Source organism: Rosa chinensis, chromosome 6 (assembly GCF_002994745.2).
Source record: "Rosa chinensis cultivar Old Blush chromosome 6, RchiOBHm-V2, whole genome shotgun sequence".
Taxonomy (NCBI): domain Eukaryota; kingdom Viridiplantae; phylum Streptophyta; class Magnoliopsida; order Rosales; family Rosaceae; genus Rosa; species Rosa chinensis.
The window spans coordinates 68,292,284-68,427,037 of record NC_037093.1 but is presented as its reverse complement, the minus strand read 5'-3'; the positions used below and the strand labels follow the sequence as shown (position 1 = coordinate 68,427,037).

Below are 134,754 nucleotides of genomic sequence, written 5' to 3'. Positions count from 1 at the left end.
CACCCCATGGTTGGAGTTGCCCTAATACCCCATTAAGATTTTTTTTTTTGCTTTAAAATTTTTTTTAATGCCATTTTACCCTTACTCTTTTTTACTTAGAGAGAGAGAGAGAGAAACCACATGAGACTTCGCCGGAGCCGGTCATTGGCCGACAGAATCCGGCCAACCTTCGCAGGAATCCGGCCAACCTTCGCTCGAATCTGCCCAACTTTCACCCGAATCCGGTGACCAGTCGCCGGATTCCGGCCAACTTTTGCCGGATTCCAGTCACCGCCCACCAGACCTTTTAGAAAACCTCACTGGAAATGTTTATTACCCCAATAGACATCTATCAGCCATTTATTGCCCCCCAATAGATGTATATTGCCCTCCAATAGACACTTTTCTTTTTTCTTCTTTCTACCTCCATTTTCTCTCTGTCATTGGGAAAAAAAATGATGAAAGTGGTACAAAGTTCAACCGAAATGGAACAATCTCTGCAACATTATTCTTTTTTGACAGAATACATAGTTAAAGCAATTACTCAACAAAATACGCCACCATATATCAAATAGTGAATAAGAGGATGGGAGGATGGATATTAACTCCACAAGTCTAAGGACCAGTGCAAGCAAAAGAATACAATACTTGAGGGAGTTCTAAAATTACAACTGTACCATCTATGGAATTAATTTCTCACTATCGTCACATGCTTCAAAAGCATCTGGACATCACCACCTATATCTTGAACCCTCTATCGAGAGGTAATTGATCTTTTCCTTAATTTCCGCTCCAAGATGCTTCACATTAGCCCCAAAATTTCCACTGCTCGCTGCAAGTTTCTTTCGGAATTCACGCTCCATTTTGGCACCGTAAACCTGCAATTTTGACCAGATCTGGGCATCAAAACTAAAATAATCAAACCTACAATTTTGACCAGATCCGGGTATCAATGGACGCGCCAATTTCCAATGGCTAACTGTAATTCGAAGCTCTCTCTCTGTAAAGCGACACCAGGGACCTAGGTAGAAGCAGCGAGTACGAAGAACAAGCAGAAGGCAGAAGAGGATCCATAACTGTTTCTGGAAAACCCGAGGATGCTGTTGCTGAAACTAAGACCACATAACGATGAAGGCGAGAGGGGGGAGAGAGAGAGATGCAATCGACTGCGGCGAGAAGGGAGAGAGAGAGAGAGATGCAGTCGACAGCAACGACAGCCGGCCCCTGTTCGTCGAGGTTTCGGCCCACGGTGGCCTAGGAGAGCTAGTCACGGAGTTGGCGATGGTGCTTTGCAGGGCGGAGAGAGAAAGAGAGCGATCTGAAAGAAATCAGAGAGGGACGTGAGAGAGGAGAGAGATCAAGGGATTTATTAATTTGATTAAGGGTAAATTTGTCATTTTACTTTAAATTAGGTAAGTGGGAATAAAAATCTCTTGCTGGGGTAAGTGAGATAATTTTGGCTCATTTTAGGGCTTTTGGTCAATGACCCATTATATATATATATATATATATATATATATGTGTGTGTGTGTGTGTATCATATATATTTCTCTTCCTCAACAATACGAAGATGCGCATGCTTAGATTAAATGCCTGAATTCAGAGCTGACCAGCTCTACAGTGAAATCCTCATATCCACATTCTGTTTTTTCTTTTTTATTTTGGTTAAAAAAGAATAGGAGAGTCAAGAGTGCGCCGAGCTACACCCAACTAAACTTTGGTGAGGGAGCTGTGTTCTTTGAAATACTTGATAAATTTAGCTACTTGATTATTTTTAATCGTAAATTCATTATATAATTGGCTTTGAAATTTGAATTGCGTTAATCGAGTGAAAAACAAATAATATTAGCATAATCACGGCCAAGCACTATAGTATTCTGTTCTGGAGCTTCTTCAGATTGCAAGTGATGGTGGCAAAGGATGGTCTAATAGAAGCATCTCCGTCCCATGAAAGGCAAATCAGCTCAATTAGCTCCCCAAGTTGGCCATCGTTGTCATCGGGAAGTCTTGGCCTCAGTTTACCCTCCACAACTTCCATGGCAATCTACAATAACAAGATTCGACGTGATTACCACAACAGATTGACTAGTATTGCCAGCAGGAATAGACGTACCCAATCTAAAGTTTTGTTCTGCTTTATATCTGAATAGTAATACTTAAAGGTGAGGCTTTTGTTTAACATTCATATTTGCTTGACTTGAGGAAGAGGTGTTTAACGTACTAATACGTACCATAGTAGGACCATAATCTGTCTCAATATATGGATAATTTCCAGTTATAATCTCATTGAGTATAATCCCGAAGCTGTATACATCACATTTCTCATTGTAAGGCTCGCATTGGATCACCTCTGGCGCCATGTACACATATGTTCCTGCAAGTTTTTGAAGAAGAGTTAACAAGACACTACCTTAATTTGCTAGTATTTTGATACCAAAATATATGAACTAATAGAGGGTACTGGTTTGTTGAAAAGTATATATGTATCGGACCATCTCCCTTACCTGTTTCCCCTGTTAGTGCCATCTCCTCATCACTCAAGAACCGAGCGTGACCAAAATCTGCAACTCTTACGTGACCAGCGTCATCCAAAAAGATGTTGCTAGGCTTTAGGTCGCGATGAAGAACCTTAGGCTTTTGTTCGTGGAGATACTGCATGGCCTGAGCGATCTCCAATGCCCTGGCCACCCTCTCTTCCAATGGAGGAAGCTCAATCATCCTCTCTTTTTGCCTATTTCCAGGGCCGTGCAGCCACTCTTTCAATGTCGAGCTCAAGAACTCGGTCACCACCCAAGCATAGTTAGGAGGATCAAGGCACGCCCCCATTAGATGAAGCACGTACCGATGACGCTGCCTACATAACGTATCGAGCTCTTGAGCGAAAAATGAGACACCATTCTCGTTTGATTCAAAGAATTCAGGTTCTATGCATTTCACCGCGACATCAAGTCCATGCCATGTTGCTTTGTATATCTGTGCTGTGCTCCCCTGCCCTATCTTCTCTTCAAATTCAATCTGGTTCGATTTTCATCACATACATTTTCGTTAGACAAGATGATACGTTATGCTATCGCACCACCACTCTTTAATTAGAGACAAATAGACGTTACAGAAAGGGAAGTATGGAACAATTACCTCATCTGTATTTATGAACCATCCATTTAGCTTGGCTTGATCGATGAGAGCATCTAGATCAGAAGGTGGGTGGTGCTGGTGCAGAGGAGTAGTTGGCAATTGAGGACTGGTATTACCAGTGGCATTGTTAACAGTGTCGGCATGATCTTTGTTATGGAGTACAAGGTCCAAAAACCCATTTTCTTGGGCTACTTGTAGACAATACCTCAAATAATCTTGTGTTCTTTCCAATTTCTTTATGTACATCATCCGAAGCTCTTTCTCCTTTGCTAATTTCTTTTCCAGTTCTGCCACCTTCATTTTCGGCCCAAACCCAAAATAAGAGAGGAAAATTATTGATTTTTATACTTTAACATTTGACCAATATGGTTTGCTAATTACAGGGTTTAGTCAATGTATGTAAAATGTTTGATAAAATGACTCAAATAACACATTTTTTTTTTTAACACCATGAGAGCTGATACAATAATCACCCTCCGTAGTAACAAATTCTTGACTTGCTGCACTTGTCATTGATCTGAGCCGGAATAAAGTAATTCGCAGAGAGGCCTACATTCAGATTTGCCAGACAGCTTGTGGTACCAAGAACCCAGCTAGGCTGAACACTAAAGCTGGGTGGACAAATAGAAATGAAATAAGGATGTGTAGATAACTAGATACGTACATAGGACTCTACGGCCTTTAAAGCAATGTGAATCATGCATGTTATACACATTACACGGCCTCCAGGTTTAGTCTGCGCCAAATTATTAGATATGTTCCAATTTGGTCTTAAACAGAAAAGAAAGCTAGCAAGCGCTAGCTATTGTGGTCCAATGTTTTACTGAAAATAAAAATCTACCTGCTGTTCCAACTTCTTGGTAGACTGGCTCATCGAAAAAACGTTGACCGAATCTCGACAACAACCGTGCGGCTCCACAGCTGCCACAGTGGCCGGCGTGTAATGAGTAGGCGTTACTTGCTTCGCTGCGCTAGGATCAATTCTCGGCAACGCCGTTGGAGACCCCTTTTTCTTCTGAAATATCCCTTGAAATTTGTTCATTCTATTCTATTAATTTTTCCACCTGATTTGTCTATGCTAAGGAGTAAGAACTATTATTGTAGAGGATGCAGAGAGAGGGAAGCTTAAGAATGGTGTAATAGTGCTTATAAAGGCCCTCCCAAACTCTGTTGTTCAAGTGCTTATGCAAATGAGAGAGACAAAATGGGCGGAAATTGTGAAGTGCCAACCCAGTTCAATTGGTCATAATAGTGCAGATGTATATACTCTTGTGCCTGTTTTTGCTTAGCTTTTCTGCCTGGGCGGTTTAGTCTATGACTATCATATATATCTGACTATCTGAGAAGAGGGATATATGACCGGACTTGGGTAAATGGGCGATAATTACTAAAAGAAAAGGCGTAAGTGTTAAAACTGGACCACCATTACCATAAATCATAGTGGCCCAATGTGCAAAAGGAAAAAATATTTACAATGAGGCAAGTCCAGCTTGTGAGAAGCAATTCAAGAGAAAGGCCTAGTTTTTTAGAAGTTTTAAATACACACCCCTAATTACTTAATACACACTCCATACTTAATACACCACCCATTTAATTTCTCATTCTAATATTTTACTAAATACACAACCCAAAATATCTAAAATATCTTTAATCTAAAAAATCGTGAAATATCCTACTTTTTTACTATATTAGGATTACTATTTAATACAATTAGTATATTCTATTATATTGACGTTTTGTAAATGACAATATTGATTACTTGTATTTGTTATTGAGAAATCCGTAAAGATTTATTATTGTTCCCTTTAAATAGATGCATATAAATAGATTTTGTGTTATTTGAGCTCACATCCACCAAACACCATGTTAATCAAGTATAAAATTATGAGTTGAACATTCAACCAAAACTATATCAGTAGTTTCTCACTTTTTCAACAGTAGTAGAACTAAAAAGTTGTCATTAGAGGGATCAAACAAATTAACAGTTACAAAGTTTTTTCACATGTGATGTTTTATATTAGAAAATAAATTGATTAATCATAACTCTTAGAACAAAAAAGGAAATAACTAAAAAATGGGAGTAAAGTGATATGTTTTAAAAATATTTAATGCCATTGATTTTGAAATTCTAAATATTATGGTTTCTAAAAATTAAATTAGATAGTTTCTAACTTTATTCTTGTATTAAATTGGGAGGCCATGTATAGAAATTTTTTGTGTTTATCTAACTATTTATACATAAATATTTAAATAGTGTTCAAGGAAAACCTAATTTGTGTTTAGCCCAAACTCTAGGTTACTTGACCTAGTGGTAATAGGATTTAATTAGAAGGATCTAGAATCCTAATCAATGTAGAATTACTTTCCTTGTATGATTGAGATTCTATGCATTGTAATCCTCTATATAAAGAGGCCCCTATTATCAATGAGAATACACAGCAAATTCCTCTCAAATTCAGTTTCTCTACAACACGTTATCAGCACGAAGCCCTAACCTTGAAATCCTAAATTCGTAGCCTTCAAATCCCAGAAACCACCGCCGCCCACCTTGAAGATCCCAACTCCAGGAGTCCAGAACCGGCAACCCCACCCCCAGAACCGGCCGGCAAACTACCGAACCGGCCACCGGAAAAATTAAAGGTTCCCCTGCCCGGTTCAAAGCCTTCCTCACTACCTCCTGCAGCCATACTCAACCACCTGCAGCGTCTACACTCCAGTAACCCGGAACCGGAAATTTCATCACCGGAACCGGCCAAAATTCCACCGAACCGGCCACCGGCATCCTCCAAACCTGAACCGGCAGAAGAAGAAAAAAAAAAAAAAAAAAGAGGGAGGAGGAGGCCCCAGCCCAAGCCCACTTGCTGAAGCCCAAGCCCAAAAAGTTGGGCCCACGTGCAGCAAGCCACCAAGCCGCCAAGCCTCTCTGCCACGTCAGCACTGGACCTGCCACGTCAGCAATTCGGTCAACGATCTGTCAACGCCGGTCAACCCTCCGGTCAACGGCCGGTCAACACTTTTCCTGCCAACTTCCAGCGACTTTTCCGGCAAACTTCCGGCCACTTTTCCGGCGACTTTCCTGTCAGCTACAGTAACTCCGGCAGCTACATTACTCCACTGCTACAGTAATTTTCCGGCAACGATTTTTCCGACCATCTTTTTAAGGTAATTTTTCTAAAAGTTCCCGTTTTATTTCAATTTCTTCTTCTTTTCTCGGGGACTTCCAACATCCCTTCTTCTACCCCCCTTTCTTCTTTATAGGGGAGACCAAAAGCCGAACTGTGGGGGTTCGTGCTCACTCCAAGGTTGGAGCTTGTAGAGTCCTCCAAACTTAGAGTTTGTTGAGAAGAAAACGATCGACCACATACATCGTTGTTTCAATCTAATCCAAAACCCCCTCTTGGAATCGGATTTTCTTAGAAGCGACTACGCTCAGAAAATCTCTAATTTCTTGGAAGCGACTACGCTCAGAAATTTAATAGTTTTTCGTGGTAGCCCTTTCGCTCCGAAACTAACCCTAATCTTGTGTTGTTTTTCAGGATGAGTAACCTGAACAAGTTGAACTTCGTTCCCCTAGAAACAACTGACGCAGGATACCATAGGTGGGTCCGAGATGTGCGCCAACATCTTAAGGCTGATGGACTTCTGGGAGCCATCCAAGAGCCTGGTCAGAACGTGCTCTCCATTGAGCAAGCTACTGCTTTAGAAGCAAAACAAGCTAAAGCCATAATTCTCATGACAAGGCACAGGAATGACGCGCTCCAAAATGAATACCTCAATGAGGAAGACCCAAGAAAGCTATGGGTAGAACTTGAGCAGCGATTTGGCAACGTTCGTGACTCCCTGCTTCCTGATTTAGAAGTGCGATGGCATAGCCTCCGCTTTTGTGATTTCAAGTCTGTGCTTGATTATAACTCGGAAGCCCTTCGTATCAAGTCTCTGATGGAGTTTTGTGGCCAAGCCATAACTGATACGATGTTGATCGAGAAAACTCTCTCTACCTTCCCCGTCTCTGCACTGATGATTTCAAAGAATTATCAGATTGATGTAAATGCAGGACGTATCACAAGGTTTCATGAGCTCATTGGCGCCATGAACGTAGCTGAAAAGCACGACAATATCCTTGTAAAGAACTATAATGCTAGACCCGAGGGATCTAAGCCTATTCCGGAGTCTAACTATAGTCGCGCCCCTAATGGAGGACGTAAGGAGCGAAACCCTAAGGATAGGGACAATTCTGGACATTCTGGTCCATATGTTCGCCCTAAAGAGGAAGGAACTCGCCAAGAGAGGCGTGCACGGAACCGTGGAGGTCAACGTGTGAAGAGAGAGAGAGGCGGAGCCTCCGACCATGGTGGTAACGCCACCAAGAGGATAGGTCGTCCAAATCGCGCCCCAATGGCGCCTCGATCAAGGGAGCCTGACCATAATGATGTTTGTTTTCGATGTGGATCAACTGAACATTGGGCCAAATCATGTACCGCACCCCAGAATGTTGCAAACGCATACAAGACGTATCATGAAGCAAGGGAAGCGAATTACATGGCACAAGAAGATCAAGATGGCGATCTAGATCTAAGGGTGGAAGACTACAAGGATCAAGACCCAGAAACTGGCGATTTTGATTAAGTCTTTTTATTTTCCAAGAGTTGTAGGCGATTGCCATATTACTTTTTATTGGATTAGATTTTCTTTGATCATAGAAACAATGATGTATTCCGTTGGCTTATGAATAAAATTTCGAGTTCTTTTCATTATGACTCAATTTTGATTTTGAGCATATGACTTTGTGACTACGATGGCTGGGCCATCAGTATTAATTCAAGGACATGGAATAGCCCAAGTTCCACTTGCCAAATGGCACCTTGATTACAGTTGTCACAGAAACTCTCTACGCTCTTGGGGTAAATAGTACCCTATGAATAGCCAACGAATTCCATGCGAAAATGCATGTAGAGAACGGAAATGAGTTCCTTTGCATTACCTCTAATGATTGCGAACAAAGACGCATCTTAGAGAAGTTTATGTGTCGCTCTAGTGGACTTTATGTCACTATTCGAGCTATTAAATCCAATAAAGTTATGAGAGAAGATCTCTTGGACTTAGACACATATTGGCTTTGTCACGACAGGATAGGTCATCCTTGTCATGATATGATGATCCGTCTACAAAAAGACTTCACACGGACATCTTTTACTAAGCCTGTTCCTTAGGGAAATTAGGACTGAGACCGTCCTATGCAAAGGATATGACATTACTCATTCTGTTCTTACAAAGAATCCGTAGGGATTTTGTGGATTGATTCAACCAACTTGCGGACGTTTAAATATCTCATGATGTTGGTTGACACGCAAACACACTGGTCACGTGTTGTGCCATTGTCCACTTGTAATGCTGCTTATACTACACTCCTAGCACATATCATACAACAATGGGCTCACTCCCCAAATCATCCTATTTAGTCAATTGGATTTGACTATGCTAGAGAGTTTACATCGAAGACTTTCGATGGTTATTGCATTGGGACTAATGTTGGACATTATATTCCCCTGAACACACCCAAATGGTCTCACGGAAACGACTACGATGGTAGTCTGAACATTGGTAATGCACACCAATCTTCTTACATCCGCTTGGGGTGATGCAATATCGCATGCAGCTATGCTAATTCGTCTACGACCTAATGCCACTCAATGTACCTCTGCGTTACAGCTAGTGACTGGGTACACGTCTTTTGTACTTACGCACATTTGAGTGAGCCATTTTTGTGCCAATTGCGCCGCCACAGCGCTCTATGATGGGTCCTTACAGACGAATGGGCAACTACGTTGGATTTGAGACTTCCAATAATCATCCGCCACTTAAATGCCCTTGCTAGGCGATCTCCTTACCGCTAGATTTGCGGATGTCACTTTGATGAGACAGTCTTCCCGTCGTTAGGGGGAGATAAGAACACGAATGTTCAACAGGAACGACAGGAATTGTCGTAGTTTGTCCCCACTATGTCTCATCTTGATCCCTATTAAAGTGACGAGATCACACAAATATGCTGCAAACATGCCTGCAAGGAAGGACGTCCCTACGAGAGGACGTAAGCGCCACCCTACACGGAGGTAGGCATGGCGCCAATGCCAAAGAGAGTGGCACTCTGGCTTTACAGGCCATGGCCCCAACTAGGATGCGTGGGAGGCCCGTGGGTTCGAAGGATACTTTGGCACATTCCAATCCTTTGATCATCAAGACTCAAAATCCGTCTCATGAGAATCTTCCGGGTTATGGTTACCGTTGGGGGACGCCTCAATGTTAGAACATATTCCTGAAAATATAGAGTTCTATGAAACTTACACTAGTGTACATGAGACGTGGGATAGAAACTCCATCATAATTGATGATGTAGTTACGCATTTTGTTGCGCATGAGTTTGCTGAGTCCGATGATATCGAACCACGCTCCGTTGATGAATGAATGCCAACGTAGAGAGTTTTTGGCCTAAATGGAAAGATGCGATCCAGGTTAAGATGGATTCTCTAACGAAGAGGAAGGTTTTCGAGCTAGAGATGCCAACACCTCCTAACATAAAACCTGTTGACTAATGGGTCTTCGTTAGAAAGCGTAGTGAGAAAAAGAGATGGTAATCTCACCTTATGGCGCAAGGCTTCTCACAAAACGCCCTGGAATTGACTACGATGAGACATATTCTCTCGTAGTGGATGTCACTGCACTCCACTACCTTGTCAGTTTGGTAGTTTCCGAATAACTGAACATGCAGCTTACAAATGTGGTCACTACGTATCTTTATAGGGATCTAGATACGGAATATACATGAAGGTTCATGGTGAACTTCATTTACCCAAGTCAAGTGGCTCTAGACCATGGAGCGCGTTTACAAAGAGGTTGAAACGCTCACTAAAGTGACTACTTGATTGGGAAGGGATATGCCCACGCGTTTCTATGACAAGTTTCAGATTCTATCGCGGTTCATGTTGGACATGATCTTCCTTAGAAACCCTTAAAGAGTTAAGGGAAACCGCTGAACACTTGAAATCTGAGTTTGAGATGAAGGATTTTGGGAGAACACGATTATGTCTCGGTTTGGAACTTGAGCATTGTGTCGATAGATGCTTAGGCATTTTTGACAAGGTCAAGCCTTCAAGCACCCCCATGATCGTCCGTAGTCTTGATCCTGAAAAGGATCCTCTTCGTCGAAAGGATGATGACGAAGATGTGCTAGAGGCAAAAGTGCCTTACTTAGTATAATAGGCGCATTATTGTACTTATCTCAATGCACAAGACCGGACATCTCATATGTTGTGAACTTGTTAGCTAGATATAGCTCTGCGCCAACGCGACGCCATTGGATTGGTGTAATAGATATCTTTCGATACTTGAGATGTATGAATGATATGGGCTTGTTCTATCCCTACAAAGAGATGATGGATTCGGACCCATCACACACCAGAAACGCCGCCAATGCTGGCCTGCGTTCTCTATCCCCATCCCAAAACGACATGTATTTTGGAAGGTTTTGCTGATGTTAGGTATCTCTCTGACCCACACAATGGTCATTCCCAAACTGGTTAAGTGTTCACCATGGGAAAAGACCGTGATATCTTGGAGGTCTACAGAACAGACCGTAGTCGCTATATCTTCGAACAATGCAGAGATCATTGCTCTTCACGAAGTGGTTCGTGAATGTATATGGATTGGATCCATAATTACGCATGTTCGAACAATTGTGGTTTGAAGTCTACCACAGATGAGCCTACGAGCATTTAGGATAATGCTACTTGTTTTGAACAAATGAGGCAAGGCTACATCAATAGCGATAACACCAAGCATAATCAGCAACAACAGACACTCCTCGAGATCAAAGTGAACTAGGTTCGATCTGAGGACAGTGAGGCAGACTTGTTTACTAAGTCATTGCCCAATACCACGTTCGAGAAACATGTGGCAAGAATTGGCTTGCGGAAATTATCTGAACTCCCATGATCGTAGTCATCAGGGGGAGGTGCAGACATCAGGGGGAGATGTCTACATGTTCGTCTCGAATCGTGAAGGGTGTGTTGTGCTCTTTTTCCCCTTCGACCGAGGTTATTTTTGTCCCACTAGGTTTTTGTTACTCGGCAAGGTTTTTAACGAGGCAACGAGAGAAGCACCGCGTTTGGGCAACACAAGGGGGAGTGTTCAAGGAAAACCTAATTTGTGTTTAGCTCAAACTCTAGGTTACTTGACCTAGTGGTAATAGGATTTAATTAGAAGGATCTAGAATCCTAATCAATGTAGAATTACTTTCCTTGTATGATTGAGATTCTATGCATTGTAATCCTCTATATAAAGAGGCCCCTATTATCAATGAGAATACACAGCAAATTCCTCTCAAATTCAGTTTCTCTACAACAAATAGAATAATATAAGGAAAATATGACTATTTTTTTTCTTCTAGAATGCATAAATGTCTGTTTTTGTCATTTAACCTACCTACAAAATCTAATTTGAAATATAAAATAATAGGGATGGGTATTAAGTGATTAGGGGTGTGTATTTAAAATTTCTCTTTAAAAAAAATAAAAAAATAAAAGGGGCTGTGACCACTTACCCAATTTTGGGCAAAAAATTGTCCACTTACTCCACCAAGAGTTTTTTAACCTCGTTTACCCAATCCAACAGTATTTGACAGTATTGCCCTCATTTTAATTTATAAATTACACTCATATTTCTCTCTCTCTCTCTCTCTCTCTCTCTCTCTCTCTCTCTCTCTCTCTCTCTCTCTCTCTCTCTCTCTCTCTCTCTCTCTCCCCTCCCCTCTGCGATTTATTCTCTCTCTCTCCTTCCCCCTCACCGAATTCTTCTCTCACCGGAGACTGACTTCGGCAACGCCGTCATTCCGCCATCCCCGCCACGCCAAATAAAAGCGCCGCCTCCTCCAAGCAATTTGATCCCCAGCTTGGATCTGTGAAACCCAGTCCAGATCGGATATGTCCGATCCGATGCGATCCAGGCCGCCACAGATACGACGTCACCCGGCAACCCTCGAACACGCACCTCCAAGCCATTCCGCCGATGAGTACAGCGAGGCAGCAAACCAAACCCAACTACCAACTCGATCTACCCCTTCCAACCAGCCACCGTGATCTCCTCGACCGGAACAACCATGTCAATCGAGGAACCCGGCCTCGCACCAGACCCACACGTAGTCCACAAGGCCCGTCCGCCAATCTGACACCGACCCAACCCAATTTGCCCACGCCCCGACAACTCCTCCACCGACCTCACACTCCGGTGGGTGCCCAGAGCAATTTTTGGGTGCCGTAGCACTTTTTTTTTTGGTATACTGTGAGCTTCCGGAATGGGGAAGGGAAAAAAAAAAAAAGGAAAAAACAGTGAACGTGTACAATTGAACATATAAGTTGATCAATTGTGTCGATAGTGTATTCATTTTGGTTTTGGGAGTTATGCAATTCACTTGAGAGCAATAATATGATTATTGGAAAGCAATATTAAGATTATTGGGGGCAATAATAAGATTATTTATTTCGATAAACCTCCTAAAACTTTCAAAATTAAAAACATCTTCACTTTTCATTAATTATTGATCCCCAATGGACTTGTTATTGGAGGACAATAATATGATTATTAGGGGGCAATAATATGATTACTGGGTATTATTGGGGGGCAATAAAATCAGACGCCGGATTCCGGTCACCAGTCCGGTAGCCGGATTCCGGATTCCGGTCACCGGCCGCCGGATTCCGGTCACCGGAGTAGGCGGCCGGCCACTAGTCACCGAAGTCCGGCAAGGTGGAGGATGACTTCTCCCTCTAAGTGAGAAAGAAGGAGAGGGCAAAAAAGTCCCAAAAATAAATAAAAAGAATAAAAAAAGAATTAATTGGGTAAAGGGGAAATAATCCCTTAGAGTGCTTTGGGTAAATGGGGTTAAAAAACTGTTAGTGGAGCAAGATGGCAAATTTTAAAATCCAGTTCCCCAAATTTTAAAATTGGGTAAATGAGCATTTCCCCAAAATAAAAATCCAGTTCAAAAAAAATTTCATTATCAAAGGGAAACAATTCTTTGAGTAAAAGGTAAAATTAGCTTTAAAAGTCATTCCGGTCCAGTTTCAACACAATAAAGATTTGCATTTTATTTTACTATAAATCTAGCTAGCTCATGAGCTATTTTGCTGCACTCTCACCGTACATGTACACATTCGCAGGATCTAGTTGATAGGATTCTACGTGTGGGATGCAAATTGAAAATAAATTTTGCTTTTGGAACAAGTTTATGACATCAACTGTACGTGTGCTTTGATACAAGTTATATGAGTGTGGAGAAAATTAAACTCATCGCAAAAGAAATGTAGCAATGTGCACGTTTTGGATATTTATGCAACACTACATTAATGTGGATCAACTCGACTCAATTGTAGTGGTATAGAATAGTGAAACATTAGTGTATCATTTCTCGGAGCATTTCTACCCGGCATTCATAAAATTCTCCGTGTACAATATATGAGCAGAGTAACATCTTATTTGCAATACTGAAGCCTTTTGAAATGAAGCTTAGCCTCTAAACTAAGCTTCGTCAGTACTCCATGCACAAGTGTTAGACCCGGCCGCTAATTAATTTTGGACAACATCACTTGATCAAGTTTAAGTACTAGAAGGCTAACACAGAGAAGCGGTATCGTAGTTTGTAGTTGGCTAGTTGAAAACCAACATGGTTGATTCATATCAGTGCCTATATAACTCAGCTTAATTAGAATCACCTCCTGTTCGAAAAATTCATAAAAATTCATAAATGTGAAGTACGTGCTGGATGCAACAAAAACTGGTCCTGAGAGATTAGACCTCTCACAGTCACAGCTCACTTTTGTAGAAGAAAGGAAGTGCAGCTAATCAATCCAGACATCCAGTGGGGAAATTCACCTCGGGATCGACAAATCGGAGACTTGGCTGCTTTGTGACTTCGTATCTTTACTCTTTCTTTCTTTGTTTGTTTTACTAGACCAACATTATCCGACTTAAAGTGCAAACAAACCCTAGCTAGCTAGATACTCGATCCCTGTACGTGGACTGTGCCTCTCTCTGAGTGAGTGGACCATTCAACTCTTATTGAGCTCAGCCTCAGGGAGCAGCAGATGTGCTCAACCAGTCAACCTGACCCTCATCGCCTTTTGCTCGATCACTTTCCACGCGGTTTCATTTAAATACTTATTCGTATGTATTTTGAAAAATACATACAGAAAAGAATTAGGTTGGTGTATAGATATATATAAATATACTGTGAATGATGACTCTGGCATGAAGATCTCGTATTATTAAACCTGGTTCTCACATGCATTCTGGTTGGTGATCTTGTTGCTTTCCCTACCAACAAGAAATATAAATTGTATTTGGTAAGGAATTGGTTGGGCCGGGTTTGCTTTATTAATTTTCTGGTTCAGAAAGTCCTTGATTGCATAGACTTGAAGAACTAACCGAGCTTTCTTGAGGCTGGGGGCACTATAATGAATGTTATGGAAGGTGTAGCTAGATCCCCTTCTTTCATTATTATTCACTACTTCAATGACCTCCAAAGGGTTTTGTTGGAGTCTGGCACTTACAATGAATAAAACAACTACAGTAATTTTTTTATAAGAGGCAAAATTTCTACATTTGGCTATGTACCCAGGTGGGGTAGATTCTTTTTCTGTACGGGAAGAAATATGAAAGTATTGGAAGAACACAACAACTTCCATTTTCTCCCATTTAATCTACGTGAATGCTTTGCCTGGTTACTGACCTAGCTTTGTTTGGACATGGAAAGAAAAGCAAAAAAATGGTCTACTGGGTTGAAGCCTTGAAGGGAATATAAACGATAGAGAAAATGTTACAAACAGTACCCGAATTAAGGCTCATTCTTAACTTCAGTATCCGACTATACAAAACTATCACTTTGGTACCCCAAGTTTGAAGTCTGACCCAAGAATGGTACACGCCGTCCATCACGGCGTTAACTAGCTAACCACGTGGCATATTTTGAGGGCCCTTATGGTTTGCCACGTAGCAAAGACTTAACGTTGTAATGGACGGCGTGTACCATTTTTGGGTCGAGCTTCAAACTTGGGGTACCAAAATGATAGTTTTGCATAGTCAGGTACTGAAGTTAGAAATCGGTCTAAGTTTGAGTACTGTTTGAAATGTTTTCTATAAAGGATATGATTAGGAATTGGTACACAGCCCCACAAGCCTAAGACATTAAGGATGGTCCTGATCGACAAACATTTAGAGTCAATGAATATCAGCTAGCTAACTAGGTAGTGTCTTTTCTCAATTCAAATCCTTCAATTTCCTTCTCCATCCACAAACATTATTCTCATCATTGCTGGCAACTTCCCCCACCCTCACCCACTACTGTACAGAATCTAGCTATCTCTAATTAACCAAGCCAAAATAAGAGGGGAATGATTCTAATTAACCCAAATTTAAATTGATTAGTCTTGTTAATTTATTAATAAATTGCAACCCTTGAAGGACAATCTGTTGATTATATGTTGCATGTCAAACCGTCGAACCACTCTAATATCCGCATTTTTATATATACCATAAATATCTTAATTACTAAAAATATTTTTAACATGAGCACGGATCATTAGACGGTTAGACTAATCCAATTGTCTAATTGCTTGACTCAAAATCTTCTCTCTTCGAAGATTAAGAAAGCTTAGAGCAAGTCCACCTGTTGAGATTGGCAGGTCAATACTGTTCACTGCTTTTTGCTTTTCATTTCCACCATCTAGGTTGGCTAGTCAGATACTGTTCACAAAATATCATCAAATGTCAGTTGGCAGGTCAAGAAATTGACCCAGAAAGTGACCTAGAGTGACCTTTTGTCAATATTAATTATCTGACTAGCCAACCTAGATGATGGAAATGAAAGGCAAAAAGCAGTGAATAGTATTGACCAGTTAACCTCAACGGGTGAACTTCCTTTTAAGGCAGTTGTTTAACTGATTTTGGTGAATAAATTACAAATCCACAGCCGCCTAAATCAAATGAATAGAGGATGAGTTGGGTTGAGTTGAGTTTGAGGCATGTTTTTTTGTTGTTAATTAATCATATGATGATGCTTATTTTGACTAGTGCTAGAAAGAGATTCTTCTTTCTTTTCTTTTTAGTTTAAGTGGACCTCAATCTCACCCATTTCTCTGCATTTTCAGAATGAGAATTTGAGACCCACTGCAGCTTCTATCTGCATGCTCATCACGTACTAATTAATCTTAACATTAATAGCTAGCTAGGTCATGAATTATTAGGTCTACTAACATTGAATAACCCAGCCTCTTGCATGCTCTTAGGGATTTGATTCCAATCTTGATGCTCTAATTTTGTTTAAGTTCGATCGTGTTCTTACTTGTTAATTTAGTCGCTTCAGCAATCATCATGGAAGATTCGTTTCTAGCTAGTAAACACAAGTTCACCTATCTTTTCATTCTTAATGCATTATAAAATTTGATTACACATCGAGTTTTAAGGCTCCGCAACAAAAGTGGCGGATGGAAGAATTTTTGTTCATGAGAGTAGAATAATGTTTCTTAAAGCATTTCGTTTAACACTTACTTCCGATACTCAAAAAAATAATAATAATAATAATATACTGCATCTAAATCCAATTTGCTCCTATGTATATTTCATTATTTTGTATATTCAAGTTAGTGTTCTGCGCTAATAAAGCTATGTGGGTTGGATCTGAGGTGAAGTCGTGAGCCGATCACCTTAGACCCACAATTTCTTTGAGAACTAGAAGATTATTTTGCGCCAATTGGCATGGTATGTATTTTTCTTTTTTCTTTATATAGGTTCTATTCCTCACCTTTATTTTTGTCTCCAGTCTTAAAATCTCAGGTTAATTAGTCTTGAATAGCTATCCATCTTTAGCAGATGGAGAAAACAAAACGGATTTTTGATACAGAAGGAAGGGAATCTCATGAAGCTAGAGTTAAACCCAAGACTAAAGTATACCATACCACTACTATAGTATTTGAATGTCTTTATGTTTTCTTGGTTGTTGGGATGGGAATGGGGATATGCTAACGCAACATCCAAGTAAGGAGGGGCCAAAATGCCAATACGAAATCACAAAATCCCAATTCCCATTCCAGAGAAAGAACAGAACAGGAAAGAAAAGAAAAGAAAGCCAAATGCTTTATTGGACTTCACTTTCTCTATTCCCATGGGCGAAGATCTGCCTTTGCCTTTGCCATCATACCCCCCTCTCTCTCTCTATTTCTTCATTGCTTGCTTGCCATTACGATCTCGAATCTTTTCTCTTTCATTTTCCTTCTCTCTTTTTCTTTCCTTCATCTTCCTTTTTACCGTTCCTATCAAACTTCTCTGTCAGTGTCCTTCTCAGTCTTTGATCATGATCAACAATCAAAACGCATCCCCAATCAGAAAAAAGAAGATCAAACTCTGTGTTCAGCCACTTTATTTTTATCCCTTTTTTCACATCCCCAAAACGACACTATCTTCTTCCGGCATCAACTACGAGAAAAATAACAGCCAATGATTTTCTAAATCATCCAAAGCTAAAATTCAAAATGAGGACACATGAATTTCTATCATTCTCCATTAATCAGTAAAACAAAGAGAAAACTCAAAGTTAAACAACATTGTTCTGTACTTTGTATATCTTGTACCGAAAAAAAGAAAAAAAAAACTACAATTTTAATCCTCAAGCCATTAGAAAATGGCACGATTCGTACGATTGACACGTGTGGTTTCGTACACCGGAAGCTCTTCCAGATACCTTTCTTTTCCGACCACCGCTAGGTGATCGAGCTCGAAAAGATCAGAACTCGAACAACTAGCAGCATCGTCATCCATATCATCATCATGATTGTCATAATCTCTATTGAATGATGACTCCGTCTTAACTTGGTTCCGGCGGTGGTCTTTCAAAAACTCCCTGGCTGCTTCTTCTGCTTGCCTGCTTTTCCCCAACACTCGAAGCTTGACGATCTCCTCCTCTGTTTTTCTGAACTGAGATCGACCGATTTTCCATGCTGTTGGCACAGTTACAGGCATAAGATGTGCATCTTGTTCTTCGTACACGCATTTTTGCCCACATGGTCGACAATCTTCACCGACGACAACACTTACCGGGTAGAATTGGACCGATTTCTTAACCCCATTGCGCAATTTTTCTCTTGTGTTGGGTGAGTTTTTGCTTAGACATGACCGTGAAAAAGAAGAGGCTGAAGAACACGTTGGGCCCTGCAATGAATATATTTTCCTCTCTGTTTCTTCATTCCCCGAAACTGATGATGTACCCTTTGTCTTCTTGATTTTCTCTGTTGTGAACAGAGAATTGAGGAAATTTGCGACGCGACCGCCCGGTGAAATTGGCTGTTTCACCTTCTTTAGATTGTCGTAAAGCTTCAATGCCCTTGATTTGGACTTGATCGTACTTTCCTCCACCTTCGTCGTCTGATCTGACACACGACCGTGGCGATAGTCATCAAGCATGTGATAGTCTCTCTGTGGTTGAAACAGAGCACTCTGTTTCTTCTCATTTTTCCTCTCCTCTGTTTTCACCGACCGAGTTTGGACGCTGGTCCGAATCGGCTTCGGCCACAGGGAAGGAACAAAACACGATGACCTCTGCTGCGGCCGAGAACCATACATGGATTCAGCGTCGGACGATGAGAACCCACCGGAGCTCGATTCCGAAGAGCATGAATTGGAACTGAAAAACACACCATCATCATGATCCCGGTCCAGTTTCCAGTTCCTCCCCAACTCAGCTCGACTCTTCCTCCTTTCTGCCTCCGCCTTCTCGCTCGCCTTCTTCTCGATCCATTTCTCTATCAAACAAGCTCTGCGAAGCGCCGCCATCTCCTCTTCCTCCGCCGTATCCCTCCCGCTTTTGCTGTGTCTCTTCGCCAATGCCGCCGTCTTCGTCTCCCCGTAAAACTTCACATCTCCACGACTCCTCTCGCCCTCGTCAATTGAGCGGTAGATTTCGTCCAGCAGACTGGACGAGAAAGACGTCGGATTCTCCCACCTAGACATTGTTCCTTCTTTTCTATGAGAGTGACAGAACGAGAAACTAAGAGAGGTTCAAAAGCTGCGGAGCGAGAAACAAGTTCTGGGTGAAAGGGAGAAAGCAATGGATGGTTTTGTCTAGTGTAGATAGATAGGGAGAGAGAGGCAATTGAGAGCAAAATAGGCACGCCTTCAAGTTGAGGATGAAGAGGAATGGGAACAGGGGGAAGTGTGGCTTTATATTATCACAATCTCACGCGCGTGCATGTCCCTCCCTCCCTCTCTCTGCCTTCCAAATCGGAGCCACTGCCAGTTTGGCAGTTGCTGACGTGCTGGGAGACTTGCCTTTTGTGATTCCGAGAGTACCCTTGCGTGTACGAGTAAATTACGCTCTGTCCTTCCGTTTTAAAAATTTGAAACCGCAGGGGGACAGGGGCAGCGTTACGGTACGGACACGAGTGATTATTGGCGGTCCACGTTTTTTTACCTTTTTTGGTCTGTTCTCACTTCTCCCATTGTTGATTCCGGAAGGCAAAATTTCTTTTTTTCTTTTACCAAAGTGTTTGATTCAAAGAAAACTTGAAGATTCTTCTATGTACGGGCGGTGTAAGTGACTTAGCATCGATTATGTGATCTCAACATTTGATATGTGTAGTCAACTTAAAATTAAAAAAAATGCACTTAATATTATCTAGTCGTACAATTATATTGATGAAAATGTAAGTGGGTGTTCCGTGCTTTAAATACATTCTCAAAAAAGATTAGGTCTAGTGTTTGATTCAAACAAAATTGGTTGATTGAAATTTTGATTGCTGTGATTAAGTTTGGTGATTGAATGTGATCCAATATTCAAGCAACTGATTAATGAGGGTATGATTTAGATTACTCCTATGTATTAATTTTGGTTTTTTAGAATAATATTAATTTCGAAGTAAAACTTTTTGATGATGGGTACGGTAACATCATTAAAAAAGGATTGTAGTTAGATGAGGAAGGTGCGTTATACTTAGGTTTAAAATTCATATTGAGTTGGCATGGTCATGATTGATAATGGTTAGCTACAAGAGAGAGATGTTTTATATATAACCTACCTATAATTTTTCTTCTGGTTATTCTTGGTAGTTCTGTCCTTTATAAGACATGCATTGTATACATTTTTTTTTCTCTCAATTGGTAGGTATAGGTTTTGATTATTGCAGTAGGGTTTTTTTTTATAAAAAAAAAAATCCTATTTGACGGTAATTGTCAAAAACAAACAAAACAAAAGAAACGGATGATATTCACCAACAAAAGATACCGGATAAAATAAAAGTTTACCACAAAAAGAAAGAAAAAAAGAGAGTTGCTTACCAAGGATCTTTGCAAGGAGTGAGAGCTAATGGACCGCACCTTGTTTGTAAAATGTTATTGTGATTTTGTGTTTTTTAAATTTTGAAATGTGAAGCTTTAGTACCCAAAAATGGAAATGGCGGATAAAAAGCGAAATCAAGTGGATGAACTAAAAGTAGGCCTTTGAATCATGGGAAATTGGGTTTTACCATGGTTGATTTACGGAAGGAGCCTTGAAATGTTGCCTTTAATCATGGAAATTTAAGCTCTAAATTTGATAAACGGCTCTATGGAGCCTTTGATGAAGTTTAAAACTTAATTCATTTACCTTTTTCTTATTGTAAGTAATGGTTGACTTTACCACATGTTAGTATGGTAAGTAATTCACCTTTTTCATCATTTATGCAATGAATTGATTGCGGGATAAATCACTCACTTCTACCTAGAGTAAGGCAGTAAGCCTATGATATGTTAATATTTCTCATACATCAACTTTTTTTATCATTTTGAAAACTGATTTTACCGTTTTAAGGGCTCATTTTACCGCTTGAGGACTTATGTGGTAACTAAAAAAGTTTACCACTTTAAGGACTCATGTTACCACTTTCAGGACTAATATTACTATTTTGATGACTCGTTTTACTACTTTAAGGCAATTGTTTGCATGTCATACATTAACACACAGTGGTGTTCACTTAGTCAGTTGCTGGACCAAATAATTTATGCTCAATAACCCTTAGATTTACATCAAAGGGTAGAAAACAAAACATCTCAACTTAATAATAATTCTCTCTGCCATTGAATTTACATCCAAGAGTAGTTAAACATTATTTTTTTGGTCAATAACTGACCAGGTGAACATTTTCGCATTAACACATTGTAGAATTTCTCATTTTACCTAAAAAAAGTTGATGTATGAGAAATATGAACATACCATAACCTTACTCTTCTCCCAAGTGTTACCAAAGCGCCTAATACTTCTACTTCTAATAGGCTAAGATTTAGACCGTAAATTATTAATTAACGATTTTGATAATAATTATACTCGTAAAAATGAACTGTTTGGTAAGAAACTTTCTTGATTGCCTTTTTCTATAACGAGTCATTGGAGAATTATATAGGGAAATGAACGGTTAGGGTCATAAATTACTAAATAGAGAGAATGCGAAGTTCGAACTTAGGACCTCATTAACTATTGGACTATATATAGTTCTCAATAGAATAAACAAAATTAAAAGTTCTACTGAGAAGATTACAAACAATTTTTACTTGACAAAAAAAAAAAAAAAGATTACAAACAATTTTCATATAAAATTAAACGCTACCCTGAAGTCAATACAAAACCACAACATCAATGTGAAAATGTAAGGATTATCATGCATAGTTCATATACACAAGTAGTATTAAATCTGGTGTTTCCTTAGTTGACAAACAAAGAAAACCCCATTAAGCATACTGAAAAGGATGGCTTGGAGTTGCATCAAGATCATCCAAACAACAAACCCCACCATTACCATAAACTAGATGGGAAGCCAAAGGATCTGCCCCCGTAATCCTAGCCAAGGTCACATGTTGTTCTAATTTTGTTTGCTTCATGTTCATCCATTTCATGACATAAGTTATGATTCCTTCAACAAGTATAGCCCATTATGCACATCAAGTGTTCGATAAAAGGAGATGGACAATGAAAGTTCTTCGATTTGGTCCCTTATTAGGGTTTCAAACCAAATCCAGCCATTTGGGTTCTTGGTTTAAAATATGATACATAGTAAGGTGGCTTGCACCAACAATTAGACAATGATCTTGTGTACTTTCACAGTCAGATGGTAATGGATGTTGAGGGTGATTAAATATTAAGTAGGGTCTGTGTTTAGGAGTCTGGTCTAAAATTTGGTCAGACCCTTGTGTCTAGATTAGAAAATGCAACCTCAACTTGAACCTTTAAACCCTACAAAGTACAAACCGGCCCACAGCTTTGATTATTGCCTCCTGATTTCCAAGCTTCTTCTTGATTAGAGGTGTAGAACATAAATTTGGATCTTGCAATACTGACTTTAAGATTACATTATCTCGATAATTTAAATGTTCATAAAAAATTGAGAATACAGAATATCTATTATTCGTTGGTCGAGCTTAGGATTCTCACTTTCAAAGAATTTGAGATTACTCAATATGTTCTAGAGTGACCAACAAAATTGTATTGATTGATTTCTCTACATTTATGTTTGATTCAATTTCGTCTTGTAATTAGTTCCACTTGTTTCGAGAAAAAACAAAATACAAGGATATAACCGAAAACTGTGGCTGAAACTAAAACCGAATTATAATGAAGACAACTTACCCTACAAAAAAAAAAGTATAATAACGGATGTTAAATCAAACATAATTAGATGTATATTATTGGTTTAAACTAAAAATACAACCAGCATTTCATATTAAATTTTATAATGATTAAATGTGGAATCTGAATCATTTCTTAAACTATGTATAAATCTACAGACAAAAAAAAAAAACTACGTGTATATCTGCTCGTCTTTTTATTATTTACAAATGATCAAGAGGTAAATTCGATCAAAAAAGAGAAGAGGTGAAATACTTTCGTACAAACGGACAACGCTGGCAGACTGTAATACTCTGGTGTTCTGTTCCCGTTATTACCACCTAAAATTACTCCAGTAGCCAGTAATGGGCGGTCAGATTTATGCTCTCTCTCTCACGCTATCGCCTTCACACGTGCGAATACGTCACGCTCACTTGTACAAGTTTCAGTAGGCCATCGCCACGTGTATTGAGTCTCAGGGGTCCCTGTCCTTGTTGGGTGTCACTACTCAGTACTCACTATCCCCGACTAGGGACTATCCCTTCTGATTTTCACCGTATATGCAAGGGTCATGTACCCTTTCCTTTCCAGTAAAAAATATCTCCAGTATTTTATCCTTACCCCTTGGTTTCTTTTAGTAAAATCAAGTGAAAACCCAGATTGCCTCAGGCTTTGGATTCACCTTTTGTCTGCTGCAATAGAGCATTCTATGCTTCTTCTACAAGTTGCAGTGAAAACATTATTGGTTTTGGGTCCCAAAAACATTGCAGATTTGCAGCTTGAAGTCGTATATATGCCACGTGAGAAAGCATGGGCAGAACCAGCACTCGATCATATTTTGATGATACCTCGTCTTACTAAGGTAGCATGAAGGATGAAGCCACGAGCATGTGTTAATATGTACCTCTCGATCATGCCACTTAGACAAGAATATGATTGCATCGTACCGTCCCATGTTTGGTACCGGGAGAATCGGCTACCAAAATTCCATAATGTTTTGGAGCATGTAATATTATGAGTTTTTTTTTTAAAAATTATTATATCTAATGTAAAAGTAGATGTAGATGATAATTTATTCAGAATATTACATGCTTTGGAGTACGATGAAAGATTTTTGTAAACTAATTTCACATGTATCCTAGGTTAAGAAGAGAGTTTTGGCCGGTATTTCTTGAGATAAACTACTAGTGGGAGCTTACCTGTTATGACAAAATTTACTGTTAAAGTTATAATTAGGACTACGATGAAAATGTGATGGACAATTACGACAACGATAAATGTACGGAATTGAGAATATTACTTTACAAAAGTGAAAGAACACAAACGACACTTTTGTTCTTTGAAACGTTATATCAAACCTTTTTTTTTTTTTTCGAAGCAGATATCAAACTTATTTTTAACTTAAGTAAGTGTTGACCACTGGCGGATCCACATAGTTGATGGGGAGGGCTCAAGCCCGCCCGAGAGTTTTGAAGAAAAAAAAAATTCTATATATAGTATCATCAAAATGTTGTCGTCTTGATGTTGAAACCCACCCAAAAATAATTAGGGACCAGTCTCCAGTCTCCTCTTCGTCCATTCCATTACTCATTAGAAATTGAGCCCCCATTTTCTTCTTTTCTCAGGTTTCTCACTCTTGTTTTTTTCCAAATACTCTTGTCTCCCGGCCTCCGTCGACGTCAATACAATACGATACTTCTTACATTTGTACATAGTTATAACGGAAAAAAAAAATTGGGCTTTGCAAAAAAAAAGACACTTGAATATGTAGCCCACCCCATTTTCGAATCATAAATCCACCACTGGTGTTGACAGAAAAAAAAATTAAGATAAAAAAAAAGACATTAAAGATTTAAAAATACAATTTTTGTACATATACATATGTAAAAACTAAAAAGTTAAGATTAAAATGCAGACGTACTACCGGCACAACGTTTCTTCTTTGAACTTTAGTAACGTGCTACTAGTAGTCTAGTACTTGAAAAAGAACAGACTTAATTTTTGTAATTTTAGCAAGTATGAAGTGGAATTCATCAAGCTCTCTCCAATCATGCAGTGATATTAGTGAAAGAGATGGGTGTTGGGGATCCCGAGGAGGAGGAGAAGGTCATTAGTTGCCGAACAAATAGAGACACTTTGCGCTGTTCCCAACAAAGCAGTGAAGCAGTGGCAGCAGCATGGTTATTGTCAGAGATTGAAAGGCTAGCATTTCCACCGCCATCCCCTTAATTTGGAAAATTATTCAATGCAACCACAGTATAAATGAACCAGCAGACTCATTATATCTCTAAAGATGATTGTATGTACCGACAGTGTAAGTGCACTGACGGTTATTTTAATCTTTAAAAAAATAACAGTCACTTATTTAATCCACTCCTTTATATATTTTAATATTAAAAAAATTATATTCATTCATATTGCAAATATCCATGCATTGACAGTGCATGGAATACACTTCCGTATATTTCAATAATGCATATTTATAGACAATTATTTTTTTGATTTACTTGATGTTATTCGGCTGCTCATTTATATTAGTGTAAGTATACATCAGTGTATTGAATATTCCCTCACTTAGTTTTAGCTTCTCTACTTCTCTATTCCTTGAAAATTCAACGATACTATGAAATATTGAAATTTTAGAATAAAAAATCATTAGATTATAAAGGTGTTTCATTATTCGAAAATTCTATAGTATTCTTGAGTTTTTACTTCTGGTTTCTGTCTACCTACTAGTACTATTTGAGGTCTACTAGATTGATGACCGGGGCGCTACTACTTGTGGTCTACTAGATTGATGACCGGGCTCTACTGCTTGAGGTCTACTAGATTATACCTACTAGTACTATTTGAGGTATACTAGATTGATGATCGGGCTCTACTACTTGAGGTCTACTAGCTTATACCTACTAATACTATTTGAGGTGTACTAGATTATACCTACTAGTACTATTTGGGTCTACTAGATTACACCTACTAGTACTATTTGAGGTCTACTAGATTGATGACCAAACTATTTGAGGTGTACTAGACTGATGACCGTGCTCTACTACTTGAGGTCTACTAGCTTATACCTACTAGTACTATTTGAGGTATACTAGATTATACCTATTAGTACCATTTGAGGTCTACTAGATTGATGACCAAACTATTTGAGGTGTACTAGATTGATGAACGGGCTCTACTACTTGAGGTCTACTAGCTTATACCTACTAGTACTATTTGAGGTATACTAGATTATACCTACTAGTACTATTTGAGGTCTACTGGATTGATGACCGAACTATTTGAGGTCTACTAGATTGATGACCGAGCTCTACTACTTGAGGTCTATACTAGCTTATACCTACTAGTACTATTTGGGGTATACTAAATTATACCTACTAGCACTATTTGAGGTATACTATGTTATACCTACTAGTACTATTTGAGGTCTACTGGATTGATGACCGAACTATTTGAGGTCTACTAGATTGATGACCGAGCTCTACTACTTGAGGTCTATACTAGCTTATACCTACTAGTACTATTTGGGGTATACTAAATTATACCTACTAGCACTATTTGAGGTATACTATGTTATACCTACTAGTACTATTTGAGGTCTACTGGATTGATGACCGAACTATTTGAGGTCTACTAGATTGATGACCGAGCTCTACTACTTGAGGTCTACTAGCTTATACCTACTAGTACTATTTGAGGTATACTAGATTATACTTACTAGTACTATTTGGGTCTACAAGATTATAGAGCTTTTCACCAATAACTACAAAATGACACTATTATTTTCCAATAGCAGACTCCAAAATCAATAGCCCATGGGGCCAACAATTGAAACAGGCTGTCAGCCCATTGTATAGAAAAAACACTCAATTGAAACAGGCCGTCAGCCCATTGTATAGAAAAAGCACTCAAATATTAAGCAAATTACGAAACATGCCAGTAAGACTCACATAACCCATTTCTCCCAAAATCAAAACGGTCCCAAAATCCAAATCCTCCCTAAATCGATCTAGGGCTCTAACGAATCTAGGCGATGAAGCAGCCGGCAAAGGGAGGCTGTAAAGCCGGTGAAGTGAGGTGGCTAAGCAGCCGGCGAAGGGAGGCTACGACGCCAAACAGCTAAGTGAGGGCGCGACCCCGGAGACGAGGCTTTTGCGATACTAGGGCTTGAAGGTCAGTAGAGAAATTTGTAGTTACTGAAGGTCAGTAGCTATAGTCTAATTATGCATTTAATACTGTCGAAATTTGATTATGCTTAGTAGTTTTAGCTGAGAAATTTTGATTGAGAAAGTCTGAGGGTCAGTACCTTCAACCTCATGTTGTCACAGGTTTTGACATGGGTAAGCTATAATGGATTGTGTGTTGTTTATTTGTTTTGCAATTTGGTGGAGCTGTACTGATCCTAATTTGTTTGTTATTTTTGCAGGGCTCAACAACATTTTGTTTGTAGGTCAGTAGCTATAGTATGATTATTAGTTTTGTATTGAGGGTCAGTAGCTTTAGTTTTGTGTTTATGTTAGTTTCTTATGGGATTGTTGGTGCTGTGTAATGCTTTAGTTTTGTGTTTATGTTAGTTTGACAAAAAAATTGTTGCTTTTTATGGTTCTTTGTTCTTGCAAGTTCATGGATTAGTTGCAAATTTTGCTGCTTGTATCTTCTACTTCCTTTCATTTTTTTCTTTTCCAATTTCTATCTTGGAAAGAAATGGAAGAAACTATAGAGATTAGACTCTAAGTTTAGTGACAGTTTTTATGTGTTTGAATGCTATGATTTTTGAAGAGAAATGATTAGAGTTGTAATCGCCAAAGCATTTTTGGACACACTTTGTCATCCCTTATGCTCTGTGTTGCCTGTTGACTTGCATGATAGAGCTAATGAAAGCAATGCTGATGTGAGAAAACGCAAGAAGGCCATGCTAGTATACTACTGGGGATCAGTACATTACTGATAGGGCTAGTATACTACTGGAGGTCAGTATACTATTGAGGGTCAGTACTCCAGGAAATTATGCTGGAGAAACTTCTTCACCATGAGAAGATGTAAAATTCAAAACAACTTATATGTGAAAGCAGCAAAGCCAGAGATAAATGATATAGTGTTCAAGTTTCATATTGTAATATGTATAAATAATTTTTGGAATTATTAAATAAATGTATTGTTTCTAGAAATATTATTTTGTCATAATGCTACTGACATTTTGCAGTGTTAATTCATATTATCAAACCCACAAGGGCATATTCATACTTTACTTGCCAATAGAAATAATTCAAAAAGGAAATGAATCTAATAGCAAGGAATAATACTTTGCGCATGGGCCCTACACACTAGCTCATGAGAATTAAAAAAAACAGACCTGCTTATGATAATTTATGAAGAAAAAAAGCGTAGGTTAATGGTAATTTACTATAGATTATACCAACTAGTACTACTTGAGGTCTACTAGATTGAAGGCCGGGCTCTACTACTTGAGGTCTACTAGCTTATACCTACTAGTACTATTATACCAACTTGTACTATTTAATGTCTAGTAGATTGATGACCGGGCTCTACTACCTGAGGTCTACTAGAGGGCTTTGTCCATGCTGTACCCACGTGCCCTTTGTAAGTTTGTACTGATTCCTGGGGTCTCCATCTTCACGTGGACTTCATTTCCATTTTGGCCCGTGTATTTTGTCCGTTCCAATTCAAATTCAGGGCCCAAGACTGCTGAAGAGGTCCTACTCACAGTCTTATTGAAGTCTGGAAGTCTGGAATTGAACATCCCATTTCACAGTGTCTGGCAAACTGAGTTTCCCCATGGAGTCTGCTCCAAAACCCCACCTTCCCAGGAAACAGGAAAGAACATCTGCTAAAACCTTCAATATCAAAATAAATAGACTTCAATATACGAAATTAAGTCACAGTATTTGCTCAAACCTTCAATATCGAAATAATTATAAACTTCAATATGCGAAATACAGTCACATTAGTTTCAGTATTCCATAATCAAAGGGTCTCATTATTTCCATTACTTGATACATTCACAAACATTTCTCACTAGCACTCGCTTTGTGTATAATAAGTCTTTGACAATCATTTAGAATTCAACCTCTGAACATCTACCAACTGGTAAAGATCACCTCGCCGCTGCTTCAGTAAAGGGAGATTTGTTCTGAATAGTGGAAATAAACTTGTGTTAAATTCTTTTATACATTAACTCTATGAGATGTTATTAATATATCTTAAAGCATTCTTGAATAAAAAAGAAAACATGCATTAGGTTGGAAACCACAGCACCTTCTAAGCTCAAGGAGTGAATAATCAACCTCAGTTATGATTATTGCCTCTTCATGTTCTGTAGTTGCCAGCACTTCTCCAAACTGCCACATTTAGAACTATAGGTCACACTCTATGAGCCAAATTGTCTCCGCAAAAGCTCAGCAAGTATCACAATGATGGCATTTTCTTCATCATTAAGTATACAACTGTGCTTTTCAAAACAAAGTATAGGACCTTTGGCGAAGGCATTAACTTGCCAACGAATGGTTCCAGTAAAAATTCAACTTGCCAATGAATGGCTCCGGGACAGATTTAAGGGAAGCATGTATGTGCAAAGCAAAAGTTTAGTGTCAAACATACTGGTCCGACAAGGGTGGAGTGGCCCCATGCCACATAACCAGCTCCGGCATCTCGAGCAGGTGAACAAGTTGCCACATATAGCTGTCAACCAACCAAAAGAATAACATCCATGAAAATTGTTAACAGTTGATATGGAGGAAAGCCTAACTTGTGATTGATTTAAATCAAATTTAAAGAGAGAGCATACACATTTTCTACTTGGTTTACAGATTGCAACATGTTTTGAAAATTAGTTTACTTCATACATAATGCTAACCCCCAGATCAGTTGAAATGTAAAAAGACATTTTCTATTTCACTGTTACGAAACATGTATAATACACTGCATGGAACTTTACTGTCCCCTGTTAATATCACAACTGTAATTTTAGGTAACAAAATCTCTGTAGCAGTGACAAAGACGAACGGATAAAAATTTAGGTGGTTTGAATTTCTCCAATGCAACTAATAGTACTTGAAACAACTTCTTTGTGCAAACCACGTAAGCTTGTACATAATGGTTGGTAATTTGATCAAATATAAATCACATCAAAACAACCTTCACCAGCCTAGTAGGACATGTGATGGAGAAGATACAGTTTTGCCTGTGGACAACCCAGGTAATATTGTAATAACACTGGGACACGACATGCTATGGTCCTAGTCATGTAATAAATCATAACATTTTGTTTGTGTCATGAAATGAACTTCAAGTTTATTTACAGACATAAATCAGGATACATATCTCATACAGGATGTAGGATAGAGTACCTGGTTATCTGTAGCCCTGCACAAGAGATAGAAGGCAAATCTCAGTAAGAATAACTATATAATGAACTATAAATAGCATTAAAATAATTTTTTAAATGACTTCAAATAAGCAATACCTTGCTCTCTGCAACAATTCCCAATGCAATGGCCCAGTGGTCATGTTAAAAGCCCCAGGATAGCATATCAAGTGAGCACCTAATGTCAACACTCAACAACTCAATACTATTAGCTTTTGCCTTTTGGTATTTTCAAGCGCAGAATGTACACTTCTTAACTAATAAAAAAAATAATCAAAACAGAATTAAAGCCCCATCCGATGATAACAAGTGCAAAGATAATATATCAGTTAAACTACCAAGAAGGAATAATGTGGCACATTTCATGTATTTTGGTGCTGTAAGATGATAATGTTATATATAACAAGAAGGAATTATTGATTCTGAGTACAGGGGAAAAGTTAATACTTAAGTTTCATTACTAGCAACATCACATGGCTGTTGCCGCATGGGATGACCAGAAAACACAGAAACTCAACAGAAAGAAAAAGAAAAGGCTAACCTCTTGCTCCATAGATCATGGCTAGTTCCTGGAACCTAATGTCATAACAAATGCCTATGCCAATACGCCCAACTTCTGCATGAAGCATTTCATTGTTACTATCCCAAATAAGGAATTACAATAACTCAACCAAGAAATGAGAGATCGGTTATCATAATCAACATAGTTGGAGAGGTCAATATGCACAGAATGAACATCATACCTGTGTCCACAATGGTAGGAGTTTGCCCTGCTGTAAGAGTCTTTGATTCAATAAAGGTAATCTTCCCAGGGATATCAATATCAAAGAGGTGTATCTGTGATACATGTAGATCCCCATGAGCTTTGTTACTGAATCAGTAATAAACAAAGTCTACGAAAAAAAAGTTTAGTTTCAAAGGTTAGCATTGAAAGTTCAAAACCCTACGTCCTCTAACCCTGAAGCATTCATTGAAGGAAATACACTCTCTCTATTTGTAAGGCAAACGGAGAGCGCTATTCTTCAATCAAGATCATTGAAGGCTGTCGCCCCCTATGTATTGGGGAGGCCTCATCCAGAGTTAACAGTAGATTTTTACTGGTCCTCCTCACTGAGCTGAAACCAATCTTGCACCATGATTAAGCATGTGGATGGTGAAATAATTTAGAGGACTCAATCCCAGATAAAGTCCAAGTTAGAAGATTGTAAAGATTACTAGCGATCTAGCACCTTAAAAGTTAAAACTATAATTCTAACAGTCCTTGGGTGTATTCTGCTGATGCTGGTAGGCTAAGAATTTCTACTCATCAATCATATTTAAAATGACTTATAGTCATATAAAAAAAATATCTAAATTAAGAGTAAAAGTTGTATACTTGATATTATCACATACAGTTGATGAGCTTAGAGCCTTACCTTCCTATGTTTAGCTTTCAGCTTTCCATCAGTACCAAAGACACAGCAAGTATTGTACAGCCGATCACCGGAACGCTCTGATATAGATCCACCAACAATGGTGATTTTCAGGCGCTGAGCAACTTCAGAAAGCATGGCTGTCGAAGGAGATGCATCCCCACCAGCGTCAATATCCTCAGCAAACACTGGGAAGCTATCATTTGAATATGGGCCATTCCATATTTCCTGACGTACAAAGAAGCAAAAACAAGTTCAACCCAATGTTTCTACATATTTACTTAACATATGACGAAATAGATACCCATATGACATAATTCAGTTGGCTTCTTCCTATATAGTCCCAGTTTGTTTAGCTGATCTCTGTGCTTTCAAACAGATTATTATACTTAAAACAACTTTAATCAACTCGAACCGATGAGCTTAATCACTAAACAATATGAATGTCCTCAAAAAAAAAAAAAACACATAGCGAGTGAGTAATGACAGATGAAACTCACAGGTAGGAGAACCAGCTGAGCACCCTGTGCGGCAGCCTGCTCGATGGCCTTGCGAGCATGAGCAATGTTCCTCTCCTTATCGGCCGTCACCGACAATTGGCACAGTCCAATCTTAAACTAAATCCATAAAAAAAAAATATAAAAAAACACCCAAATTCAAATCAATTTCAACGTCCGAACTCTAATTAAACACCACACAGAGCTTGGTTACCTTGTTGACCGGAGGAGTGGGCAAGGGAAGGGCAGGTGGGACCCTGGCTTCTTCGGGCTTGAAAGCGGAGGCCATTATCGACGAGGTGAGGGACTTGCGATGATTGAGGCGGAGACGGGAGTAATTGTTGGTGGTGAGGGTCTTGGAGGGGATAAGGGTAATGAAGGAGGGTGAGTTGGAGAGGGTCTTTGGTTGAAGCCAAAAGGCGCGAGAGAAAGAAGAAGAAGAGGGGTGAGGGCTGAGAGTCTTGGAGCTGATCAGTGTGGATAGTGCTGCTTTCATTTCACTTCGCTTTCTGTGGATTTGTTTCTACTTCCGCTCGATTTTTTGGCCTTTGGAAAGTTAAAACGTTTTATCCTTCCTTCCTTTTCTTTTTTACACCCTTCTGCGAGTACCAAACATGTCATCTTACCTCCCAGTGTAACAAATTACGCATGTCTAAGAGTTTAAGACCATTTGATCATACAATGAAGGGCTCAATGTGCAAATACAATACCAAGAATGTGACGTAATAATACACATAAAAATTAAGGGGATTTGTGTGAATAATTTTGTTTTCATTTCACTTCTATTTCATTGGTTTTTGGGGAGTGAAAACATTTTTGTAGTCAAAAAAAGTTTGGAGAAAGGAAAGTTATCCTACACTTTCATGTTTAGGACAGATCTACAACCTCGACCTTGAAGGACTGACATGTGACACGTACTTGTCTGCACAACCCCCGGGTATGGATTTCCGCATGAGACTTATAGATCGCGCGACCCATCGCAAGATTGCTAGTAGAGGGGGATCGAACTTGAATTGAGACTCAACCACAAGCATGCACATACCAACTGAACCAACCCTCATTGGTAAAACAATTTTGTTAACCTTTGTTTCCCTTTTTCATCATTTTGTAGTCGTTGTTGGTTATTTATTGACAACTTTAGTAATAGAATGCAGTCGATAATTCAATCAATTCTCGACTTGAATTATCAAGAAAAATTATATATCAAGTTTTGGACTACTGTATATATGTGTTTCAAGACAATCTAAATCATTGTCATTGTTTTATGTAAATATTATTCGGTCTATGTATGCATATGACGAGATTTATTATATAGGTACCGAAACATGTAATGATAAGTATACAAACTAATGAGTCGCCACACTATAGCATCATTCACTACACAAAATCAGCACTCTATTTTGAATTACAAAAACAATTCATATTAGATAATTTCGAACAAGTAAATAATTTATCTTCGTATCTTGCAGAGGTTAAAACACCCAACTTAGCTCAAAGTCTCAATTGTCACAATCTCTTTGTTATTTTACAGTAGTAAATCATTCATATTAGATAATTGCGAACACGTAAATAATTTATCTTCGTATCTTGTAGAGGTTAAAACACCTAACTCTCAAAGTCTCGGTGATCTCTTTGTTATTTTACAGTAGTAAATTCTTATCACACATTCACTTGTAAAACTAAATAAAAGCCATGCCAAACATGCATAGTAGCAAAGGCGCAAAGCTGAGTTCGAGTTGGAAACAGACGCACCATCTTCTTCTTCTTCATCTTCATCTAGAGGTGTCTTCGGAAATCAATGGCTGCACCAGCTAGAGCCCTAAACCCATTTCACACCTCTACCAATCACTCTCAAGTGACATTCATAACCTCCCTCCTGCAAACCCTAAACCCACAGACACCTAACCCCTCAAACCTGAGCTCAGCCCCTCTTAACCAGTTCTCACCTCACCTAAACCCAACCCTAGTTATCCAAGTCCTCCACAACCAGACCAATCCCTACCACGCCCTCTTCTTCTTCAAATGGGCATCAAACCCTGACCACAATCCCAACAACTACTCCCACACCTTCAAATGCTACTCGGCCATCACTGACATCCTCCTCTCCCACTCCCTCTTCTCCTCCGCCTCATCACTCCTCCAAGAATCCAATCACCTCTCTGATTTTCTGATCGGCAAGTTCATCACAGCTCACGGCCGCCGCCGCGGTGTGAGGGCCGCCATTAATTGGTTTCACAAGGCGAAAGTGATTGAGAATGGGAGGTGCTTGTTTTCTTACAATGCAATTCTGGGTGTGTTGGTTAGGGCAAATAGGATTGGTTTAGCTGAGTCAATTTATGATCAGATTTTCAAGGAAGGTCTGGTGAAACCGGATGCGTCGACTTATACCATAATGATTAGAGGGTTTTGTAAAGTGGGTGAGATTGAGAATGCACAGAAGGTGTTCGATGAAATGACTTGTGAGCCGAATTTGATTACTTACAATACTATGATTCATGGGTTCTGCAAGAAGGGTGAGGTTGATAGCGCGAGGAGAGTTTTGGGTCAGATGATGGAGGGTAAGGATTGCTTGCCTGATACGGTAACTTATACAACTTTGATTGATGGGTATAGTAAGAAAGGTGAGTTGGGCGAGGCAATGAAGTGTATGGATGAGATGGTGAAACAGGCTTGTGAGCCTAATGTGTTGACTTACAATGCGGTGATTCATGGTTTTTGTTTGAGTGGGAATGTTAATGAGGCAAAGAGGATGATGACGAGGATGAGGTTGAATGGTGTGAAGGATGATATAGCGACGCATACGAGTATATTGAAAGGGCTTTGCATTGCGGGGAAGGCTGATGAAGCTGTTGAGCATCTTAAAGAGATGGCCAGACTTGGGATGAAACTGGATGTGAAAGCGTACGGAATTGTTGTCAATGAGTATTGTAAGAGGAAAGAACCGGATGGAGCAATTTTGCTTTTAATGGAAATGAGAATGAGAGGCCTGAAGCCAAGTGTTTCGAGCTTTAATGCAGTGCTGAGTGTTCTTCTTGAAAATGGGGAGCTCGAAAGAGCCATTAATCTTGTAAAGCAAATGCCACAAATGGATTGCTTTCCCAATTTCTTTTCATACAACTCAGTGATATGTAGTCTTTGTAATGTGAGAGGTAGAATGGGGGAAGTTGAAGGGCTTATCCATGACATGCTTCGAAATGGTCATGCCCTTGATGCCACGCTCTGTAGTTGCTTGGTCAAAGGTTATTCCGAGGATGGTGATTTGAGAAGCGCAATGCAGGTTTTCTGTGACGCACTTGATCAGAGGTACATTATTAGTTTGGAGAGCTTTTCAGTTTTCGTCAAAGAGTTATGCGCCAAGGGGAAGGCTGTTGAGGCTGAGAGGATGTTTGAGGATATGTGTAAAAGATGCAGTGTGGTTCATATAGATATTTACAGAAAGGTGTTAGATGATTATGTGTGATTATGTGGGAAAAGAATGTAGGGTAAATGATGTGACAAAAAGGTACTCGAAGTTCTATAAGGCAATTGAGTGATGAGTGATTATGACGGATTCACTCTTCTCCAAGTTTTAGTCCCAGGTGCGCTTCTCTTTGATGCATTAAAATTATGCATCAAAATTGAGGAATCCTGTCTATATCATATACCTTGATTGCTTCTTTTGCTGTCATATAGCACGCTTGGCTAGTTGGCTTAGACATCTTTTATAACAGAGAAGGAGAATCTTTGCCTTTATGGATTTCCAAGCGAGCAGTGGGAAGTTAATTTGCCAGCAGAGGAGGTTCCTCCAGAGCTTCCAGAACCAACACTTGGTATCAACTTTGCCAGAGATGGGATGCAAAAGATGGAGTGGTTATCCTTGGTAGCTCTCTACAGTGATACTTGGTTACTTTCTGTGACAATGCGCAATGGATATGATCCGTGTCCTGACTCCTGAAAGAAACATGTGAGCCGTACCGACTGACCAGATTGTCACTGCGTCGAAACTGCTTCAATGGTGGTGAAGTTTTAGGAGTTCCGATCTTTCAATCAGTTACAGTTTGCACTAGAATGGTTTACCAATCAATATTACTTGTTGGTTGATGAAATATATTATGACTTGGTTGTAGTAGGACCTAAGAAGTATTATCTAGTCGCATAATATGTTTTTCAGATCCTTGACTAGATCGTCTAATTGCACTCGACTATTCGTTGGATCTTGAAAGTAGCTCTTTTTTTTCCTTTCCAAACAAGAAACTAAAAACAAGATTCTCTAATACAAATGAAAGGTTTGAAAAAGCTTTAAAGACATGCATGGTAGGAAAGCTTATTTTCGCATATAATTCGTAAGTTGCTTAATATAAACCCTTATTATTATTTTATTATTATTTGAAATCCTATTAGAGACAATTATGCAATGTTTTAATCAAAGGAAACTCTTCCAATAGTAAATGAGAGATCGTGAATTTAGGTCGTGTTTGGTTTGGGGAAAATGAGCGTCAGGAAAGGAAACTTGTTCATTCCTTGCATTTGGGATGCAAAAGAAAATGAAATTTTTTCCTGAAGAAAAAGAAAATAAGGGGGGAAAGTTCAAACCCCAAGAGTGTGTTTGGATGAGGGAAAAAATGAAACACTTTCCTCCATTCTTTCTTTGCATTTATTACTCACAATATATTATTTTATTACATTATTTATAAATTTTTTAACAACTTTTCTTATGTTACCTAACATCAGAATGGAAAGTTCTTGAGAAATTTCATTTCCTTTTCCATGGGAAAGACAAAGAAATTACTTTCATTTCCGTGAACCAAAAGAGACCTTAACTCATTTCTTTCTAATAAGAAAGGAAAAACTTCTACTCAATTTGTCATGGGCAAGAATCTAGGAAAAGTAACAGTGTATATCGCTCCAATAATCCAATTTGCCTATTTTTAGAGCTGGGCCCATGACCAGCCTAATCATCCAACTCTAAGGTTGCGTTTAGTGAGCTTGACTAGATTAGATAAGTAGATGGGATTGGATTTTATTGTAATCAAATCTTGTAAGTGTTATGTGCAGCAGAATTTCTAAAGGGATATTGAAAAAATATATATATAACATCCTCCTCTCCCTCGATGATTCTTCCAGTCACTTGCTCACCGTCGAGATCAGCAACCTCGGTGCCGATCAGACCTTTGGCAAAGACCGCTCCCGGAGAGCTTGCCAGCACTTTTGGCTATGGCTTCTCAAATTTCATCAAATCGCCGCCTCCTTCACCTCCGTCACCATTCCTTCGTCGCCCTTATCCGCACTGCGAACCACCTCGCTTGATTCGCCTGCCGACTAGGCCTCGTTGCTGCTCTACCGAGTCATCAAGGGCTTTCTAATCTTCATGCTCTTGTTGCTTTGCGTTGACCTCGTTGCTTGCTTTAATGGCATTTCAATCCATTGAGCCCGTCGGAATAGTCTACAATAATTGGCTCCACGATAGAGTCAATTACCTGGCACCGCCGCTATAGACCTTCACCAACGTTTGCATTGTGCTGTTATCAAGTAAATGAGGTCGAAGAGAGTACATAGATAACTGCTTGTATTTGATTTATCTTAGCAATTTCTCTTCTCCAACTCTAATAGATTCCCTACTTTACAGCATTTTTTAAATTCTCCATAATTCTTCTTTAAAATTTTAGAGATTTCTATAAATTTAGGAAATTTTATTTTCTCTTTCCTTACTATCTCTAAAATGAGGATAGTTATAGGGAATCTATTGGAGCAAAAGATACTCATTTTTCCTTAAAATAGAAAAAAAACAAAATATGGAGAAACGGTTGCAGTTGCTCTCATACCTTTCCAAGAGAATTTATAATCCAAGTCTGATTGTTTCCAATCATTTCCGGCCCACACTTAAGTGGGCGTCCAAACATGACAACTTATTTGACTGAGAATTTCTTTTTTTATATCCATCTCTTATATCAGGGCAAACAAACGCAGCCTAATTGTCAATTGCCAGCGTGGCAAGATCTCAGAAGCGAAAGCTTTTTCAATCCAAGTAGCCTATCGATTGGGCCGAATCGAATCACACAGGTTTCTCTCGGACTCGTCTCCCTTTTATCAAATCCAGTTAATTAGTCCATTCATTCCCGATTCAAATCCGCACCCATCTCTCTCTCTCTCTCTGTCTATTGTCTCCCACACTCTCTCTCTCTCTCTCTCTCTCTCTCTCTCTCAGACTGAGAGGTCAAATATTTCCCCGTCTTTTCCCTCCTCTTTTTCTCAGTCTCCGTCTCTTCTTTAATCGCTCAACTGTCCCGACGCCATGGAAGTCGGCGCTGGGTACAATCCCCGGACGGTGGAGGAGGTCTTCAGAGACTTCAAAGGCCGCAGAGCCGGCTTGCTTAAGGCCCTCACCACCGGTAATTTTCTCCCAAATTTTACTGCTTTCTGTAAAATTCTGGAAATTTGAGTGTGAATTTACCTTGCTTTGTTTTGTGGTTGCAGATGTCGGCTTGTTTTTTCAGCAGTGCGACCCTGGTCAGGCTCTTCGTTTTCATTTTCTGCAGTGTTTGATTTTATTCCAGTCTTTTTTTTTTTTTTTTGAGAAAAATATTCCAGTCGCTTTGGTTATGGAAATGTGTTTTTAACTTTTACGTAAGGATAAATTATTATTATTATTTTTTTGGTGAATTCTGGTTGATGAGTTGTACCAAAAAAAAGAGAGGAAGAAGTTCTGGTGTATCTGACACATGTCTAAGAGATTCTTTCAATAATTCGTCAGATACAAAAAGGTATTAATAATCTATTTTAACTTATATGGTTTTTTTTTCTTTTTCTTTTTTCTTTTACGGAGCCGTGCACTGAGCACAAAGCGAAATTATATTTTTTCTTTATACCTTAAATTTTAATTTTCATAAATTGCAACCCCTCAATTGCAATTTGCAAATACCAAAGAAAAAAAAAAGTTTATAAATTGTAATTTTTGTTTGCATTAGACTTTTCATTTCTGTTAAATGTTTGAAGCTGCTAGGTTTCAAGGTCTTCCCTTTATTGTTGTTGACAGTTGCATTCCCGTTTTTGGTTACGTTTAGAGATAAAGGAGTTGGTAGAGTTATAATTAGTGGCATTGTTCCTTTATTTTGGGTTGTCAACACAGTCTTGGGTTATGTTTGACCATAGTTTCTATTTGTAAGACGAGGAGATTTTTGGTTTGTTACAAGCAAATTACTTATGGACTTCCGTGGATACTATGCAATTTTTTTTCTTCCTTCTTTGAACAATGCATTTATATATCTTAGTCCGTGAAGATGCGGATATCTTGAAGTTATATTAGATTCTATGTGTTCCATTCAAGTTTCAAGTATATATTCGCTAGGATCAAGCTTTTTAAAACAAATCGGTTACTGTTGGCGTTTGCTATTTTTCTTATTTGGGAACTTAAAAGTCTTTTTCGTAACCTAGTTTGGTGAAAATTATATGTGAATGCATGTGTTTAATGATGCCATAAAGTTTAATCCTAAGTGTGCTTCTTTTTTATGCATTAAGATTGAGAACCACTGTAATAGAACATGCAATTTAAACATCTTTATAACAGAGAAGGAGAATCTTTGCCTATATGGATTTCCAACCGAGCAGTGGGAAGTAAATTTGCCTGCAGAGGAGGTTCCTCCAGAGCTTCCGGAGCCAGCACTTGGTATCAACTTTGCCAGAGATGGGATGCAAGAAAAAGACTGGTTATCCTTGGTTGCTGTCCACAGTGATGCATGGTTACTTGCAGTGGCCTTTTACTTCGGTGCTAGGTTTCAATTTGATAAGACTGATAGGTATGCATCTTTGTACCGTATCATCATCAGTGTGTGAATATCACAAGGATAATCATTATCCTTGTTGGTTAGTAAAGTTACTGTTCTGGGTTCCTAGATAGGGAGTGTACCCTTCAGTAGGGAATGTGGCCTTTCCTTTGGTCTCCCTAGAGTCTGCTAGCCATAACCTGAACTTTATTTTCTCGTGTGTTTTCTAGTTTCTTCCTGCTTCTCTTTGATATTTGGTTTCTCAAGTTCTGTTACCAATATATTGTTGGTTTCTGCTTTGCAGGAAACGCCTTTTTAATATGATAAATGAGCTTCCAACTATATTCGAGATTGTTACAGGGGCAGCCAAGAAACAAGTAAAGGAGAGGTCAACAAATTCAAATCATGGCAGCAACAAACCTAAATCAAATTCGAAGGTCTGAACAACTTAGTTTTCTAGTTTTTGAATCTCATAATGTAAATCAAATTATGAGTAGTTTGCTGTTGGCTAAATTATGGAAGCTACGTCAAATTCAAAGGGTTCTGCTTAAATTTTGAAGTTCTGTTATGACATAGGATTAGGACATCCATGTGGAAACTGTTCATCACTCTTACATGTGTACAATGCAAGAATTACCCTTGACTGCATAGACTGGTTATATTATCTTTGGTTGCTCAACTACCTGGGCACATGCTAACTAAATTTCATATTGGGTTGGCAAATGCAGAGAGGTTCTGAGTCTCAGGGAAAGTATGCAAAGGTAATGCAAGCAAGGGAAGACTATGAGGATGGCACAGAAGATGAAGATGAGGATGAGCATGGAGAGACACTATGTGGGGCTTGTGGAGAGAACTATGCATCTGATGAATTTTGGATTTGCTGCGATGTCTGTGAGAAGTGGTTCCACGGCAAGTGTGTGAAGATCACCCCAGCAAGGGCCGAGCATATTAAGCAGTACAAATGTCCATCTTGCAGCAACAAGAGATCCCGACCTTGATGGTTGCGGAGGTGGCTGTTTCTGTGCTGTCATGCGTGAGTGCTAATTGTCTAGTAGGTCAGGTTTTCATATCTCTTGGTCTCATCCCTGCAGTTTAGAAAACTCATCTGGGATATTGTTTAGGTTTCAAATATTCTCTTTAATTTCTCGTGTTAGGATATTTATCTTCAAGTTGGAAATCATTTCCCCTCTTGACATTGTGGGACTTGTTGTCTTTCTGCTTGAACTGAATGTAGCAATGTAGCTCATTAGTGTTTATAAATGAATGGGTCCATTTTATCAATCTCGTCACCATCTTCTCTCATATGCCACTGTTAGATTTGATTTTGAGACGGTATAAGAACCCTTTGAATGTTAGGTCAAAAATACTGAAGTGGATTTCGGGGTAATTCAATCCAGGAAAGAATGTTACTCCTGGATTTTGATTTAGCTTTTTTTTTTTTTTTTTTCGTTTTCGCTCTTTGGTCTGAGGATTTTGATTTAGCTTGAATCCTTACTCTGTCAAGAAAACTCAGTACCAATAGAGATTTGAGATTTTACTAGTAGGCTAGGGCACTTTTACCCCGGTACCAATAGAGATTTGAGAACTTTAGTGAATTACAGATCCACAGGTGTGATGGATTCGTCCATTAAATCTATTCCAAGTTCTGATCCATAGGTGGTCCTTCTGCATTTTACTGTTCAGACAGAAACCAAGGATAAGGCTACTTGATTAGAGGGTCGTGGCACATGTGAGACCAACTGTTTGGTATGCACGATGGACGGCTCTGTTGGTCCATAGATTTTTGGACCGCCTATAGATTTTGTTGCTAAACGGCCCCTGGTTTTGGACATGTTGCCCCTTTCTGTTTCGGGTATGCAGAGGAAGATGATGCCCTTTCGGTTACAATAAAATAACGAAAGCCTTCCCACGCCCATATGCCGTTTGTCTCTTTGTCATCAGTCATCACCAATTTCTAATTCCGTCTGAGAATCAAAACAGGTGCGTTCAATGAATAAATTAACCAGAATTTTAAATGCAATTATTATTATGAATCGTAAGGGAGAGGAGCTATTAGATTGCAAATTGTTTACGTTGCGAACTTGTGTTCGACCGTTGATTTCCAACCCACTGGATTCCACTACTCAAAGTTGTGCAGAAAACAAACTCTTTTAATTTTCTGGATAATGGGCATCCCACAATAGTAAGGTAGTGACTTTTAAGTGTCTTACATCAACCAGATTCCTTCAGAGCAAGAAGACAAGGAGACCCAAATATACTTAGGAAAGCATGTAATCCAAAGTACATGCTTAAGGCTAACAATTTTCTCTTTATCCAATACTGAGCTTTTGCACTTTCCAGCTGACTACAAAAACCCAGATATTTCAGGCAATGACCTGTTTGGAAAACTGGAAAATACTAGGACAAAAGATAGATGAAAGAGCAAGATGCAGGATACATATAATTAGAGGCAGAAGAGGAAAGTCTAAAGAGTGCTACACTATACAAAATTTACATATCTGAGATGATGACTATAGCTAGGCTGGCCAATATAGCCAGGAAGTAAGAACGATTCGAAAAGATGAGGAAAGAAAAACCACTGCTTTCTGTGTTTTTCCAAATTGACTTATCAGCTCCCCTGGTTCTTAGTCGACATCCGTTTGAGGAACTCATAGGTAGTGACCATGGTCGTGGCAGACATAGCCATTGAAGCCCACCTTGGCCCTAGTCCTCTGTAACAAGCACCAAACCCTCCTTCCCTAACCAAATTTCTCACAGTCTGCATTACTGTTAATGGTCTTCTATGACCATTTTCTTCTCCATCCAAAACTTGCATCCTTGTCTTGATGGTGTCCAAAGGCATAGTAATCAAAGCAGAAACCCCACTAGCCATGCCTGCACTCAACCCCTGAACTGCCAACATTGACTTGCAATCAGGCTTTAGATAAGGCGACCCATTGCCTAAGCCATTCTCATCTTTCTTGCACATGTAGCAACCAAAACCACCCCAAATGAGTCTGTGTGCCACAGAGTAAGATGTCCACCAAACCGCATTAGACGGTGCATAAGTTAATATTGAAATCCCAAATCCCCTGTACAATCCTCTCAACCCATCTGAACCTACAATTTTCCTAAACGCATCAAAACCATTCCTATACTGATATGAACATGTACTCGCACTGGGGATGGTGCTTTTGTTGCTGTAGCTGCAACCCTGAACCATTAGTCTCTGGCTCACAACATCAATTGGGGTCCAAACCAACTGCGCAGCCATAGCCGAACTCAACCCTGCAGCAGCATTAGCTATAGCCATTGCTGTGGTATCCGAAAAACCCAATTTCACAGTCACAGTCCCAACATTGCTCTTGGTAACTTCAAGAGCTGTCATGTAGAGAGCTCGAGCTGGAATTGTACCCATCAGAGAGGTCCCAAAACCTCTGTAAAACCCTCTAGGACCCTCGTGCTGCATGATGGAATACGACATCTTGAAGCTAGAGATTTGAGCAGGGGAAACCTGCTGGCGAGTCTTTAAGACCACAATTGGATACAGAGCAGCTGAAACACCAGAAAACAAAGCAGCACCCAGAAAGAAAAACTTGGACTTGTCAAGCATATGCCAATCTATGTCTGCTGGGATATGAATTTCCGAAGCCGAATCGTCCTCGGCCGTGCTTAAGCTCATCTTATCCACCTTGAAAGTCAACTAAAGAACCAAACCCCTCTATTCCCAACTAGGGATTTCCACAAATAAATAATTAGTACAACACTCCAACTAATTCAACTCCTCAACTCAACAAAAGGGGCATAGTAAATACCCCAACTATCTGATACAGGACATTAAGCAGAAAAGCTAAACACAAATGAAGTAAAAAAAAATTGGAACTTTACAGCTTACAAAGATTGTTTCTAAATCCCAAAAGATGAAAAATTAGAGTTTTGATACGAAAAGTTTTAGTAATTTGGATATGGGTTTTTCAGGGTACTGGTTTTTTTTTCTCTTGCGCAACCAGATTGGGGACGTTCGTACGTGGATCACCATAAATGGGTCGAACATTTCTGGAAGTAAAAAGACCAATGAATACCGTTCCTTCTTACCAGGAGAAGATCACCAGATCTCATCGTGTTCTTCTAGAGCTTCATCAGTAGAAGAAGAAATCGACGGCGGAGATTGATCCAATCCCAGCAAGAAAAACCCTAGAGAGGGAGAGACGAGAGAGAGAGAAGAGTATCACAGAAAGCGAAGTGGATTGAGCATAAGGATTAGTGAGGGAGGGGGATTGAGCTGTGACTGTGAGAGGAGGACAAGATTTATGGAATTTTGTGAGGGTTTTGCGGATCCACAAAGTCGACACGTGTCGGTCATCATTTCGAGGACATAGGGTTTCATTTGTTTGTTTGACTGTTTGGTCTTTGCAAAATCTTTTCCTTAATTGGGGTTAGTGCTAATTCTATGCACCGACGGTGTAAGTGACCCAACCCTTATAAAATAATCTCAACCCTTGATATTTATTATCAACTTTATTTTTAATAAACAAAAAGTGTATTTAATGCAATCTAACCATTAATTTATGTTGGTGCAAGTGCACGGCGGTGCTCTGAATAATCTCTCGGGGTTAGTGCTAAAAATAAATCTTCTTCTTAGTAGAGATCTTTAGTGAGATGGATGTTGGCCCAATTTTTATTGGTTACGGAATGTCTACCTACTTGGAACGAAGAAAATATAAAGTGAAAAATAAAGTGTAATGAGTGCGGATTTGAATTGAAAAATCATTATAAAAAATAAAATAAATAAAAAATTTAAAATGAACCACAACAACATTCATGTTCTCATCTAGCCTAATGCTTAAAGAAGAGAAACTTCTCAATTACTTTATGTTTGATAGCCACGTACATCTTTGAATTGTAATCATGGCTCAGCCTTGACAAAGGTTTGAAAATCAACCTAACATGTAATTGGATAGAAATAGCTATTAAATTAAACTTTTTTTTTTTCTGGAGGGGGGGACTTATTAAACTGTCATCAATTACTGATAAAATAAATAAAACACCTACATTAGGACATTCCTAAGGGCATCTCCAACAAAATACTTATTTAAAAAAAAAAAATTGAAATTTAACTAATTTTAGGCTGAGTTTGATATCCAGCAGACTAGCTAAACAAAAGCTAAATTTAATTTAGCTTCAGCTAAAAGACCTAACTATATTTAGCTAGAGAGAAGAGAGAATTTAACTAAAAGTTCAATTTAACTTGAGATTTATGTATTTTGCTGAAGCACAACTCAATATTTAACTAACTATATTCCAGTTTTAGCTACTTTTAGCTATGAAGATAGCTTCACTGTTGGAGATGCTCTAACATGTCAAACATGCCAAATTATAAATTTGACCAATGCCTAACTTTTTTTCCTTCTTGTTTTTGGATAATACGCAACTGCCCGACCTTTGTTAATACAATGTGCATGCCATTCATTTGTACAAATAAATTTTCCAAGTTCAATACAACAAACCTTCAACTAATCATGCAGAGCTCGCGCTTTCCTTTATTGGGCCAAGTCACATCATAATGCAGCCCAGAGCTACAAAGAAACCAACAAGGCTCTTGTTTGTGACCCGACTCTTAGCACCTAACTAGAAGCCTATATATGAGAGTATTGACATATCAAAAACGAGTTACTAGCATTGTAATCGTGAGTCTCTGTGTCATTCTTGTGTTTGTGTAAAAATGAATTTGAATCTTGCTATCATGTTCGGAGAAGTGTCAATAGCGGTAGGGAATAAGATTAAGATTAAGTCTAAATAGACGATAGTTTACAACCTCTCAAATAGGGATGGACTCGGTTCTAGCAAGTTGAAGTTTTGGTTGTAACTAAAATAAGCTGCTAAGAATCAACATGTTTGCGAGAAGAATTTTTTATGCGAGAACCAGATCTCCATGACCAAAGCTAGACATCCCCGGCCATTCATATCCACGGCCAAAATCAGATCATGTTTTCGGTTATGACTACCAGTCTTGACTAGCCAATCAAAGAGAGAGCCGGACCTAAACTGAAGGTGCGGTTCGTGGCCGTTGTAAATGATAAAAAGATTTGTCAAGCACTCGGTAGCATCATGTCAAATGTTATATTTTAGATGCATATATTTAGTTTTACTCTTATTCTTAAGATTTGTACAAGATTGGTTGAGTGTTAGACTTCACTTAATTAGTCATATAAAAGGTTTAATGAGTGATATACTATATATGGAGCTTGAAATGGTCATCTCATCAGATAGCCCCCTCCTAAGTAGTACACAGATTTAAGAATGCTGAAAGCATAAAAAATTCTCGCCCATTTTCAAAGAAATTCCCTCTATTGTCAGCAAGAAATTAATACTAGGGTCCGGAAGCTGCTTAGTCTCTATATAAACCAAGTACGCAAGTCCTAATAGAACACGTACAATACACCATGGAAGGCATGGGAAACTTGCTTTATGAGGCAGCACTAGAAGGCAATCTGACAACCCTAACAGATTTGCTCAACCAAGATAGACTGGCCCTTGACAGGTTCGTCGTCGATAGTTTCTCCGAGACTCCTCTGCATGTAGCAGCCATGCTTGGCCACCTCGATTTCACGAAGGAGATTTTGCGCCGGAAACCTGAACTTGCACAGGAGCTGGATTCGAAACGATCCTCGCCTCTTCACTTGGCATCGGCAAAAGGGTATCTGGGAATAGTGAGAGAGCTGTTGAGGGTTAACCCTGACATGTGCCATGTATGCGATCGAGATGGAAGAAACCCCATCCACCTTGCTGCCATGAAAGGCCGGGTTGGAGTGTTGAGGGATTTGATCAGAGAGGCTCCTAGTGCTGCCAGGGCAACTGTGGACGAGGGAGGGACTGTGTTCCATTTATGCGTGAAACATAATCAGCTGGAGGCTATTAAGGTTCTGGTGGAGATTATGGATGATTACGATCAATTTGTGAATGCTAATGATGATTATGGAATGACCATCTTGCACCTGGCAGTCGGTGACAAACAGATTGAGGTATGTAACTGTGGCTGGTTGTAAAGTCAACCTATTGACAAGCAAGCTAGGTTAATTGCTCGTATATGTATAAAGAAAAGCAAAAAAAAAAAAAAAAACTTGTTTAACGCTGCACCACCTGTATTGTATATAAGTATGTAGTAATTTTTAAATATGATCTTCATCACTTATCATTATCATGTGTTAATTAATTTGTTGGGTCGTTACGTATTAATATACGGAATTGTCTGTGTGTGTGTGTATATCTATATCTCTATATATCTGTGTGCATCTCTGTATGACTGTATCTATGTACATGCAGAATTGCATAATTTTATTATATTGTGATTTTTTGTAAGCAGTGAGACTCTAATTAACTAATTAACCATATCCGTCATTAGGTACATGTGAAGTTTTATCTAATTGATTGTATATTTGTACGTAATAGCTCTTAACGCTAGTAGTAAACCACGTACATACCAATATGTGAAGGTGTGACTCTTCATTGTTGTACTATGTAATGCTTGGTGAACTAAACATTCATGCATTTCAAACTTGCAGACAGTAAGGTTTTTGCTTATGTATGGTAGAGCAGAGGTGAATGCTGTAAATGCAAACGGTTTCACAGCACTTGACATTCTCACACAAAGTCGTAGAGATGTGAAAGATTTCGACATCTCAGAGTGCCTCCGAGGAGCTGGAGCCTTAAGAACTAGTCCACAGAGAAGCACCAACAGTAACCACATCATGATGAACTTGCTCTCACACAGAACTACTGAATATACAAGCGCTAATAATACACACAACTTGAGTAAGCCCGGGCAGGTGGAAAGGATTTCAAAGAGGAGAGACGCGTTGATGGTTGTAGCATCACTGATCGCAACCATGGCGTTTCAATCTGGGCTCAACCCTCCCGGTGGGCTTTGGCAAGACGACTCGCCGGATCACCAGGCAGGACAAGCAATCATGGCTTTCAAATACCCAACACAATACTCCTACTACCTCTCTATCAACACCATTGGTTTCATTGCCTCCCTAAGCATCATTTTGCTGCTGATCACACGGTTTCCTTTCCACCACAGATTTTTCATGTGGCTTTTAACAGCCATTATGAACTTGGCGATCACATCCATGGCTATTACTTACGCCGAATCGATTTTCATTTTCACGCCAAAAAGTCAGGAGAGCAGTGTAGACATAGTGATCAAGTACGGTATAATTGCGTGGTCCTTCGTCGTGACCCTTCTGTTGCTGCTGCAAACCTTGCGTCTCCTAGAAATTCTGATTCAAAAGTTCGACAAGTTAATGCCGAAAAGAAGAGTACATACTACCTTCACAGATAGTTTGCCCTAATTAATCACACCAGCAGTGCTTATTCTATCTTTCATAACTACTTGAGTGATCGATGAAGTTATAGTACGTTTATGCAGTTCCTCCATAATCAGGCTTTAATTTGTAAACGTTGTATATATATATACCAGCTGCATTATATGATGCTCTGGTATAATTCTGTGTAATATATATTCTACTATATCTAATATTTGGCACTTAACAGCTAAACCTTAATTCCTTCATGTTCTTTGTGTATGTGTATGTATCCAAAACTCAGCTTTCTTGGACTTGGGAATCATGGACTTGCTGCAGTTGCAGAATGGTTTATTGGTTTTGCTTGTGTTGACTTTCCTTTGGTGCAGCTTGTGTTTAACTAATTTTTAGGTAATCAGGGAGCAACACAGTTTCTAGATGATGGTTGACTGACGTAATCAGGTCAGATTTGAAGGCGGTGGAGGGTCCCTATCAAGAATAAGAAATTGATATTGCCAATGTTAAGGCACCTTAACGTGTTAACGGTAACGTTTCCTATAGTTTCGAAAAAACGATTATTTACTTTATTTTTCAGTGAAAAATTAATTCACAAAGTCTCTAACTCTATTCGACAACTGATAAAAAAAAAAAAATTAGCTGAAAAAGGGTGGAGATGAATCCAAACTTCTTTGGTCTCATTAAATTTGATAGACCATATATCTAATCTATTGAAATATGACAAATCTCTTCGAGTGAAACCTTTTTTTTTTTTTGAGAAGACTTCGAGTGAAACCTTAGACATTAAGAAATACTAATCATGTATTTAGTATTGTTAGTAGAAATTCTCAACTAACCTTTAAAATAAAGATAAATTATTGTTAAAAAAACACTAAACTTTTTTATAAGAATATATATCTAATTATTTAATTCATGACTACTATCTACATCTAACCAATTCACACAAAAAAAATCTCGTTAAAGGTAATTAAACAAAATGAAGTTATCGAGCACAATTCAGAAGTTGGTGTACATCATAACACCACATTCTTGAGCAATTTCGAGATTGGTGTACACTATAAGGGAAAGAAAGCAAACCTCGGTCATACAAACCGAATTCACAACTCGTGCAGTGAATACTTCAAGGCTTGCAAAGTTGACAAAAATTCAACCGATTGACGTCCTCACGATCATCGTATCAATTAAATTCTACTAGTGTCAAGACTCAAGAGTGTCGGCGCGCGGCTCTCTGAATTCAATGATAATCGAACTTGATCGATCACAATTACAGCCAAACCAAGTTATCAATCCATCAGCCCCCTTTTCAATTTAAAATCTCAGTTTATTGTTTAGAACTTAACAGATCTAAATAATACACTAATTACTAATTAGACTATCCCAAACCCAAAGGGCGTTTTGGTTGATCAGGTGGATTTTCATCTCTTTTTCTAGACCAACATTGACGACGTTTAATCATACTCTCGGACAGCTTCCAGCATCTCTCTTTTTCCACGCAAACAGCCAAATAAAAGAAGAAGAAGAAGGAAAACAGAGACAGAACTCCATGGAAGAAGAGCTTCACCAAGCAGCCCTGAAGGGCTCCGTACCTGCTCTCCTCGAACTCCTCAGACAACACCCTCATATCCTCAACGGCACCCCATCTCTCTCCGACACCCCCTTACACGTCGCCGCCATTCTCGGCCACTCCGCCTTCGCCGCCGAGTTACTCACCCGGAGCCCCGAACTCGCCTCCCGGCTCAACCTCCAAGGCTCCTCGCCGCTCCACCTGGCAGCAGCAAAAGGGTGCGTGGAGATAGTCAAGAGTCTGGTGCTGGTCAACGCTGATCTGGGCTTGGTCTGGGATCGGGATGGGTTGACTCCTCTGCATCTGGGGGTGATCAAGGGCCGGGTTGGGGTGGTGGCCGAGTTGGCCCGGGTTAGACCGGAGGCGGCTCGGGTGTTGACTCAGGGAGGGGAGAGTGGGTTTCACTTGTGTGTGAAGCATCATAGGTTTGAGGTGTTGAAGGTTTTGGTGGGGTGTGTTGGGAAAGATGATGACTTTGTGAATTGGAGGGATGGGGATGGCAACACTGTTTTGCATGTGGCTGTGGCCAAGAAGCAATTAGAGGTATGTATGTTGTTGATTTCTATTGAAATGTTTTCTATCCTATGAAAATGTGAGTCTTCAGATTTTGTTCAACTAGTTTGGGAATTTAGTGTGGAAATGGTAGGTTAAAGTTGAAGCCCTTGTGACTAGAAGGATCACATTTGTCTCAATTCATTTGAATCTAATGCTTGGAGTGAAGTTAGGTGCTGCATGTATGTCTTGCTTGATAACTGTAAGGAAAGAAAAAGTATTTTTAAGAGCTCTGTGATTGCTAGGAAGGTTAAAGCCTTACACTTGTGGATTGATTGGTTGTTAGGTAAAGCTTTAGTTCTGTTCAGTTCATGAATTCAATTAGTCATTTGGTGTAGAAATGGGAGTTGAAAATAGAACCTTTTTTTTTTTGGTGATTAAAGTTGAAACCTTTCCATTCTGACTAGTGACTAGGCAGTAGAAAGAGGACATAGCCTCTGCCCTGCTCTATTGCAATATGTATAAACCACCTGAACCGAGACATTGCCATTAGCTATGGAACTAACTGGATCACAATTGCTTCACTCCATATTTGAATCTAATGTTATCTTCTTAGATGTGGTACATTTTTCATTCATTGTTGCCTCTAGTGTGATCAACATCAACTGCACCGCCAGCCATGTATATCCTTATTTTTCATGCTGATGGAGTTTTTCTCCTCTCTGCGCTTCCCGATTTATGATTGATAACATGTACACTATGTTCTGTGTTGGATTGGTTATAGAAGGATATGAGACATTCTTGATTATTGCTTATGAGAGACCTATACTATTTTTGTTTGAAGGAAAATGCGTCAAATTAAACTTTTGTGCAGGTGATAAATTACTTGCTGGATAATACAAAGATCGAAGTAAATGCCCAAAATTCAAATGGCTTCACCGCATTGGATGTCTTATCGCATAGTACTAGAGATTTACGAGACTTGGAAATCAAAGAATCCCTTCAATATTCCGGAGCTTCAAAATTTATTAAGAAGGCACCGTCTGTTATGTTTGATCAAGATACAGTGCAAGTTCCTACCACAATGCAGCCACTGATGTCAAAGAGGAGGAGTTTAAGGCAACTAGTATTTAAGCCGAAGCAGAAAGAAGTTGATTGGTTGGGTAGGAAACGAAGTTCGTTAATGGTTGTGGCTTCACTAATTGCTACAGTGGCATTTCAGTCTGCAATAAACCCGCCAGGTGCTGTTTGGCAGTCGGACTATCTGGAAGATAGCAATGGCAACCCTGTGGATAAACCACACCATGCTGGGCAGTCAGTGATGGCCGATACAGAACCAAGTCTGTATGGACTGTACATGATTTCCAATACACTTGCTTTCCTTTCATCACTGAGCATAATTCTATTACTTGTGAGTGGATTGCCTATGAAGCGGCGCAGATGGATGTGGATTCAGATGGTGATCATGTGGGTTGCAATCACAGCGCTAACAGCTACGTATTTTATTGGACTGATATTTATGACACCACAACAGCAGAAGGGGGGTTACCTGTATCATGTGACCCAAGTTTCTGTGCTTGTATGGATGGCACTGATGGGGATCGTGTTTTTTGGTAATGTTGTTCGGGCAGCAAGATGGCTACTTAGAAAGTATGGATGCATGAAGAAGAAACCTAGAGATGATTCGCTTGATGAAGATTATGACATTGATGACCTTTGAAAGAGGAGATTAAGCTACGATGTCCGAGTCTGGAAATGCTGGTCTTCTTGTTGCAACGGAGGTATCTTCTCCAAATTAGGACATCCTTTTCTCATTTTCCTTCAGAAAATCAGTTACATGCAGATGATGTTCAAGTCGTTTGAAAGGCGTGTATTGCAATTATTTTTCTTGAATATAGTTGCTACTTCAGTGTGTCAATATACATCACTCCTGTAAATCATGCGTGAGAATTTTATAGCAGCAGCGGCTGCGGAAGTTTTGATAGTGTAAAATCTGTTCATAGCGCATTGGCTGGGAAGAGTGATTGAAAATGGCAGTTGTATACTTCTGTACTTGCTTTACAAAACAAGTTCTTTCATTCCTATATTGAAATTATTGAGAATAATCCGTGTTATTCACGGTTTGGCAGTATATCTGAGAGCATTTGTCACTTCTTTGCCGTCATATCTGTTGGAGAGGAAATATCTCACATTGGAAAAGTGACAAATAAAATATAACTTATAAGTGGGTAGCTCTTACCCAATTGTACCGAGGTATTTACCCAACACATATCGGGTGGTTAAGTTGGGATAATATCGGTACAATAGTGGGCTACAGGCCACGCTTGTCGCTGTTTAACATGGTATCAAAGCGGGTCGCTCTGTTTAACATGGTATCAAAGCGGGTCGCTCTTCAATACGTTGCCATCGTGGACTCGGATATGGGTTCATTCATTAATTGATTCACCAATCTCCTATCTAATCATGGACCTAGTTTGGGTTCATTAAATTTGCCATCGGAAGTTTCCGATTGGATTATTACCAAGTGTCCGATGTGGGCCTTGGATTGTTATGTGATTGGTCAAGTCTCTAATGTGGGACTTGTGACCTGATTTCCAATGTGGAATTGGGTTTGTCAATTAATTCCACGTGCATACCTAGAGCTAGGTTGCACGTGAGGGGGCGTGTTGGAGAAGAAAGATCCCACAGGCCACGCTTGTCGCTGTTTAACAATATCATATGTGTTTTAATCGGATTTTAGACAAATAATATATAAGAAACTTCAAGGGTCAAATTAAGGGAAAGCATCACCAATGGTCACTGAGTTATGACTTATTCGACACTTAACTCATTGTATTTTCAATAATATCACTTAACTCACTCAGTTTTACATTTGTCTTTCACTTAACTCACTGTCGTTAATTCTGCCGTTAAAAGCCATTAAAAGAGGGTATATTTGTCTAAATACTAAAAAAATGCATTTCTAACCTTTTTTTTTTCAAATTATATTTAAGTTAAAAAAATCATTTTTATTAGAAATCTCATAAATTTAAAAAATTGAAAAAAGTCTAATAAACGTAAACTGAGGGTATATTTGTCTAAACACTAAAAAAATGCATTTCTAACTTCTTCTTTTTTTTTTAATAAAAAAAAGACAATTATTTTTCAAATTATATTTAAGTTAAAAAAAATCTTTTTTTTATTAGAAATTTCAGAAATTTAAAAAAAAATTAAAAAAAGTCTAATAAATGTAGTTTTTTTAAGTTAAAAATGATTTTTAAGTGTTTTGACAAATATACCCTCAATTTTAACGACTTCTAACGGCAGAATTAACGGCAGTGAGTTAAGTGAAATACGGATGTAAAACTGAGTGATTTAAGTGATATTGTTGAAAATACAGTGAGTTAAGTATCGAATAAGTCATAATTCAGTGACCATTGGTGATATTTCCCTGTCAAATTAATTGAAGTCCAGTGTAGAACCTTCCATCCATTGTCTTCTTCACCATTCTGTTTAACAATACCATCTGTGTTTTAATCGGATTTTAGACAAATAATATATAAGAAACTTCAAGGGTCAAATTAATTGAAGTCCGTGTAGAACCTTCCATCCATTGTCTTCTTCACCATTCCGAGAAGGAAGAGAGCCCCAGCCACGTGGGATCTCCAACCTCGCTGTGAACAACCACGTAGCAGTCAAGAAGTACAAAATTCACCGATCACTTAACATTTCAGCTGAGCTTAATTATCAATTAACCTCACAGCTTCTGTTACAGTAATTAAACATTCTATCTGCGTTTCTTGTTAATTCGTGGTCAAGCTAGTCACCACGATTTTAAAATGTTTTCTTTAAAGAATTAGGAATACCTAAAAACTGGTACTTGCTTGTGTGTCATTCTAAGACTGATGACAGCAGTCGAGAGATAAGCTTAGGTAGCACCACCGGAGTTCCCTCCCTTACAAATGTTAAGCATGCAGATCGATACCAACAAAAGGCAAACCTCGTCGATTCAAACACTAACACTACAAATTTATCCACACACATCCACTAAACCCCTATATAAACCTCATCACAATCCACTTCACAAGCCTCAGGGAAAGAAATCAAAAACCAGAATCAAATCTCATCCATAGTACACTTCACATTTCCAGCTGCGTTTTTGCTCTTGTTAATTAGTTTGTAAAACATGGACCTCATGATTCCCCTGAGGAACATGGGTGTCGACAGCAACCTCCTGGATGCCCTCCACGACCTTTTGGACTTCTCTGACGAGCAAAACCAGGCGAGCCACCATGCGCCTTCGCGCCAATACGTCCGGGAAGCCAAGGCCATGTCGGCTACTCCAGCTGACGTGAAGGAGACTCAGAATGCCTACATCTTTGTGATAGATGTGCCCGGGCTGAAGTCGGACCAGATCAAAGTCCATCTGGAAGACGACAACGTTTTGGTGGTGTGCGGCGAGAGGAAGAGGGAGAAGGAGAGAGACAAGGGAGTGAGGTACCTGAGGATGGAGAGGAGGCTCGGCAAGTATCTCAAGAAGTTTGTGCTGCCGGAGAATGCTGATGTAGAGAAGATCAGTGCCGAGTGTCAGGATGGGGTATTGACTATTGTGGTGGAGAAGAAGCCGCCGCCGGAGCTGAAGAAGCCCAAGATTGTTCAGGTGAGGATTGGCGACAGCCAAGAAGGCCAACAGGGTCAAGGTGGCCAGTGGGGCCAAGAGGGTCAAAGTGGAGGTCAAGGAGACCAGTGGGGTCAAAAGGGCCAAGGAGGTCAAGAGGGTCAGGGTGGCCAAGATGGCAACAGCCGCTAGAGTTACATATGTATGACAAGGTCTGCAAGGAAGGATGTTCTACCCTTATGCACTGTTTATAATATCGTATGCTTTTGTTGTATCTCGGTCCTTCCTTTGTGTTTGTTTTTGATTTTGAGTCCTTTCCTATTTCCTATCCATGTAAGGAATAAGAGAGAAATATGGAGAAGCTACTATTCATATGAGGAATAAGAGAGAAATATATGGAGAAGCTAGTTCGGTCTGTAGTGTCTTTGGTACGTAAGTCTGTAATCTTATGGTCTACAATTTGAAATAATATAGCCTCATATAGTTTATATGTAATTTGAGTGTGCATATACTTTAGTCTTTATGTTACATAAACTGAATAGTCACCGGAAAATGATCCAGTAGTGTTCGCTCCAATCCTATCAAATCTAAACCGGAAACAGCAACATGTCGGCGGTGGTCAGTGGCTTTTGAGTTTCTGCTTCCACCGATGCCGGTTTAGTGTTTCTCAGCCCATAATAATGGATTGGGCTATTTTATCTTGGACCCGATCCAGAGTAGTGGTAGAACTTCACGGAGCTTCTCGACCGTTACAGAAGATTAGGAAGACGAACATGCTAGAATCTCCTTACCTCTTTCCACGTGTCTCCAGAACTTTGTATGCACCTACACCGCCATTAACACCACTCCTCTCCTCCACCTATAAATGCCCATATCCGCTGCTCCCAATCATCCACGAACAAATTTCCAAAGCACTCGAACACCTACAGCTCTCACAACCAAACAAGCAAACATTTCACTAACCAAGAAGAGGAGAATGGATTTCAGAATCATGGGTCTGGATGCTCCAATCATGACAGCACTGCAGCAGCTACAGCAGCTGGCGGACTTCCCTGAGGAGAACGAGAAGACCTCCAACGCCCCGACCCGGACCTACGTCCGCGACGCCAAGGCTATGGCTTCCACTCCGGCCGACGTGAAGGAGTACCCCAATTCCTACGTGTTCGTGATCGACATGCCGGGGCTCAAGTCAGGGGACATCAAGGTGCAGGTGGAGGATGACAATGTGCTTCTGATCAGCGGCGAGAGGAAGAGGGAGGACGAGAAAGAGGGGGTAAAGTATTTGAGGATGGAGAGGAGGGTTGGCAAGTTTATGAGGAAGTTTGTGCTGCCTGAGAATGCTAATGCTGATGCCATTTCTGCTGTTTGCCAAGATGGGGTTCTTACTGTGACTGTGGAGAAGGTGCCACCGCCTCAGCCGAAGACCAAGACTATTGAGGTCAAGATTGGTTAGAGTTTTATGTGTAATTTTGGGTTGTTTTCTGAATAACTACGGTGATGTAGGGTGATTGGTACCAGTGTGCTGTCTTACGCGTTTTGGTTCTTGTATTTTAAGTTTATGGTTTCATTGTTACTGTTTTCCTATAGAGTATGTATTATGGTTTTATATATGAAGCAATATATTGGCAGTTTCATCATCTTGTTCTCTTTTTCTTTGTTTTCATAGCGCTTGCCATTCGTTGGTTAATAGGGGCATCTCGAAAACGTCCAGGTCGAAATCCTACAAACAACTTCAATGAGTCAATGAGTATATTAAATTGTAAGCAACATAGATTATGACAAGCTAGAGAAATAATCAACATAGACTACGGCAATAATCTTTAGAGTTACATGTCATAGGTCTGCAAGGAATGGAGTTGAAGCAACTCTAACAGCTTCTCCATATTTTGATTTTTCTCTATTTTAGGAAAAAATTTAGTTGTTTTGCTCCGATAGTTTTCTATAATTATTCCTAAAATAGAGATGGTGATGAAAGAGAAAACAAAATTCTCTATATTTACAGTAATCTGCAAAATTTTAGAGAATGATTTAGGGAAAAATTATGGCATCCATAAAATAGAGAATCTGTTGGAATTGGAACATAATTTTTTTTGGAGATTTTAATTTTTGAGTTCTTATAATAGAGAAATTATAGAGAAGCTGTTGGAGATGCTCCTATTTGTTTGTAAAATAAATATCGTATGCTTTTGTTGTATCTTGGTCCTTCCTTTGTGTTTGTTTTTGTTTTTGAGTCCTTTTTTCCTATCGCTATAGGGAACAAGAAAGAAATATGGGGAAGCTAGGTCGGTCTGTACTCTGTAGTGTCTTTGGTCCGTAAAATTGTAATTTTATGTTATGTGAAATAATATAGCCTTATATGTAATTCGTCAAAATTATAAGATTACATTCTGTGAAATAATATAGCCTTACATGTAATTCACCTTACATGTAATTCAGTGTGCGCATACTTCAGTCTCTATGTTGCATAAACTGTATAGTCACCGGAAAATGATCCAATAGTGTTCGCTCCAATCCTATCAAATATGAAACCTTAAATGTCACATGTCGGTGATGGTCGGTGGCTTTGAGTTGCTGCCTCCTCCGAGGCCGGTTTAGGGTTTCTCATTTAGGGAGAACGAAAGAAAAAGGGAACTATAGCCCAAAATAATGGATTGGGCTATTTTATCTTGGACCCGATCCAGAAGGTTCCCGCAGCTTCTCGACCGTTATAGAAGATTAGGAGGAACTATGAAGACGAACATACTAGAATCCCCTTACCTCCTTCCACGTGTCTCCAGAACTTTCTATAACGCCCCCACACCGCCATTAACGCCACTCCTCTCCTCCACCTATAAATCCCCATAACCGCTGCCCCCAATCTTCAGCAGAGAAAATTCCAAAGCACTCAAACATATATCAAAGCAAAAACATTCCACCAACCAGGAAGAGAAAAATGGATTTCAGAATCATGGGTCTGGATGCTCCAATCTTAACAGCACTGCAGCACCTGGCGGACCTCCCGGAGGAGACCGAGAAGACCTTCAACAACGCCCCCACCCGGACCTACGTCCGCGACGCCAAGGCCATGGCTGCCACTCCGGCCGACGTGAAGGAGTTGCCCAATTCCTATGTCTTCGTCATCGACATGCCTGGCCTCAAGTCAGGGGACATCAAGGTGCAGGTGGAGGATGACAATGTGCTTCTGATCAGCGGCGAGAGGAAGAGGGAGGAGGAGAAAGAGGGGGCTAAGTATGTGAGGATGGAGAGGAGGGTCGGTAAGTTTATGAGGAAGTTTGTTCTGCCTGAGAATGCTAATGCTGATGCCATTTCTGCTGTTTGCCAAGATGGGGTTCTGACTGTGACTGTGGAGAAGCTGCCACCTCCTCAGCCGAAAAAGCCCAAGACTATTGAGGTCAAGATTGGTTAGAGTTTTATGTGTAATGTGGAATGTGGCTTGTTCTCTGAATAATTAGAGTGATGGGTATGAGTGAAATGTAGTGTGATCGGTACCAGTGTGCTTTCTTATGCGTTTCAGTTCTTGTGTTTTAAATTTGCGGTTTCATTGCTACTGTTTTCCAATCGATGTGTATGTATAGTATGGTTTTATCTATGAAGCAATATATTGGCAGTTCCATCATCTTCCTTCTCGTTTTCTTTGTTTTCATAGCAAAATCCTACAGACAACTTCAATTTGCCAATGTATAAATTGTAAGCAACACAGAATATGACAAGCTACAGAAATAATCAATCTATGATTCCAGACACAAAACCCCTCAAGAGTATTAGATGCGATTTTCAAAGAGCAGTTCTACAAGAATTTCAAATTTCCTTGTTAAATCAAAGTGAACATAACAATATTTAGAAAGGGTGAATACAGTTGGTTCATGGGAAGACAAAACTGAAACAGGGGAGCGACGTTCTGTTTTCATCCACAACAACTACAATTTGGCCTGCTCAACTGAGCATGCGCCCAAATTTTAAACAAATTGGTAGTGGGTGGTACAACTATTCTCTTACTGGCATGTCGATTTCTGTGGGTGTTTTTTTCGTTGGTCAAATCAGGTTCCTCCGATTGATAGGAGCCTTTTCTGACAAACAAAGCAATGAAGAAGCCTTCTTTGTCCTCAATGGGATCAGTTCGAAGCAGTCGTTCAGCTGCAAGGCAACAAACCCGGGAAGATTGAGAACGTGAGTATCTGATTGTTTTCATAACATAAAGGTCGGGTATAAGAGCAGCGCTTACCACCCTTGAAAACTGGAAGACCACGGCGCTGCCATTTGGGAAACGGAGTTTCAAGTTCAAAACCATAAGATTCAGCAAGAGGTAGAACAGAACTGACAACATCTTCGTTTTCAATTTGGTTGACAGAGCATGTGCTGTAAACAATTCTTTCCACTTCTGGGAAAGATAAAGCATGAGCCAGAGCTTTTTGCTGAAAAGCCGCAAGCTTGTTCAGTCTTTCTGTCTCTGTGAAGTCAGCAGTGTGACCCGGAGCAGAAGAAGGGAGCAAATGATCTAATCTTGCAGAAGCCGTCCCAGATCCAGAGCAGGAAGGATCCAAAAGAATGGCGTGGACCTGCAACATTGAATATAGATGATTTACCCAAGATCCCAAGTTTTAGGATGTAAGCGAACAAGATTAAACAGTAGTTGCAACAAGCAATAATATTATCCAACAAAATGGTCAATTCCATATGTACTAGAAGCCATGCGGATCTTAAATAAAACTCTTGTATAAGATCAGACCATATCTGTCTCACCTTGGAATATGCGGGATCCTCAGGGTTCAACTGTAAGAAATCTCCATGCAGAACCTTAATATCTATAGTCCAGGTTAAGTCAAATGGCTTATCATATGAAGATGGTAATAGAAGATTAAATAAAGGATTAAAAACTGGTCATAAGATATGATTATTTGTGATCACTCAAGTCGAAAGAATCTGAAAGCCTACGCCCAAATACTACTATTTCAAAAGCAATTAGAGAACAAGCAAAAAATAAACAACAAAAAGGTTTGACGGATACTAGAAGCACCAGAGAGTCTGATTGTCTCTTTTAATCGTTTAACCCTCTCTTCATTCAGCTCACACGCTATGATTTTTCCTTCACCTCCCATTAGAGCTGCTAGGTGGACGGTTTTGTTTCCTGGAGCTGAGCATGCATCAAGAACCTTCAAGAAGTTATTAATGTCAAATTCTGCAAGCCAATCATAGAAGAAAGAGAAATGTCTAGCAGAAAAGAGAAATGTCTAGCAGAAGAGAAGTGACACAAGTAGTGATGTAGATACTCAACCCACCTCCCACCCTGGTTTTGGAGCGAGGGCTGCTGCAACCATAGAGCTTGCCTTTCCCTATAACAAAATTATCACAAATCAAAGATATTGGTAAACTTTTATAGCAGCAAAGACCAAAAAAAAAAAAAAAAAATCACCATTGAACCATAAAGATGAACAAGAGCCTTGAAAACATGAAGAAGACAACTCAAAATTCTTACTTGCATGAAGACACTTCCATTGACTATTAGAGGATGGTCATGCAAGTCACTACCAGGTGGAAGAATCAACAAGTCAGGAACCAGATCATCCTTTTGAACCTATGTAACAAAGAAAATGAGAAACAACAGGAATAAGTGTCCAAGTAACATGATGAAGAAAGTAAAAAAATCTAACACATGAGAAAGAATGCGACACATTCACTTGTCATCAGTTGGCAGTGATTGACAGGGTACTTCACTAGTTAAGGTCAGGTGTCTACTTCAGTACAATATCAAAGAAAAGCTAAAGTAAGCAACTTATTAGAATTTGGGAGATTAGGCAGCAGTTGAAAGAGATGCTTGAAAGCCCCTTGCTTTCAAGCATCTCCACCAAAACATTTCTTCTTGTAGTCTAAAAAATTACATTCTAGCAAAAATTTCAATCATTAAAGTCCAGAAATACCTTGTATTGTTTCTGTAATTCAAGCAGGGCCGTATTGACATCAATTTTCAGAGTATTAACACGAACATACCGAGGTGTTGAAATCTCTGAAACAGTTATTAGTGTCAGAATGAAAAATACTTATCAGCTCTATCCTAAAAACTTAAACTTCAAACATGGTAAACCAACAAGTCTTTACAACTGAGCAATTGCAACGTTAACTAATTTGTCCACTCTAGCAGATTTATAACTGAAAATCAGGATAAGCAAGATGAAGTTAATAAAAACATAATCACACACCAGGAGTTTGATCACGAGCTATCAACTCTTCAACGCTCTTCACTTTTTTCTTCACTAAAAGGCGATCTAGAGCTGCCTGCAGAGCCTTTTTCCGAAGCAATAGAAATCTCTCCGCATCACCAGTTGACGAAGTCACCTATAGATTCAAATTCTAGTTCATCTACCAATAAAAAAAAATTGCAAGGCCAAGCACATATGATATAACTGAGACACTATAAACTTCCTTGAACTCTAAACAATTACGATACAATTCCTAACCAAAATTCCAAAAACCACCGCAAGCACAAACGTAGCAGCAGAAATTTCATAATGTTATGAATACAAAGAGATTACCTGGCCGAAAAGAACATCATATGTGACAATGTAAACCAACTCGTCTTGCTTCTGCAAAACCACAACTAAAATTTATCAGTGAATTCACCACATTAGCAAAAATAAACATGAATTGCTCATGAATATGAACAACACAGTACCCTCCACTTGCTATTCAGAACGTCTGCAGCATTCAACACCTGTTTGATTATCTTAAGATCTGAAAACAAAACAGATAACAAGACAATCATAATCACTTTTCTTGGCAGCAAAACTGAACCAAAGCAATGAAAATAAGTGCATTAGGCTCTTTTAACTTACGCTTTAGGGTTTCGCAGACCAGAGCGAAAGTTCCCTTCTTGTTTCTCACCGAGGGACTGTAAACGAGCGACTTGATAGAGCCGACGGACCGGCGGCGGGAGTCGCCTTGGAGAACCAGCTTCAAAACCTTCGCCGCCTCTCTCCTAGCGAACAGCGCCGACCTCTCCATCCTTAAACGGCGCCGGTTTTCTGATTTCTCGGCCGCCGTCGACGGCGGGGTCGCTGCAATTCTCGTACGCGCCATAGCTCACAGTGAAGGGTAGAAGAAAACTCAAAAGAGAACTGCAGTTATATATATAAATCCCCTATCGAAACGACGCCGTTTGTGGTTTAATATAGAAACATAAAACGCTGCGTTTCAGTGCGGCTAAACCCTAACCCCTAAACCCATTCGGCTCAGTCCGAGTTTTCACTAGAGCGAGAGATGAAGCCGGGAAAGAGGTCTGGCGGAACAGGAGGAGGGAGGTCGTCGTTTTCCGATAGAAGGCTGAACGAGTTTCGGACTCGGCTGGAGTCGTCCACCGAGTTAGACCACAGGTCCTCCGTGGACGAAATCGTTGACCATCTCCGCGGCGGTTACCCGGACTACGAGCGACTCAAGCGTCAGGTTTTCAGAAGGTTCGTCTCGCAAACCCTAGCCTCTCCCTCGTTCAAGCGCTCGAAGCCCCTACTGGTTATGAGCGGCTCATTGGAAGAAGAAGAAGAAGAAGAGGAGCTGGCCGGAAGTAAGAGGCGGAAGCGTGCTCGGAATGAGAGGGAAGAGAGACTGCAGCAGATAGAGGAAGCGCACGTTCGGAAAATTAGGCAGAGCAATGGTAATGTGCCGTCTTCATCGTCGTCGTCATCGTCAGCTTCGGAGGACGAAGGAGATGAGGAGTCTACGTCGGAGGACGCGATATACGGCGAGGAATTGGAGCCGAAGTTTGATTTGATGAAATCGATGCTGCGGGAGGCGTATACGGATCCGAAAAGCGGCGGGAAATCCAAGGCGGCGGAGCAGCAGAAGGAGAAGAATGTGGAAATGGATATTCCAGGGCGGGAGAAGGTTAAATTAGTGGCCGGAAGTAGAGGGCCGAGGCCGGAGAGTGTGTCGAATAAGGCCGAAAGTGAGGCCAAGAGCTCTATTTCGAGAGGTGCTGAGGTGAAGAGGAATGAGGGGCCGAAGTTTAGTGACTTGGGTGGAATGCAGAAAGTGCTGGAGGAGCTGAACAAGGAGGTTATTAGGCCGCTTCGCCGGTCGTGGCTGCCGCAGTGGCTCGGAGTTAGGCCAATGTCTGGGATTTTGTTGTGTGGACCGCCGGGGTGTGGGAAGACTACTTTGGCTCATGCCATTGCCAATGAGACTGGCATTCCCTTCTATAAGATTTCGGCCACTGAAGTGGTCTCGGGAGTTTCAGGTATGGCTCTTTTCCTTTCAATTTAGGTCTATGCTTTGATAAAGGATGAATTGAGCGTTATTATCAAGCTGGTTATAATGTCTTAGATTTCGAAGAAATGTTTTATCGTTTTGGATTATTTTGAGATTTTTAGAGTTAGTGGTTCTTAAACTTCTTTCAATGTTTCTGTATTTACTTTTCCTTGTCATGAATGCTAGGTGCATCTGAAGAAAACATACGAGATCTTTTTTCAAAAGCATATAGAACTGCCCCTTCAATTGTCTTTATTGATGAAATTGATGCAATTGCTTCGAAAAGAGAAAATATGCAAAGGGAAATGGAGAAGCGAATGGTTACACAACTGATGACTTGTATGGATCAATCTCATAGACCAGTACAGGCGGAAGATGCAAATTCTGACTCACAAAGTTCAGATCAGGCATCTGGCTATGTTCTTGTTATTGGAGCCACGAATAGGCCTGATGCTGTTGACCCTGCTTTAAGGAGGCCTGGGCGATTTGGTCGTGAGATTCTTTTGGGTGTTCCGGATGAAAATTCAAGGCTTGAGATTCTGTCTGTGCTTACTCGCAAGCTAAAACTTGAAGGTTCTTTTGATCTTCTAAAGATTGCTAGGTCCACACCAGGGTATGTTGGAGCTGATTTGGCAGAGCTGGCCGACAGGGCAGGTAACATTGCCATGAACAGGATTTTTGATGAAATTGATTCAACCATTGAGGAAGGCAAGGAAGATTTCTGCCGGCAACCTGAAGAAATGGAAAAATATGCCATCAGTATGGCTGATTTTGAGGTAATCTAAAAGAAATTTGCTTTTCTTTTCAAATTTGGATGCATTGCTCACTCCTCTACTGGTCAGGAGTAATTACTCTGACTTTTGTTTTCTTAATATTGAAACTAAATGCCCATAGTCTGCTGTTTTTATTAAACTTCTTGAGATGACGGTGTTATTACAATATTATGTGACATTCTGCAGGAAGCAGTTCAAGTTGTTCAACCTTCGTCAAAAAGAGAGGGATTCTCGGCAATTCCTAATGTGAAATGGGAAAATGTTGGTGGGCTAGATCTCTTGAGGAAGGAATTTGACCGTTACATAGTTAGGCGTATCAAACATCCTGAGAACTATGAGGTAGTTAATGTTTCCACTTTTGTTTGTTTTGTTTTTATCTTTGTGGTATGTTTGTATATGTATTTTTATAGAAGCTAGTGTTTTCTTCTTTTTTATCATTAAAAGAGAAATTTTGGGCCTTGGAATGGCTGACCTGATGCAATATATCTATAGTATAACATGATCATAATGAACTTATATCTCTGTTCTTTTTATTACTGCCCGATCTCCATACTTCATTACTTCATATGCTCACACATTAAGGTGCATATTGTTATAATTTTGACATGAGTTGTGTTTGCAGAAATTTGGAGTAAATTCAGAGACAGGTTTCTTGCTGTATGGGCCTCCCGGATGTGGAAAAACACTAATAGCAAAGGCCGTTGCTAATGAAGCAGGAGCCAATTTCATTTATATCAAGGTCGGTTCTTGATGTATCTTATTTTAATATAGTTTATTTAGATGACAAGAAATCTGAGCTTCTTTGCATATTTTGTGATAATCCAATTTAATTTCTGCGGCATTTCCTAACACGTTAGGGCCCTGAACTTCTGAATAAATATGTTGGAGAAAGTGAACTGGCAGTCCGGACATTATTTACTCGTGCAAGGACATGCTCACCATGCATACTTTTCTTTGATGAGGTTTGTGATCCTCTCTCCCTGAGATTTTAGTAGTTCATTATATATAAGATATGCCAAATGACTGTATTATGGGGATTATTGTGACTAAGTTGGATTGTTCCTATGTATGGTAGAGTGGATATGTTGCGGTTTTGTTTCTTTCTAATTAGAAAAAAAGAAAAAAGAGTGGCTATGTTGCTGTTAATAATAATTGGCTTTGCATGTTGCTGGAAAGACACCGCAGTTCTTGTTGTAGTAAGATAATTTGGGAGGCATTTTCGTGTTGCTTCCCAACTCTTGTAATATCCCAGGACACGGAATATTCTTGTGGTTAAAGCTTACCTTTGCTTTTGTGTGTGTGTATTTAGTAGAAAAGTTTATATTTCTTTTTTTGTGCTAGAAATACTGATGTTCCGTCTTTTATATTCTTATTATCTGTATCTGAGCATAAGTTTCCCGATGGGCACTGGAGCTTCTAGCTTTTTAATATTTTCCCCTCCATTATTGACAGGTGGATGCTTTGACAACAAGGCGGGGAAAAGAAGGGGGGTGGGTTGTTGAGCGGTTATTGAACCAGGTAAAACAATCTGCAAAGACAATCTTGAACCAATTCAGTCTCATCCATATATGCACAAACTCATATATCATACATCTTTGGATAATGAACTGACTGCTTACAATTGCAGTTACTTATAGAGTTGGATGGTGCAGACCAGCGGCGGGGTGTATTTGTTGTTGGTGCCACTAATAGGTAAAATTCATTGTTTGTTCTTTATGTTTTATGACGATAAATATCACTATGCATCTTCTAAGAGTTGTTTTATGTTTGGCAGACCTGATGTAATGGACCGTGCCTTTTTACGGCCGGGTAGGTTTGGTAAACTAATTTATGTCGCCCCGCCCAACACAGATGAGCGTGGTTTGATCTTGAAAGCTATAGGAAGGAAGTATCCTGTTGATGCAAGTGTAGATCTGGGTGAGATTGGAAAATGGAAGGCTTGTGAAAATTTTAGCGGAGCTGATCTTGCTGCACTGGTCCGTCTTTGCTGAAATAATTTGTATTTGTTTTATCTGAACCGTTTTCATCTTGGTATTTGCTGCAATGTTTGCCTTTGCCCGTCTCTGAATCTGAGTGAGGGGGACGGGTTTGTGACACTGGTTGGGATTCTATGACATATCTATTCATTTATCTATTCTTCCAGATGGATGAAGCTGCTATGGCTGCTCTTGAAGAGAAAGAGACATCAGCCGAGAGTTCAGATGCATCTTCGTGGACAATTAAAGAAACTCACTTTCAACCAGCACTGGCAAAAATCATACCATCTCTAACAGAAAGGGTATGGATAGATTTTGTCTCTCTGTGTATTACAGTTCTTTCTTTTCTTTCTCTGGCCATAAGACTATTCACGCCTCCATTTTCTATTGCTTGTTTGCTGCAGCAACTTCTATACTATGAGAGATTTGGAGAGAGCCTCAAGGCTCCAAGAAATGAAACATGACACACGTGTCCCAATGTTGTGAATGTCAATATAGAGCATAAGGGAAATTTTTGATCCCGGTCCCAAATAATCATTTTTTTGCTTTCTTAAACTAGTCCCTCGAAAAGTACGTTTACTCGAGTTTGACAGAAGAAAGTTTTGGTTCTAGGAATAGTTTTACTGTCAACTGTATACCAACCATGGTAATTTACCTCATCGCTGAAAAGGCGCAGGGTGATAATTTTATTATGTACATGAATCATGTTGGCGTCTGCTTCCTGGAAGTAAAACTAAAAGGGAGTGATTTTTGACAGATGCCTAATCGGCCTGAAAACGAAAGCCTTCTAATATTTTGTTGTCTGTGGTGAGTTGATATTACTAAATTTTTATATATAAGACTTTAGGATATTTGCTTAGCTACCGAACTTTGATATTGACTTGATGGAGAATCCAAAACTGAAAACTGCTGGTCTAGGTGGTAACTTCACAATCAATTTCCGAAGTGGACCCTTTAACAATGGAAATGGAAGTTACTTGCAAATTTCCTAGTTGATTATTAGTTGGGGTAGATGGCTTGTTCTAATCCCAATTTCGTGAACTTGGAACACACTTCTCAGCACAGTGGCTAAATTCGTGGTTGATTGACAAGTTAAATACATCAAAGATTAACGGCTTTATTTGTATATGTCCTCGAAATTCTAATTTCTAACGAGTGATTTTGACTTGTGAATGTTAAGGAGGTAAAATAAATTCGACACTTAAAATATACAACATTTCTATTTTTTAATCCATTTTGCACTTTTTTTTTTGAATAAATCCATTTTGCACTTTTTCTACTCTAAATTGTGTGCGCTCAAATTGGGAGACTGCCCAATGAACTTTGAACATACTTCTCGGCATGAGACTTAAGGTCCAATACTTGTTGATGCGTCGAGAAACATCTATGAATGATAGACTCGAATGTTTTCAAGGGGAGAATATTCAAATCAAATTAACTGGAACCAAAATTGGTGCGAACCAAAAGGAACTCATTGTTTTCATTATCTAAGCTTGTGCGGTGCATTGCTTCAAGTCACCATCACAATTGACTTGTATTCTTATCAGTCTATTCCCAAATGTGAAGGGGTTGGTCTAAGGCTATAAGCACGAGAGACAAGACATGGAGACCTGACCTCAAATTTAAAGTCTTTCTTCCAAGTCATCCTCTCCTTACTATATATCTATCAGTCTATGTGGCTTTGCTCCCCAGAACGAGCATTGAAGCTTCCTTTTATTGCTTAGGAAGGTGACGATGAAGCCACCTAGTTCACCTTGGAGATGATAGATTATATATCTGTACCCATCAACGTTCAGTTTGGTCACAGTTTTTGAGTGCCAAAATGTCGAATAACAACTTCAACAGATCAGTGCAGACACCTGAGAATGACTTTTCCGACCAACCAAATTTCGACGAGTACTTGATGTTTGATGACTGGCTTGAGGAAGATCATAACTATGTAGCTTCAGGGTCTGCTCAGAATTCGGTTAACCAAGTAAATGATGATGATTCCGGTGGAAGTAGCAGCCAACTTGGAGGTTCTACTACCAGTAAGCATATAAACTTCAATTCTTTCATTTTTGTTAATATATCTAGTCTCTATCTCATGCTTAAGACATTTGGTTGTGTGTTGAAATAGATGAGAACGGAAGCGTACTGGAAAGGCAGCAAGTTAAAGAAAGAGTCGCCTTCAAAATGAAATCAGAGGTTGAGATTTTGGATGATGGGTTCAAATGGAGGAAGTATGGGAAAAAGATGGTGAAGAACAGCCCAAATCCAAGGTATACTAGCAAATAGTAGAGCAAATATAGTAGTTTTAGACATATATGTGATCTGACAGTATCATGTTGATTGCAGGAATTACTACAAGTGTTCATGTGAAGGCTGCCCAGTGAAAAAGAGAGTTGAAAGAGATAAAGAAGATCCAGCGTTTGTAATTACGACTTACGAGGGCACTCATAACCATCGGACCGTCTGAGTTCACGAACATTTTCGAGGTTTTGGTAAGGAAGGAGAAGGAAGACTACTGCTGTTGCTGCTGCTGCTGATGTTGCACAGCCATTGAAGCGGTCATATGACGATCAATCTTGGAACTAATATAGCTCCCTTGTGAGTTGTGACCCTTGTATTTGGTAGACAAATGAATAAAAGTTTTTGTCACTAGAAGTTTTTCCGAATTTTCTAGACAAACTAATGTGGCAGATTACATTAGGGCTTAAAAGAGTTTAAGGTACTTGCATGTGTAGTCAACAAGCCTAAAGGTCGAGCCGGTGTAGGGCTTTAATTTAGCTAGCAAATTAGCCTTTCATCAGAAAAAATGAAAAAGAATAAAATCTTTGTTCAACAGGAAATTTAGATTTCCTAGGTTCAAATCAAAGCATGTCGATCGGTTTTGTATGAAGTGTGATACAAAAGATTCTGGAATGCCTAACCATGTCATGTCTTGCTTTAAATGCTCTCCTAAGTTTACAAAAGCTATTGATAAAGAAGCCAAAGATTTCTTCTGGGGATCAAGTGCAAAATCCAAAAACATTGGGAACACTTCTGTTCCAATTACTGAAGTGACTGCCTTGATGGACAGTCTCTGGATGGCTTTCAAAAGAGGTTACAGAAACGTTCAAATTGAAGGCGACTCCAAGATTGTGATTGATGCAGTCAATAACAGAATAAGCCCCTCTTGGAGACTAGCACAGATCATCAATGATATTAAGGAGATTGCAAGCAACTTTGATTCCATATCCTTCAACCACATTTACAGAGACGCAAATTTTTCGGCGGACGCTTGTGCACATCTTGGTCACAATTGCATCATGGAGGGAGTCTGGGAGAACCATATGCCCCCCCCCCCAACATTTCGAGAGCCATGTTATTTGATAGATTAGGTTCTGGATGCCCTAGAGGCACCAACCTTTAACTCCCTTTGTAATTTTCTTATCAAAAAATAGAAAAAAGATTCTATTATTCAAAAATAAAACTGTAGGAAAAATCTACTGCATGATCAACTAGCTCGGGTGACATGAATAGGAAAAGAAATAATGAACATTTGCCTCTCTTTTCACTCTATAAACAAAATAATGCATCATGCATCATATAGACTAAAACAAGCTAACATTTACATGTTCAGTGTGGCTTGATGGTTTCATTCAAAAATATGACATTAGGGTTTCGAATATGTGGAGCAATCAAGTCTTTCCACGCAGCTCTCGTATCCTGAACATGAGAAGTAGAGGAGATGCTCCAGAAACTATCCCTGTACTGCCACTTCGCTGAAGCCAATGGGGATGATCTCACAATGGCTTTTGAGTTCGAAAGTGGAAAACTAATGGCCTTACCCAAACCAGCAGCAAGCAACCATCGGGACCCGGATTGCAGTTGTGTTGTAGTACCCCAAAGCTGCTCGTTACCAGACTCAGTGTCCACTCCTGCAAGATGGACATCGATAATTTTAAACTGGGGATTGCCTTCTTCATCTCCTTCATTTCTCTCTGTTTCCTTGCCATCAATATCCTCTAAGATGGTGACATCATGTTCTTTTTCGTTGCTATCATTCAACACCGTGCTAGGAATTTTTCGAATTGAATGGGTTATACCTCTCTCCACTTGGATTAGAGCAAGCATTGGCCCACCAACTGGCTCATAGTTCCGAAAGGGATCTCTAAGCTGCACCATGAGAGCAATTGTGAGATTGTTTCCCAAGACTCCACAATTCCTACCAGATAAATCACTGCAGCTCCCGTCTTCCGTCAAAATTTCATCAACCAAATCTGTGCACTTGGCATCATGAGCAGCAAGGATTTTCAAAAACTGCTCTCTGCTTTGATCTTCATCACCACGAATATTAGCATCTAGCCTTGACCACTCTTCCAATGATAAAGACAGATCCAATAATTCATCAATATCATCATCAGAGTCTCTAAAATCCGACATTCGCAACCCTCCTCCAACTCCTGACCTGAAAATTTCACCACAATTTGCATGTGGGCATGTAATCCTCCCACCAGACTGAGGATATATACTTGACGGTGCCTCTGAATCTGACATGTGAGACTGTATTCTTAACCCTTCCAGTGAGAGGGCTTCAATCTTATTTATAGCTAATGGAACAAGACATTCTAGAGATACATAGTCTGATCCCATCTCACCACCTTCTAGTTCTGATCTCAGGTCATTAAAATTCCAACTAGATGGAAACCCTTCATCCTTGCTCTCACCATACAAAATCTGCTCAAACCTGAAACAACTATAAGAAGTAAGCTCACAAATTGGGTAATACACTAAAACAACAAATACTTAAGAAATCAAAATTGTGCCCACAAACCTCTCAGAGACCACTGTGGTTGGTACCGCCTCCCATGCTACTTGATGTATTGTCTTGCCGGTTATATTTTCCAAAGGCATTAGCTTGCTCACCTGCATATGCAACTTACCAATTCCACCCAGTGCCAACTGCTGCAATATCTCCACAACATCATAACCCAGTTTTGCCGGTATTACAATTGGATTAGAAACTTGAATGACCAAAGTCCCACTATTTTTAGCATTTCTGAAAAGAGAAGGATTCATAGACTGCAAAAAACCTCCACCCCTCATTCGAACATAAGGACCAAAGCCTACTTCAAGTGGTGGTAGCGGTGGCTCTTCAAGGGGTAGATCAATTGGACTGCCAAATCCACCAGAAAGGATACGTGGAGAGTTCTGAAAGTCCGTTTCATTTAATCCCCATTCTCGCATCAAAGCTTCGGTCTCCAAGCCTTCCAGGATTGTGGCTTTTCTTCTCTTTAATAAGTCACTTTCTCTCTTGCTTTCCTCTTCAGCAGCTTGAATAATCATAGACAAATCAGAATTTTCAAAATAATCTTCATAGTAAGAAACCGGAGAAACAGAGGATCCAATTTCGGGCTGCTCTTCATTCCAATCAACATTGAAAAATAAATCTCCAGAAGTCAGAGCCTCTTTTTCAAACTCTCTTAAAAGTAGTTCTCTAGGAGACTCTGGATCACTATTAGAACTCCAGCAACCATCCATCCCCAGCATGTTTAAGAACTCATTTGATACAGATTCAGTAACATCATCCAGGCTAAGTGATTTTTTACCTGTTTTACTAGCCATGTAAGTCGACTTAAGCTCCATGTGGCCTCTCTCCTCAAGACACTCTTCTAAAGCAAATGGATGATTCAACTCTGCTGACTCCACCTCTTTCATGTTTGATCTGCATATGCTATCTTCTTCATGTTTTGTTTCATTCACCATGAAGTCATCCACATAATTGCCACAGACATCCTTTGAAACAATCATAGTCTTCTCATCAAGGTCTATGTCATAATCCTCAATGACATCATCCACATAGATATTCTCAATTGCGGAAACGTCATTAGCATCACCAGAAACTCGATCAGAGTTCAACTTTTCCTTCTCAGGTATTTCTGTCCCAACTTCGACAATGGTAAATTCAACATCATTATCATCCTCATACTCTTCGATTCCCTTAGCAGATAAACCATCCAAATCTGGCTGAGGTTTGAGTGGGACCACATCTTCAGAATCTGACTCTATTACTCTACCCAACTTCCCCTCATCAAGTCTCTGACATAAGAAATTAATCGACTTGGAAAGCTCCAATCCTCCCGTCAGCATAACTTCCTGAGAAACCTTCAAATCAAGAGTCTGAGATGAAAAGGCAGGCCTGGAGGCTACATTACTTGGCACGCTACCAACTCTTCGAAGCATCCTCCTAGCACCAGTATCCAAGCTACTTGACCTTTTCGGCACAGCGTCTATAACCTGAGGAACATTTGGATTACCACTCAAATTAGCAACCTTATCCTGTGTCACCAAAAACCCCAAACTAACATTTAGCTTACCGCCTTTAGCCTTGCCTGAAAGGTTAAAGCTAGTCGACCATTTCCCAAAGCTCTTCTCCCCCTCTAACTCCTCAAAAGTAAGTGGCAACAGCCTTGTAAGATCAACCCAATGCTTCCCAATATCAAGCCCCGGTGCCCCATTCACAGAAATGTAGATCAAACAAAGCTTCTCCGCATATTTAACCGAATTGTTTGGGCCATTTCTACTCCCATACACAGTACACCTATGCATCAAAGTTTCATCGAATTCAGCCATGCCCTCTTCGACCATCGAGCAACTGGTCTGAAGCACCTCATCCTTCCTCTTCCAATGCACACACACGCTCAGATTGTTGAAACTCACAGGCAAACCTTCAAGTGCGTGAACATGAAGATAAAAACAACAATTGAACTTCCGATTCCCAATGTGACTGAGAGCCTTCAAGGGCTTCTTCCAATTCCAAATTGAAGATGACTTCTTGTCCTTATGCAACAAATCTTCCCTAAGAAATGCCGGGTTCGAATTGGAGCCCGAAAACCGGGTCTTTTCAGCGGATTTGGACCGTGAATCATGAGGAGGAGGAGGCAACAAAGCCTTTGGAGGAGGTTTATGCAAGTAAAGGGCTTTGCTTATTTCCTCAATGTCACGCAACAATTGACCAGAACTGTTACTCTTCTTAGACTCAGTTTTCTGCATCATCATCCTACTTTATATCTTCACATCAAAACCAATCTAACAGTAAACCCCACCATGGCAGTAATATTCAATTCAGCTTGATCATCTCACACACTCTTTTGGATCACAAAATCAAAAACAAGAATAAAAGAATCACAGTATTATCCTATAAGCTTAATGAACAAAAAATTAGAAAATGCTCAAATAATCTAAGAAAAAAAACCACCACCATCATGGTTACAATACTAACCTGGACTCACAAGTGTTGTTGGCCGATGAGATGGATAAGCAGCTCCGGCGAGTGAGTCGTTTGGTTGGTTCAGAGGCCGCCTCGGGAATCGTGTAGGAAAAAATTTTCCGGGAAAGCTTCACGTGTTTGATTTGTCTTGTTCGTTGGACATTGGAAGTGGGGTAGTTGAAATTCATGGCACAATCGCCATTGTCCTTCTGACTATATATTGGGTCGGGTTAGATGAGTAAACATGGCCCAAGCCCAGAAAGCTGGGTAGCTGCACGGATCCGGGTCGGGAATACCCACTACTTTCTTAGGTAATGATATCCCCATTTAGTTCAAGACACCTTTTAGCTAACAGTGTCATTCTATCCAGAAGCAGAAGAACCACACCCGCTCGCAGAAATGGATCGAGTAATGCAGGCACCGTACGATGCTACCGTTCGATTCGCGCTGGCGTCACTGGAGAGGAATCTGTTACCTGACGCCGTTATAAGGCGGTTCACGCGCTTGCTCTTAGCGAGTCGGCTGCGCTCCGGTTACCAGCCTTCCTCTGAGCTCCAGCTCTCCCAACTCCTCCGGTTCGTAAAGTGTCAGTATCTCAACCCCCTCCACGTACCGCATTAACCAAAAATGGAAGCAATAGAGTCTTACGTTCTGCTATTCACTTCATTTTCAGCTCTAAAAGAGATGCCTATAGCTATCAAGACTGATGACGCTAAAGCTCAACACTATGAAGTACCCACTTCTTTCTTCAAGATGGTGCTCGGGAACAATCTCAAATATAGGTATTCCACAGTTTAATATGGATTGGGGTTTACGTTTTAGTTGGTTTGGGAGCTGATTTGGTTTTGGTGAAGTTGCTGTTACTTCACTGATAAGTCAAGCAGCTTGGAGGATGCGGAGAAAGCCATGTTGGAGATGTACTGTGAAAGATCCCAGATTAAAGATGGCCATACTGTTCTTGATGTTGGATGTGGATGGGGATCACTGTCTCTGTACATTGCACAGAAATATAAGAACTGCAGGGTTACTGGGATCTGCAATTCAGCAACACAGAAGGCTTTTATAGAAGAGCAGTGTAGGTAACAGTAATTGGTTTCTATATCTTGTGAGTTTCATGACTGTGTGCTTCTGGATTGAGTCGATTGACTGACCATATTCGTTTTGTTTACGATGTCTAGGAATCGTCGGCTGGAGAATGTGGAGATCATTGTTGCAGATATCAGCACATTTGAGATGGAGGCATCATATGACATGATATTTTCCATCGAAATGTTCGAGGTAAAACTTTCTTCATGGTGTGTGACAGAAAATAGTGTTTAGTACTGATTTGGATGAAGAGCCGGGTTTGTTCTTTCTTCTTTGACAGCACATGAAGAACTACAAAGATCTTCTGAAGAAGATATCCGCGTGGATGAAACAGGACAGCCTTCTATTTGTACATCATTTCTGTCACAAAGCATTTGCTTACCACTTTGAGGTAACCTCATGAACATCTCATTTTGCTCAACACATCATTCAAATGGTTACTTTGGCAGAACTAATCCAATTGCCTTTCTCTGATGTAGGACAAAAGTGATGATGACTGGATTACTAGGTATTTCTTCAGTGGAGGTACAATGCCTTCAGCAAATCTACTACTGTATTTCCAGGTGATCCCTAGTTAATAATCCTACTACAACAAAGCTTGATAAAATCTTGCAAATATTTTTATAAGGAGATGATTGATTCATAGTTCATCAAATGCAAATGTTAATGGCTTCAGCGCAATGATCTTTTATGCAGGATGATGTTTCTGTTGTCGATCATTGGCTTGTCAATGGGAAGCATTATGCACAAACAAGGTAAAATTAAGCCCTCCTTGCAAACATCTTATTCTCAAGTTTATTGGCATGCCTCTGGATACTAAACATAGCCGAAAACCTTTTGTCTTTGCAGTGAAGAATGGCTGAAAAGAATGGACCATAATTCGGCTTCCATAAAACCAATTATGGAGTCAACTTATGGCAAAGATTCGGCTGTGAAGTGGACTGTGTATTGGAGAACTTTCTTCATTGCGGTTGCAGAACTCTTTGGCTACAACAACGGAGAAGAATGGATGGTTGCTCTCTTCCTATTCAAAAAGAAATGAAGTAGCCAAACCTCTATTTCAATACATCTCTACGAAGTAATGTCAATCGAAAATAAGTGCAGCTCTGTTCTTCAATAGTGTTACTGTTGAGACTGTAAGAGCATAAACACATTTACTTCTGAAAAGTCAAATTATGTATCCTTCAAATTATCATCATGTTGATTAACTAGCTCAGTAAACATACAATGTCCGGCAATTTTCTAGTTGAGCACAGCAGATCACCGAAATTATACGGTTTTCCACATAAGGTTCAGTACCTATCTATCTTTTCTGTTTCTCTAATTCATTCTCTGACGTAGTACAAACCGAATTCTACTGAGAAAGCCCATTAGGACCGCCCGCCATCGGCTTTGGTTGCAGTGGTGGTGCTCACAGGTCCTTCAGCCTCCAAGAACCGACTCAGTTGTTTATCTTCCAAATGTTCCTGTCCACAATACACAAACGAAAACCCAGAAGATGAATTTCTGAACTAACCAATCCATTGTTCTAATTCTAATACAAATTAAGGAAAAAGGGTGTTCAGAAAACGCACAGAAAGACAAGCTTTGTATTTCTCCCACTCTGAAACGCATTCCTCTTTGTCCCAATTACCCTTTACAAACTTCTCTGAATACCACCTACACATAATAAGAGAAAACTGGGTTTCATGGGTCTCTGTGTATTCTGAGATTTGAGAAAGCTGGAGTTGTGAGAGATTAGGGTTCAAGATGGGTTTAAGGAAACAAAAAACGGAGCAAACATTTTATTATAAAGTGGTGAAGGAAACAAATAAGGAACAATAACCTGTTGAAGCAGTTGTGGTAAGCAGCTCTGAGATTGGCACAAGGCGATGTTGAGGAAGGAGAAGAGGAGGTTTTCTTGTTCTGAAGTATCCCCATGCCTCAAACCCATCAATGCCGGCAAGTTCGCAGCTCAACTCTTTTCATTCCGAATCATGTTGGGCCTGTTATGTTTTAAGATATGTTTGGGCTGTTGAAAACAACAATGAACTTCATCCGAGGCCCAGTTGCAATGGGATATTTACACTTGGGTTTAGTTGTTAAAAACTAAATTGAGGGTTAATTACGTGGCATAGGAAATTGAAATTCACATGATATTTCAAATTTACAAACCACACCTCATGTCACCTATTTTTACACTTCCTAAAACACCCTTAAAATCAGATTTTTTTTCTTTTTCTTTTTGGGTCTTTTCTTCTCCCTGTCCCCCTCTCTTCCAGACCACCACCAAGGGCCTCTTTCTCCCGTCTGTACGGTGCATGCTACCTAATCTGTCTCTATCTCTCTCCCTCAGGGTCCTCTGTGGTAAATCCTTCGAGTCTCGCCCAGAAAACCCAAATCAATTTCCCCCAAATTTTTGTCTCAGAATTTTGGTTGCAGACGGGGATCGATCTCGACCGGTTTAAATGACGGCGGTGGGAATAGACTCTAGGATGCTAAAGCGAATCAGGAGAAGGCCCCGGTCCGCCTGGAACGTCGGCCCTTCCAAGTACGAACCAGAGGCACAAGGGCCATTATTGGCGGGTAATCAAGCGAATGGAAGAAATGGATCGCCTCCGAAACGAGACGATGATTGAGGTGGATGTGCTTAATCGTATTGCCAAGAACGATATTAGCAACTCATGTTGTGTGCAGATTCGCGATTGGTTTGATTACGGCAATCACATATGCATGGTGTTTGAGAAGCATGGACCAAGCTTATATGATTTTCTGAAAAAAAAAAGAAAAAAAAAAAAAAAAGGCCTCTCTTTCTCTTTTTCCCGATCTTCACCAAGGTCCTCTCCCTCTCTCTCACACACACACACACACACATTGTTCTCTATAAGCAAAATTACCCAAGTCGGGTTCCTCTTCTGCGGTGCCATCACCGTCACTCTTCTACTTCAATTAAGAAATCTAAAACATAAAGAACCACATACAACAAAAACGAAAATGTAACAATTTTTCAGAACCCAGGGATTTAACACTACATCAACACACACCATCATCATTATAAACGCAGAGAATGAAGCAAAGGAGATCGAAATCACGACCTGCAGGTTTTGGAGCTTGATGTGGCTCCAAATCTGCTTAAAGTCCTCGGCGCGAGAGGACTCAGGGTGCCGCCGAGGAAGCTGCCGAGAGCTGGAGAGATCGGAGTCGGCTTCAAAATGCCAGCGTTCCTGTTGACGTTTCTCTTGGGCTTGATTGCCTCGGCGTCTGCTTTGGGTTTCGCCTTCGCCTTCGATTTTGGTGCGGCGGCGGCGACCTTGACGGCAGTTCCAGCAGTTTAATTTAGAGTTTACAGTGATTATAGTAAACTATCGTATATTAATAACGTGACTTGAGTGTCACGCTAGGTTGAATTTTTGTAATGTCAATAGATTTTGATTCAAATAGGTAACTAGTTAGGGAAAAAAAACCCTAGGAGAAAATTTTTCTCTCATCTACTGCTACATCCCACAGGGAAAATCCTATCCATATTTTCTCAGATCCCACCTCTCCTCTACCTCTAATCTTGTCATGTCATCTATTGATTCAATCACAGCAAGCTTTGTGGGCTCAATGGCGTTAGCAGAAGGAGGCGGCACGCCGGATTCAGGATGGATTAGTGGTGGTCGTGTCCACAAATCAACCCAATTTTATCTTCTAAGTAAGCCTCTGACATTCACAACCTTCGAAACAGCGACTTCTTATGAGATTTCACAACATCTATCGAGATCAAGAAGCCGAGGCCTTTGATCTCTTATCCTTTTTTTTTTAGGTCAACAATATCTTATAAGAGCAAATGCACCGCCGCTGGCAAGACCATGGTCTTGCCTCTTAATCAGCCCAAAATCAAAAAACAATCCATGCACCGCATGTGTTTTGCCTGATTAAAAGCTTGATCGACCAAGCACACTGGCAACTTTTGCCTCTTCATTTGGTCGACCAATCCCGTGGGGCCTGCATAATTAAAGCAGATGAAACAATTCATTTTATCTGCCAGCTTTTTCTCTTCCCACTTTTGACCTTGCTACAGAGAAGAAGACAGAAACAGAGAAGAAGGGGAAGAAGAAAGAGAAGCAGAAGAAAGGGCAAAACTGAGAAGAAAAGAATGTACTCTGCAGCAGATGAAAGTCTTGCCTTATAGGGGTGCACCAAAAAAATGAAAGGCAAAGGCAAAATCAATGAATAGTGCATAATTTGGAGGCAAAACCTCTCCTTTTGCCTTTGCCATTTGCCTGATGCGGTGCACTTGCTCTAATAGGAGCACAAAACTCCCCGCCTGGCAGCACTCGCTACACTGCGACGAGGCCAATTAATCAATTTCTAGCTTGTCTGGCTTCTAAACTTTTATTTTTTATTTTTTAATAAATTAATCGATTTGTAGACAGTTTGTACATGAATTGATGTGAATTTTTCTTGATTACAACGCCAAGAATATTTCTCATGTTCACACAATAGTAATTATTCTTTCAAGATAAATTCCTTCACACGATAGTAATATATTCTTCCAAATTTTTTTTATCTTAATATCTTCATTGAAGTTGAAGATATTAAGATAAAAAATTTGAAAGAATATATCAAGATAAAATTCCCCAAAAAAAAAAAAAAATTATCCTTTCAATGATCCATACACTCTTTATTTTTTTAAGAAAGAAAACAGAGTTTTAGAAAGAAAGTAAACAGCCTCTCAGTACGTAACACGTTAAATAGACGCAATTTGCGACTCGAGCATCGTGATAATCATTCTCAAGGAGTCTCACACAGTCCAGTCTCTCTCTCTCTCTCTCTCTCTCTGTGAGTCTGAACAATCATGGCGGAGCAGTTCAAAGGCCAACCCCGCCTTCCCAAATTCGCCGTCCCCAAACGTTACGACGTTAGCCTCAAACCGGACCTCGCCGCCTGCAAATTCGCCGGTTCCGTCGCCATCGACCTCGATATCGTATCCGATACCAACTTCATCGTCCTCAATGCCGCCGAGCTCGCCGTCGACGCCGCAACCGTCTCTTTCAGTCACAAAAACTCTTCAGAGGTCGAACCGCATTTCCTTTTGCTTCCTTCTATTTTTGTTTTGTTGTTGTTAAGAGAGTTGAGGACTTTGCTTTCATCAATCTCTATAGGTCTGCGGTAGTGATTGAAACTCGATTAGTAAAGTCAAAGCGTGTTGTTAACTAATTCCTGATTATTTCATCGATTTAATTCATGATCATGATTTCTCAGCGAGTGAATGGATCCAGTTGATGATCTTAGAGGTTTTTTTAGAGGATAGTCAACTAGATCTTAGTGCGCTGTTTCAAATTGTAGGAAAAGGAAAGAGACCATTTTTGGCATTTGAAATATCACCTCCTTGACTCTTTCTCTTTGACTTATTAGAAAGAGATGGTGTTGTTCTAACTGTGAATGACACGGACTGAATTAATGTTTGAGCAGGTTTTCAAGCCTTTGAAAGCTGAGACATTCGAAGAAGATGGCATTTTGGTTTTGGAGTTTGGAGAGACACTTCCCACCGGGCCGGGAGTTTTGGCCATTGGGTTTGAAGGAATTTTGAATGACAAGATGAAGGGATTCTATAGAAGGTACGCTTTATATGTCGCTTATCTTGCGAAGCATACCTTCTTTTTGTTCCTTGGGTTTATATACTTCAAGAAAGCAGAAAAGCTTAAACTGTGATTTATTCTATGCAGTACATATGAGCATAATGGTGAGAAGAAAAATATGGCAGTTACCCAGTTTGAACCTGTTGATGCCAGGCGGTGCTTTCCATGTTGGGACGAACCTGCTTGGAAGGTCTCTTTTGGTTAAATCATTGCATTCTAGAGTTTATGGCTTGACTACTTTTATTCTCACTGGCACTTTGACTTACAGGCTACATTCAAGATTACACTGGATGGTGTTCCATCTGAATTAGTAGCCCTCTCCAACATGCCGGTTGTTGAAGAAAAAGTGGATGGACATCTGAAGACAGTTTCATATCAGGAGACACCAATTATGTCTACATATTTAGTGGCTGTTGTTGTTGGATTGTTTGACTATGTTGAAGATCATACATCAGATGGTATGTTCATAAACAATGTCTGGTGTTTTGTGTGTATGCTACTATAACAATGTAGTGATGGTGTGACATTTTATCTCTTGACAGGAGTCAAAGTGCGCGTATATTGTCAAGTTGGTAAAGCAAACCAAGGGAAACTTGCTTTGAACGTGGCTGTCAAAACACTCGAATTGTACCAAGAGTATGTTTATATATCATGTAATTATCATTTTCCAAGCTGTTGTTAATCAAGCATAATACATGATGTGCACTATGAGTAGTTGTCACTCAAGTTTTTATTTCTTTTGTGTTCATGCTGCATTATTTGGCATTCAATATGAAATCAATGTCGGCATATTCTACAGATACTTTGCTGTACCATACCCTTTGCCCAAATTGGATATGGTTGCAATTCCTGATTTTTCTGCTGGGGCCATGGAGAATTATGGTTTAGTTACATACCGTGAAACAGCTTTGCTCTTTGATGAACAGCATTCTGCAGCTGCCAACAAGCAAAGGGTAACATTACATTTGAATGCTACTCTAGATTTCAAACTTTATTTTTGCTCCCAAGTTATGTTTAATCATTAAATTTGATTCTTGTAAAAGGTTGCAACTGTGGTGGCACATGAATTGGCCCACCAGTGGTTTGGAAATCTTGTAACAATGGAATGGTGGACACATTTATGGCTGAATGAGGGATTTGCAACTTGGGTATATATTCTCTAATTCCATTTGTCGAATTTTTTTATTCTACATGCTCGCAGGACTGATTGATGTATCTTTTGTTATTAGGTGAGCTATTTAGCTGCTGATAGCCTATTCCCTGAATGGAAAATATGGACTCAGTTTCTTGATGAATCTACTGAAGGTCTTAGGCTGGATGGGCTCGAAGAATCTCACCCTATCGAGGTATTTCTACATGGACTAAGTTATCATAGATTATATATATTTCTTATCCAAAATTTGCTATTGCCGGCTATGGAACTGTGGATACCTTCCTCACAGGCTTAAAACCCCCACTGCTACATTTGGGGGGTGTTGGCATCTTATAACTTAATCTCTTTTCCTGCACAGGTGGAGATAAATCATGCTTGTGAGGTGGATGAAATATTTGATGCTATAAGCTATAGGAAAGGTGCTTCTGTTATTCGGATGCTACAAAGCTATCTTGGTGCTGAACCCTTTCAGGTTGGGCCTTCGATTTTCTAGCAGTTGTTCCTCTTGAAGCAACTATCTTGTTTTCTTAGATTTTAAATTTATCTCATGGAAACTATCAAGAGATCTGTGCATGTCCTATTCTAAGAGGGTAGATATTGGAGGATATGTCTCTAGAAAGCTGCTGGAGTGATTTAGAATACTGAGATTGTTGGTGAGGAGTATATAAGGTTGTTGCGGATAGGACTTTTTAAAATGTTATATTGGGAGGTATTACTGTAGTTAAATTTGATGGCCATTTGAAGAATCACGCACTATTTAGCATATGATAATGTGTCTCATATTCTTGAATTTTTAACTTTCAATAACTAATTCTCATTAAAAGTTCAGTTAAAAATTGTTTGTTCTTGCATGCAGAGGTCACTGGCTTCATATATTAAAAAGCATGCCTATTCGAATGCAAAAACAGAAGATCTATGGGCTGCCCTGGAGGAAGGATCTGGTGAACCTGTGAACAAGCTAATGAATTCATGGACAAAGCAACAAGGTTACCCAGTTGTTTCCGTCAAGGTCAAAGATCAGAAATTGGAGTTTGAACAGGTTTCCTTCTGTTTCCGGTCCTTCATTTAATTATCAAATGAAGCTCTGAAAGAACTTGGAGCTATAAATATACAAGCTGTTAAATTATTTGTTTAGGGTTTTGATACATATATAAGTTGTTAAATTGTTTGTTTAGCTTTTATTCCATGGTATTTGGAAATGAACAAAGATCTAATAAATTAATACTGGCAGACACAATTCTTGTCAAGTGGTTCTGAAGGCACTGGGCAATGGATCGTGCCGATAACATTATGCTGTGGCTCATATGATGTACGCAAAAGTTTCCTACTACAAACAAAGTCCGAAAGTCTGGACGTAAAGGAATTTCTGGGTTGCTCAGTTGCGGAGACTGGAAGCACATGCAATAAAAACAATGGACAATGTGGTTGGATAAAGCTCAATGTGGATCGGGCAGGTTTTTACAGGGTGAAATATGATGATGAACTTGCAGCTCAATTAAGAAATGCGATAGAGAAGAAATACTTGTCTGCAACTGACAGATATGGTAATGCGCTTTTCATACACACTTTTGTTTATATTTAGATGGTGAGAATAGCACTTTTCATCAATTTTTTTTTTCCTTTTCAGGCATCTTGGATGATGCAGCTGCCCTTACTACGGCTCGCAAGCAGTCTTTTGTCTCATTGCTTACCTTGTTGGGTGCTTACAAAGAGGAACTTGACTACACAGTGCTTTCAAATCTGATTACTGTAATGATCTTGTTTGCATTGTGTTATTGCTACTTCTTTTATGGCCTAGGTCTGATTCCGGTCCTTTACTTTTTACAGGTAAGTTATAAGCTGAAAAGAATTGCTGATGATGCTGTACCCGAGCTAGTGGATCTCCTTAATCAGTTCTTTATTGGCCTTCTCCAGTACCCTGCAGAGTGAGTTAGTTATTTTCTGTACAGCTATAGTACCTAAGACGATCTGAAATTGAGATCTGTAACAATTGAAATTGCTCTGTCCACTGCTTTTTTAACCTCACGTGATATGAGTCAGTTTCATATCATATCTAATAAATAACAGGAGTCATATGGCAAATTTGCTAAACTGCCTATGCAGAGAAAGAAGATCATGGGAGATATAGATGATTAAAGTGATGTTGTATTGGAAATCCATGAAAATAAAATCCCGGGGGTTATGAATTCCTCAGTCCATAAGACTGCTGAAAATATTATAGAATATAGGGTCTAGCATGAATCATTTAGTGTTAAAAGTTGAAAACCTGTCAAATTATGTTGATGTATAAATAAAGTGATAGAAGTGTCACACTGAGGAAATGGACCACCCCCGAAAGGAAAGAAAGAAGCATCTTGCAGTCAAATTGAATTTCCTTCCTCTAGACATACATGCTGACCTTTACCATGAGATATGGAATCTTATATATGAGAATTCTAGGATTGCCGGTAAAGTGTATATGCATTTATGTGAGTAAAAACTGTTGATTTAGGTAAGATCTTCTGATGACAAAGAATATTGAGAAGGTGAGAATGTTTGACTGTCTCGAACTATATGTATGATTAGTCTCTTTTTCCTTATTTGGTTGATTATTTTATTTTAATCTTGACTATATCTACAGGAAGCTTGGTTGGCAACCAAAACCAGGCGAGAGCCATTTAGATGCAATGTTGAGAGGAGAACTTTTGACCGCCCTTGCTTCATTTGGACATGATCTAACAATTGATGAAGCAATCAGGCGGTTTAATGCCTTCTCAGATGACAGAAATACATCACTCCTTCCTCCTGACATAAGAAGGGTTGTTTTTTATAACTATCAAAGAAGCCACTGGTTTTTTATGCAAACATCAACATACATATTTAGCCTTGAAAGGCCTCACTAATGTTTGTTATGTACTATTGTTGCAGGCAGCATATGTGGCTGTAATGCAACGAGTAACTGCATCTAACAGATCGGGCTATGAATCTCTTCTCAGAGTCTACAGAGAGACTGATCTAAGCCAGGAGAAGACCCGCATTTTAGGTAATAATAATCATTTTCTATATGATGTTAACATTGGAGTTTGTTCACTTGTGAAGTAACATATCTTTCTCTGCCTGTAGGTTCACTAGCATCGTGTCCAGATCCTGACATAATACTTGAAGTTCTCAACTTTTTGCTGACTAAAGAGGTATTTCAGATATCGTCTCTCTTAATTGGAGGTTGGAAGTTATATATTAGTAATAAATAGAGTATCTAACAGCTCAATGGTACTGACGTTGAATGCACATCTGTATAGGTTCGTAGTCAAGATGCTGTCTTTGGACTAGCTGTTGGTAGTGAAGGACGAGAAACAGCTTGGACGTGGCTGAAGGTAATTTCCAAGGGGGGGGGGGGGGGGGGGGGGGGGAATTATAAGAGATAAAATTGGAAACAAAAGATGGGGATGGGAGCTTGGATCTTTGCATGACTTGTGTACATGAAAATGCTTCGACTTCTATATGGAATCACTTAGTGTACCGGGTTGTTTATTGTGTGGGGGAACTAATTTCACCATTGGCTGGCTTCTCTATTAGTCTGATTTTGAGTGTTCAGCAGAGTTTATTACAAACTGCAGAATTGTCTCCAAATATATTTCTTTACATTTTGCTCTGGATGATTGAACTACAGAATAACTGGGAGCACATCTCTAAGACCTGGGGTTCTGGATTTCTGATTACTCGCTTTGTCAGTGCAACTGTCTCACATGTATGTTCTCTCTCTCTCTTTCCCTTGAGAAATTGATGTTGTTGCCATTTTTCTAATGCATTTTCCTTTGCTGGTTACCTCGTTCCTTGCGCAGTTTGCTTCCTTGGATAAGGTAAAGGAAGTGGATGAGTTCTTCAAAGCTCATCCCAACACCGCCATAACTAGAACCTTGAAGCAGAGCATCGAGCGGGTAAAGATCAACGCCAAATGGGTTGAGAGCATCCAGGGTGAGAAGAATCTTGCTGATGCTGTGACGGAGTTGGCATACAGGAAATACTAGATTCCATGTTGGGCTTGAAGAGTGAATTTCTCTAATCATGTCATTCGAATATAAATAAAGGATCATTAGCAAATTGATAATAATGTATTTATGGATTTTTAATTTAATATCTGATTCGATAATGTAGCACTGTTATTTTTCTCTCCATATGATTTGATAAATGGCCTCCTTTTATTTGATTCTGTTGGTTTTTTTTTTTACCCCAAGTAATTCTTTTGCCTCTTATAAAATATGCTTTGCATGTGCAAGTAATTTTTTTTTTTTCAGAAAAAAAAATGGTGGTTCTAGTTGGACCTCTAAATTTGCTATTTGGATAATTTACTTTTTAAAATACTTGAAAAGCTACATAGATCTCCTTAATCAAATAAATGGCCTCCTTTTATTTGATTATGTTGGTTTTTTTTTTACCTTAAGTAATTCATTTGCCTCTTATAAAACATGCTCTGCATGTGCAATTTTTTTTTTTTCAAAAAGAAAAAATGGTGATTCTAGTTGGACCTCTAAATTTTCTATTTGGATAATTTATTTTTTAAAATACTTGAAAAGCTACGTAGATCTCCTTATTTTTACTAAAACACCCTTGAACATCATGTTGTATGTTGTTCTACCTTTTATCTCTATCTGCAACTACGAGAAGAAAAATGAATCAAAATCACATGACATTCTCTCTTATAAGTAGGTCTCTCCTCTACCAAAATGAATCAAATGGTTGGTTCTCGATCTTGATATTTTGTTGGAATCCCTTTGAATTTGCTAAAAGAAGGATTTCAAGGGTATTGGGTTGGATGATCGAGTAATAACTATATCATAATATTCAATTAATTTAGTTTAAGAAAATTCCAAATCATATTGTTTTGAATTTACCTTTGTAATAAATGATAGGCCATGTATAGAAATTATTATTTTTACTTAATTGTTTTAAGTAAATTATAAAACTATATAAGCAATATAAGGAAATATTGGGAAAAAAAATTTAAATTAAATGTTATATTTGGTTGGAGCAAGTAAGAAGAGTATTTATTTATTTACTTACTTAATTTTTCATTTCTCGCTCTTTATCCTTATTTGTCTTTTCATATAAATTGACAAAGTCAATTAATAACTGAAAAAAATTGGAAGTCCAAATATCAAATTTAGGGGTCCAACTAGAACCACAAAAAAAAAAAGAGAATGGATTGAAACAGTTATTGTAATTTATTCTCCTAATAATAGTATAGATAATAATAATAAATGTAGTAAAAAGAAATTAAATAAATAAATCATTGGTGTGGTAAGCTTGTCAAGCGGCCTAGCATGAAACTTTTGTGTCTAGCTTCTTCTAAGTCTAAACCCACACCGGTTTGCGGTCAAAGTGGCTAGTGTTCCGAGTCCCAACCCTCGTGCCTAGTGTTCCGAGTCCTAACTCTCACTAGTTTATGGCTAGAGTTCCAACTCCCACTAGAACATTTGGATTCATGCACCAGTTGCTTGGGATTACTCTGGTATTGCTAGTATATCCTCGTGGAACTTGGTCTGAATACTAACTGTGTAGATGTGTTACTAACGTAACTGAGATGATTTGCTACCTCACTTCCGATCAAAGAAATGATCGATGACTTGCTATCTCACCTCTGATAAAAAGAAAAAGAAAAAAAATAAATGAAAATAAAGGCCCAGGATTGCATGAAACTGTCACCTTTTCTACTACTACAGGACTACAGGAGTACCGATTATTAGGGAGCAGAAATAAATACAAAGAGTCCACTGCAATCTTGACACACAAGTCCACCAAACAGCAGAGAACCTCCGTGAAATCCAAATCCCAGTCTCCGTCTCTAAGCAAAAATGTCACAGTTCAAAGGCCAATCTCGGCTTCCCAAATTCGCCGTGCCGAAACGCTACGACGTAAGGCTCAGACCCGACCTCGTCGCCTGCCAATTCGTCGGCTCCGTCGCCATCGACCTCGACATCGTCTCCGATACCCGCTTCATCGTCCTCAACGCGGCCGAGCTCTCCGTCAACCCCCCTGCGGTGTCCTTCACTCAACTAGACTCTTCCAAGGTATCAGTACTGCTGATCTAGCCATCTCTGACCACCTTCAATCACTAATTGATCGTTAATCTAATTTTTCATTCCTAGTGTTTCTGAAATCAAATGAATGCTTGGTCAGGTTTTCAAGCCATCGAAAGTCGACGGATTTGAAGATGATGGCATTTTGGTCATGGAGTTTGAGGAGACGATTCCAGTTGGGCTGGGAGTTTTGGCTATTGGGTTTCAAGGAATTTTGAATGACAAGATGAAGGGATTCTATAGAAGGTATTCGAATGCAGCTAAGTGTTTCAATGAAATAGATATATGTTGGAATTTTGATTTGAATTCTGTGTGCAGTACATATGAGCATAATGGGGAGAAGAAAAACATGGCTGTTACACAGTTTGAACCGGTTGATGCCAAGCGCTGCTTTCCGTGTTGGGATGAACCTGCTTGCAAGGTCTCTCTCTGTCTCTGACACAAACACACACTGTTGGCTTTAAGTTGTGATTTGTACTAGTATTGTGTTTAGATCAACATCTTCGGTTAAAAAGAGAAAAGAATGGTGTTTTTGGTTTGACTGTGGCACTTGTAGATTTAATGACCGGACATTGTTGTTTCTTACTGGTGCTCTGGTTTACAGGCTACATTCAAAATTACATTGGAAGATGTACCATCTGAATTGGTAGCTCTTTCCAACATGCCAGTTTCACAAGAAATAGTGAATGGACATCGGAAGACAGTTTCATATCAGGAGACACCAATTATGTCTACATATTTGGTGGCCATTGTTGTTGGATTGTTCGATTACATTGAAGATCACACTTCTGATGGTAAACCCATAATCAATATCCATTTTTCGCTCGCTTATGTTAGTACAACCCTTTCTTCATATTGTCATATTTGATCTCGTTACAGGGGTCAAAGTGAGGGTCTATTGTCAAGTTGGTAAGGAAAACCGAGGGAAATTTGCTTTGCAGGTTGCTGTCAAGACACTTGAATTGTACAAAAAGTATGTTAATATATCAAAAAGGGTTATTGGTTATTCATGTTACAATCTGTCATTCACACTTCATGCATGCTGTAGACAATAAGTATTAGTAACTCAAGTTTTTATGTCCTATCTGCTCATGCTGCACTGTTCCTTTTGGTATTTTAATACAACACAACGATGACATGTTCTACAGATACTTTGGTGTGCCTTACCCTTTGCCAAAATTGGATATGGTCGCAATCCCTGATTTTTCGGCTGGGGCCATGGAGAATTATGGTTTAGTTACATACCGTGAGACAGCTTTGCTCTTTGATGATCAGCATTCTTCAGCTTCCGTCAAGCAAAATGTAACATGCATATTCTAAATTTAGTCTAGCTTTCAGATTTTATCCTTGTTATATAACATGGAGCTATTGTTTTTGCACTCAAAGTTATGTTTAATTATTTCATTTTGTTTTGTACAAGGTTACAATAACCGTAGCACATGAATTGGCACACCAGTGGTTTGGCAATCTTGTAACCATGGAATGGTGGACACATTTATGGCTCAATGAGGGATTTGCAACATGGGTATATCCTTGGTTTCATATGTTGTACACTTGTACTTGTTACTTTATTTTGCAGGCTTGTGGACTTAAAATAAGTATTCTATTCCATTAGGTGAGCTATTTAGCTACTGAGAGCTTGTTTCCTGAGTGGAAAATATGGACTCAGTTTCTTGATGAATCTACTGAGGGTCTTAAGCTGGATGGTCTTGAAGAATCCCACCCCATCGAGGTACTTTCTACCTGGACTAAGTTTAAATAAATATCTAATTCAGGACGTTGCAGCTTGGTCTCCTGAATGATAGGGTTTAAACATTCAACAGTATATTTTTAGGGAATTATTTAGTATGTACTTGTTTTAGTTTTCTAATGTTTTAACTTTTTGCAGGTGGAGATAAATCATGCTGCTGAGGTTGATGAAATATTTGATGCAATAAGTTATACAAAAGGTGCTTCTGTTATTAGGATGCTACAAAATTATCTTGGTGCTGCACCCTTTGAGGTTGGTCCCTTGGTTCTCTAGCAGTTGTCCCTCTTGAAGCAACTATCTTGATTTTTGAGATTTTTATGTTTATGATTTTTGTCATGGACAAGAAAGTTCAACTTTTAGAAATGCATTGCACAATTTTAGAGAGTAGAAAAATCTTGTTGTGAAAGACTGAGAGCAGTTGGGCTTGTCTTCTTTGGTCAAATTTTGAGTGCTAGGTAGTTTGTTTTGTGAATTTGAGCTTCTGCTAATCTCAAGCTTCCCAGAAATCTGACATTTATATGTCCCTGATGATCACTGAACATAAACTATGGTCTTATTTTCTCATGTCATAGGTTTTAAAGTCAATGATGTAGGGTATTTGTTTTTCTATTATCTGTATCATATGTCTTCATTTTTTGTAAAGTCTAACAGCGTTTAGTCTAATATCTATATAATGTGTAACTGATTATTTTTCTTTTCTATTCTTATTTTTATTCAATCCATGTCTCATGTATTACATAGTTTAACACACATTAGTTTTTGGTGAATCCAGAGGTCACTGGCTGCATATGTAAAGAAACATGCTTACTCAAATGCAAAGACAGAAGACTTATGGGCTGCCCTTGAAGAGGGATCTGGTGAACCTGTGAACAAGCTGATGAATTCGTGGACGCAGCAGAAAGGCTACCCAGTTGTTTCTGTCGAAGTCAAAGATCAAAAATTGAAGTTTGATCAGGTTTCCTTTTGGAATACTAATGCACATATAAGCCTTCAAAATTGTTGGTTTGGATTTATTCAATGGTACATAGAAATTAGCAAATGTCTAACTGATAAATTATTAAATTGCAGACACAATTCTTGTCAAGTGGTTCCCAAGGCGAAGGAGAATGGATTGTGCCAATAACATTATGCTGTGGCTCGTATGATTTACGCAAGAGCTTCCTACTCAAAACTAAGTCTGAAACTCTTGACATAAAGGAATTTCTAGGTTGTTCAATAGCAGAGACTGAAAGTGGAAGCATGTGCAATAAAAACAATACAGTATGCAGTTGGATAAAAATCAATGTAGATCAAGCTGGTTTTTACAGGGTGAAATATGATGAGAAACTTGCAGCTACACTAAGAAATGCTATACAGAACAAACACTTGTCTGCAACAGACAGATTTGGTAGTCATCTTTACAGTTTACACTCACATACTGACTTGTCTCTTTCGTAGTAAGAATTGAAGTTTTGGTTGTGATCAAGTATTTACTTTAACAGGCATTTTGGATGATTCATATGCCCTTTCTATGGCTCGTCAGCTGTCTTTTGCTTCGTTGCTTACCTTGTTGGCTGCTTACAAAGAGGAACTTGACTATACAGTCCTGTCAAATTTGATTTCTGTAAGGATAACCTCTCTATTGTGTTTGTGTTATTGTACTATGGACCCTAGTCTAATTCTGGCACTCACTTTTCACAGATTAGTCAAAAGCTCGCAAGAATTGCAGCTGATGCAATACCCGAGCTACTTGATCTCATCAATCAGTTCTTTATTGGCCTTCTTCAGTACTCTGCAGAGTAAGTTGTCCTTTTTTTACCACTGCTGAAGTGCCTACAACAATCTTTCTAATGGGAGCTGTATGGCAAACTTACCAGATTAAGTGTTGGGTGTTGGAGATTGGCAAAAATAATGTTTTAGTCTACAACATATAGTACGGAATTACTGTTAATAGTTGAATACCCCGTCTCATCATGTTGACCTAAGCTTAAAAAATGGCTGTAGTAATATAACACCGAGGCATTGGTAACCCAGATAGTGAAAAGTCAAAAATTTTCCTTCATAGGATGACCTGAGTTCTTGTTTTCCTATTTACAGATAAATATTCCGTCCTAAGGTAGATTTTGGTATATCCGCATTAAAATAGGATGCAAAGTGTATGCTGTATACACATATTTCTGTATTTATGTCAATGAGTACTGTTAAGTCTACCTAATGTGAACAAACATGTCGCCCGTACGTCCTTCTTTCGGATATTTTTTAGTTGAGCAGCCCTCTTCGAGTCAATCACAAATGGGCCATGGCATTGCTGTGTAATTTGTAAGTACGGTACATAAACTGATAAGCTTGTCGGATGACCAAGAAGTTAGGGCAAGAACAAATGTTTGACTCTGCCTATCCACAAGATTTTTTTTCCTTGCTTTTTCTTTGTTTTTGTTAAAATTATTTACTTCTTTGTGAATCTATTTACAGGAAGCTTGGTTGGCAGCCCAAACCCGGTGAGAGCCATTTAGATGCAATGTTGAGAGGGGAAGTTTTGACCACCCTTGCTTTATTTGGACATGACCTGACAATTAATGAAGCAAGGAGGCGTTTTCATGCCTACATAGATGACAGAAATACGCCTCTCCTTCCTCCTGACATTAGAAAGGTTGTTTACATGTAAATAGTTAATCAAGCATCCGTTTTTTGACATCGAACCTCCTTACTGATGGTCATTAGACTATTGTTGCAGGCAGCATATGTGGCTGTAATGCAAACAGTAACCCAATCAAACAGAGCAGGCTATGACTCTCTTCTTAGAGTTTACAGAGAGAGTGATCAAAGCGAGGAGAAAAACCGCATTTTAGGTTACAATCATTAAATATTGTAGAATGATGTTGAACATTCGAGTTTGTTAGAATGTGGCAGTAATGTATCTTTCTGTGCCTGTAGGTTCATTAGCATCCTGTCCAGATCCAGACATTATACTGGAAGTTCTCAACTTTTTGTTGACTTCAGAGGTATTTCAGATTACTTTTCTCTTAACTAGAGGTTGAAGGGGTTTTGCATATTATTTCAGAGCTTTAGATACTAATTTTGATTACTCATGTATATAGGTCCGCAACCAGGATGCTATTTTTGGACTTGCTGTTTGTAGTAAAGGACGGGAAACAGCTTGGACTTGGCTGAAGGTAACTTCCCAAGAACTAATCTCTGAAGAGCGTATTATAAAATGTCCACTTCTGTATTGCCTAATTTGCTTCTTCTCTTTCTTTTCCTCCCTCATTTGTTTCAATGATTCTTCCCTCCCTTTTGGATGATCTAAATACAGGATAACTGGGAGAAAATCTCAAAGACCTGGGGTTCTGGATTTCTAATTACTCGCTTTGTCAGTGCAATTGTTTCACCGGTTTGTTCCATCTCACTCTTGGAACTTTGTTCTTTCTCAATGTTTATATGTAGTGTGATTTAGATTTGAAATTAGTCAATCCATAGTTTCCTAATGCCTTTTCATTTTCCTTCTATTAATGTGCTCTCATTTGTCCTTTTTTGGTTTATCTTGGTCCGCAGCTTGCTTCATTTGAGAAGGTTGAGGAAGTAGAGGAGTTCTTCAAAGCCCATCCTAACCCTGCCATAACTAGAACCTTGAAGCAGAGCATTGAGCGAGTACAGATTAACGCCAAGTGGGTTCAGAGTGTTCAGGGTGAGAAAGATCTTCCCAAGGTTTTGAAGGAGTTGGCTTCCAGGAAATACTAGCCTCCATGCTCGATCGCATCTATTTGTTATAAAAGAAGAATCGGGAAGGAATTTAAACTGAAACTTGAAAATACCAGTTGGTTTGCCATCATATGGCTTTCTTTGTCGTTCATTTTTCCTTTAAGAAAAACAATGTAGAGCAGACTATGGTATAAAATCGTGACACTGGCAGGAGCAAGATAGCAAGCATTACACTTGAAATAATTAAGTATATACCTCACTGAGCTGATTAACTCGGTGGCAATAATGAATACAATTTGCCCGGAATGTTAAAAGCATCATGCTGCAACCATTTCCTATCCCTACTACATGCAGCTAAGATTTACAGAGAGAACTGGGCACGGTTTATATCAAACAGTTTTAAACCAAAGATTCTAAAATTGCAGATGTTCTATGTGGTACATACAGACTGCAGTTCTCAACAAGCAATGAAGCCCAGGTGAAAAACAAATGGGCAACAATATATCAGATCATAAGAAATTCCATACCATACAGCTAATGGTAATTGATCCAGTACGAGGGATGAAGTAACCATCATGTTTTGCTTTTAAACTTCCTCTGAGCCTTCAAATCTATCACAATCACCGTGATATTGTCCTTGCTTCCTTTTTGAAGGGCACGGCTGGAAAGGAACTCCGCCGCTGCTTGAGCAGCAGGATCAATTCCCTCACCTCTTTCCAGTGGAAGTGTAACACCATTCTTCTTGTGCCATAAGAGTATTCGTCTCCGAGCAAGGTCACACGCTTCTTCATTCGTCATAACATCCCATAAACCATCACTGGCTAAAATGAGGCATTCGTCATCTTTGGTTCGAGGAATAAACATCACTTCTGGATCTGGAATGATCCATGGTTTTAAATATCTATCGCCTGCAACCCAAAACCAAGGTTGAAATTGAAGTTTGCCAGCTGCTTAACTACTGAAATGTGATTAGCATGCATTGTTTCTATGTACCTAGTAAGAATATATGTTTGTCTTAAAGACAATACTTTTGACCTAACTTCAATATTTGACTTTTTGTACAAAGTTCAGTAACTACTTTACTGGAGATAAGATCTTTTGTCAGCAAAGGCAGTCATTGCACGAATTTCAAACCCTACTCTTCACTAAAAGTCTTCTCATGATACCACCTACCCAGGACCAGCACTCATTTGAATCATATACATTACTATATGAAGTTAAATCCCACATGTCTTCAAAACTCACCCAATTAGAATCAAACATCTACAAATCTTAACCAAGTTTTATGCATATTCTGTACTAAATAACTTCAGTGTTTTGCTCATGCGTATTATTATAAATCTGAAGTTCATCACGGATTCACCATAATGAATTTGGCACCGACAAAAAAATAGCAATAGCCTTGTCTCAAACAGTTTCAAGAACCCACGTGGAATTTAACCATTGATGATTAAATCAGAGGAGATAAATCACCAATGAAAGTCACTGTACACAATGGAACCTTCTCTCAAAATGAATGTGAATTCCTATCTGCTTGCTACTTTAGTAATTACATACAAACAGCAAACTTGTTGGTGATTCGTGAAATTTAAGTAAATACCATCTGGAGAGCATGAATTTAGAAGGAGGAAAAAAAAATTAATGTTGAAGCACATACCTATTGACCTTGACATAGCAAGAACACCAAACACACGATGCCCATTCCATTGTATGACCTTGCCTCCAGCTGCCTCAATTCTTGCATATTCATCTTCTCGATTTGGCTAAAATCGGTTGCCATAATCAGTTATTTACAACAAAATACAACAAACACAGATTAGTTTCAATAATCAGTCATGAACCATAAGATACAAGCCTTAAGTTATAGAATCTCTTACTTTATGATCCACTGACAATGCCATGGGTTCTTTCCCACGACACAGAACTGCTCTTGAATCACCACAGTTTGCCACTATGATATGAGACGAACAAATAAGGGCCACAACAGCAGTGGAACCAACTGTTTCAGGGGCAACAGGATCAAGACTATCCTTCCCTCCAACTTCAGCATCAACCTTAAGAAAACAGTTGGTAAATGCCTTATTCCATTGCTCTAGGCAATTATCTTTGATACTTGTGTGAACTAGGCCCTCCTTAACAAATTCTATCTCCTCCGCCAAAGCCAAATGCATACGATCACGACAATAATTTGCCACCTGAACAAAGTGAAAGCCAATCTCATGAAACAAGTTACAGGCAAAAAGATATTACACACATGAAATGAAGTAGAATATATTGCACAAGGAAAGCATCAGAAACATGTTACCATACCTGAGAGCCTCCATGACCATCATAGACTCCAAAGAAATGAACAGTCTGATTTATACACTTGCTCATGCCATCCAGTACTCGGTCACCTATCAGCATTTGAATTGGAATCTTTGAAAACTGAGGTACAGTTGCTAATGCATCTTCCATCTCTGGTCTTCTCCCACACAAGGATGTAAACCCCCAAAGTGGAACATATTCTACCTCAAAAACACTGCGGCTGACTGTTTCTTTGACCCCTACTTCCACAGGCAATTGAACAACAACATCAGATGGCTTTGGGTCAGACCCATGACCAGTTTCTTCCCCAAGGCTCACTGACAAAGAAAGTGGATCAGTAGTGATCTCTGTCTCAATTTTTGAATCACCTATATCAGCCACCTTAGCAACATCACCAAAACAGCTGTTCCTGTCAATGTCTATAGAACTCAGTGTTACTCCTTCAGAGGTTGTCTCGTACACCAGGAAGTCCTCTAAACATAAGCTACTTGACTCACTCGCCACTGAGAATGAACAAGAGCTATCAAGTATCTGATCACCCTCCAATGATAAGCAATCATCTTCCTCACTTTCCCCAGCCATCACGTTACCAGTAGCAACCCGATCGCTTTCGTCTTGAGGTATCATATCTAACAATGGATCTCCTCCTCCTTTTTCCTCTTCTGCAACCGATACTGCAACAACAGTAACTTCATTCCCTGAATGACTACAATTACAATCCTCTTCACCAGCTGCAACCGCCTCAGTGGAACTCCTGGTGACAGAATCAGATAGCAACCCCGCACTGTCTGTCATTAGCTTAAGACTTGTAATATTCATGTGGGTAGCTATAGTTGGGTTATCACAGACTGAGTTACCTACTCTAAATGGCACCGCGACCGCCGGTGACATCTCCTCCATCAAAATCCTTATCTGGGCAATACAACAAGTTACCTTTCAACCCCTCTAACATCAACCGACCAGTCATTTCTCAATCAAATTATGACTTTCTTTTGTTGGTAAGAATGATTTGGGAATGTGAATGGTGGGTTTTAACAAACCCATTTCCATGCTCAGACACTCAAATAAAGGCCGAAAGTGGGTGCCAATTCAGGAGATGTGAATGTATGGGTGAGCTAAAAGGAGGTGAAAATGAAATGGGTAGTCAGATCTGGTCAACAACAACGGATCCAAACTTCCATTTGTGGAAACTTAACCCCTAATTCTACAATAAAGACATGTTAATTTGAGGTCTTGTCAACTTCTTCTCTGGACTCATCTCTATCTACTTCCATCAACTACAGCAAGAAAGAAGCTAACTTTAAATGCCAAAAAAAAAAAAAAAAAAAAAATTGTAAAAGAAATAAAACAAAAATCAGATTGGATTAGAAACCAACCCCTTATCTAATACACACTAGAAAGACAGGGCAAAAGGGGGTCATGAGAAAGAAACCCAAGAAAGGCAAAGCCCAGAAATCACAGGAAAACCCATCAAAGGAAGCACCTTTTTATTACACATATTTCTTGACTTCCCTGGATCTGAGGCAACCTATCTCAGCCTCTTGTAATTGGAAGCTCTCTCTCTCTCTCTCTCTCTCTCTCTCAAATAATCATGATGACAATAATTAAGCAAGGAGAAGAAAAGAAGGTTAAAAAGAAGAATCAGTACCTAATTTGTCAACTCTATAGTCTTTCCTTCCCTCCTTTTCCTCTCCCTCTCATTTTCCAAGTCCAAAGACTTTAACTTTAACAGCTGAAATCCATGTGGAGGATCAAAAAATCAAGAAACAAGAAGATGTAAGAGGGTGCTTTACTTACAATTTAAAAAATACCAGCTCAAATGTGATGACTTCTTTTTTACAAACACACACACACACCTGGGCCTGAGACTTGCAAACGCCAAAAACAGGATAGAAAAAGAAAAGAAAACAGAGAAAAATAAGACAAGAGAAGAGAGTAGTATATTTGAAGAGTGAGAAAAAGATGACACATGTCAAATCTAGAAGCGCATTAAAGCATCTCCACCCATCCCATGCTTCTGCCCTTTTCATTCTCTCATCCAAATTTTCTATCCATTTGCTTCAAAAGGAATTCTTTTGCAAATATTGAAAAGGGATTTTCTTTTTCTTTTTCTTTTTGGGAAGCTTAGTGCAGGTGTTTTTTTTTTTTTTTTTTTCATATGAAAATACGATAAATGTATTAATGTATAAAAGATTACATAATTTTAAAGTATGACAAATTGACAATGTAAACTCTAATTTCGTTTCTAAACAAAATAATGTTCTAGTATCTCAAAACTTTACATTGTTGTGCTTTGAGGAAGGTAAAGCCACATCTTCTTCCTTCAAGTCTGAAAAAAAAGTTAGCAAATTCCTGAGGAGAGTGGATAGGTTCTGAGCTGACACAACCCGAGAAAAAAACTTTAGGGTTTAGTGTAGGTTTTACAGTATCTAAATCACGATGTTCCACAAGTTTAATTTTAATTTTTTATTTTATACCTCGATCCATCTTGCAATTTGTTTCCTCAAAATTATAATCGCACTCTCAGCACCATCTATACTATTGAATTAATGACAACTTGAAAGTTCAATATTTACAAATTTCATGTGTAGTAGAAAGATAGTTTTTCTTGGCATGCTTTACCAAAAAGATAAAATAAAAATTCCAATACTCACTTTGGACTCTAGATGGGCTTCTTGGGGTTAAATTCGAGTTATTGAGCTCCCAAATAATCTCTTAAAATTTTCTAGAATTTAGAGAATTATTTATTTATGTAGGGATAAATAGTGGACGACTAATTCTTTTTAGCTTTTTAAAAAAAAAAAATTGGGTCGTCAATCTGTTAATAGTAATTAATAATGTAGATAACAACATAAACATGACCGACCCTCGCGGGCTACATCAATATTGAGTCATGCAAGGTAACCTTAGAGCTACCTAAATATCGCTACCCTAAAATTAGCACCAGAACCAGAGTAACCATGACAATGTTAAGGTGATTGAGCAAGGTCTGCCCTAACTTATTCAAAAATCAAAATTGCCTAGGACCACCCTACACAGAGGGGGATTCCCCATGGTCTAAACTAGGGCTGGCAATTTGGGCCGAAGCAACCAAACCGGCCAATTTTCGAACCGGCCCGAACCGATTTGGGCCGAAAACTCGACCTGCTGACTTTCGGCTGGGCTGAGCCGTATCGTTTGGCTCGGCTACGGTATGCCATACACCATACCGTCAGTATACCGTACCGACCAAATATAATGTGTAAATACTGAAAAATATGTATAAAATTGTGTAAGAGGCAGGGTTCGAACCCACATCCTCTTCCACCGAGACTCGGCTCCCAACCACCAGAGCACAAGCTGCTCTTGATATATATACTACAAATTTTATATTTATTTCTCACTTAGTTCTTATTCTCAAAATTAAAACAAAGACCAACAAACCCTAATACCCTATCACTTACTCGACCCTAGCCTCATTTCTCACTTCTTCAGTTCTTTGTTTTGCTCGACCTAAACCCACCTCCCTCCCCAAAATCATTGATCCCAGATTCCGGCCCCTAAAATCATCAAAACCATGGACAAATATCTTGCAATAGGTCATATCCCAAATCCCCAGCCTTATTTCTCCATAATTTCGACATATTCACCTTTGTAGTTTGAAAATCCCCAAACCATCGAAACCCTAATTCTGGAAAAGTGTTGTTTCCTTCACCAAAAGGTAATCTCTACCCCTATTCTATGTTGTTGTTCAATTTTTATTGTCAATTGCTCGATTTTGATCAAAAGAAACTCGAAGATCAAGCTCACCGTCCTCCAGTTCTACAAGGTCGATGACTCCGGCAAGGTGCAGAAGCTAAGGAAGGAGTGAAAGAGAAGGCAGAGGGAGAGCATTTTTCTGGATTAAACCATGAATGTTTAGGTATGTTCTGGTGGGTCCTCATTCCTTAATCCCATAAGAAGATTTTGGCCTTCTTGATTTTTAATTTGGTTTTCTTTATCTGAGAAGGTACTTTTGTTCATTAACAGACTTTTGATGTGGAAATTGTGGTTTCTAACATTACTTAATTTCTTTGCTAGGCATGGACAAAGCAAGTTGGAGCTTTCGTTGAAGCTTGGTTGTTGTTTTTGTTGTTGTTTGCTTTTTCATGTTTGTGTAGATGGCATCTTCTTCTAGCAGCTTGAGTACCCCCTCAATATGTAGCAACCTTAATCACACCTCTACTTCATCTCCAGTTCAGCCTCCAAACCCCAACCCCAACCCAAACCCTGACCCTAACCTAAATATCATCCCTGAAGTAGAGTCATAGTCAGTCCCAACCATTCCTACTAACGAAGGGCATAATAATACATTGGCTGTTAGGGCAGGTGGAAAACGAAAGAAAGCAACTAGGGTGGGGACAACGGGTAAAAATGCAAAGCCAGCGATAGGAAGAAGCAAAACCTGGGAGTGTTTCACGAGGCCAAAACTGAGTGATGGGAGTGACGATCGAGATGTTGCACAGTGCAATTTATGCCAAGAAATTGTACCTGCCAGCAGCACTACAAATGGGACTTCTTCAATGTGGTCTCACGCAAAGAAGTGCAAAACCTGCCCGCTTTACGAGCCACTACCAGAAACGAAGGGTCAAACCATTCTTAAATCAGATAATGTGAGTGGGGGGGGGGGGGTGTTACTTACCATAAATTCAGCCAATCTAGATGTGATTTAAGATGTGTTAGGATGATCATCATGGATGAACTTCCTTTCATGCATGTTGAAGGGGATGGGTTTAAGGAGTTCGTTCATGAGTTACAGCCTCAGTGGAAAAGCATGAAGAGAAAAGAGGTTGCAAGAGGAGTATGGGAGTTGTATCAAATGGAGAAAGCCAAGCTGATGAGTGAGTTTGCTGCTCACTCAATAAGAGTGAGCATAACTACTGATACTTGGAAGAGTATTCAGAATATAAACTACATGGTCGTCACTGCCCGCTTTTCTGTACAGTGACTGGAACCTTCACAAAAGAATATTAAACTTTTGTTCAATCATTAGCCATAAAGGGGAGGATATAGGGAGGGGTATTAACAATGTCTTTACAATAACAGTGGACAATGCATCTGCAAATGATACCGTTGTTTCGTACATGAAGAGAAGACTTAGGAGTAAAGGGACTTTAAACTTTGACGGTGACTTTTTACATCTTCGGTGTGCTTGTCACATCATAAATCTGGTTGTGAGAGATGGAATCGATGAGATTGAGGATGGGATAGAGGCTATTTGGCACTGTGTGAAGTTTATCTGGTATTCTTCAAGTAAACTTGATAAATATAGGGATTTTTCAGTGCTTGAACAGTTGAGCAACACTGCAAATGTTCCCCTTGATGTTATAACTAGGTGGACCAGCACATACTTAATGTTGGCTGCAGCATTAAAGTATGAAAAAGTGTTTGAAATGATGGGTGATGAAGATGACACTTTTAAGAAGTACTTCGACGAGACGGATGCCAAAATCAAGAAGAAAAGGGCAGGTCCTCCTTCATCACAAGATTGGAGGAATGCACAAGCTTTTGTGCATTTTCTTGGGAAGTTTTACGAAGCAACCATGAAATTGAGCGCTTGGAAGAAAGTGACAGCACATCTGCTGTTCTTTGAGTTGATAGGGCTGCAAACAGAGATTGATAACAAGATAAATGATGATAGAGACCCTATTTTGCAAAGGGTGGCTTGTGGGATGAAAGACAAGTTCGATAAGTATTGGCGTTCATTTGAACAAATGAACAAAATCATTGTCATAGCCAATGTGTTAGATCCTAGGTGGAAACTGCAATACCAAAAAAAGGCATTTGCCAAAGTTGGTTCATCACCGATAAGAGTTGCAACAATAACCAGTGAGTTAAAGGGGATTTTAATGATGATGTACGACGAATATAGGCGCAGTGATGCAGCCTTTTCCTAAACCACACCCGTTTATGGAAGTCAGCCAATGGAGGGAGTTGAGTTTCATGGTATTGATGGTGGACAAGCTGAAATATTGGTTGATTTAATGCAAGAAAGAATGGATGAACAAAATGAGATGATCTCGAATGAGGTTGAATACTTGGCTGATCGATATGTTCATCCATTGACACCGGATTTCGATGTGACAGCTTGGTGGAAAGTTAATGCCAATGCATATCCGGTACTTTCAAAGCTTGCAAAGGATGTATTTGCCATCCCTTGCAACACCGTCGCAAATGAAAATGCCTTCAGTTTGGGAAAAAGGGTGGTAGATCCTTATAGGAGTTCCCTAACACCTAAAATGGTAGAGTGTTTGGTCTGCTCAAGTGATTGGCTGAGGGCTACAACACCTTCTACAAGGAACCAACTATGGCTGAGCTGGAGCAGTATCGCGAGCTAGAAGCAATGGAGAGAGGTATAATTCTGCAAATATTTGATTGAATTTACTCGTTTCTGCGATTTCTGCCATTTTCTTAAACTTGTACTCACTATCAATTTTCTGTTTTAATTTGTAGAAACTGCTGGACTTAGATTGGATGAACCAAGCTCTTCTACGACCACTGCTGCAACATAAAGAAGAAGATTCATAGTTCAGTTTCCTGCCGGTGCAAAGGTTTTGGTATGCAATCAGTCTTATAACTTACCTCTTCAATTTATTTTCATCAAGTTTTCTTTAAGTTCATCAATTCTGGGCTGCTGCATCAAGTATTGAAGTTGCTACATTCTCTTTTAGTCTCTAATATTGACAAACTGAAACTGTGCAGCGACATCCCCATAATGGAAAAGATGAAGTGATGGATGATCAGAACATTAAAGCAACCTAACTTGTGTTTTGTTCAGTTTTATTTGTAATGGGACAATGCGTATTTTTTAGTTAATTGTTGGTAATATAATTTCTTTATGATTGCTGTGTTATTTTTTTTTGGGACTTTTGGATGAGTTGCAGTTTTGTACTTTGTTGTGGACTTGTGCAATGTGTCATATGATGTACTTTTACTCTTTTAGGTTCTATAACTTGTAGTTGCAGCTTTTATTTTTTATTGCAGCTTTTATTTTTTATTCTTATTTCTTTGTATTACTTGTAGTTGCAGCTGAATGATTAATGTGTGGATGATATGATGTAGTGGGCTGCAACAGCAGTAATATGGAAACCATAAAGAGGCTAAAACTCTGCTACAAAAGCCCAAAAACTGGAAAACTAATTAGTCAATAGTATGAAAAATTGGGCTGCCAAAAGTAAAAAGCTAGAAAATGGAAATGGGCCTTGTGAAAGCTTAAAAATTAGATGACCCAATAGTTTTGGTGGAGGCCCATTACTGAATCAAGCCAACCGAATAATCGGCATACCGAAAATTCGGTTTGGGCCTTGCTCGGCTCGGTTTCGGTTACAGTTTGGGCTAACCGACCCACTTCGGTTCGGTATTGGTTTGGCCCATTTGTGGTCGGTTCTGGGCCGAATCCAGCCCTAGTCTAAACTACCTAAAAGGCCCAGAGACACCAATGTACTAGGTCAAGCCATATTGTCCCAAATCCTGATACTAAGCCCAAAGCCCAAGTCCAAAGCAACAAGCCTAGTACTAGTAGCAAAGCCGGCCCGATCCGACAAGGAACACCAACACCACACCGATTAGAAGCCCCCGCCATAGCCAACAAACCAGGTGAGAATTCAGCCGAAGCCTCACCAACAGATTCGTAGACATCAGCGAATACCACCCCCTCTAGAGGCTAGCGCGAGAACTACCGAGAAGGAGGAGCAGAAATAGAAAACGGATCCAAGATCTGATTGGTGCACAAAGAAGCCAATTGAGGAAAACCCCACCACCTCCATCATCGAGAAAGATTAAACTCCAACTTTCCTTGGCTAAAATAACAACGCCGCCGCGGCGAGAAAACCCGAGTAGAGCTCTCCTCACCCATATCCACCCGAATGTTTTGGGAGTGTTCACTTTGGCTTAGTTGTAATTAAAATGAACACTCCCGACTTCGAACTATTTTGTGACTTGTCCCCTCAAAATTGTGAACGAGTTCGCGTACTTTTTAATAAATTCAAGGCAGTATATTGCAGATGCAAATTTGGTATTAACAAATGCTAAATGTGGCATATAACAGATAAATCAAAATTTGTAATTTGCTTTTGGCCGGAAGGGTTGTATTCAGGCCAAAATAACAAATTAAGGCAAGATATTTTTACTACTATTCCATTCATGGCTAATTTAGGTTTGCCTTACAATCTTACACAACACAACAGAGAAAAGTTCTCCCTAAAATGGCTACTGAGTTTCTTGGTAATTCGCTATGAATTATAGTTGGACCAGAAACTGCCACTAGAGAAGGCACGGTTATATCACTGCCAACCTGGGCAGCCAGGACACCAGTTCCAAAGTTCATAGACATTCTAAGTTCTAATTCACAGAAACGAAACCTTACTGGAGTCTCACTTACCCTTGTCAGGGTCTTTATGAAGCTCTTCAATGACTACTGTACACTTAGATGAAGGCGGCATGCAAGCTGCAAGACAGCCAATTCACAACATATGCAGAGTTATAAAGTCTGAACTCGAATCAAGCATATGTGCAATATCTGCGTTATCAGCTTGCCACTTTATCTCCCAAGATTTGATGTTATGGTAACATAGGATCACCAGATGATGCAAGCATTTGTACCTCTGTTTCTCTTGCTGCCCGTTCAGTAGTGAATTCTACTCGAGCATCAGCTGCAGAAATTGACAAAAGTTCAATCTAGTAAGATTCACAATAGAAGACACTGGAGAATACTTATCAAATACTTGGATAATTGATATGAGAAAAATACATTAAACTCATCAGGTGATACACTTTTGGTCCAATCTGCAATGGTGAAAACAGTTCCAAGAAAGCTAAGACCGCATTTCTTTTTCTTTCAAGAAAAAAAAAATACCGTATTTCTTTCTAATCAAGCAAAACCGTAGGCAAACTGATCAATAACGTGTGCGTAAATACTACCATAAGCATTCATCAAGTAACCATTTGCATTTCTAACAATGTGCTGCCTCTTCTTCCTAAATAGGTTTAGTTTAGCATGGGTAGGGAGTTGACAGAGGGGAGTACACCCCCACTGAGTAGGGGGGATGTTGCTATTTGATCATCTCATCAGTACTACTACCCCATCAACTAGACTATTGCATACGCAAAGCTGAAGTTCAAATTTTGAGCTTGGACTTCGGAATGGACATGCATTTTCAGCATCAACATCTCTATGCAAATGAAACTTAATATCATTGTAAACAGCAAAGCTGAGTGCTGCAAAATCAATCTTGCATTTCTGTAGTACAGTATATCGAGTTATAGACAAAAGAAGGCAAACATTACGGTGATATATGTAAGTGAGCAAGAAAACTCTGCTCAAGTAGAAGCAGCAAGTCATATAACTAGATATATAAAAAAAAATTAATTGAATATGCTTTCATGGGTCGCAAAAATTCTCCCCCATGCCATAAGAAAACAACTAGAAAGCAATGACCCGTCATCAGATGGGAGTAACAATTGCTTACCAAAAGCTTGGCGAAGCCCTTTTACAGCATCAAAGTTCTTGTATGTATAGCCAACAAAGTTTAGATCTTTGGGAGTCAATTGCAGCTGCATGAAATAATAAGGTGATAAGGAACAGCTGTCATTCACTCCTAAACCATGTACAAGATAACCTTGTTTTCAAAAAGTCAAAAAGTCAAAAAAGAAGAAGAAGGAAATATCAGTTTAGATGGCACTAATATGAACTCTAAAGTCTGCGATTTCTACTTGATTTTAGCCCATGCCAAAAACAAGTAAAAATGGAAAAGGCAGAGACAAAAAACAATTCTGAAAAAAAAAAAATTACGCGCGCGCGCACACACATATAGTCAGATACGTTTTTTCATCTGTGCAATTCTTTATGTCCACTGGACATAAACTAGTAAAAATAGAAAAGGCAAAGTCAAACAAACAATTCTGAAAAAAAAAATTAATAAAATAAAATAAAATAACACACACACATAGTTAGATACTTTTTTTCGTATGTGCAATTATTTATGCCCACCGGTGCCTAGTTAATATACCCAACCTAGTAGATGAGAATATTATCACAATACCAGCTTATTATGGAAACTATGTCATAGGAAAAAGGATTATTACATATCAAGAGTACACAAACAGCATGTAAAGATACAAACCTTCCGCGAGGGTCCTGAACCAGTTCTTGCTGATGCTGGAGGATCCAGCTAATCACACATGAAAAAGATAAGATAAGGAATCAATGAGAGCATCATATTTGGCACCGACTTGATTCTAGATAACACATATATGAAAGAGTACAGGAACTAAAAAGACCAGCATTACTATAAGAGTAACAGAAGAAAGAATAATGCTGGTGAAACAAACAAATAAGGAAACAGAAGAATAGGCCAATATAATACCTCATCAAACTTCATAAAGTTTTGGGTATCAAGCTCCCCATTCACTTCTGGTTTGAATGCTGCCTCCATTTCATAAAGTTTGTCCCACACAATGTCCTTGAACCAAGGATGAGACTGACACAACAGGGTTTTTACAAATATAAGGCACAAGAGATTGATGAAAGATCCTAATAACATATTACCAATATGAGAGCCTTACTTTGATTTGACGTGCACCAAGCCTATGTTCAACATCACACAGCAACCTGCAAATGAGATCCTTAGCCTCGAGTGTCAGCCTTGCATCTTCTGGAAATTTTAAATGATTTCTCCAATGAACAATCTGACAGGAATTGACAGATATAGAGTGAGAGATGCACTTTCACTTTAGATAAAAATGAAAATGAACTATATTATTATAATGTAATAATTCTGAGAACAAGCTATACCAGCGTTCAGCACACAGTTTCAAGATGTAACAACGACGAGTAACAACAGGGTTATTAAATCCTTACATAACCTAAGACAATGCCTCACTTGCCTAAGAAAGCAACAAATCCAAGACACTTCATATGCCATGACTTACATTAGTTTTATATAGTTACACTCCTTTGTTAAGTTATGTATATGAGTATATCAAAGTATTTTTTATTTTTTAAAAAAGGCAGATTTGTAGTTATAGAATTATGGCTTCCTCAAATTATAGTAAAACAAAGGTGGTGGAGGCAAAGAATAGGGAATTAACAGCACGGATGCAATACTACCCAATTAAATTTAAAGTCCAAAAAGCACAAATCAAGAATGAAACTATTCAACAGATATAAATATGTGTGACATTCCAAGACATGTACTTGATGTTGCTACCTCTTAAATCTCTTTGAAATATGGCCTACTCTGATGAAATAATTTACATGATACAGTTATATGTCAAGATTGCCAATAGTTGAAATAGTTATACAAGAAGAGATACTCCATAATCCATATGTCAATCTTAGTCATGGTTGAAAAAGTTGGTAGGAATCATCAATAGTTTTGGCAACCACAGTTTCCATTCTCGCATTATTTTCTAGATGTGTTGAACTTTATATACATGAAACTCTAGTGACCTAGAAAACCTATGATTAACTGCAGAACATTGATAATCACAAAAGTTACAATTATGTGAAGGTATGATGATGCATGTTACCTTTCTGCATGTAGTTATGGGATCATCTGAATAAAATGGAGGGTATCCAACAAGCATTTCATACAGTATTGCTCCCAGTGACCACCTAAATGAAATAAGTCATATCACACAACAGGTATGAAAGAGAATATGAGGGGTAATATGATAAGTAAAAACTGAAGCTTAAACCAACCAGTCGCATTCCATCCCATATCCCTTCTTTAATAACACTTCAGGTGCAATATAGTCGGGTGTCCCCACAGTCGAAAATGCCTTTCGGAAACAAAATGCAATAGAATGAGGGGATAACTTTTAAGGTCTAAGGCTGAAGGTGTACTGCAAAAAAAAAAATTTGAAGAAGACACTAGCATACCAGCTTCCTCCTGTTCATCTGCCAATGCTGCAGCTGTTCAAGGGGGCTTTTCCAACTATTCCTGTTATCCGCATCAGGAAAACATCCATCGATATCCATTGGTTCTGCTGAATTTTCATCATCCATAGATCTATTTTCATGCAGTGCAGGTAAAGTTGTACAATCAAGAGGCTTACAGAGGCCAAAATCCGAGAGTTTCATGTGACCGTTTTTATCTAGAAGAAGGTTGTCGGGTTTAATGTCTCTGCAAAGACAGTGAATTATGACGTGGTGAGCAAACTGATAACAAAAGAAAAAAGAAATCAACACCATAAGAGTGATAGATGTTTTCCACCTGTGTATGTAGTTGTGTTTCTGAATAGATTCTATTGCCAGTACACTCTGTGCAATGTAAAATTTGGCCACACTTTCATTTAAGGTGTCCTCCCTCATCAGCAGAGTCATCATGTCACCACCAGGCAGATATTCCATTATTAAATATAAATACTCAGCATCCTGAAAGGAGTAGTAAAGTTTAACTATGCAATGACTGGCAACTTCTGCCAGCAAGTTTCTTTCAGCTCTAACATGTTCCACCTATAGGACAAAACAAAAAATTTGAAAATTAATAGTTGCATCAATAAAACATTGGAACAAGTTCCAGTGGTAGGTTCTGTTACAAAAGTCACATGTAAGGTCTTACCTGTCCTCTCATAAGCATTTCAGATTTCTTCAACTTTTTCATGGCATATATATTGCCAGATTTTTTCTCCCGACACAATCGAACCTATATGTTTGAGTGTGTGTTAGGAAAGTCATACTCCTAAAAGCAACAACATTGCAAACAGATACAGGAATCCAGAGGCAAATATAACAAGCATAGTTTTCAAAATGGAAGTTAATTTTAAGACAACTTGTTTAATACGTTTTTAAGAATCTTATGTTTAATACTGACCTCACCAAAAGCCCCCCTACCAATGATGGTCAAAGGCTCAAAATCGTCAACACATATCCTATGCCTTTTAAGTCGCATGAACTCCGTCTCTTTTCGCTCTAAATCTTTGATCAGGTTGATTTGTACCTCCTTTGGCACGTCTGATGAAGCTAATTTCCTTTCCAAAACCCATCGTCTGCAATGAAAAGAAATCATATCAAACACTCGTTAGTTCATTTGTTTAACTACAACACTTTACAACTGCCTTAGAAGACTCCATCACTATACCTTCTATTGAGACTGTAGATATTTATCTTGATGTCAGACCAGTTTTTAGTTATAGTAAACTCTTGGGATCTTATTATTCTATATGTGCATTTTATGGAGTATAACGTGTATTAAAAAAGAAAACAATCTTTTTTTTGGGTACAAAGTACTACAAACAGATCTACAAGAATTAGACGTAATAGGAATATTGCATAAAGAAAAAAGGCAAGGCACAGAAACAATATCATGAGGAAATTACAGAAAAAAAATATGCAACTATTCCAGATAAACAAATGAATATAAATCATATTGTAGGAAACCTCTCGTGTAAGCATTCATAATAGAAGAGAAAATTCTCATTTGTTATTCCCTCGCCTTTAGAACTTTAGTGTGCAACTCTATCAAAAGCAAATGCTGTCTTTCATTAACCTCAAGTTTCAGGGAAACCTTCTTATTGGAGCTTTTGGAGAGGAGAGCTACCCTCGAGTGCAGTCTTCCACCGAGAACATAGGTGAGCACTTATTAGGATTTGCCTCTCTCAGAGAAGATCACAACTTGTTTAAAATAATGCATTTCGTCGCATTTCAGAGAATCAAATTTTCAGTACTAGATGACCAGCTAATCTAGTTGACAGATTGGTATACATTACGAGTAATAGTCTAATAGATGCACCTCCTAAATCAGACAAAAACAGACCTAAGGAGACCGAAGTAGAAAATAAAAAACAATAATAGCAGAGATCAGAATCCAGATGGATCAGATTTAGTGATACTGAGCCTCATTTCCCTTCGTAATTGATTCCTTCCAATCTCTTGCAAACACTGATTTCTTTACTAGCACACGTTCCGATTAACCATACGCATCAAATTAATCACACACATTTCGCTCTTGCTACATTTCCACAGCAAACGAAAATTGAAAAATTGATGAACAAACCAAGCCATAGGATTACTCTAATTCGTGCTCCCAAACATGAAGTCTTTGTGATTCGAACCTCAAATTCCCAACCTAAACTACATTATTCAGCAAAAAATTGGAGCAGCGTATACCTTTCTTTTCGTTCTTGTATGTTCTTCCTCTGAGCTCTGTAGTGGTTCTCTATGAACTGCTTGGCTGCTGCGACCTTCTCCATCGTCAAGCTCGAACCTAACACCTCCTCTCCTTCTCCTTCTCCTTCCTCCTCCAGTCGATCCTCCATTTTTTCTCTCTCTCTCTCTCTCTCTCCTCTTCTTTCTCTCTCTCTCTCTCTCTCTCTCTCTAAGAGAGTATCAGTTTCTCTCTCTACAGACCTCACTGAAGAAGAAGCTCTCTCTAGTTCTATTGCAACGTCGAGAGATAATAACCTCAGAAAAACACCTCGTTCCTTTTTTAGCTATTTACTCCTCAACCGCCGTGCGCACGCCACGTGTTCCGACCGGACTTTTCGGTCCCACTTCCTCTGACGTGGCGGCGCGTCATTGTGTGGTGGTCATGGGTCTCGCGAAGTCTCGAAGCAGGCGATTGTGGCTCTTTTTCATTTCTTTTTCAGGGAATGAGGAGAGGTGGGGATCACGCGCCTGTAAGTGGGGAGTGTGACGCACTCCACGTTGTGGTGAGGCAAAGAGTCGCTGTCATATTTTAATGACGCTTTTAAGGCTTTTAACACATTTTAGTACAAAGATGGCCTGTAGAGTTGGCTGTGATTGGGCCGTGATTCCCACTTTCCTTTAATGGGGGTGTGGATTTACTCAATTCCATTGGTCTACACTAGGTGTCCGCAGTACCTGGACCAGTACAGTAAATATGCTATAGAATTTATATCCTCTACGGGCAAGTCTACAAACTCATTTCACGGTAAAAAAGAGAGAATGAACTCGAGTAAGCAGTGTCAATGTGTCATTATAAAATTGCACTGCATAACTAGCTACACATTGGATCACTGATATAGACTTTAAGATATATTAATCTTCACTTTCATAAAGAAACCATTTATCTCAGATTTGGGACTTGGTCTTGAGTTAAGAATCTAATTTACCAAGTGGATAACAAAAGATGTTAAAAGTTTTAAGTGGTTTAGGAATACATAGATAAACGATGAATCTTTTTCATCAAAAATAGAAATGTCATTATCTTAACCATCACACCAAACTGTAGTTTACTATGCTATTTGCAAACTAGGTTTAGCGAAAATTATTCTTCAACTAATTTGTGTAAATTTATGCAGACAAATATATAAACTATTCCATCAATCATTATGTTTATGTTTTCAGCAAATTTACTAATTGGAATTCTCAATAACAAACAGAGTAAATTTATTGTAAGATGAGAGTAAAAAGATTAAAAAAAAATGATGACCTATATTGCACACAATCATTTTATCATTTTATGAGTCAAATTTATATTAGTATATAATTATCAACCTCTACGATAAAAGTCACCGTTAACATTTACTCGTCATAATTATTTGTTACCTTTCTCATGAAACATATAAATCATGGGTCTGTACTTTTCTCCATTAGATTTATCTGGTAACTGCAATGATGAGTCAACCATCCCATAAACGGTGACGGATTGATTGACCGCACACTACTGTGGGTAGAGTGATAGGGGAATGGGCTGGTGTAATTAAGGTACGACATAGGTGTAATTAAAAAAGGAATTTTAAAGAGAAGGACCAATCTGAGTCTTAGCTGTGAAAAGATTGACCAAAAAAAAATAAAATGTCTAGCTGTAAACGGCAACACACTGCCAAATGTACTTTGTGCTGTTCGTTGTACCATAATCGAAAAGAGGTATCTGGTGCTTGACACCTCAACAACAATTCCTAGACGTACTTACGTGGCAAGGTTTGATTTATGCTCCAAACTTTTCAGTGGTCATATGAGCTGTATGATTGGTGTACTTTTTGAGATCTGGTCCAAGTTCCAACAAGACAATTTAAAACAAAATTATAAATTTAATTTTGATAGGCATTCATTATAATTAAGATAATTTATAAAAATAAAAAAAATCAATCAAACAAAAATTGATTCAAAAGCATGGCATTCAAGTGCTCCCTACAATATTTAAATTATTTTTGGCTGTATCCTTAAATAATAATATAGGTTATTATTATATGATGATAATTTATTACATCATCTACATATTTACATCAAATAATTTATTACATATTTACATCATCTAATTCGTGCTCCCAAACATGAAGTCCTTGTGATTCGAACCTCAAATTCCTAAACCTAAACTATCACAAGTCTTGTAAAACTAAACCTCCATTACTTTGTCTTTGATGTCACACAGGAATATCTTTAAATTTCATTTTAATATCAGGAAGTGGCTTAACCATCAGTAAATACTATTTATTATTTTAAATAAATGAAAATATATAAATTTTCATAAAATAAATATTTAATATTCTACATTTAAAATAGTCATTTGCAAGTAAGAGAATTCGGACAACATAGATACAAGGTTACATTTAGCTTATCATCAAATGTATTGATAAAGTCTCATAGGATTTGACTTTTAATTTAAAGAAAATAATAAAAACATAAGAATGTGAGGGTCAAAGGCTATACACCTTGGATAATATGAGCTCACCATCCGTAAAACATGATTCTTAGAATGTGTTATAATTGACTGAACACTGAACTTTTCTTTTTGTGAATTTTATTATTTTATGACTTTGAAAAATCTTTAAAAAGTATTGTGTCATGATTTTTGAGTTTCGTCAGTTTGAGAAGTATTTTAAAATCATTTAAATGATAGAAAAATTTTGGTGAGAAAATAATAAAATGCATTTTGCTTAAAAATCACATGTTATATATAGCCCATAATTTTAGATAGATATCATGGTCGTAAAAAGTTTTTAAATTTTATTTTTACAATTTTTTTTTTGCGATACATAAGTCAGCCCTTTATTGAACTAGGAAAAGAATTACACAAAGCAAAGTTCAACTGCTACTGCAACTAGAAGAAAAGACAGAGTTGAGAAATAAAAGCAGTCCTGCTACAAACCACAAGCATGAGCTGCTAGACAATGAGCAACAGTATTGCCCAACCTTCCAGCAAACCAGTCGAATACTTCTACTTGTAGAACCACTTTCTTTCATGTTATGGAATCTAAACTCGCGTAATCGAGTCATAGCACCGATAACCACATCACTCGGTCCCTGTTGCTTTTGGTTCCACACCCGGTCATTTCTCTCCTTCCACACACTGTACAAAAGAAAGAGTAGGTCCCAAAAGCGCTTGGTGACAAATCTTTAGCACAATAACCCATCCACTGGAGCAGATCACTACCTTCCATCTGAGGACCGTAGCATACCTGCCTAAGAACAACATTAGACTTTAACACTTCTTGAGTAAAAGGACAATCCCTACAGAGATGTAGAGTTGACTCCATGTGATCCTCACAAAGCATACACATAATAGAATCTAACTGCACTCTTCTCGACTCCAAATTAACAAGAGATGGCAAGATATCCAAACAAACCCTCCAGACAAGAACTTTAGCATTATTTGGAATAGAAACCTTCCACATCTTCTTCCAAAAAGTAGTCCCCACCAAAGGAAGGGTAGAACTTGAGCTAAGAGAAGTAGAAAGAGATAAACGATGTAAATTTGTGGGGCTTAGTTTGACTGAGTTGCAATGGCGTGGCCAGAACTTGTAATTAGAGGAGTCAAAAATATAATTTCAACTTTCAAGTTAGGGTTTACATTTAAGTGAAAAATTTATACTCAATAAAGAAAGAAACAAAAAGGTGGAAATGATTACAAGTGTGACTCAAATCTATAGCACATGAATGTTTTACTCAAAAACTAGATGATGAAAAGCAAAATAAATATGCAGAGTTATAAGGGTCAACAAAGACTTTACAAGCAATATTAAGCTAAAAATATAAGATATCTATGTCAAAAAAGATAAGGTCAAGAGGGTCATTTGACCCTCCTTAACCCTAGCTAGCTACTCCCTTGCTGAGTTAGGGCATGAATTGTGTGAGCCAGTTTACAATTTTGACTTTTTATTTTGGATTAATTACAGTTTACCCCCTTGAGGTTTGGGGTGTCATCATTTCACCCCCTCTACTTTTAATTTTAACTTTTTACCCCCTAAACTTTCCAATTTCAATCAGCCATGTCCAATTTCTCTAAGTCTGACCCTTGAGGGCTAAAATTGTCATTTCAACATAATTTTTTTTTTCTTTCTGTTTTTGAGTTTTTTCTTTCTCTTTTTTCTGTTTTTTATTTTTTTTGTCTTCAACCTATACACCACAAGTTATAATAGGTTTATAAAAACAAAAAAAAATACTCTAGATGGTTGAAAGCCGCTCGCTGGTGTATGATATTTGTGATATATCTCCGATAAAGTGAAGAATTTTATGATATATCCCCAATAAAGTGAAGAAATATCTGTGTAAAATCATTTTTGGTCTACATATTTGTGATATATCTCCAATAAATTGAAGAATTTTAGGATATATCTCCAATAAAGTGAAGAAATATTTGTACATCCCCAATAAAGTGAAGAAATATTTGTACATCCCCAATAAAGTGAAGAAATATATGTGTAAAATCATTTTTTTATAGATATTTATTTACAGATAAAGTGAAATTATTTTTTACTGATATTTCTTCACTTTATTAGGGATATATCCTAAATTCGTCACTTTATCGGAGATATATCACAAATATCGTAGACCAGCGAGCCGCTTTTAACCACCTAGAGTATTTTTTTTGTCTTTATAAACCTATTATAACTTGTGGTGTATAGGTTGAAGACCAAAAAAAAAAAAACCAAAAAAAAAAACTCTTTAAAAAAAAAAACAGAAAAAAGAAAAAAAAACTAAAAAACAGAAATGTTTTATTATTATTTTTTATGCTGAAATGACCATTTTAGCCCTCAAAGGTCAGACACGTCCAATTTGGATGGAATAGGAGAAATTGGAAAGTTTAGGGGGTAAAAAGTCAAAATTAAAAGTAGAAGGAGTGAAATGATGACACCCCAAACCTCAGGGGGGTAAACTGTAATTAACCCTTTTATTTTTAGTTTTTATCTTGAGAATAAATAAATAGTTTTGTATTTAATATTATAAAATATTAATGAAAAACTAAATAATAAGTAGAGTTTTAGGATATCATCACTAGTGTTGTCCCGTGAGTCCGTGACATGAAGCCCCAGCACTAACGTGCATCGTAGAATTTTCGACTTTTTGTTAAGAGTAATCTCTTCAGCATTTATTTCTTCTCTGTTTGGACTGGACCATGCCTCATTTGCGCTAACATTCTCTGAGGAGGCCCATTCCATTGAGCTCACATTTCAGCATAGGCCCACTGGGCTAATGCCCAGTAACAAATCCATTATGATAGAAGCCACCAGCTCTTTCTTCCCACCACTACCACTCAAACTGCGTCGTTTCGATCTGGACTGCCAAGTGTGTACAAAAGTACGTACTCCAAAGCAAAAGTTTGCCAAAAAAAAAAGAGCTTCGCTTTGGAGTTTGGACTGTTCGCTTCGCCGGAGCATCACGGCCAGTCTCAGTTAAACCGGTGCAAGCCATGGCGGATCCCTACCATAGATACGCTGCTCCGCCGGAACGAGGTTTTTCACTTTGCCCTATCCTTAATTTCACCGCCACCAATTTTTCACTTTCCCGAACAAAATCACGGTCAATTTCCATATCTCACACTCTCAGAATTACTCCATGAAATCGTTTCTGTATAATGCACAGGGTTTTTATGAACGATTTGTGTCTAGAATTTGATCGATAGTGTATATATTTTGCTAGGTAGTGTAGCAAATTCCAATTTTCCTGGTTACTTATCATCCGAAGCACCATCGTTACTATCGAATCACACTTTTGCCCCTACTGATTTGAGAAGCTATTCTTCGGATTTTCGGCTGAGAGATGTAAGAAGTTTAACTGCTACTTATGGATGGATATAAGTATTTGTGCATGTGTGAAGAATTGTGTTATTTGACTACTGCAGAAATCGTCGTGGTCTGTGCCGTATGGTGTAGATGATAGTGTGGGTAGTAGAGTTCGTTCTGATTCGGGTGTTGGGGTGACAGCAGGGTCTAGCCTATATGATCCTTTGGAAGATACTTATCGAAACCAGAGACAGGATATTGCGGTGAGTTACTTTGAGTCTTGTGACATTTTTGTATACATTCTGCGTGTATTGTAATGTATGAAAGAATTTTGTTGTTCTGTCTGTTTGCAGATGAGGTCAATGACGCCTGGGGTTTATGGTGTAGATGCTGTGAGTGTTAGTGTTCGTGGTGAACCTGGTCTTGCTGTAATAGCGGGGGCTGGTTTTCCATCTCCTTTACAAGCTCAGACTTTACTAAACCAAAGACATGCCACTGGAGTGGGCATTGGCTCGAGTGTTTCTACTGACATTAGTAGAGAAAGGTCTGTGCCTTCAAGGAGTGGTGATGGTCTCCCAGTCCTGAAAGGGGAATCAAACATTTTGTTTGTGGATGGACTTCCCACTGACTGTACCAGAAGAGAAGTAGGCCGTATCCTTTTGCTTTTCATGTGTCTATTTTTGCATGCCTGTGAATGTTTCAGGTATGCAACATTTCCAGGATAACTGTTTTTTACTTTGCGGTGGAAATGACTGCCCAAAACCTGCTATTTCATTCCTTTGTTCCAGTCATTTCAAACCTTAACTTATTATGAAGATCTATTTCGTCCATTCATTGGCTTTAAAGAAATCAAAGTAGTTCACAAGGAGCCTAGACGTGTAAGTGCACTCATTTGCCTAGTTCTATCAAGTAATTTTGATAGACATCATAAAGGTTTAACACTGAGAGTCCACTTATAGAGGAAAGCAGCTGCACTTGTCATTGCCTTTTAGTGATGCAGAGTTGAGATAGGGCTATGGTTTTGTCCGTGTCAACTAGCAAAAACTTTTTGCTTGGGGAAAATGGTTTTTTTTGCTGCCATTTGTGTCTTGCTTTTGAATTGCTTCTGATCATAGTTTCCCTGTGTTTGGGCAGCAGAGTGGAGATAAGGCAATGGTTTTATGCTTTGTGGAGTTTGTGGATCCAAAGTGTGCTTTGACTGCTATGGAAGCTCTACAAGGTATCGTACATGCAATATCCATGATCTCTCTGCTTAGACTAAATTTTTTTGCATTTGATTAGATTACTAAGCATAAGTATGCTGTTCAGTATTTTATTTTCCATTCTGGTCGGAAGTATCTTCGGAAAAATATCTCATGTTTAAATGTTTACTGTATATGTAGCTGTTTTGTAGCCTGTTTGGAAAAATGAGTTGATAAAGCTTTCATTAATTTCTAGCAATTTGAGGAAAAATATATCACCTATCAAGCTCTGAAATGTGGATGTACACAGGTTACAAGTTTGATGACAAGAAACCTGATTCCCTTCCATTGAGGATCCACTTTGCACATTTTCCTTTCCGTCTACCATCTGATTCCGATCAGAAACGAAGTGGAATCCGACACTGATGAAAAAATGACCGGTATGAAATCCCTTGTCTTCGTCCAGAGATGAGCAAATCTTTTCAATACTGAGTCAGTGAATTGTGTAAATCAACAATTAGATGTATACGTAGGTTGTGGCATGATACATGAGCAGCTCGATACAAAGGATGGCCTTATATTGACTTGGCCCACAGACTTAGAACCACTTAATTGTTGTAGTTTAGGAAAGGATTGCGTAAGCTGGCCGTAGCCTGTCTGATGACGTCTTTATTTGAACTACCTTTTGAAGTCTTTATTTGATGTTTTAGGGTCTTAATTTCGTATGGATAGAAATGAAAAGGAGCTAATTTCGGGTTTCCATTATAAGATTGCGAGGTTCTTGATGATAGAATGAAAGAGGCAGTAATAGTTTTTTATGCATGAACTTGAAGCTTGCAAGCTCTATATTTAAGATGCAAGGTTCTAGGGTGGAAAAACCAATTTGGAAGATGGCTTAGGGAAGATTGTTGAAAGGGGAACACGAGCGGTGTTCTTAACTGCCCAGGAAAAACACTTTATGCAGATTGACTCGCGTAGAAGTAAAAAACTAAACAGAATTTTATGAAGAAAATTTTTATTACGCCATTGGTTATAGTTTAAGCTGGACATCAGTGGCCATTGACATACCGTACTATTTCATGTGCAACTGTTGGGCATGGAAAATGCCTCTGACTAATGGAAACAGATGGACATGATATAATATGAAATATGAAGGTTCCTAGTCTCAAATTATTGCGCTTATTCAACTACCACGATTCTTAAACTAACTAGATTTTGACATATTGCATAAGGGAGACGAAGAATGCACGCAATCTTAGTTCATAGTCAGAGAGAGTGCCACATTTTCAAACACTAAAGAAAGAGTTCGCATCGTAGTGGCCATTTTAAAACATGATTCATAATGAAGCAAAAGAATATCAATTTCATTCATCTCTTATTTGGTAACTGAAGTATGGATCATAGGTTACAATGTTTGATCTTGATCATGTATAACTTACCCTATAAAGATTAAAATCATCCAATTGTGGAAGGGAAGAATATCTATGTTTTACAGAGCCCCTTTACACAAATCACAAATAAGGAGGAATGGCTTCTACAACAATACAACTAATTAGTAAGCAAAAAAGAAGAGAAATGGAGACCTAATAAGAGCCCTAGAGAAAAGAAGTGCCTGCAAGGCCATGATGCAAAAGATTATGAGCAATGGCATCCCTCGCCTTCTTCGAGCTTTGTGATCTCACAGCAATCTCCGGAACCATCTCATCATCCACAAGCTCAAACCTCAGGTCGGGGTCGATTTCCTCATTCCTCAGCTCGCATATATTGTGCAGCACACAGCAAGCCCCAAGAACCACAGGCAAGTCCTGGAGCTTCACCTCCGTCCTCTTCTGCAAGCACAACCACCTCCCCTTCAACCTCGCAAAAGCATCTTTCGACACATTCTGAATCTCCCCAATCTTCTCATTGAACGCATGCTGCGTCCAAGTAAGATGCTGCTGAGTATACGGCACCAGCACCCAATCCAGCAAAGGGTACCCCGAACCCCCCACAATCCACACACCTTTAAGCAAACCATTCCCGGCCCTCTGATGTAAAGCCGACTTCTCCAGAACCTGATCATCCGGCATTGAACCAGGCCACCCTATACACACATCAGTGAACACCCCTTTCGGATTCACCACACCTTGCACGGTGATGGAGTAGCTAGTCTTCTGGTTCCTCTCTGTATGCCTCTTGTTAAAATAAGCAGCCACACTAATCTTCGGAGCTATGATCGGAATATGAGTAGTGTACATAGACCCTACAACATTAGGTATACCTGAAAACGACTCGAACTCTTCCTTCACCTTCCTCAAAACACCATCCTCCGGCCAATTCAAGTACTTGGGCATCAACACAGTCCTAATAGCTGAGCAGACTTCGAGTACTAGTTTATGACAAGTCGATATCCCTAACCCGAATCGCTTTGAAACGAGCCGGAGCGGGTCGCCGGTTGCTAACCTCCACAAACAGACGGCGACTCTCTGCCGGACCGGAATTGCATTCCGGAGAGTGGTGTCCTCTTTCGCTATAGCCGAATTGAGCTCGTCGCAGATCAAATCGAACGTGGCCTTCCCCATCCGGAAGGCTTTTTTGAATTCCTCTTCCGGGAAATCGGGTTGGTTACACTCGTCCCACCAGGCCTTGGACCGGTCCTTGACCCAAAGCCTCCGCTGGTGACCCGACCCGCTTCCTCCGGGTTTCGCGCCCTTTTCGGAGGCGTCAACCGCCGCCGCCGCCGCAACGGCCGCAGTCGCCGCGTTTCTCGACTTCTTGCGGTTCACGGTCTCGGACTCCTCGACGTCCGAGTAGTAGCCCTGCAAATCGGAGTAGTGTTCCACCATGGCCTTGGTCTTCGTCGTCTGCTTCTGCTTCTCTTCCGCAAACGACTTGTCGTCATTTGAGGCCCGGTCGAGGTCCTCCTTCTCCTGCTGCTCCAGCAGCGACAGGGTGGTGATGATCCCCTTCAGGTCCTTCATCTTGCCTTGCTTTCCCGGCGGGCCGTCGTCGTCGGCGGTCTTACGACGGCGTTTCTTGGCGGTATCATTGTTCATTTGGTGGTGGAGAGAGGAGTGGAGGAAGGAGTAGATGTAGGAGAGGTCGGGTTGGTCTAGGTCTGGGTCCGGGTTGGGTATGGGTTTCAATTTCATATAGAAGAAGAAGAAGGGAGCTGAAAAAGTAAAAGGCAAAAGAGAAGGAAAGGTCTTTGGCTTTGATCACTAAAAATCCTTTATATGGATTTGTGTGTGTACGCAATGTGAACACGAAGAGTGACACTTTGGGAAAAATGACGGAGGCAACTCAGGCAAGGATTTAGAATTGTATAGCGATATAGTTGTCGGGATTTGAATAAGCGCGTAAATACAATACAACAGTCTTATATAAATACCATCATATGTAATTATCAACCAATTGAATTTATGAAATAAAAAAGAACAGTTCTAGATTTCTACTACTATCTTTTCTTTCTTGTGGTGTTCTCGCACTATCCGTTCTTCTCATCCGCATGCGTCTTAAGTAAGATGATCGGAACATTAGATTTATTTAATTTAAATTTAAGTTTTGTGTATAAGTTAATGCGTCTTTTATATATGTCGGTCGTGATTGATAAGATAAACTTGTCATCTCACGCGACATGATGCTCCACTAAAATCTCTTCTACAATAAATATCTAAATCATTAAAAATTACTCAATCACCGTATTATCGTAATTACTTTTGAAAAAGTTGGTCCAATATTAATGTAATCAAACCAACCATGAATTTCTTTGCATAGAAGTACATCACACCCGGCACATTTAATCTTAATTTTGAATGTCAATGTATCGTGATCCTATATCGAGAATAACTTTAACATGAAAGGTCTAAATATAATTTTAATATTAACCGAAACTATTTCAAAGCTAGACTAAAACCATTAAAAAACAAACGAAAACAGACCGTTCTAAACCTCATAATATTCATGGTAAAGAAAAAGAATTCAAAATCTTTTTGGTATTGAAAGTACACATACGCAATACATATATAGAATTAGTGTTTTGCTTTTCTTTTTTTTCGATGACATTTGAGTAAAGTAATAATGTACCCAAAAAAAAAAAAAAAGAATTAATGAGTAGAGTCCGTTATTAAATGTGTTTAAGATGGGAAGAGTGAATAACGTGCCGCACAATGGTTGACTTGGAGTTATCCCAGGTGTGAACACAGGAAATAAAACAAGACGACGTAAACTAAAAAGGAGGGTACCCATGTGAACGCGTTTTTATGAAGTGGCTCTAAATGGCGGTGGTAGGTACGTAGGTGTAAGACGGTAACTTGGTTTTTTATTGTTGCTATTTATAATATATATCATTATCAGAAAATCAAAGCGCGAAGAGATTGTTGGATTGCTTGGCAAGTTTGGAATGTTAAAACTTTTCTATGCAAAGGAGACGCAAACTTCAACCTCCTTTTGACATTTTCGGTGGAAAATGCTGGGCCTCGAGACACACAGAGCTGGCCCAGCATGATATTGTGGGCCCCGCCGACGAGACTACTTTGGATCCTTCTGATAGGCTTAGCATCACATGGAGGATTTTGATAGGGCTTTTTGTTCCTGTGGGGAACATTGCAGAGAGTCCCGAAGGTGCAACGCACAGTTGGCTACAGCTCCATAGATACATATGAGGTAGCAAATTCAACAATATACACTACTTTTGACCTCATCCCCGTCAGAATGACTAGAGCAAACCCACGTACACAAAAAAAAACCAAGATGAGAGGTCAAGAACACAGCACTAGAATTAAACTCGTTCTGTATTTGCTTGGATAAGAATACTTCGAGTTATTGCCGTATTCTCAGTAATCGTGTGGTTTTAGAACCAGCTTACAGATATTGTTCACATTGTTCAGACTAGAAACGAATTTGTAAGTTGTAGAGGCAGCTCTTCACAAATGACCTTTAATTATATATTACATTATAACTAGTCTTATACCCGTGCCATCCCTTTGTTATTGTTGAAAGGAGGAGACACGTGGGAGTTTTCTCATCCGCTTCCTCCATTTTATGTTTTTCGTGTTTTTATTTTATCATAGAGAGTTTCTATTGAAACCTCCAAATCTGCTCACTTGACCTCACTCTATTATGAATTAGTAAATGACATATATAACATACTATAAAATGACTATTAAGGACAACAATTATACCCAAAAAATATTACATTTATTTTATGTAGACTTTCCAATTCAATAATATTAGATTGTATTCCTTATTATTTTCCTATCAATTTTCATTTTCCAAATTATATTTTAATAGATATCACTACAAATCATTTTTCATAACTATTCATTTTCCAATTTCACTACAAATCATTTTTCAAATTATATTTTCCTTATCTATTTTCATTTTCCAATTCAATAATAGTAGATTGTATTCCTTATTATTTTCCTTATCTATTTTCATTTTACTCATTAAAACATTTATATATATTTAATAAGAATTAAATATATAAAAATGTATTAAAATCATGTGACATAAAAATGTATGATATATATGTTGAACGCATATTGGTGAGGGAAAACAAAATAATTCTCTTATAATTTATGACCTAAATCTAAGTCAATCCATTATATTTGCAAAAATAAAAAATAATAATTAATAATTAATCATGTGGTACAAAAAAATACAGAAAAAAAAACATTAAAAAAACGAATGATTTTTTTTGTTTTGAGAATAAAAACAAATGATTTCTTCATTTTTTTTTGCACAGCTAAAATAGAAAAAAAAAATACATAATAGTTCATGGCATTTTCTTATTGATCAGACATTAATTTTTGAAACTCAATTTTGATTAAGAAATATATAATTTAGTTAAGATTTATAGAGTAATTAAATCATTGAAATGACTAAATTTTTTATTTTAAAGATAATAATTTGTTTGCAAATTATATGAGTGAAGTTATTTGAGAAAGTTTAGTGAGTAAATTTAGTATTTGAAAATTTGGCATAGAGGTCAAGTGAGTAAATTTAGAGGTTCCAACAGAAAAACTCTTTATCATAATAACCCCTTTAGTTAATTTCATTACAAGTTTTTTTTTTTTTTTAAATGTTATAATCTTTTAAAATTTAGTGAAGTTTTTGACACCAAACTTCAACTTATGAAAAGAATAGAGATAAGTTGTATGACTTGTATCCAAAAATGTTTTTGGATTGGTACTCATCATCTAGACGGGAAAACGATATGTTCAGAGATTGTTACTCTTCCAGTCAACAGGTCTAACTTTAGATTGGTCCTTATTTTTGGTTGGCTAAGCAATTTTCATAGAAGTCCATAAACAATTCAAATATGCGAAGAATCAGCAGCTAGCTTTTATATCATTTGTCTGGTGTTTGGAATGAGCGAAACAAAACGAAAAGTAGGTTTCGAGAAGAAACGCATCGTTACGGTCTTGCAATAGTGGACATGGTCAACCGAAACAGGCCCGGAACTTTCCCCAAATTACTGATACATTGGATTTTCCCATGCTGCCGATGCCGCAATGATAAATTCGGCTAGTGTGGTCGGTCGAGCTCCATTAAAAACCCGTGTGGACTACAAGTTACGGCCAGAAGCTTTGAAAGGTAAACCCTGCAGAAGATTATCCAAAGTCCAAACCAATAGATGAGAGATGCAAGAGACCCTGGACTTGCTTCGAGGATAACTACACATTAAATCTGTCTAATCTAATATTAATCAGAAGAGACTATAGTCAGAGATGGGGGGAAGCTGGAAAGAGCGCAATCCACATTATTCATTGATACAGCTGGAGAACCATAGTCTTTTGCTACTATAGTAAAGATTAGATGAGCCGGTCAATGAGATTGATGAAACTGTTTTGAATAATGTGCCTCAATCTCCCCTAGTTTCATGTAAGTGTGGCTAAATGTGGACAGTCTCAGCAGGCATGCAACATACAAAGGCAAATGGCATGCAACTCTCCTGATCCCATAATATTCACAAGCCGGTGAAGTATCGCGGAGGTGAGGTCAAGTAAGAGATTTGCCAGCCCATTCTCGCTCTCTTCGTTTTTGCTTTGCTTGCATCCGGTTGAACTTCTCTTTTCCCTTCTCCAAAAGAGGGTCAAGCACAACATAATCATTTATGTCCTCAGTGCGAGTCATCTGTAGAGTGATTTACAGGAAATTTTAAGCCAAGAACAAGTAGAAATCTAGGAAACAACAAATTCATATCTGTTATTTAAAAATAAAACTCTCTCTATTGTTACATTCAGGACATGCATTGTTGCTGATTCAGTATCTCTCTGTAAGTAGGGGAACATAATTAATTAATGCAGGGGCATAATCAAATATGATCTGGAGATGCTTACCTTGCCAGTCTCAGGAGCAAATTTTAACCGAGATTTTTGCCAATCAGATAAATCTTCACCATCGCCACCTCCAGATTCACTACCTGGGGCTGTGGGCTTCACAGAAAGGATCTTCTTAAACTTCTCAAGTCTTGCTATTGTCTACAAATCCAGAGAAACAGGGTCATAAACAACTACATAACAGAAAATATCATAGATATTATAAAAATGAGAAACAAATGATGTCCATGCAGTGTTCCAAATTTTAGACAACAGGGATTGTTAACCTCATCCCCTACCCAATCTTGCTATTTGCTTTTTTCTTACTCATCTACAGATGCAAGGGTTCACTGAACAGTAGAAATATTATAGGTCATATGCTCTTCAAGCAAATGGGAGAACAGAGGGGACATTATCTATATATGAGGACAAAATAAGCTGTACTTTCACATTTAGTAAGCTCTCAATCATGCATTATTCCCATTTTGATCAGTCCTTTGATGAACTGTTTATGGGTATAATCTCATTTAGCCCTCCAATGACATCCATTACTAACATGTAGATATATCATTTTTAATAGATTAGAGATGGATTCCAGCAGAGGACAAGAAAGTAAAATGGCTAATCACAGAAACAATATATATATAAGAGCTAACGTACTTCTTCTTCTCGTCCTTGGTTTCTACGCTTCTTCTGTTTCTGCAATTGTCTTCCTCTTTCAGCTTCACTCAACAGCTGCAAGTCTGTATCAGCATTGGCCAGGCGCTCAGCTTTGGCCTCTGATCCTATCCCTTTTTTCTTCAATGACAGCTTTTCTACCCTTGGTTGGTCATCATCAATGTTTTCAGCCTTGGACCTGACAAGCAGAAATGCTGACATTATTCTAAGACGTTTCAATCTTTGTGATATATTCTAAAATCAGAGAAAGAGCATGCCCTTGGCCCAAAACTTTGCCTTAAGGTCAAACTTTTTTTTTCAACACTGAGGAAACTAATAAAGCCCTTGGCCCAAAAATTTGCCATAAGGTCAATTCTTTGAAAATGGACACACTTAAGAAACAAATAGTCCAGTGTCAAGAAAAATCTTTACCTTGTGGTTGATGTTTCACGCTGCTTTGGGCTAGAGCTCCCTGCATATGCAAATGATAGATTAGGTCAATGGACACAAGTTATTGAGGCAATAAAAAACAGGCATCAATTATAAGACAGACAGTTAATGCAAGACATATTCCATGTGAAGAGGAGATAGACAAAACTTTACAGACTGATATACATTGAGTGAGGACAAATGGGTACCATTCGGCAACTTTGGCTTTGGTGGGAGATCTCCCAACTCTTTCCGTTTCCTGAGTATTTGATGACGCATTCGTGCATCAAAATTGGACTCATTATCATCATCATCATCATTATCGCTGCAATTAAGAGAATTATAAAATTTTGATTCAGAGTCTTTTGAGGGGTCTTCTTTCTTTGACTGTAGAGCTTCTCTGACAGATAACTGCATCTGCCTTGTTTTGGGATCCTGCATAAAAAAAAAAAAAAACAAACAAAAAGGTAAATCCCATTGATGATCAATTGCTTATTCTGTGATGTGACGAAGACCAGATATTATAACGTTGATAATGTTTACACTAGTATGTTTTCATATTTAGTAAGGTTGGTGAGCATAAAACAGATAATAGAGAAGAACATTTCAAATAAACACAGCAGTTCATAAATTTATAAGAGGATTTTTTAAAGAAAATAAATTCACAAGAACTTCACAATAAACAGTTACATGATAATTGTAGAAATTATCCATGGACCTACAAACTAGCAAACTCTCAACAGTTCAATATCAACAGCATCACAAGAGATACCACATAATTACCACTTCGTTAATTGGAACCTCTTCCTTCAAAAGACGAGGATCATCCAATAGATCATGACTGCTCTTTATTTTTGTCTTTACAGTTGCCAATTCTCTCTCCTCCTCTTCAGCTTCTTCTCCAAAGGACAGCAAGTTCAGCTTTCTGGCATTGTCGAACAAAGCCACACATGACATAAGTTACAAGCAGTACAACATCTTTCGAACCAGGTACAAAGAAACACATTAATAGACACACATATGCATGAGTTAAAATAGGCACACAAAGAAGCTTACTTCACAGCTTTCTTCTTCGTATCCTTGTCGTCAGTATCATCTGTGGACTGGACCAAAGAACGTGAAAGCACTCTTGGGACAATATCATCAAAGGGATTCCACAGTACCTAAAACAAGGATTATGAGAGAGAAAACTCCTAAATCACATATGATACATTAAGAGGCAAACTCAAGACTTACTTAAGAAACATGTTTAGCTACCTCTACTGATAATATCCTCGGCGGCGGGTCCAAAGGCCGGTCCTCCTTGTCGGTTTCAATCTCACCCAACCTCACCAGATTGTATATGGAATCACCAGTCACCTGAAACACATACACAAATGCATCCCTTAGTAACAGCTCCATTGCTCCATTGCTTCACTCCTGGCAACGAAATCAATAAAGTCATCATCATTACCTTTCCGAAAATCGTGTGCTTCTTGTCAAGCCAATCGCACCGGTCCAAGTTCATGAAGAACTGGCTCCCATTCGTATTAGGCTTATTGGCATTTGCACAAGCAACTAAACCTCTATGCTTGAATCTCAGCCGCGAGTGAAACTCGTCGGAGAAAAGACCGCCGTAAATACTCTCGCCGCCTAATTACACAGCTCAGCAAATTCAAAACCCTAAACCTGAAGTAAATCCGAATTACTGCGAATCCAAAAAGAACGGGAAATTTACCTTCGCCGGTGGCGGTGGGGTCGCCGCCCTGAACGAGAAAGCCTTTGATGATGCGGTGGAAGATGGTGGTGTTGTAGTAGCCTTCGAGGCAGAGCTGGACGAAGTTGCGGGCGGCCTTGGGGGCCTCTTTGGGCCAGAGCTCGATGTCGAGAGGCCCATGGGTCGTTTGCAGCACCACCTTGCCCCTAGTCGGTGGTTCTAAGACGTATATCGACGACATCGCGACGGCGTTGCCGGAGATTCAAGTCTAGTGAGATTGGGGAATTGATTACTATCCGAGTGTCCGGTTGGTTTATTTCGTTTGGGAAGACAAGGTTTGGAATTCGATTGGGACCGTGCGAACGACGTCGTTCCGGTCTTTTAGAATTTGGGCCCTGGGCGCGGCTAGCCGCAGCTTTTTTAATTACTCTGGTTATTTGTTTAATTACTACGGTTGATTATTGCCGTTTTCTTTTTTTACGTGGATTATCGAAATTGCTCTAATCCTAATCTCTTAGAGCAAGTTTATCCGTTGGGTCACCCACTATTCACTGTTTTTTAATGTTTATTTTCACCATCTGGGTCATAAGCACAGTTTCCATACTGACTTGAGTTACCGGATCAGTTTACAAGTCACGAAAGTGATCCAGAAAGTGATTTTGGTGACCAAGGTCAATTTGGAAACTGTGTTTGTAACTCAGAGGGTGAAAATAACACTAAAAAACAGTGAATAGTAGGTGACCCAACGGGTGAACTTGCTCCTAGGTTTTATGTAATTTATAATTTTAACTTGATTCTGTCTTTAATTCTTCAATTCTGCTTTAAATTTTAACATTTTCCGTTTAATTCTTTGTCAAATTTGGAAATAAAAGTAGCATCGGCCATTATTACATTCTTGCATTTTTCTCTCCTTTTATGTCAATTTTATGCTTCATGCAATATGAATACTTGCACGTTGCAATATAAACCAGTGGCGGACTTAAAAAATCATTTATGCAAGGGCAAATTTAAATCGTAATAGCTAATGGAAACTAAAATTGTTGCCCACCCATTTTAAAGAACTATTTATGCAAAAAACATAAGAAAATAAGGAGAAGTTTTTACGATATTAAACAGGACATGTATGAAATCCTCAAAATCATAGTACTTGTGGGAGTAAAAATTGTATAATACACATGCATTTAAACGCATAAAATTATCTAGAGTTTCTATATATAACAATGCATATATGATGATGTGGTGGGGGCAGTAGTCATATGCTAGGTCCGCCAATGATATAAACACGAGAGCTTGTTGCACTCTTGGCAATAGGGCAGTGCATACTAAATGCATATAATTATGGCTACGGCTAAACTAGCTTTATTTGAGATACATTTAGTTACGATTGTAATTAGATGAAATGAAACATGGAAAATATAATCGAATTTCACCTTGAGTTCATGATTGAGATAGTCTTTGAGCCTAATTTTAAGATTTTACTTGTTTAATCGATCAACTTGTTTCGAATTAAAATTGAGCATAATTGATGGCTGCTTTGGAGTTTCAATTAGATGTGGTATCGTTGCTTGATTTATCCCAAAAGGGCCCTTGCAATCTCACCGATTAATATGAGGTGTGGTCAACTTCGTAAAATTCAAAAAAAGGTGAAATCGGAGACATAGGTTATCATATTTTAGGAAGAGAAGAAAAAGCGACGGTGGTAGCTGATTTTCGAAGCTCAAAGGATGGAAAATTTAGCGTTTAAAATGAATGAGAAGTCTGCAACTTCTACTAATTTGTCGCAGATTCTCCTTGACAACGTATCCATATGATTTGTAAGGATGTTTCTAGTTGGATTCAATAAGTTGAAAATGTGAGTTTACTTAGATAAAAGTTTTTTTTTTTTTTTTTGAAAGGCCTTATTGTCTTTAACAAAGAAGAAGATTTTATTCATTCATTTAATTAATTAAATTTTGTCGAAGAGCAATTGTGCAGAAAACTTTGTTTAATTTGGTCATGGGCTCATGGCATGGCCCGGCCAAAAATAGCTAAATGAAGCCAATGGAGGAGGAGCCATGCTAAAATTTAGCTAGTTACGTCCATTTTCTTACTAAGAGTAAGAGCAACAATGGCGTTCCCGTCTGTTCCACAACCAACGTATGCTAACAGAAAGTAGCTTTGCTCTTTATCGCGCACGCATCCAACTTTTCCAGACTCGCCGGATTCAGATTTGTCGCGGGCGGTGGTTGTAGCGGAAGCGCGCAGCTACCGGTCCGCTGGCTGAAACCCGCAACCCCGTCCTTCATTCCCATTCGGATGGCCACTCCCAATTCCGCGTATGACGACTGTCCGCCGATCAACGCCACGGCGGTGGCCGTCGACAAGGACAACAAGAACAGCAACTTGGCCGTGCGATGGGCCATTGATCATCTTTCGATCTCGCAACCTTACCTCATTTTAATCCATGTCAGGAACAAAAGTCATCGTAGGTATCCCATGCATAATTCTAGTGATCTTCAAAATCAATAATATATATACAAATTGCTGGGCTTGTCATCGTGATTTCTTTTTTTCTCTTTTTTTTTTCCTGCAGACCACGATGGTGATGGAGGCGATCATGATCCTTACACTGTGTTCATTCCATTCCGTGGATACTGTGCTCGTAAGGGGGTATGTACCGAAGTTTTCTAGTTATTTATCATCCTAAGTTTTCTTAAAACAACGTTAATGTCCGTGTCACGTTAAGTTTAACATATATATGGGCGGATGTAACAATTTGGCAGAGATAAGTCTTTCTTTTAGATACCATGCATTTCCGCCGATTTATGATAGAGCATATACCATTTTGGGGATTCACCCTCTAGAATACCTAAATTCAAGCCGGAAATTAAAATCAACACAGAAATTATAAGCTTTACAAGATAGAATTGATTTTGAATTTCAGGTTCAAATGAAAGAGGTCATCCTTGATGAACATGATGTGGCTAGAGCACTTTTGGATTACATCAACAACAACTACATTAACAATATTGTAGTTGGTGCATCAACGAGGAATGCTCTTACAAGGTTTCATTTCCCTCTCGATCAAAATAAGTACCTTCTTTGAGAAGTATTAATCAAAGTTACATATACCAGTAACCAACCATCTGATGTTAATGACAGGAGGCTCAAAGGTAATATGGATGTTGCGAGCATCTTGACAAAATCTGCGCCAGAGTTTTGTTCGGTATATGTGATACAAAAAGGGAAGATGCTCTCAGTGCGGACGGCTAAGAGGCCTGTGGTTAATACTGCTGCGCCACCAAAACAACCGATCGTCCAGGGACTCCCGCCTCATATGCCAGCTGAATTAAGTGGAGGAGAAAATGGAGTTAGGCTTCCAAAAAGGGAAAGAACAAGGAATGGTCCAGAGAAAATGGTTGCAATACGCGAGAGGACGAGGAGTGCTCCAACAAATCTGACACTGGATCAGATTGACATTCAAAGCCATGAATCAGGATCAAGGTCTTCAGTAAGTAGTGCTCACAATTCAAATGCTGAAGAAAATGAGTTTTCAGGCCCAATTCCTCCATATGGATCACTGGATATGTCTTCCCAAAACTTGGATTTCTGTAGTCCGTCCTGTTCTCCCAGGGATTCATCCAGACAATCTGCAGTAAGTGCATAGTATGAATGTGTATTACATTGTGATTTTCGTATTAAAAAAAGAAAAAGAAAAAAAAAACCATCAAGGCCTGATTTTGTTTCTAAGATTATTGTCCAACTATCACCTGCTCCATTACAGCGGGAGATTGAAGCCGAAATGAGAAGATTGAAGCAGGAATTGAAACAAACAATGGACATGTACAGCTCTGCATGCAAAGAAGCCATCTCAGCCAAAAATAAGGTGCATATGTTATACCATATATATATCACATCTTTTATCATGATAAACAATGTCGAGCAGCTGTACCTTCGTCAGTTACTCCTTCCATTTTGCTATCGACTAAATCAAAATATGATCCTTGAAGTCTATAGTTTCCACTTGATAGTAGTCACTTAATTTATCTCAAATTCAGAAAAGTTGTAATTAGGGATATTATAGAAAGCAATCCATGTTCACTTGCTTACTATGCTTTGTAAAGCTGACAAGGGAAGTTGTCGCAGAAAAGATGACATTTTGATGATGCACTAGATTTTCAAGAAGATACTAAAGCCAACTCTTTCGAATGCAGGCTAAAGAGATTGATCAGTGGAAGCTGGAGGAGGCTTGTAAGTTTGAGGAAGCCAGGCTTGCTGAGGAGAATGCTCTTGCCATTGCAGAGATGGAGAAGGCTAAGTGCAAAGCTGCCATTGAAGCAGCTGAGGCAGCGCAGAGGGTGGCTGAGATGGAAGCTCAGAGAAGAATACAAGCAGAGATGAAGGCAAAGAAAGAGGCAGATGAGAAGAATCGTGCATTGACTGCTTTGGCACATAATGATGTCCGATATAGAAAGTATACCATAGAAGAAATCGAAGAAGCCACCGAAAACTTTGCAGAATCGATGAAAATTGGTGAAGGTGGATATGGACCTGTTTACAAAGGCAAACTTGACCACACACCAGTTGCCATCAAGGTCTTAAGGCCTGATGCTGCTCAAGGGAGGAAGCAATTCCAACAGGAGGTATGGTATTGGATACAACTTTGCTCAATTTCCATAAACATTCACCTGATGAAGAAGACTAATTAAGATGATAACAGATAGTTGTGCCGATATAAGCCCAAGTAATTCAAATTTAGACCTAAGATTTTGTAACTTACTTATATAATAACTGATGATGAAAGCAAACAAATTGCTTGACATATTGAATACAGGTCCCTTCAAATAGAACAACATGCCAAATGGGTCGATATGTTTGTTCAACACATTTTCCAGTTAATTTGAACCTATTTTGTGACTGATTATTATGATGAATACTTGTCTGTACTCACCTGCAGGTTGAGGTCCTTAGCTGCATTAGGTATCCTAACATGGTCCTCCTACTTGGTGCCTGCCCTGAATACGGGTGCCTGGTGTATGAATACATGGACAATGGAAGCTTAGAAGATCGGCTATTGAGAAGAGGTAACACCCCTCCTATTCCATGGAGGAAACGATTCAAAATAGCTGCTGAGATTTCAACAGCACTACTGTTTCTTCACCATACGAAGCCGGAACCCCTTGTGCACCGAGACCTGAAGCCCGCCAACATCCTCTTAGACCATAACTATGTGAGCAAAATTAGTGATGTTGGCCTAGCACGCTTAGTCCCGGCATCAGTTGCTGATGAGGTCACACAATATCACATGACTTCAGCTGCAGGCACATTTTGTTACATAGATCCAGAATACCAGCAAACAGGCATGTTAACAACAAAGTCAGATATATACTCTTTGGGTATAGTGCTACTCCAGATTATCACAGCCAAGCCTGCTATGGGACTTTCACACCATGTCAAGAGGTCCATTGAGAAAGGAACATTTTCAGATATGCTTGATCCCACGGTGCTGGACTGGCCCGTTGAAGAGGCTCTCGCATTTGCTAATTTGGCTTTGCAGTGCACGGAGCTAAGAAAAAAGGATAGGCCAGATCTTGGTAAAGTTATAGTGCCGGAACTCAACCGATTAAGACATTTTGGAAAGAATAATGTTGATGCACTTACTAGTCATGGATATAGCAGCACTGCTCATAGCCAAAGCTCACGTCCTTCCAATTCAAGAACATCCATTACAAATAGTCAGGTTAGTAACAAAATAATGCTCCAATTACCATTTTAATGTCTTCACTAGTGACCAGTTGGTCTTCATTCCCTTTGGGAAATACTTGTTATCTTCTCAACTTCATTCTTGAATAAGCAGGATTTAATATACAAGAGTACTTGCGAGGATGGGGTTGAGACAGTGTCCTGACCGTGATTAAGAGCAGTGAAGTTCGGAATCACCTGATGGCAAACAGAACAAAAGGCCAGAAAGCTGCTTACAGAGTTACAGTTAAAGAAAATGAAGAACTGTGTTTATATTTTTTTTTAGAAAAAAAAAAAAAAAAAAAAAGAACAGTTCTAGTAGGAAAGTGATATCACATAAAAACCCTATACTCCCACAAAGAAAATGTAAATTCTCAGGCTTATTTTGCTAATTGATTAACACTGCTCTTTAGTGGTTGTATTAGAAAAGTTTTACCTGCTTGGTACTTTGTTCATGCTGTGCCTAGACTCCGTCTCCCCTCTGCAGTTGAAGCTTAAGGAGATTGTGTGATGACAAAAAAAGAAAGTTGCATGCAAGAATCTATACTTATTAACTGAACAATGAAGGCCTGAATTATGGTCATACTTACGGCACTAAACTCTATAGGAAAATATTGTTTCTGTGGGATATCCTAATTCAAATAGGAAGCCCACCAAGCGAAGGAAAGTATAAATGAAGAGGCAGCTAGCATAAAGTGCAACACTAAGTTGGGAATTGATCCACACAAAGGTTGATTATGTTTGCAGAAAGGCATCAGAGAAAGATTAGATTGTGAAACAAGCTTTGGTTGGTATTCCTTCTTACATCTTCCATATGAAGTGAGGATAAACATTAGCTTTTTACATATTTAATTGGTAAATTAGTTTAACCATTTAGTAAAATTTAGTACTCCTTTACAGCAACACACCACTTCTCATCGCAAGAGAAGCATCTGAATAAACTTTCCAAAGAGCCATACACACACATGTATAAAACCCATCTAGACCATATAACTTGGTTTTCAGTTTTCAAGGTTATGCCTCATAAGTCAGATGGGTAATTCCAAGGGATTTATGATAGGAAAATGGGTTCCTTGGGTTTTGAAGGCAGGGATTGTAGGGCTGGTAATGTTTGCTGGATTTACATATGGGGATCAAATGGAGGATCCAGAGACTGGTTTACTGTGTATTAGTGATTGTACTACATGTCCAGTCATATGTTCACCACCTCCTGCTCAAGTAGAGTCATACCCACCACCAGCACCATCATACCCACCACCAGCACCATCATCCCCACCACCAGTCCACCACTCGCCACCACCACCTCTATTAAACTACTATTCCCCGCCACACTCACCGCCACCTCCACCTCCACCATCACCGCCGAAAGAATCACAATCATCTCCATCATATTCTTCATGGGGTCCTCCCCCGCCGCGTTTTGAATACTTCTACAACATGCCTCCTTCCGGTCCTGTGCTGCCAACAACAGCAGGACTACTGCATAACAATTCCTTTCCCTACTATTACTTTTACGCATCAGGGGCTTCTTCTGTTTCTGCTCATGCGGCCTTTTTTTTTATTATCTTCTTGGTTCAGCTTGTATTTTCTTTTTGGTGAGCAGTTGTAAGCTGTTAGTTCAGTAGGGATCTAGGTGTTCTATGCTAAAATATGCAGTTGCTTTATATTGCACAAGGATTTGTACTTGTTCATTCTGTTTATAAATACCAGCTTTTTGTTAGAACACCAATCTGGTGTTTTTTTATTTTCTTTTGAATTGTTCTTTTCTATTTATACCTTGATTGAAGGTCAAGTTACGGAGTTACTTGACTAATGGTCCATTTCCATCATGCATGAATATAAACCACCAGGAGCAAAATGATAGATCATTGGATCGATCTTTTATGGGCATTTTCTCTATTTTGAGATATATATATATGTAGAGTGGCACAAATGTAAAGAAGTTCAATTAATCCTTTAGAATGCATCTTTTCATTTGAAAACGCTTCTTCATATCAAGTTATGCAACCTGCACGTAGCAAGAACTACAGTAACAAAGTCATAAATCTAACTTCTAATCATGAACATTATCTCTTCAAAAAATTGAACTTGTCGGACACACTTTAGACATTCCTGAGCTTACCACAAGGGACATGTCCTAATCACACACATTCGTGAAAATAAAAAAGTGACCATCCAAACTCTCCACCGTATAATCTAATTCTCGGAATTTTTACCAAATTAAATATAGGTATTATTCATTATAATTATCTTTTGGATGACCAAATAATTCAGTGACACTCCACGTGGTGTTCTACGGTTGTGTAGACCTTCAATGTTTTTCCCTTAACCACGGATGTAGTTAGCTAATTTTAGCTATACAAAAATTTTGCAAAGTACTTTTTTTTTGTTTTTTAAGATTTAGAACCCATTGGGAGACTCATCCTCACGTCTTTGTCCAACTCTTCAGAATACTCATGCCAAGGCCAATCTTTGAATCATTTGGCATTAAATTTTCGACCTTGACTTCCAGATATCAAAAGAAGATGGATACTTGCTTAACTGAAGTTGATACGGTCTCACATAAGCTCTTCTAATATTGTCACGCTTATTCAAATGATACTTCATACTTGCATATTCCTAGATCACGCTCAAGAGAAGTAACATCAAAATTTTCTTCTATCTCAATTCTTTCATCACGACACTCTTCTAGTGGAATAGGTGGAGAAGTGTTTATAGGAACATCATTCACGGAATTCTCAGTCACATTTCTACTCCCTCTCCCAATTTCATTCCCACTACCACTTGATGGAGTATCACTTGTAAACCATGAAAGAATATTTTTGTACCGCTTGGGTTTTCAGCGATCTGTCATTTTATTCAATACCTATAATATATATACATACATTTCAATATAACAATTAACAATTGACAAGCAAGATGAAAATCAGTAATGCAAATATGCAATTATGCAAAATTAAATGGCCTAAGTTTAGATATTCTCTCATTAACTGGCCTAAGCAAAACTGCAAAATGAAATCAGTAATGCAAATTTAATGGCCGCTAATTAAGCTTAGATATTCTCTCATTGTCCCTCTTATAAGTGGTGTTAGCCAAAAAGTCACCCTCAAGTATAACGGGTACAAGTAATAGTATAGAAATTTAAGAAAGGTTGTTAAACCCACGAGGATTAGATTCATTTCACTAGCTAGGGTGTGAACCTAAGGAGAGCT

General features: G+C 39.0%; 26 protein-coding genes across 37 annotated transcripts; 15 read left to right on the top strand and 11 right to left on the bottom strand.

Moving 5' to 3' along the window:
* Positions 1–1,846: 1,846 nt before the first annotated feature.
* Positions 1,847–4,156, bottom strand: LOC112174508 (serine/threonine-protein kinase STY46). The gene is made up of 5 exons (XM_040508644.1): positions 3,956–4,156; positions 3,115–3,408; positions 2,472–2,994; positions 2,211–2,353; positions 1,847–2,023 (listed from the first exon to the last, which is right to left on the bottom strand). The coding sequence occupies exons 1-5, from the start codon at positions 4,154–4,156 to the stop codon at positions 1,847–1,849; spliced, it is 1,338 nt and encodes a 445-aa protein (XP_040364578.1).
* Positions 4,157–17,768: 13,612 nt separating this feature from the next.
* LOC112173252 (protein BIG GRAIN 1-like A) lies at positions 17,769–19,333 on the bottom strand. The gene has a single exon (XM_024310844.2). The coding sequence runs from the start codon at positions 19,162–19,164 to the stop codon at positions 17,833–17,835; it is 1,332 nt and encodes a 443-aa protein (XP_024166612.1). The 5' UTR covers positions 19,165–19,333; the 3' UTR covers positions 17,769–17,832.
* Positions 19,334–28,165: 8,832 nt separating this feature from the next.
* On the bottom strand, positions 28,166–32,633 carry LOC112174189 (omega-amidase, chloroplastic). 2 transcript variants are annotated; one of them, XM_024311931.2, is made up of 11 exons: positions 32,300–32,633; positions 32,089–32,205; positions 31,592–31,816; positions 30,920–31,013; positions 30,718–30,792; positions 30,276–30,354; positions 30,160–30,175; positions 29,411–29,491; positions 29,069–29,151; positions 28,881–28,943; positions 28,166–28,647 (listed from the first exon to the last, which is right to left on the bottom strand). In XM_024311931.2, the coding sequence occupies exons 1-11, from the start codon at positions 32,579–32,581 to the stop codon at positions 28,641–28,643; spliced, it is 1,122 nt and encodes a 373-aa protein (XP_024167699.1). In that variant the 5' UTR covers positions 32,582–32,633; the 3' UTR covers positions 28,166–28,640. The 2 variants fall into 2 exon arrangements, with proteins under 2 accessions (XP_024167699.1, XP_024167698.1); XM_024311930.2 differs by lacking the exon at positions 28,166–28,647 and having other exon boundaries at positions 28,698–28,943.
* Positions 32,634–33,792: 1,159 nt separating this feature from the next.
* Positions 33,793–36,234, top strand: LOC112173345 (pentatricopeptide repeat-containing protein At4g11690). 2 transcript variants are annotated; one of them, XM_024310955.2, is made up of 2 exons: positions 33,793–35,663; positions 35,796–36,234. In XM_024310955.2, the coding sequence occupies exon 1, from the start codon at positions 33,884–33,886 to the stop codon at positions 35,543–35,545; it is 1,662 nt and encodes a 553-aa protein (XP_024166723.1). In that variant the 5' UTR covers positions 33,793–33,883; the 3' UTR covers positions 35,546–35,663; positions 35,796–36,234. The 2 variants fall into 2 exon arrangements, with proteins under 2 accessions (XP_024166723.1, XP_040363952.1); XM_040508018.1 differs by having other exon boundaries at positions 35,758–36,234.
* Positions 36,235–38,171: 1,937 nt separating this feature from the next.
* Positions 38,172–41,107, top strand: LOC112170063 (PHD finger protein ALFIN-LIKE 4). Its single transcript, XM_024307208.2, has 5 exons — positions 38,172–38,453; positions 38,539–38,571; positions 39,629–39,857; positions 40,129–40,261; positions 40,553–41,107. The coding sequence occupies exons 1-5, from the start codon at positions 38,357–38,359 to the stop codon at positions 40,820–40,822; spliced, it is 762 nt and encodes a 253-aa protein (XP_024162976.1). The 5' UTR covers positions 38,172–38,356; the 3' UTR covers positions 40,823–41,107.
* Positions 41,108–42,082: 975 nt separating this feature from the next.
* LOC112170062 (solute carrier family 25 member 44) lies at positions 42,083–44,094 on the bottom strand. Its single transcript, XM_024307207.2, has one exon. It carries the CDS (start codon positions 43,483–43,485, stop codon positions 42,433–42,435), a length of 1,053 nt encoding a protein of 350 aa, XP_024162975.1. The 5' UTR covers positions 43,486–44,094; the 3' UTR covers positions 42,083–42,432.
* A 2,030-nt stretch (positions 44,095–46,124) lies between these two features.
* On the top strand, positions 46,125–48,162 carry LOC112173248 (ankyrin repeat-containing protein BDA1). Its single transcript, XM_024310840.2, has 2 exons — positions 46,125–46,825; positions 47,366–48,162. The coding sequence occupies exons 1-2, from the start codon at positions 46,247–46,249 to the stop codon at positions 48,155–48,157; spliced, it is 1,371 nt and encodes a 456-aa protein (XP_024166608.1). The 5' UTR covers positions 46,125–46,246; the 3' UTR covers positions 48,158–48,162.
* A 1,437-nt stretch (positions 48,163–49,599) lies between these two features.
* Positions 49,600–52,314, top strand: LOC112172227 (ankyrin repeat-containing protein BDA1). The gene is made up of 2 exons (XM_024309490.2): positions 49,600–50,234; positions 51,058–52,314. Exons 1-2 carry the CDS (start codon positions 49,671–49,673, stop codon positions 51,901–51,903), a joined length of 1,410 nt encoding a protein of 469 aa, XP_024165258.1. The 5' UTR covers positions 49,600–49,670; the 3' UTR covers positions 51,904–52,314.
* Positions 52,315–54,348: 2,034 nt separating this feature from the next.
* Positions 54,349–55,562, top strand: LOC112169649 (17.1 kDa class II heat shock protein). Its single transcript, XM_024306716.2, has one exon. It carries the CDS (start codon positions 54,349–54,351, stop codon positions 54,970–54,972), a length of 624 nt encoding a protein of 207 aa, XP_024162484.1. The 3' UTR covers positions 54,973–55,562.
* A 68-nt stretch (positions 55,563–55,630) lies between these two features.
* Positions 55,631–56,417, top strand: LOC112169650 (17.1 kDa class II heat shock protein). The gene has a single exon (XM_024306717.2). The coding sequence runs from the start codon at positions 55,646–55,648 to the stop codon at positions 56,231–56,233; it is 588 nt and encodes a 195-aa protein (XP_024162485.1). The 5' UTR covers positions 55,631–55,645; the 3' UTR covers positions 56,234–56,417.
* Positions 56,418–57,635: 1,218 nt separating this feature from the next.
* LOC112169651 (17.9 kDa class II heat shock protein) lies at positions 57,636–58,396 on the top strand. Its single transcript, XM_024306718.2, has one exon. It carries the CDS (start codon positions 57,713–57,715, stop codon positions 58,184–58,186), a length of 474 nt encoding a protein of 157 aa, XP_024162486.1. The 5' UTR covers positions 57,636–57,712; the 3' UTR covers positions 58,187–58,396.
* Positions 58,397–58,492: 96 nt separating this feature from the next.
* LOC112169648 (25S rRNA (cytosine-C(5))-methyltransferase NSUN5) lies at positions 58,493–61,884 on the bottom strand. Its single transcript, XM_024306715.2, has 11 exons — positions 61,608–61,884; positions 61,448–61,506; positions 61,308–61,358; positions 60,975–61,110; positions 60,696–60,781; positions 60,254–60,352; positions 60,057–60,110; positions 59,786–59,930; positions 59,521–59,582; positions 59,003–59,336; positions 58,493–58,914 (listed from the first exon to the last, which is right to left on the bottom strand). Exons 1-11 carry the CDS (start codon positions 61,849–61,851, stop codon positions 58,685–58,687), a joined length of 1,500 nt encoding a protein of 499 aa, XP_024162483.1. The 5' UTR covers positions 61,852–61,884; the 3' UTR covers positions 58,493–58,684.
* A 73-nt stretch (positions 61,885–61,957) lies between these two features.
* Positions 61,958–66,557, top strand: LOC112169647 (cell division control protein 48 homolog C). The gene is made up of 10 exons (XM_024306714.2): positions 61,958–63,004; positions 63,202–63,791; positions 63,975–64,127; positions 64,411–64,527; positions 64,646–64,750; positions 65,241–65,306; positions 65,416–65,480; positions 65,563–65,764; positions 65,932–66,066; positions 66,169–66,557. Exons 1-10 carry the CDS (start codon positions 62,032–62,034, stop codon positions 66,226–66,228), a joined length of 2,466 nt encoding a protein of 821 aa, XP_024162482.1. The 5' UTR covers positions 61,958–62,031; the 3' UTR covers positions 66,229–66,557.
* Positions 66,558–67,240: 683 nt separating this feature from the next.
* Positions 67,241–68,421, top strand: LOC112174021 (probable WRKY transcription factor 50). The gene is made up of 3 exons (XM_024311716.2): positions 67,241–67,794; positions 67,884–68,025; positions 68,102–68,421. Exons 1-3 carry the CDS (start codon positions 67,587–67,589, stop codon positions 68,220–68,222), a joined length of 471 nt encoding a protein of 156 aa, XP_024167484.1. The 5' UTR covers positions 67,241–67,586; the 3' UTR covers positions 68,223–68,421.
* A 798-nt stretch (positions 68,422–69,219) lies between these two features.
* LOC112174015 (protein PLASTID MOVEMENT IMPAIRED 1-RELATED 1) lies at positions 69,220–73,169 on the bottom strand. 2 transcript variants are annotated; one of them, XM_040509793.1, is made up of 3 exons: positions 73,011–73,169; positions 70,563–72,876; positions 69,220–70,484 (listed from the first exon to the last, which is right to left on the bottom strand). In XM_040509793.1, exons 2-3 carry the CDS (start codon positions 72,785–72,787, stop codon positions 69,365–69,367), a joined length of 3,345 nt encoding a protein of 1,114 aa, XP_040365727.1. In that variant the 5' UTR covers positions 72,788–72,876; positions 73,011–73,169; the 3' UTR covers positions 69,220–69,364. The 2 variants fall into 2 exon arrangements, with proteins under 2 accessions (XP_040365727.1, XP_024167467.1); XM_024311699.2 differs by having other exon boundaries at positions 69,220–70,475.
* Positions 73,170–73,255: 86 nt separating this feature from the next.
* LOC112174020 ((S)-coclaurine N-methyltransferase) lies at positions 73,256–75,329 on the top strand. The gene is made up of 8 exons (XM_024311715.2): positions 73,256–73,584; positions 73,672–73,780; positions 73,853–74,077; positions 74,177–74,276; positions 74,365–74,475; positions 74,564–74,647; positions 74,781–74,839; positions 74,934–75,329. The coding sequence occupies exons 1-8, from the start codon at positions 73,398–73,400 to the stop codon at positions 75,124–75,126; spliced, it is 1,068 nt and encodes a 355-aa protein (XP_024167483.1). The 5' UTR covers positions 73,256–73,397; the 3' UTR covers positions 75,127–75,329.
* On the bottom strand, positions 75,220–76,037 carry LOC112174022 (uncharacterized protein At4g33100). The gene is made up of 3 exons (XM_024311717.2): positions 75,910–76,037; positions 75,659–75,743; positions 75,220–75,550 (listed from the first exon to the last, which is right to left on the bottom strand). The coding sequence occupies exons 1-3, from the start codon at positions 76,002–76,004 to the stop codon at positions 75,455–75,457; spliced, it is 276 nt and encodes a 91-aa protein (XP_024167485.1). The 5' UTR covers positions 76,005–76,037; the 3' UTR covers positions 75,220–75,454.
* Positions 76,038–78,810: 2,773 nt separating this feature from the next.
* Positions 78,811–85,008, top strand: LOC112174018 (aminopeptidase M1). The gene is made up of 19 exons (XM_024311702.2): positions 78,811–79,122; positions 79,521–79,666; positions 79,775–79,877; positions 79,956–80,145; positions 80,230–80,323; positions 80,487–80,640; positions 80,731–80,835; positions 80,917–81,033; positions 81,199–81,312; positions 81,697–81,879; positions 82,072–82,384; positions 82,468–82,589; positions 82,668–82,765; positions 83,461–83,638; positions 83,748–83,862; positions 83,943–84,010; positions 84,119–84,193; positions 84,490–84,567; positions 84,662–85,008. Exons 1-19 carry the CDS (start codon positions 78,904–78,906, stop codon positions 84,845–84,847), a joined length of 2,658 nt encoding a protein of 885 aa, XP_024167470.1. The 5' UTR covers positions 78,811–78,903; the 3' UTR covers positions 84,848–85,008.
* Positions 85,009–86,526: 1,518 nt separating this feature from the next.
* LOC112174016 (aminopeptidase M1) lies at positions 86,527–92,541 on the top strand. Its single transcript, XM_024311700.2, has 19 exons — positions 86,527–86,887; positions 86,997–87,142; positions 87,215–87,317; positions 87,501–87,690; positions 87,776–87,869; positions 88,045–88,198; positions 88,317–88,421; positions 88,512–88,628; positions 88,785–88,898; positions 89,419–89,601; positions 89,715–90,033; positions 90,128–90,249; positions 90,327–90,424; positions 91,098–91,275; positions 91,360–91,474; positions 91,560–91,627; positions 91,724–91,798; positions 91,939–92,016; positions 92,178–92,541. Exons 1-19 carry the CDS (start codon positions 86,672–86,674, stop codon positions 92,361–92,363), a joined length of 2,661 nt encoding a protein of 886 aa, XP_024167468.1. The 5' UTR covers positions 86,527–86,671; the 3' UTR covers positions 92,364–92,541.
* Positions 92,542–92,552: 11 nt separating this feature from the next.
* Positions 92,553–96,564, bottom strand: LOC112174019 (protein phosphatase 2C 16). Of its 6 annotated transcripts, none has more exons than XM_024311708.2 (5): positions 96,429–96,564; positions 94,635–95,908; positions 94,202–94,519; positions 93,982–94,087; positions 92,553–93,232 (listed from the first exon to the last, which is right to left on the bottom strand). In XM_024311708.2, the coding sequence occupies exons 2-5, from the start codon at positions 95,529–95,531 to the stop codon at positions 92,898–92,900; spliced, it is 1,656 nt and encodes a 551-aa protein (XP_024167476.1). In that variant the 5' UTR covers positions 95,532–95,908; positions 96,429–96,564; the 3' UTR covers positions 92,553–92,897. The 6 variants fall into 6 exon arrangements, with proteins under 6 accessions (XP_024167476.1, XP_024167471.1, XP_024167472.1 ...); XM_024311703.2 differs by having other exon boundaries at positions 96,008–96,532; XM_024311704.2 differs by having other exon boundaries at positions 96,115–96,532.
* A 2,778-nt stretch (positions 96,565–99,342) lies between these two features.
* On the top strand, positions 99,343–100,546 carry LOC112171828 (zinc finger BED domain-containing protein RICESLEEPER 2). The gene is made up of 2 exons (XM_024308947.1): positions 99,343–99,544; positions 99,696–100,546. Exons 1-2 carry the CDS (start codon positions 99,343–99,345, stop codon positions 100,544–100,546), a joined length of 1,053 nt encoding a protein of 350 aa, XP_024164715.1.
* A 2,151-nt stretch (positions 100,547–102,697) lies between these two features.
* Positions 102,698–109,032, bottom strand: LOC112174347 (serine/threonine-protein kinase tricornered). Of its 3 annotated transcripts, XM_024312088.2 has the most exons (13): positions 108,760–109,032; positions 107,465–107,639; positions 107,213–107,296; positions 106,865–107,106; positions 106,531–106,774; positions 106,351–106,430; positions 106,179–106,263; positions 105,213–105,335; positions 105,014–105,127; positions 104,771–104,818; positions 104,117–104,201; positions 103,251–103,300; positions 102,698–103,095 (listed from the first exon to the last, which is right to left on the bottom strand). In XM_024312088.2, exons 1-13 carry the CDS (start codon positions 108,906–108,908, stop codon positions 103,063–103,065), a joined length of 1,512 nt encoding a protein of 503 aa, XP_024167856.1. In that variant the 5' UTR covers positions 108,909–109,032; the 3' UTR covers positions 102,698–103,062. The 3 variants fall into 3 exon arrangements, with proteins under 3 accessions (XP_024167856.1, XP_024167855.1, XP_040363758.1); XM_024312087.2 differs by having other exon boundaries at positions 102,698–103,300; positions 108,760–109,031; XM_040507824.1 differs by lacking the exon at positions 104,771–104,818 and having other exon boundaries at positions 102,698–103,300.
* A 5,096-nt stretch (positions 109,033–114,128) lies between these two features.
* LOC112174348 lies at positions 114,129–116,506 on the top strand. Its single transcript, XM_024312089.2, has 7 exons — positions 114,129–114,287; positions 114,475–114,596; positions 114,677–114,820; positions 114,911–115,208; positions 115,374–115,435; positions 115,692–115,776; positions 116,049–116,506. Exons 1-7 carry the CDS (start codon positions 114,245–114,247, stop codon positions 116,162–116,164), a joined length of 870 nt encoding a protein of 289 aa, XP_024167857.1. The 5' UTR covers positions 114,129–114,244; the 3' UTR covers positions 116,165–116,506.
* Positions 116,507–117,081: 575 nt separating this feature from the next.
* On the bottom strand, positions 117,082–119,024 carry LOC112174346 (protein ALP1-like). The gene has a single exon (XM_024312086.2). It carries the CDS (start codon positions 118,867–118,869, stop codon positions 117,334–117,336), a length of 1,536 nt encoding a protein of 511 aa, XP_024167854.1. The 5' UTR covers positions 118,870–119,024; the 3' UTR covers positions 117,082–117,333.
* Positions 119,025–122,038: 3,014 nt separating this feature from the next.
* LOC112173489 (peptidyl-prolyl cis-trans isomerase CYP57) lies at positions 122,039–126,171 on the bottom strand. The gene is made up of 10 exons (XM_024311125.2): positions 125,843–126,171; positions 125,579–125,757; positions 125,383–125,484; positions 125,182–125,288; positions 124,909–125,050; positions 124,335–124,560; positions 124,129–124,168; positions 123,700–123,895; positions 123,061–123,201; positions 122,039–122,854 (listed from the first exon to the last, which is right to left on the bottom strand). The coding sequence occupies exons 1-10, from the start codon at positions 126,060–126,062 to the stop codon at positions 122,720–122,722; spliced, it is 1,488 nt and encodes a 495-aa protein (XP_024166893.1). The 5' UTR covers positions 126,063–126,171; the 3' UTR covers positions 122,039–122,719.
* A 1,736-nt stretch (positions 126,172–127,907) lies between these two features.
* On the top strand, positions 127,908–131,997 carry LOC112174198 (U-box domain-containing protein 52). 2 transcript variants are annotated; one of them, XM_024311937.2, is made up of 8 exons: positions 127,908–128,285; positions 128,394–128,470; positions 128,745–128,866; positions 128,963–129,455; positions 129,585–129,686; positions 130,015–130,443; positions 130,758–131,540; positions 131,658–131,997. In XM_024311937.2, exons 1-8 carry the CDS (start codon positions 128,117–128,119, stop codon positions 131,706–131,708), a joined length of 2,226 nt encoding a protein of 741 aa, XP_024167705.1. In that variant the 5' UTR covers positions 127,908–128,116; the 3' UTR covers positions 131,709–131,997. The 2 variants fall into 2 exon arrangements, with proteins under 2 accessions (XP_024167705.1, XP_040363954.1); XM_040508020.1 differs by having other exon boundaries at positions 128,117–128,289.
* The last annotated feature ends 2,757 nt before the right edge of the window (positions 131,998–134,754 follow it).

Bases quoted from the DNA above. Each gene is read 5' to 3' on its own strand.
- LOC112169647 (XM_024306714.2), top strand. From the start codon at position 62,032: ATGAAGCCGGGAAAGAGGTCTGGCGGAACAGGAGGAGGGAGGTCGTCG. The intron at 64,751-65,240 runs GTTTGTGATCCT...CATTATTGACAG, and splicing joins GCATACTTTTCTTTGATGAG to GTGGATGCTTTGACAACAAG. The intron at 65,481-65,562 runs GTAAAATTCATT...TATGTTTGGCAG, and splicing joins GTTGTTGGTGCCACTAATAG to ACCTGATGTAATGGACCGTG.
- LOC112170062 (XM_024307207.2), bottom strand. From the start codon at position 43,485: ATGAGCTTAAGCACGGCCGAGGACGATTCGGCTTCGGAAATTCATATC.
- LOC112174015 (XM_040509793.1), bottom strand. From the start codon at position 72,787: ATGATGATGCAGAAAACTGAGTCTAAGAAGAGTAACAGTTCTGGTCAA. The intron at 70,485-70,562 runs GTTTGTGGGCAC...TACTTCTTATAG, and splicing joins ACCACAGTGGTCTCTGAGAG to TTGTTTCAGGTTTGAGCAGA.
- LOC112173248 (XM_024310840.2), top strand. From the start codon at position 46,247: ATGGAAGGCATGGGAAACTTGCTTTATGAGGCAGCACTAGAAGGCAAT. The intron at 46,826-47,365 runs GTATGTAACTGT...TCAAACTTGCAG, and splicing joins TCGGTGACAAACAGATTGAG to ACAGTAAGGTTTTTGCTTAT.
- LOC112174198 (XM_024311937.2), top strand. From the start codon at position 128,117: ATGGCCACTCCCAATTCCGCGTATGACGACTGTCCGCCGATCAACGCC. The intron at 128,867-128,962 runs GTTTCATTTCCC...TGTTAATGACAG, and splicing joins ACGAGGAATGCTCTTACAAG to GAGGCTCAAAGGTAATATGG. The intron at 130,444-130,757 runs GTATGGTATTGG...ACTCACCTGCAG, and splicing joins GGAAGCAATTCCAACAGGAG to GTTGAGGTCCTTAGCTGCAT.
- LOC112170063 (XM_024307208.2), top strand. From the start codon at position 38,357: ATGGAAGTCGGCGCTGGGTACAATCCCCGGACGGTGGAGGAGGTCTTC. The intron at 38,454-38,538 runs GTAATTTTCTCC...TTGTGGTTGCAG, and splicing joins GCTTAAGGCCCTCACCACCG to ATGTCGGCTTGTTTTTTCAG. The intron at 39,858-40,128 runs GTATGCATCTTT...TCTGCTTTGCAG, and splicing joins CAATTTGATAAGACTGATAG to GAAACGCCTTTTTAATATGA.
- LOC112174189 (XM_024311930.2), bottom strand. From the start codon at position 32,581: ATGAAAGCAGCACTATCCACACTGATCAGCTCCAAGACTCTCAGCCCT. The intron at 31,817-32,088 runs GTGAGTTTCATC...TTTGTACGTCAG, and splicing joins CTCAGCTGGTTCTCCTACCT to GAAATATGGAATGGCCCATA. The intron at 28,944-29,068 runs GTGCTGTGGTTT...TCCACTATTCAG, and splicing joins TCACTCCTTGAGCTTAGAAG to AACAAATCTCCCTTTACTGA.
- LOC112174016 (XM_024311700.2), top strand. From the start codon at position 86,672: ATGTCACAGTTCAAAGGCCAATCTCGGCTTCCCAAATTCGCCGTGCCG. The intron at 87,691-87,775 runs GTAAACCCATAA...ATCTCGTTACAG, and splicing joins TGAAGATCACACTTCTGATG to GGGTCAAAGTGAGGGTCTAT. The intron at 89,602-89,714 runs GTTTCCTTTTGG...ATTAAATTGCAG, and splicing joins AAAAATTGAAGTTTGATCAG to ACACAATTCTTGTCAAGTGG.
- LOC112174019 (XM_024311708.2), bottom strand. From the start codon at position 95,531: ATGGAGGAGATGTCACCGGCGGTCGCGGTGCCATTTAGAGTAGGTAAC. The intron at 94,520-94,634 runs GTATGGTAACAT...CACTTTGTTCAG, and splicing joins ATGGTCATGGAGGCTCTCAG to GTGGCAAATTATTGTCGTGA. The intron at 94,088-94,201 runs GTAAGAGATTCT...AACCGATTTTAG, and splicing joins CATTGTCAGTGGATCATAAA to CCAAATCGAGAAGATGAATA.
- LOC112172227 (XM_024309490.2), top strand. From the start codon at position 49,671: ATGGAAGAAGAGCTTCACCAAGCAGCCCTGAAGGGCTCCGTACCTGCT. The intron at 50,235-51,057 runs GTATGTATGTTG...ACTTTTGTGCAG, and splicing joins TGGCCAAGAAGCAATTAGAG to GTGATAAATTACTTGCTGGA.
- LOC112169649 (XM_024306716.2), top strand. From the start codon at position 54,349: ATGGACCTCATGATTCCCCTGAGGAACATGGGTGTCGACAGCAACCTC.
- LOC112174018 (XM_024311702.2), top strand. From the start codon at position 78,904: ATGGCGGAGCAGTTCAAAGGCCAACCCCGCCTTCCCAAATTCGCCGTC. The intron at 80,836-80,916 runs GTATATATTCTC...TTTTGTTATTAG, and splicing joins ATGAGGGATTTGCAACTTGG to GTGAGCTATTTAGCTGCTGA. The intron at 82,385-82,467 runs GTAATGCGCTTT...TTTCCTTTTCAG, and splicing joins GTCTGCAACTGACAGATATG to GCATCTTGGATGATGCAGCT.
- LOC112169650 (XM_024306717.2), top strand. From the start codon at position 55,646: ATGCCCATATCCGCTGCTCCCAATCATCCACGAACAAATTTCCAAAGC.
- LOC112169648 (XM_024306715.2), bottom strand. From the start codon at position 61,851: ATGGCGCGTACGAGAATTGCAGCGACCCCGCCGTCGACGGCGGCCGAG. The intron at 61,507-61,607 runs GTAAGTTAAAAG...TTTTGTTTTCAG, and splicing joins GGTCTGCGAAACCCTAAAGC to ATCTTAAGATAATCAAACAG. The intron at 60,353-60,695 runs GTATTTCTGGAC...TTTGTTACATAG, and splicing joins AATTACAGAAACAATACAAG to GTTCAAAAGGATGATCTGGT.
- LOC112173345 (XM_024310955.2), top strand. From the start codon at position 33,884: ATGGCTGCACCAGCTAGAGCCCTAAACCCATTTCACACCTCTACCAAT.
- LOC112169651 (XM_024306718.2), top strand. From the start codon at position 57,713: ATGGATTTCAGAATCATGGGTCTGGATGCTCCAATCTTAACAGCACTG.
- LOC112173252 (XM_024310844.2), bottom strand. From the start codon at position 19,164: ATGTCTAGGTGGGAGAATCCGACGTCTTTCTCGTCCAGTCTGCTGGAC.
- LOC112174346 (XM_024312086.2), bottom strand. From the start codon at position 118,869: ATGAAATTGAAACCCATACCCAACCCGGACCCAGACCTAGACCAACCC.
- LOC112174508 (XM_040508644.1), bottom strand. From the start codon at position 4,156: ATGAACAAATTTCAAGGGATATTTCAGAAGAAAAAGGGGTCTCCAACG. The intron at 2,995-3,114 runs GTAATTGTTCCA...AAATCGAACCAG, and splicing joins GGTTCATAAATACAGATGAG to ATTGAATTTGAAGAGAAGAT. The intron at 2,354-2,471 runs GTCCGATACATA...AAAAACTTGCAG, and splicing joins GGAAACAGGTAAGGGAGATG to GAACATATGTGTACATGGCG.
- LOC112174022 (XM_024311717.2), bottom strand. From the start codon at position 76,004: ATGGGGATACTTCAGAACAAGAAAACCTCCTCTTCTCCTTCCTCAACA. The intron at 75,744-75,909 runs GTTATTGTTCCT...TATTATGTGTAG, and splicing joins TACCACAACTGCTTCAACAG to GTGGTATTCAGAGAAGTTTG. The intron at 75,551-75,658 runs GTGCGTTTTCTG...TATTGTGGACAG, and splicing joins AATACAAAGCTTGTCTTTCT to GAACATTTGGAAGATAAACA.
- LOC112173489 (XM_024311125.2), bottom strand. From the start codon at position 126,062: ATGTCGTCGATATACGTCTTAGAACCACCGACTAGGGGCAAGGTGGTG. The intron at 125,485-125,578 runs GTAATGATGATG...TATGTGTTTCAG, and splicing joins AGCACACGATTTTCGGAAAG to GTGACTGGTGATTCCATATA. The intron at 122,855-123,060 runs GTAAGCATCTCC...ATCACTCTACAG, and splicing joins TTGCTCCTGAGACTGGCAAG to ATGACTCGCACTGAGGACAT.
- LOC112171828 (XM_024308947.1), top strand. From the start codon at position 99,343: ATGGATGAACTTCCTTTCATGCATGTTGAAGGGGATGGGTTTAAGGAG. The intron at 99,545-99,695 runs GTATTCAGAATA...TTACAATAACAG, and splicing joins AACTACTGATACTTGGAAGA to TGGACAATGCATCTGCAAAT.
- LOC112174021 (XM_024311716.2), top strand. From the start codon at position 67,587: ATGTCGAATAACAACTTCAACAGATCAGTGCAGACACCTGAGAATGAC. The intron at 67,795-67,883 runs GTAAGCATATAA...GTGTTGAAATAG, and splicing joins ACTTGGAGGTTCTACTACCA to ATGAGAACGGAAGCGTACTG. The intron at 68,026-68,101 runs GTATACTAGCAA...TGTTGATTGCAG, and splicing joins AAGAACAGCCCAAATCCAAG to GAATTACTACAAGTGTTCAT.
- LOC112174347 (XM_024312087.2), bottom strand. From the start codon at position 108,908: ATGGAGGATCGACTGGAGGAGGAAGGAGAAGGAGAAGGAGAGGAGGTG. The intron at 107,640-108,759 runs GTATACGCTGCT...TTTTCATTGCAG, and splicing joins ATACAAGAACGAAAAGAAAG to ACGATGGGTTTTGGAAAGGA. The intron at 103,301-104,116 runs GTAAGCAATTGT...CAATTTCTGCAG, and splicing joins AGGGCTTCGCCAAGCTTTTG to CTGATGCTCGAGTAGAATTC.
- LOC112174348 (XM_024312089.2), top strand. From the start codon at position 114,245: ATGGCGGATCCCTACCATAGATACGCTGCTCCGCCGGAACGAG. The intron at 114,597-114,676 runs GTAAGAAGTTTA...TGACTACTGCAG, and splicing joins CGGATTTTCGGCTGAGAGAT to AAATCGTCGTGGTCTGTGCC. The intron at 115,209-115,373 runs GTATCCTTTTGC...CTTATTATGAAG, and splicing joins TACCAGAAGAGAAGTAGGCC to ATCTATTTCGTCCATTCATT.
- LOC112174020 (XM_024311715.2), top strand. From the start codon at position 73,398: ATGGATCGAGTAATGCAGGCACCGTACGATGCTACCGTTCGATTCGCG. The intron at 74,078-74,176 runs GTAACAGTAATT...TACGATGTCTAG, and splicing joins TTTATAGAAGAGCAGTGTAG to GAATCGTCGGCTGGAGAATG. The intron at 74,840-74,933 runs GTAAAATTAAGC...TTGTCTTTGCAG, and splicing joins AAGCATTATGCACAAACAAG to TGAAGAATGGCTGAAAAGAA.